General features: G+C 35.9%; 1 long non-coding RNA gene across 1 annotated transcript; it reads left to right on the forward strand.

Annotated features, from left to right (window-relative positions):
• The first annotated feature begins 4447 nt into the window (after positions 1-4447).
• On the forward strand, positions 4448-99528 carry LOC141558428 (uncharacterized). The gene is made up of 4 exons (XR_012487051.1): positions 4448-4532; positions 89947-90173; positions 97308-97415; positions 98888-99528. It is a non-coding gene; the product is annotated as an uncharacterized LOC141558428 (long non-coding RNA).
• Positions 99529-118706: the final 19178 nt, after the last annotated feature.

Genomic DNA, 118706 nt, shown 5'->3' on the forward strand with positions numbered 1-118706 from the left:
GGATTTCTGTTGCCAGAGACACCATCTTCTCACATGGCACCCCAACCCACTCACATCTCACATTGTCATTGACCTGCTAACTCCTCTGAATGTTTTCTGTACATGTACTTTCTGGTTCCCCATCTATCCCCTCAATGGTAGAAGAAAGGGGTCCCAGTTCTGCTCTACTGGCATATTCTACGCAATAGATAAATAGGACAAAGTTAAAGGGCAATTTCATCTGGTACAACTTCCATTTACACAGATCCCACCAAAGAATTATTTGCCCACCATGACAAAATCAGTTTAACATCTGAGCCAGGACTAGAGCCCTGGGTCCCTTGACTACTTCTGTGAACCTATACCATGATGCTCTTTGTTTCAGAATCACCAGCATAGAAGGTGTAGAGGATTAATTAATCAAGACACAGGAGGGTGAATTGTGCTCACATAGAATAGCCAAGAGGTTCCAAACCTATACAGACACATCCCACAAATAAACTATGGTAGATCCTCCACTCTTTTCTTGCTTGTAACAGATTCTTTCACTTCTTGACACTAGTTACCTGGAAACTGAGTTATGGATCTCCCTTGTCAGAAAAATCTTAACTCTGGATCTTGTTTACCCCTAAATGAACTTCTGTCATGTAATTGCCCAAGTTTTACTGCACAAGTCTCCAATCAAACTGTCAGTGCCCTACCGCCACCACCCCCAGGCTTCCCTGAGATATCTAGAACTTATCTTATTGAGAAAACACCAAGTCTGTGGAGGAATGCTGCTTACCCATTGTAAGCTGTAAAACAATGCAGATGTCTCATATGGCTAGACTTTATCAGATGCTAACTGAAGATTATTTTAGGTAAGCTATAGTTTCTCTAAAGTAAAGTAGAGGCAACACAGAGCAGATTCAGGAGTCAGGACATTTGGACCCTACCTGTGGCTCTTCCACTAACTACCTGTGTAATCCTGTTAAGATTCATCATCCCCTCTATGCCACAGTTTCTTCATCTGTAAAATGGGGATACTTATAATATCTCATGGGGTTATGATTTTGTCATGATGGGCAAATAATTCTTTGGTGGGATCTGTGTAAAATGGAAGTTGTACCAGATGAGTATATGGGAAAAAATATATACAAAAGGAGAAATCATCCTATAAAGAAAAGAAGGTGATTATTAAGGAATCACAAGGTATAAAGACCAAACACTCTAGAGTCTTGGAATATAGATGATTTTTCTAGGGATCCCTATCTGGGGGGAAGAGGAATTCAAGTGCTCTTCTTGAATCTGTTAATCAAAATCAACTATTACTCAGGTTCTCAAGGAGTCTTGATTTCTGCTGCCCTTTGCAAGCTCTAGCCAATGCTAAGTCAATTTCCATGTGCTTAGGCCAATGACTCCAGAGTATCCTTCTTGGTAAGGACACTGAGCTTTTACATTTCTACAACTCTTGCTCTCTCTTTATATGCTCAGTTCTGACTAGAAGCTCTCCTTCTGGCTACTGGTGGAATCTGTAACAGAAGCCACTTCATATTGGCTTCCAACATGCTGATTCACTCTTTTACAAACCTCAGAAATGATGACCAGCGGAGTTCTCTCTTCCCAGCCTCTCCGGCAGTCTTTGTGGCTGTGTTGTTCCCCTTTCTATAATGCAGAACAAAGAAATCTGACCACTTCACTATAGTCCAGAGAGAGTCCTTAATTGGCTTTCCATTAAAGAGAAAATAGACTACTGTTTCCACCTCATTATTTATGAGCCCTTTCTGGGACTGCATTTCCATACATGCAGGGAGTACTCACTCCCATTTTGCTTGGCTACATTTTATGATCTGTTTTATTTATTCTGGGCCTCTGCTGGGCACCCTCACATCTGAAACCAATTAAAACAAAGAAATAGGAAAACCTAATAAACACCCGGAGATACCCATGCACAGGGGCCTTTCTCACTGCTGCCACCAGTGGCCCTGATGGCACAAGATACCAAAATCCAGGACCATAGGAGATGGAGCCTTTGCTCCTTATGATGCAAGATAACAAGGCAATACAAAATGGTGTGTCATGGACAAGATGATCTCCTAACAGCAGAATCTGGTATGAGATTTCATCTTCATTGGGTTTTTTGCCACTCTGCTTTTTCCTATTTCAATTTTTCTATGTAGAATCAAAGAATTTCAGAACTTAGAAGAAACTGCAGGCACCATCTCATCCAAGCTCCCCACTCCATGCAAGAATACCCCGCAATGGATCCATTTAAACCTAGTCATCTAATTTCTCTGTTTGAATGTATACATGATGGGGAGCTCACTATTTGAAAAGGAAGCTTATTCCATCATTGAACAACTCAGGGTGTGTGTGTGTGTAGGGGAGAGGGAGGGAGAAAGAAAAAGAGAGAGAGAGAGAGAGAGAGAGAGAGAGAGAGAGAGAGAGAGAGAGAGAGAGAGAGAGAGAGAGAGAGAGAGGAGAGAGAGAGAGACAGAGAGAGACAGAGAGACAGAGAGAGACAGAGAGAGACAGAGAGAGAGAGACAGAGAGAGACAGAGAGAGAGAGACAGAGAGAGACAGAGAGAGACAGAGAGACAGACAGAGAGAGAGAAAGAGAAACAGAGAGAGAGAAACAGAGAAAGAGAGAGAAAGAGAAAGAGAGAGAGAGAGAAAGAGAGAGAGAGAAAGAGAAAGAGAGAGAGAGAGAAAGAGAGAGAGAGAGAACCACAATTCATCCATTTGTAATTTGGAAACTATCTTTCCTACTAGAAGAAACAATGATTCATTCCCAATATTTTTGTCAGTAGAATAAACTGGCAGTATAAAGTGTGTCTTCCTAATCCCAGAGGCATAGTTCAAGTGTCTCAAGATGAGTCAGAATCCATCCCACTCACCTTGATGTGATTTGTTCAAAACCCCTGTGTGTATATGCAAACCACTGCAGTATTTCTTATTTCTCTAACTGAAATGGTGCCTTGAAAAGTCTGTTTCACTTCAAGCCTTACTGCAGCTAGAAACCTGTCTCTTCCACTTCTTTAACTTGGTTTTTCCCTAATAATTGGTTCACAAGTCTGAGGTTCCTTTATCTAAACAGTACATGACCTTATGCAGATGCACTGTCTGACTCTGCCTCCTTACTTTTACCTCAGAGTTTTCTGGATTTCCTTAAAGATTCAATTCAAATCTTATATTTTGTAGGGAATTTTTCCAAGTTCCCCCCTCTCCCTGCAGCTAATGTCTCTCTATTACAGATTACCCTCTATCAACTTTGTATACATGCAGATGTATTATTAAATTATGGTGTCTGTTATAATGATATTCCTAAAGAAGAAATCAGATTATATCACTTCTCTCTCAAAAGTCCTCAGTGGTTCCCTAGTACCTCTAGGACAAAATACAAACTCATCAGCCTGGCATTTAACCTTCTCTATACTTTTTAAGTCCAGCCAAACTTTCAAACTTTATTTCACATTACTCTCCTTTACACAGTCTGCTTTCTAATCAAACTAGATTAATGATTGTTCCTTGAACAGTTAACATACCATCTTCCTTCTTCGAGTATTTGCATAGACTGTTCCCCATGAGTGAAATTCAGCTTCTCCTCTTTTCTTCCTATCAACATTCACATTTTGCTTCAGGGGCCAATTTAGGTGCCTTTCCTTCCCTGATCAATGATCTAAAATATATTCTTCTTCAAATATTCGTCAAACACTTAATGTCTTTTCTTAGCATAGCTTCTTACTTTACATACATGTTATAATAATATAAACTCCTTGAAGACAGGAACCACACAATTTTAGTCTTTGTATCCCCAGTGTCTTAGACAGAATAGGAATTTAATGAATATTTCCAGAAACAACTGAATTTGAATGTTTATGTTTACTGAAAAACCTAAGGGAACCTAAGGAAAAGAAGTTCTAAATTTATTTAAAATTCATTAAAGCAATGTTTTCTGTTCCTTTCTAAAGTTTAGCTATTGGTAAACCCATAAAACTTTAAATCAGTCTAAGGAATGGTGAACTTATATATAAGGAGAACTGTCCATAAATTGTTTCTGGATAATGCAATGCTTGTTCTCAATATCAGAAATTACTAATGGTCCTTGCTGACAGAACTATAGTTACTCTGTTCTAGAGAATGACAAAATATTCCTTTCATTATGGATGGTGAATAAATATCAGTTCTCTCAAAAAATACTTATAATATACTTACTATATACTAGATGCTTTGTGCTGTGTTATAGATTAAAAACAAAACACACACACATATATACAATAACCATCACAATAAAATCAATCCTACCTTCATAAAGCTCACATTCTATTAAAGGAGATAACACATAGATAATTAGGTATATGAAAGATATACACAATGTTGATAGAAGGTTATCTGAAAGAGAAAGGAATTAGCTGGGGGGGGGGAGAGAAGGAGGGAACCTAAGAAAAGTTCTCTACAGAATATAAGATTTGAGTTGAGTTTTTAAGATAGCCCAGAAAACTTTGAAGCAAAGTAAGAGCCGGAGCATTCCAGATATGTTGTCACGCAGTGAAAAAGTACAGAGATGAGAAATGGTAAGTAAATCAGTCTAGTTGAGCTATATAGGATGCAGTCTAATAGGGCAATAAAAGACAAGAAATCTGGAAAGGTGGGAAAGAGCCAAGTTATGAAATTCTTAAGTGTCAAACAGATAAGTTTATATTTGATTCTCAAAGTAATCAAAAGTTACTAGAGCTCATTAAGCAGGGGAAGTGGAGGAGTTGGGAGAAGCATAATCAGATCTACATTTAGAAAAAATCCCCTAACTAGTTAATATTACTACAATTTTACTTTCAGACCTTATATTACATGCCTTCTATTTTACTTATTCTTCATCTGAGCCAAACTGTACTATTCATTATTATCTGTACCCTTTCTGATGATTTTTGTACATCATTTGTTAGCAGCATTTTCTCATATGTGAAATGGATTCCTCCTTTCTCTGTCATTTGTCATTTTCTCCTTCTTTCAAAATCCAATTCAAATACTTCCTCTTTAATAAAACTTTCTATGATTCCCAAGTCGAAAGGAATCTTCTTTCTGTTTCTCCTTTTCTTATATGTAATTTGCATTTCACTTCTCTGTGTATATAAAATACTTATCATATACTTATCATTTCTGTCTAAAGTATTTATCATATTTGATCTGTTCTGATATATTAAAAACTCCTTGAAGGCAGGAACCATGACTCATTTACCTTTGTATTCCCAGAGCCTGGCATAGAATCATATACATATTGGGTGCTTAATGTATTTTTCATTATATGATATGACAGGGAAAGCAGTGGATTTGGGGATTGGAGATAGACCTCAGCTCTGCTTTTTTCTGTCTGTAACTTCTCTTGGCTTCAGTTACTTCATCTGTAAACTAAATGCCTAAATGACTTCTGAGAAACTTCTTTTAAAGAATTCCCTGCCTTTCTGGTTGTTCAATACCAGCCCAGCTTTTCGAAATCTAGTTCAAATGTGACTTCTCTTCCCAAGCCTCCATTATTCTCGTGTATAGCACTTTTCTATTCTACTAATACATTTATAATGTATTCTATAATTGTTCTGTTGATCAGTTGTGTCTGACACTTCATGGCTTAATTTGGGGTTTTCTTGGCAAAGATAGTGAAGTGTTTTGCCATTTCTTTCTCCAATTCATTTTATGCTTGAGAAAACTGAGACAAACAGGGTCATCTAACTGGTAATTTTCTGAGGCCAGATTTGAATTCATAAGTAGTCTTCCTGATTTCAGGACTTACCCTGCTACTATACTAGGAGCTCCATTACTGACCAAGAAAACCTGGAAAAATCACTTAACCTCTTAGTGCCCCAGCCAATGAACCATCTAATAAGGGAGCATTTATAGAGAATTTTAAGTTTGATAAAGTGCTCCTTGATCCCAGGACTTCTTTTAAACTCTTAAAAATTATAGAGAACCCCAAAGAACTTTTGTTTATGTGAGTTGTATCTATTTATATTTATAATATTGAAATTAAAACTGAAACTTTTGAAATATTTATTAACCTATTTTAAAACAACAATAAACCCATTCCATGTTAACATAAGTAACAAATTTTTAAGAAAAAAATAGTGGGTACTTTCCAAAACAAACAAAAAATTTAATGAGAAGAGTGGCATTGTTTTACAAAGTTTTGCAAATCTTTTTAACATCTGGCTTAATAGAAAACAGCTGGATTTTCATATCTGCTTTTGCATTAAATCTGTTGTGTTGCTTGAAATATATGAGGAAAACTGGCCTCACACAGACATATAGTTGGAAGAGGGAAGAGTATTTTAATAGGCAATAATATCGTAGTATTACTATGAAAATAGTTTTGACATTGCAGACCCCTTGAAAGGATTTAAGGATCCCCATTGGTCCTTGGACTACACTTTGACAACTGCTGCTATACATTGCAGAAAGGGTGTTGTCCTGGGAAGGTTCAGATTTTGTTTGCTTGCTTGATTGTGTGTGTGTGTGTGTGTGTGTGTGTGTGTGTGTGTGTGTGTGTGTGCTTAATGTGTCCAATACCATTTTGGGCACTGGGGATACAGAGACAAAAAAAGAAAAGAAATGATTCCTCCCCTCAGGGAGCTTCCATTCTACACCGCTGAATGAGTGAGTGGATAAACTTGTTCAATAGCTCCTGATTTGTGGCTTTTAGTTGATTATTTCCACCTAACTTCTCAAAATAGCCCAACATACAGAAACAAACTGAGTGTGTCAGTCGCTGTGTGGTGCTCCCATCACCATATCTAAGGGTAAGGACCTTTCAGAAATCATCTCAGAGGGATGTTGGCTGAAGGCAGTTGCCAGACCAGCCAGTGGTTGGAGAGAATGTTCTAATGTGGAGCAGCTAAATGAATCCCCTTTGCCCTGTGCTGCCTCCAGCAAGCCCTCAGCTCCTTCATTCTGTCTTCCGCATGCCGTTTCTCTATTTTCCCTCATAATCTCAGCCTGGATTCTCTTTTCCCCATTCTTCTGAATGTTAAAGTCATGACCTTTGTGGTTTATGGGCCACCAGAGACTGAACTAAATGTGTTAGCACAGAGTCAAAACAAGTAATAGCCGGCCAATTAAATTAATAATCCATATTGTTACAATGTTTAACCACGGCTGTTTCCTCAGTGGTCTGTTTAAATCACAGCCAAGTCCTGACCTATTAAAATGAATAACTGGAATTATGAGAAACTCCATTTAATAAACACAGCGAGGAACGCAGCACAATTGGGCATGAAATATTTATTACCACTCGAAGCAGGAGCTGTTTGAGATTTTAAGATTGGATTAATGAATACGGTTTAATTTCAGGGTTATGTAGTAGGGGGAGGAGGAAAAGAGGGAGGCATTTGGGCAGGTTCCTGTAGAAACCAGTCCTGCATGACGATGGATGCTCTTGGAGATGCAGCTTGGTATAATGGAATAAACTAAATTTGGCTAAAGATCAGAGTTCAAATCCTGTCTCTGCGCCTACTAGCTAAATAACCTTGAGCAAGCCTCAATTTCCTCATCTGTAAAATGGAAATAATGTAATAGTAATAATGTCTATCCCACAGATTTGTGATGACAATCAAATGGGAGTATGGATGTGAAGTGCTTTGCAAATCTCAAGCTGTGATTAGTGTCAGCTACTATTATTATCTGTACAATTAGAAAGTCGGACTAGATAATCTCTAGAGTCCCTTTTCTCTGGCTCAGCTCCAGTCATACTTGAAGCAGAAGGAGATCAAAAGCTGAAGCAGTAGACGCATGGGTATAAGGGGCTCCAGATCCCTCGAGAGCCCGACAGGGCTGTCAGGCTGTGAACCGTCTCCTGTCCTCAGATTGAATTTGACTTTCTCCTCTCAGGGTGGGCCCGGCTCAGACAGACCCTTGCCAGATTCCTGTTTTCCTCAGCAGTAATCTAAAGTAAAGGGCAAAGAATATTTTTAATACATGCAGGAGTAGGAGTAAAGGTGTCAGAGAGCAGGCAAGATGCTTCCCTTGTGCATATATGTGTAAGGGGGACAGGGCTCTCAACCAACAATTAATTGATCAGTGAATAAACAAGCACTTATTAAGCTCCTACTATGTGCGAGACACTTTTTTAAGTAGCAAAGATACAAAAAAAAAAAAGGCAAAAACAATCCCTGCCCTCAAGTAGCTCACTTTCTAATAGGAGAGGCAACTTGAATAGAAATAGATACAAACAACATAGTAGATGGAAAGTAGTCTTAGAGGGAATCATGAGTTCAAAATTTCTGCTTCTGGTACAAGCTTTGTGGCCATGAACACATTACTTGATCTCTTAATGCTGCCAGTCATTCTCTAAGTCTAAATTACCAAGGAGTCGCCCCTCTGTATCACTGGAGGGGATTTCTCATACCACAAAAACATGAGATCTATACCAAATGTAAGAATTCATCCCTCTGTTAACTGAAACTCTAAATATATATATATATATGTATATGTAATACACATATATACACACATGCATGTTTCTTCCTCCTTCCTCCCACAGCTGGGGACTTAGGCCATGTCTGGCTCCGAAAGGTGTAGTATTTGTGGAAGGCCCCTACAGAAAATATTTACTGGGTTCTCTCCATTTACTTTTTGGACAAGTAAATTATAATTGAGTGATCCTGTAGAAATCATTTGACTTTCCATTTGTGTAACTGGGAAGTCAATTTTCATTAACATGAAGAGTTTCCTCATCAAACTGGAAATTGAGTGGATGTCCATCAATTGGGGAATGACTAAATAAGTTATGATATATGAATGTAATGGAATATTATTGTTCCATAAGAAATGATGAGGAAGCTGATTTCAGAAAAGCCTGAAAAGACTTACATGAACTGATGCCGAGTGAATTGAGTAGAACCAAGAGAGCATTGTACATGGCAACAACAAGATTATGTGATGATCAACTGTGTTGGACTTGAATTTTTCCAATAATGATATGGTTCAAGGCAACTCCAATAGACTTGGGATAGAAAGTGCCATCCACATCCAGAGAGAGACTGAAGTCTATGGAACTGAATGAAGACTGAGTGTGGATCAAAGCATAGCATTTTCATCTTTTTGTTGCTGTTGCTGTTTGCTTGCTTGCTTTTTTCCTTTCTTGTAGTTTTTTTTTCCTTTTGATCTGATTTTTTTTTGCTAAGCATAACAAATATGGAAATATGGTTAGAAGAACTGCACATATTCAACCTACAATTGCTTGATGTTTTGAGGAGAGGAAAGGAGGAAGGAAAGAGAAAAAATTTGTAACACAAGGTTTTGTGAAAGTGGATGTTGAAAACTATTTTTGCATGTATTGGGGAAAATAAATTACTTTTGAATAACCAAAAGAAAAGAAAAAAGAAAAGAACATCAAAGTGGAAAAAAAATCCTCATCATTGAAATCATAAGTCTAGAACAAGACTGACCTGAAAGTCAGGAAATAGGATAAGTCTTGACTTTACTACCAAACATTGTATAATCTATATCAAATTCTCTCAGTTTTCTGTGATACATTTCCCAGGGTTTTAACCATGGAAGATGCTGAAGTCCTAGCAAAAACAAACATTCAAATAGCTAGAATTATATAGTTCCATGAGCCAATTTCTGTCTATGCACTTTACAAATATCTCATTTGATCCTTATAATAGTCCTGGGATGTACAGGTGCCATTGTTATCACTATTTTTTCATTTGAGAAAACTAATGCAGACAGAGATTAAGTGACTTACTCAAGGTCACAGGGCTAGTAAATATCTAAGGCTGGATTTGAACTTGACTTCTTAACTGTAGGCACAAAGAACTATCCACCCAGTGCCACAGGGTTGCTTCTAATTATATGCAGATAATAATTTCATTTTAATGTTTAGATAAAACCACAACTTTCTTTTTGTTACAATTTTATCTTTAAAAGATATTCACTTTGTTTTGTTTTTGGAAATGGGTCTTTATTTCACCCATAATGAAAGTACAGTGACCACTCATTGACCAATTCCATGGAAGTTTTGACTTGCTCCATTTTCAACATGAGATGCTTTTTGCTCCTTCACTCTGGTGATCTCCTACTCTTAGGAGCTCTCCATATTGGTGTATACCTTAATTTCTGTGACATCCATATACTACTGAGTAATCTTTCCAATTTTCTCCAGAATGCTTCTATCTCAGATTTGACTTGGTAAATGTGACTCCAGTCCATGGAGCTGAAGAGGAAGTTTGGTCTAGTGAAGATTCTGGGGATAGGTGTAAAAAAATGAGATCAAAAATTCGCCCTCTCTCTGATATTAATCTTCTGGGTACCCTTAGGTAAACCCCTTCTGCTTCTTGGAACCTTGCCTATAAAAACAAACAATTGAATAAATTATTTTAAATTATTTTAATTTAATTTTTTCTAGTTCTAACTTTCTATTGTTACACCAGGGATTTATAGAATAGCAGTGATAATCTTTGCTTTAGCTCACAGAAATATTAATTATCAAATGGAATCAACTCAATTTAGTAAATATTTGTTAAGCACAGAACTATACATGGGATAGGGCAATCAGCACCCTGTTTGAGAATGCCAAACATTAATCAATAAATCAACAAGCATTTATTTAGTGCTGCTATATTCCAGGTAATATTGTGGATGAAGGGCCTAGTTTGAAATCAGAAAGATACGTGTGAGTTCAATTCTGTCCTCAGACACTTACTAGGTGTGTATCCCCATCAAGTTATTTAATCCTATTTGCCTTAGTTTCTTCATCAATAAAATGAGTTGGAGAAGGAAATGGAAAACTGCTTCAGCATCTTTGTCAAGAAAACCCCAAATGGGGTCATGAAGAATTGGACATGACTGAAACAATTGAATAATGATATTCTTGATACTATCTTAGATGCTAAGAATATAAAGACAAAAATGTCTATGTCCCCACATTAAATTGTAAGTTTATGTGGATACAAGATAATTGGAATGGAGAAGCCAGAAGTTTGGAGAAATTGTGGGGAAGGCTTCATATAGAAAGTGATTGCTACAACGTTTTGGTATGATTTCCTCTTTGACTTGAAAGCCATACCCGGTTCTACTGGGGAGAGATGATAGATTTCAACCTAGTCAGCAGTATAAAGAGCTTAAATTCTCTCCCTGGAATATACCACATTTTACATCCATTGTTCTTGACATTATTAGCTGAGCCCTGAAGGAAATTAGGAATTCTAAGTGACAGAAGTGAAGAGAGATTACATTCTAGGCATGGGGGAAAACCATGTATGAGGAACCATGCCAAAATATATCTTATGTGTCATGTGGGTGTTTACTGATTGTTCTTCCTAGTGAGCTTTGAATTCAGGATTTTAGATTTTATCTTGACATATACAACTATCTCCTTAATATTCTTAGGCCTGATGTATTTTACTAGGGAAAACCAAGTTATTTATGAGTATCACTTTCATTCATTGATTCATTTTGACCTATGGAGTCAAATTCAAAGCTTTAGTCTCTAGTTTTCTTAAGCATATATTAAGAATTATATAATTATTAAATCCAAACAACATTTTTACATCTTTAGAGAAGATTTTCACTAGAAGTAGTCATTTAAAATTCTTTTCATTGGTGGAAAACAAGTTGATGCTATCCTGGTACTGATGGAAAGCAAGGTACTGATACAATGTTTTGACGTGATTACTTCTTTTACTAGAAAGCCATACCCAATTCTTTTGGGAAGAGATGATAGATTTCAACTTACTCATCAGTATAAAGAGTTCAAATTCTCTCCCTGGAACATACAATATTTTATATCCATTGTTCTTAACACTATTATGTTAATGGCAGGTTTTAGGTGAAAAACAATTCTCTATATAGAGACCAAACACTCTAGTGCTTTTACTGCACTTAAATTTACTTTACATATTGTCAAAATCTGATGAAGCCATGAGTGTAGAATTGAGATGTTGCAAATATTGCAGTACTTCCAAACAGTTTGTGCAATAATCACTGAATAAATTATAAATTTTTCTTTATATCCTCTGGGATTTTTTTTTTGAAGGGTCACACTACTAATGCCCAAGGTCATATTTGAACTCACTCTTTCTCAAACTCTGTGCCTTAGTACTGGTGGTATCTTCCCAGCCTTCTCCTTCTCCCTCTTCCTCTCTCTCCTCTCTTACCTTTCTCTCTCTCTTTCCCTCCTTTCCCTCTCTCCTCTCTCCCTTTCTCACCCTTTCTTATATTTTCTCATTCCTTCCTTCCTTCCCTTCCTCCTCCTCTTCCCTTCTTTCTTTCTCTCCCTTTCCCCTTCTTTCCTTCCTCCTTCCCTTTCCCTTTGTCTGTCTGTAGGTTTCTGTCCCTGTCTCTCTGTCTCTGTCTCTCTCTCCCCTCCCTTCCCCTTCTTTTCATCTCTCTGTGTCTCTTTCTCTCCTTAGCTTCCTTTAAGACCCAACTCAAACTTTACCTTAGGACTTTCCCCTCTGATATTACCTTCTATTTGTTCTCTCTCTATATATATTTAAGTTTTTTCTTCTTTGTTCTTTGATGGCAGATGATTGGTTTTGTTTGTTTTTTCATTTCTTTATATCTTCAGTGCTTAATATAGTGGCCTGACATATAAATATTTAAGGAATGCTTGCTGACTGACCATATAGTTTGACTATGAATATCGTTTTTGCTTAGGGTTTAAATTTTTTGCATTGTTTTGAATCCTTAATATCATCCTAACCTTTTGAATTTCACTTTTTGTTGTTGATTAAATTAACAAGAATTTCTTACATATTTTTTCTGCATTCTTTTCCTCATGTCTCTATTTTGTTGCTTTTAACAAGATAATATGATATTCAGATTTTCTATTATATATGGCAACTAAATGTTGAAGTAACTTCCATTGTTTTTGCAAATTGTTCAATAGTTTTCTCAAGCCATTTATATTTGATACCCAAACTTAGGAATATTTCTAGATAGTTCCACTTTTCATTCAATAGTTCTTACCATAATAAGAACAACAACATGTACTCTTGTTCAAAGGTCCTGAAATGTTTTTATACTCCATGGCAAGCAAATATTGTACAAAGATGCCTTTATCCATTCTGGTGATAGTAGATACCAGCTCTGATGAATTCCTCTGTTTTGGTATAACTGTTCTATTAGTTAAATTATGCTGTCAGATATTCCATTCTAAGTATGCTCATCTCCTTTTCATTTAGAAATGACGCTATTTCCTATGATTGTCCTACAATGCATCATTGTGGAACTTGAAGCTGAGAATATAATTGACAAAAAATATTATGAAGTCTTTGTCTATAACTAATAATATTTATTTTCAGTTTTATGATGCAATTCTGATATATAACAAAAACATTAATTATCTTTAGTCCATTTTATGTATACATAATTCACCTGTTTTAAAATTCCGTGTCATTTGTACCAAGGCTTTTCTAGCACCTAAGGTATTGGCTTTTCTGATTTGATATGATGGTTCTTTCCCAGAAGAGCAACTGGGATGGCACAGTGAATGAAGCATGAGGCTAGGAAAACCTGAATTCAAATTCAGCCTCAGATACTTACTAGCTATGTGGCTCTGGGCCAGCCACTTAATCCTGTTTGCCTCAGTTTCCTCATTTGTAAAATGATCTGGAAAAGGAAATAGCAAATTATTCTAGTGTCCTTGCCAAGAAAACCCCAAATGGGATCACAAAAATTGGGACATCATTGAAACAAATCAACAATAACAACAGCAACAACAAATTTTGCCTGGATCCCAAAGAAGTACCACTCACTGTCTCTGATGTCAAGCTGATAATCATCTCAGTTTCCTGTAAAGCCCTAAGCTGTGTCGTCTATCTCTTAGATTCATAGAATAATTTCCATAACATTGGATCAGAGTCTTAATCCACTGTATTTAATAGAAGATATTTCAAGGTTTCTTCCATCCCTTCACAATTACTACTCTCTGTAGTACCCAGTGTCTTCACTTCATATCTTCCTAGCTAATATTCTCTTTTTTGTGCCATTCTCCAGCTGCTATAAACTTGCTCACTGAATTTTCAGTGTGTGGGCATTTAGACATTGGAAATTGACAAATACTATAAGTCAGGGCAATGATTTATTGTTCTTTTTTTTTTTTTTTTTTTTTTTTGAATTAGGCAATTGAGGTTGTGATTTGCTCAGGATCACACTGTAATGTTAAGTGCCTGAGGTCAGATTTGAACTCATGTCTTTCTGACTCTAGGGTCAATATTCTGTCCATTGTACCATCTAGCTGCCCTTTTATAATTAAGGAAGTGATAGAATTAATGGTTTTACTCACTATTTTAAAAAAATCAGATCTCAATGATCCAGTTGGGAAGGAATATAGAGCTAAAAAGCTATTTAATTCAATCCTTTCATTTTTCTGGTGAGTAAACTGAGGCCCATAAAGATGATATGCTTTGGTCAGGATCAAAGACTAAATTAATGGTTCAATTGGGATTGACCCGGGTGTTCTGACTTAAAGTTAGACATTCTTTCCACTACATTGAGCTGATTCTTCTAAATAATGAGCACACTCTATTGTGTGATTTTAAGGCCTTTTAGGAAAAAATCTATCCTGATTTTTGGCCTGGTATTGGCTTATCAGGAGGACTTATGAAAGCTTATAAAATTTTTATCATGTTACTTTTTGCTTTGATAGTATTTTTTGTTATTACACCATCATCATTTCTAAATCCTACTCCCTGCTCAGTGCTCTGAATTTTACTCATCCTTACAACGTACACAAACAGTTAAAGGACAACCAATCAATACACTTTCAGACAACATAGGTAATAGTTGGCCCTGTAGGCTCTTGCCCCTCTGGAGAGGAGGGAGATAATGTATTATCTGTTCTCCTGAACCCAGATGAATTATACAATTACTCCGAGTTTGGGGAAGAAACATACTTTTTACTATTATTTTCTTTTACATTCTTGTAGTCATGGTATGCACTGTTCTCCAACTTCTGTTGATTCCACAATGCATCAGTTCAGACTAATCTTTTAATCTTTCTCTGAATACTGTATTCATAATTTTTTGCTACATTAAAAAGTGCTACAATGTATATATTTGGTACATGAAAAATTGTTTTGCTCCATCTTTAACCTTCTTGTGATCCATGCCCAATAATGAATTTACTGTGTCAAAGAGTATTATAGACTTTAGTAATTTCTCCTCTCTCAATTCAAGATCATTTTCTGAAATTGTTTGACTAATTCACAACTCTCTTCTTTCAGCCCCTACAACATTGACTTTTGCCATTTTTATCTCTGCAATTTTTCTGTATGTACAGTAAAACTAATTTAGAGTTTTCATTTCTCTTTCATTTATTATTTTCAAAGAATATCATTCATATTCTTTGACTACTTGTCTATTGGAAAATAGTTCTTGGTCTTATATATTTGTGTTAATTCCCTTGGATATGAAGCTTTTATTAATGATGTTTGATGCAAAGATTTTTCCCCTTACCTCTTGGTTTCTATTCTTATAATATTGGCTTTGATTTTGTTTGCAAGCTTTTTCATGTAATCAAATGAAAATTGTCAGTCTGATCTTTATATTTCCCATTTTGTAATAATTCTCCCTCTATTTTAATTAAATGTATCTCCCATTCTCCCCTATTTTCTTAAATCTAATAATTTTTTAAATACAGGTATCATTCATTTGGAGTTTATTGTGATATATAGTGTAAAATGCTTATCTAAGCCTAACAAATTGCCTTCTGGTTTACCTAGCAGTTCTACTAAAAGTTCTATATTTTTCATAGTGATTTATGTTTTTCATTATAACAAACACTAGATTATTATTTCAAATACCTACCTAATTTGTTACATTAATTTACTTTTCTATTTTTTAAATCAATAGCAACTAATTTTTGATAATTATTATTATTTAACAATATAGTTTATGGTCTGACAGTTTTTGCAATTTAGGCCTTGCATTTCTCTAAATAAATTTTGTGATTATTTTGTCAAGATCTAAAAAGTATCCCTTTGATAATTTAATTAGAAAAGCACAAAATTGATCAATTAATTTAGATTAATTATATTGACCTGAATCCATGGTAGTGTAAGTTGGGTTTGAGATTATTGGTGGTTGGTTTGTTGTTGTTGTTTGCCACTGATACAAATGTCTAAAGATATGAGTAAGATATCACCAAGAGTCCTATTTTTATGATAATCTACCATTTTGTTTTCATAGTCTGTGAAGTGCCTAAAACTAATCTCCCATTTGCCAATAGCATTTGGTAGTTTTTGCTTCTCTTGAGAATTCAGTTCTCAGTTGCTTGAGGATTGGTCAGTCAACAAAGGGATAAGGGAAAACAATGAATAAGCCAAGTCAAGAAACATTTATTAACTACATAATATTGCCAAACACTGAGACAAGCATTGGAGTACAAAAATAAGTTAGAACAAAAACAATCTCTACCCTCAATGAGCTTAGGCTCTAAAAAGAAGACACAACATATATGTAAGAGGGAAAATAAGGGGAAAGAGAAAAAAAAAGACTGAGGAAGAGAAGGTAAGGTAAACAAAGCCTGGAAAGTCAACAGTGGAGCCTGGAGAGTAATGAACACAAGTTCTAGGTCAAAGGACAAAAAAGAAAGATCCCATATGCAGCAAAACATCTGATGCAGCATTTTTTGGTTGTATCAAGGAATTAAAAATAAAGTAAGTAGCTATTGATTGGAGAATGGCCAAACAAATTGTTGTGTATGAATGTAAGAGAACATTACTATGCCTATGAAACAATAGATACAAAGATTCAGAGAAGTATGGAAAGACTTATATGTTGAAATAAAGCAGAGTGAAACAAAAACCAAGAAAACAATATGCTCAATAATCAGAAAATATAAGAGAAAATAACATAAAAAACTGAATGCTGTATAATGATTAGATCAGAAAAGAATGGAAAACATTTACCTCATTCTCTTCTTTTCATAAATAGAAAGAAGTGCCAGGAATATGGAATATTTCATATACTGCCAGACATGGTTGGTGTGCTAAATAGGTCTGCTGAACTTTTTTTCCTTTCTTTTAAAATCCCTGTAATAAAGGAAAACTTGCTGGGTATGTGGAAGGAAGAGATACAATTTTAAAAAGTAAGGTGATGTAAAAACAAAAAATACATCTTTAGAAAGAGGAAAAAAGTCATTTTCACATACTGACCTACTAACATTGTTTTGCCCTTTATTTACAAAGGTGATGCTACTGAACCTCCTCAATAGGATGTTTTCTGGTCGTTAATGATATGAGGTTTACATTGATCTATTCTCACTCTTTTGCCCATTTCCCTGGAGACCAATGATACCCATTTATGTGATAATTGACCAGGGAAACAGGTACAGCCTGAGATATAGAAAGCTAATTGCCCCCCACTCATGAACTTGTGAACTTTAACTCATTAGTTCTAGAATCTAACTTATTGAGCTATTAGTCCCAAAACCATAAGGCATACATGCATATATCATTCTTATTTTGTTATTCAAGAATATAATAATAATGATACCATCAAGCATCTTTATCAAAAGTTCTGAAGAAAGGATGAAGACATTACCAGACTTGATTACTATAGACCAAAGGAGCGATTCAATTATCCATCTTCTTATATCTGTGCCTGTCTTTTCTTTCTCAAAAAGAGGGAATTGGTGGTATTGGCACTGTAGTTACTGTCTAAACAAATCAATGTTGGCTTGATTTCTGTGCACAGCTGAATGAACACTCAACAAAAATATCTTCATTTGCATGTCAACAACTTTTAGAGGACTAATGCTAGTAAAAGTGCTAGTATGTGCTAGTAAAGAAATCATATGTGCTAAGTAGTTTTAGTCTTGCAATAACCTGTTAATACAACTGCTGGTGTAAGCTGTTAGTTGAACAGTGCTGATCTTCCTGTTTCTAGCTAATCACCTATGTGCTAAACTAAATGCCAAAAAGGATCATTGCTCTGAGGTGATGATATCCTTTATTAGCCAGTGAGTGAGAAGAGCTGATCAATCAGTGAATCTTTTTTTTTAATGGAGTAATTCGATCCTTAGCTCTCTTCTTGTCTTCCTAGTTACATACCAGGACTACTTTTGTATTGCTTTCTCTAAGAGGTGGGGATAACATTTATTTGTTCTGCCCCCTGTCCTGGCATCCACTAAGTCATAAAGACATAGAATCTAAAACTCATGTCCTGCATAGATGAGCTTGATTCTGGATTTGGGGCCATTTCTCTGGTGTTTGTTTTTTCCTGATCTTCAGTGAATGCGTTCAAAACAACCCTCTCTAATTTTTGATAAGTTCGAAAGGTTCAGTTCATATGAGTTGGGAGATTCTTAGCTTCTCAATCAACAGAGGTTGCACTTCAGCAATGTTCCCCAGAAACTATTTCAGTCTTCTTGTAGAAAATGATCACTAGTCAGAGGATAAGCTTAAACCGCACTCTGGGTTGTCAGAAGACATGGTCTTCAAGAGAGACAGTGTAAAACCAAGGTGAAACATGAAATGCCTTATGAGCAGTTTTATAAACTGCTTTATGTTGAAAAAAAATCTTAAGTATAAGCCTCCCAACAGAGTATAATAGAAATTTGTACTCCCACCTATTTAGTTTAAATCTTTCTATTAGTGTACACTTATAGATTTTTTTTTTTTGTTAAACATTTATTTTGTGTATAGGAAGTGGTCATTTCCTGGAGGAGAGGGAGATAGACCTGCTATTAACCCCCTCCTAGCTAAGTAAGAATTCTTAATTTGTTAGACTTAGAACATATTTAAAAAGCTAACATATTCAAGAAAATTCCTTCTGTGACCACTTGTGGCCATTGTCAGGAAATTACCTTTATTCCTAGCTAACATGCCTTATGAGACAAGAAGAAGCCTATCTCATAGACATACATGTCTCACAGAGAGCCACACTCCCAAACAAAACCCAAGTTTGTGGTCAGTTCTCACCAGCAGCTATTACCTTCTAGCAGCTCAGACTAATTAACCTGTTCCTTCTGACTACCCATGCCAAAAGGAACAGAGCTACTTACTACCCAGAGGCTTCAACTCTCCCAGGAAAATGCAAACATGACCTACCTGCTGAGATCAAACTTTAAAGGGAGAATCTTAATGGAGATACATAATCTCCCACAGAAGGTAAGAAAGGGGTAGATTTCTGCCACACTGCAAGTGGGGAAATTCCTGCTCTTTTTCCTGCTTCCTATTTGCAATATTGCATAGCTTTTCACCCTGTAATAATTCACTAGTCAAATGGAGAGAAGTGGCAAGCATAAAATCAAGAACATTAGAACCACAAAGCAATATCTAAAAGTGTTTCTTTTCCATTATGCTGACTACCTTCAGTGATGGGCTTCAGGTGAGTAGATCATTCCAGCTGTATTGCCTTACCCCTTACTTGTTCCCTTCCATATACTTGCATCTTTGGACTTTCTCAGTCTCAGGATGTTTGACAGCTGCCCCAGCTGATAATTCTTGCACAGTAGAAGTAGATTTTGCCAAATGTATGGGGATTTGTTTATTTCCTGTTAAACATCTGCATGCCAGAGCACAAGAATGTTTCTAGTTGTCAACTATGATATTTTCATCACTGAAAGCCAGAGCTTCACAAATATGTAGCATTGGTCATAAGGGTGTCTAAATTAGAGAATGTGGGTTAACCGGTGTCAGAGCTTATATTGTGGGAAGAAAAAGAGACCCATATTGGTCTCTGAAAACATCTATCTCTGAGTATCTCTGCCTTATGAATTTGGATTAAGGAAAGAAAATAGAAGAAGGGAACTGTAGCCAGAGTTGGGATGGTAATTTGAGTACTTCTGAAGACATCCATGATTCATAATGTAGGGAAGGACAGTTTAAGCCATAACAAGTAGAGCCACCCCATGTTTATTAATCTCTTTCAGCTTTAAGACATGAAGAAGTAGGGAGAAAAGCTATTATTGTCACTTTTGAAGGAAAGCAGTTGAGTGACTTTCCTGAGGATCACACCTAAAGTTATTGGAATTTTAACTTAAGTACTTTGACTCCTCATCCAGTAAGGATACTTCCCACTCTTCTGTTATTTAGTCATTATCAATTTCTCAGACCAGAATAATGTGCCAGGGAATCATTTGGCCTACATTTGAAGCTCCTGAAACCTAGCAATTTTCCTTCTTTTTCTATGTGTACATCATAAAGTCTAAATGCACTGAGTTGTACTGTCACATTTGGGCCAGAAATTGTCTATCCACAGATTCCCCCCAGCTTGAATTTCTTTCAATTCAGCAAACATATATTAGGCACTTATTTAACTGTGTTCTACACCAGATTTTTTAATTTTTTTTCCACTTGCAACTCCTTTGTGCCTGAGAAAATTTTATGTGACCTGGGTATATAAGAAAATTGGTATACAAATTAAACATTTACTGATAAATCATAAAGAAATTTATTTTAAAACAATTTTCTGACATACATGTAATTTTACCATTTTCATAATGAAATAGATTTGTTTGTTTATTTTTACATAAAGAATTAAATCTTAGCAGAGTATCTGATACCTCATACTAAATTTTTCACAACTCCTACATTCGATTACATGAAGTTGCAACCCACAATTTAAGAAACTTTGTTCTACACTGTGCTAGGTGATAGGTAAATAACAATAAAAAGTAATCAATAGTTCCTGTCTTTGAGGAGCTTACAATCTACTCAAGAGACAAGTAAATAAATTAGTCTGTATAAGATATTTTGGGAAGAAAGAGAGGACTAACAATCAGGAAAGGCTTCTTATAAAGAGGGATGGACAACTGGGCTGAACCTTGAAAAACCTAGATTTCTAGGAGGAGGAAAAGAGGAGAAGGTACATTTATTTCATCCCTGAAAGAAAATGGTACAAAGGAGAAAATTTTCTTATATCAGAGGATTCTATAAAAGGAATTAGTTCAGAAATAAAGTAGGTGTCCATGAAATGAGGAAGAATTTAACATATTGTGATTTAAATGGGGTGGAACATTTTTGTACAATAAGTCATAAACATAAGGAATTCAGAGAAATATGGGAAGACATGTATAAAGTGATACAGAATTTAAAAAGCAGAAAGACAATAATATATGCAATGATTATATTAATACTTATTAAAATTGAACTAAAAAGCAGTTGAGTTAAAAAAAAAAGCGAGCTTCACTTCAATTTCTGGGGGAAAGTCTAGGACAGATCATTAAAGAAATGGTTAGCAAATACCTAAAAAATAAAGACATAACAAAAGAGCTGGCAGGGTATCAAGAACAAGTCATGCCAGACTGACCTTATTTCCTTTTTTGACAGGGTTACTAAACTAGTAAATCTAGGTAACTTTAAAGATATAGTTTGCTTGGATTTTAGCCAAGCATTTGGTAACCCTTAATTATGATTAGGGTCCTGTCTTTAGGACAGATTTGCATTTTTTTAAGAACCCAAGTCCATAGTAATTCTGAGCTTGAAAGAGTAGCAATGAAATAATTTGTGTTTACGCCCCTCAATTAGAAAGCAAAACTACAGAAATGAACCAAGGTTTGAGACCTGAGCTCTGAACTAGGAAAGTTCACTCTCTTCTGTGTAGCTCCCAGAGCTGTTCCATGACCTTATACCACACAGGAATAACAAACTAAGTAAGGATAGGGTCCACCACAGGTACTTTTAGGTTATAAAATTAGATTCATCTAATGTAATCTCTAGCAAAATATTTTTTGAAACACATAATTAAGAAGTAGTAAAGTAGGCATGGGGTAAAGACCACCTATTTTTCTTGTATGTTTTTCTCTCTGCATTCCAGCTACCAGAGTGACGGGGTGATTAAAATAGTCCACACACATTTCCACTTGTTCATTTAGAGTTCATCTGTCAGGGTCAGGAACAGCAGAAATCATGGTTACTTGCTTGCATAGTCACACTGTCACCATAGGACACCTGATGCCTCTCACTCCTCTCCTAGAGATAGCCCCTCAAAACTGTTGTACATGTAAAACACTTGCTCTCTAGTCCTGACTTCATATTAACTTCCTTTCTTCTCTAACTTGAAACTTGTTGTGATCTTTTATTATAATAATATATTATCATTATTTATTATAATATTTAAATAATCTTATCAGGTTACTACAATTTGAAAAATTATCTAGTAGTATTATTGTATTTTTACTTATTTTTTATGACTAAAAAATGTTTTCTTTTCCACTTCACTTTCCATTATAAAAGAAAAAAATAAACTCTTTGTAAGAAACAAAACAGATTCCCATCTTTGCCATTTTGTAAGTCTCAAGCTGAACACTTATTTATCATTCATCATTACAAACTTTCTGGAATCTTGGTTAATTAGCCATCACACTAATAAAAGTTCTTAAATTATTCAGCACTATCTGTTCAATATTGTTAATATATACATCATTTTCCTAGTTCTGCTTATTTCACCCTGCATCAGTTCATAAAAATCTTTCCAAGTTACCCTGAAAATATTTCTATCATCCTTTATTTTTGTTTTAAATGCTTATTTTTAAATTTTTATTTAAAAAACTCCAACTTCTTCCTCTCCTTTTTCCCTGTCTCTTATCCAAGAAGACAAAAAGAAACAAAAAACACAACACAATTGCAAATATGTGTAAGTTATACAAAACAAATGTCCACATTATCCAAGTCCTCCTAACCACTTCCTTCTCCCCCCAAAAAAAGCAAGAAAAAGGAAGAAAGAAAAAAATATGCTTCAATCTACACTCAGAATTTAGTCGTTCTCTAGATAGAGATAGCATGTTTCACAAAGTCTTTTGAAATTATGGTAGGTCATTGTGTTGATCAGAGTTACATTTCAAAATTTATTGTCTTTATAATTTTGCTGTCTCTCTATGGGTTGTTCTCCTGGTTCTGATCACTTCACTTTACATAATTATTTCATGCAAGTCTTTCTAGATTTTTCTGAAAATCATCCCCTATTTTCTTTTTTTTTTTAATTTTAATAGTTTTTATTTACCAGATACACACATGGGTAATTTTACAACATTAACAATTACCAAACCTTTTGTTCTAATTTTTCCTCTCCCTCCCCAGATGGGATAGCAGGTTGATCAATACATGTTAAATATGTTAGAGTATAAATTAAATACAATATATGTATACATGTCCAAATAGTTGTTTTACTGTACAAAAAGAATCGGATTTTGAAATAATGTACAATTAGCCTGTGAAGAAAATCCAAAATGCAGGTGGACAAAATTAGAATAATTGGGAATTCTATATAGTGGCTCATAGTCATCTCCTAGAGTTCTTTTGCTGGGTGTAGGTGGTTCAATGCATTACTGCTCTATTCATCCCCTATTTTCTTACAGCACAATACTATTCCATCATATTCACATGTATAACTTCTTAAGTTACTTCTCAATTGTTGGGTATTCCCTCAGTTTCCAATTCTTTACCATCACAGAAAAAAGCTATAAATCTTTTGTCCAAATAGGTCCTTTTCCTCTTTCTTTGATATCTTTGGAGTACAGTTCAAGTAGCAGTATTGCTGAATCAAAGGGCATCCACAGTTTAATAATCTTTTGCACATCCTTTCAAATTGCTTCTCAGAATTATTGGACTAGTTTGTGACTCCACCAACAATGCATTAAAGTTCATGTTTTCTCATTTTCCAAGGGGAATTTTTTATTCTTTTGTCAATCTGATAGATTTGAGATATTAGCTCAGAGTTTTAATTTTCATTTCTCTAATTATTGGTGACTTAGAACATTTTTTCACATGAATATAAATTGTAATTTCTTTTTTTTTTTTGGAAAAATATTCATATCCTTTGGCCATTTCTAAATTGAGAAAATTACCTCATTTCTCAAAACCCAATAATATTCCATTATCTTTACATATCATAATTTGTTCAATTATTCCCCTTTGGTTTTTTTGGCTATCATCATAAGATTTGCTATGATTATTAAACAGAGAGACAGACAGATGGATAGATAGATAGATTCTTTTCTTCTTTTTCTTCTTCTTTTTTTGATTTATTTAGGCTATAAACCTAGGAATGGTATCACTGATGCATACATAGTTTAATGACTTTTAGGGCCTAGCTCAAAATGGCTCACCAGAATGGCTGGACTAATTCACATCTACATCAACAGAACATAAATGTGCCTACTTCCCCACAGCCTCTTCAATATTTGTCATTTTATTTCTTTTTTCTTCTTTTGAACTTTGCAAATTTTGGATGAAATCTTAGAGTTGTTTTAACTAGTATTTATTTAATTACTAATTATTTGAATCTGTGTTTCTTCTTAAGTAGTGTTATTTGTATCTTTTAAACATTAGTTGGGGGTATAACTTATTATTTTAAAATTTGAGTAATGCCTTATAAATCTGGGAATGAGATTTTTAACAGAGAAACTTATTACAATGTGTTTTTCCTAATTATCTACTTGCCTTCTAATTTTAGTCAAAGTTGTTTTTGGGTTCAAATTATTTTTTTACATTCTCAAAACTGTTCCTTTTGCTGTCTTTGATCCTCCCTATCTGTTAATTATCAGAGGTGTAGGATGGGATTTGGTAGTTAGACTACCAAGTATTTTATAAAACTCTATAGTTTGTTTTAAAAGTTTATGGGTTGAATACTTATACTACCTATCATATTAATTAAATCCTTATACTACTTATCATATCAATTAAAAGTCCATTTTTTGCTGTTTTATAGATTGGGTGTTATATCTTGTCAAAAATAGATAGATCATATTTTTGTTCTTATTATTTATATGCTATATTGTGTTGCATTTTCCTAAGATCAATCAACATCATATTTCTTGTAAAAGCACAATCTGTTCATAGAATTCATAAATATAACCTGTTCTTTTTTGTGGGAGACAAAAAAAAACTAGCAAAAAAGGGAAGATCTGTTGGGAAGTAGTTGAACAAATAATGGTATATGTTGCTATATCCTTTTTGCTAAAACTTTAAATTTTTTGTGTCAACATTCTTTAGGGATATTTTTCTATAGTTTCCTTTCTCTATGTTCATGACTTCTAGTTTTAAGTATTAAGACTATTTGAATCATAGAAGTACTTTGGAAAGACCCCTTTTTCCTTTTTTTTCAAATCCTTTATCTATCTTGTTATATACATACATACATCTATAAATAGATTGTTTTCTAAATGTTTGATATAATTTACTTGTAAAGTCCCTCTAGTCCTACGTATATTTTCTTTAGGACTTCTTTGTAGCTTGTTTAATTTTTTCTGAGATCCAATCTCACTCTCTCTCAGTCATCAAAGTCCAGTGGCAAGACAAAAATTAAGATGATTGGCAATAGCCCAGGATGCAGTGGATGACCTTGGTATCTTCAGTGGAGTTCTAAGTACTCCATAGCACCAGTTTCACCTACCTTCATGATCATTGGAACAAATTATCCACCTATTCTGCCAAGAAAAATCTTTACATGATTGGGATAGACATCCCTGTAACTCTCCAACAGGACTGAGGCTTGTTGGTTACCCTCAAACTGGTTTAGCCCATCTCTAAGATAGTTTATGTGGGTGTAGCCATTGTATATGCTACAGCTCCATGAAGCCACAATTAAAAGTTGGGTGAACAGCCCTCAAAAAGGCTTGATACTAATCTTACATCAGAGGTACTAGTCTTCCCTGAATACCCTTAGATCTAGGTGAGATAAATTATAATACAATTAGATGCATTTGAAATTAGTTGATTGCCTAGAATCAAAGAGGAGTCATTAATGGCCTAATATCAAATTGACAGGAAGGTCTGGTGTAATGATATAGAAGTCTGAGTTCATCCCTCTGTGGTTAAACATTTTTTATCACAAAGTTGTATAAAAAGGTAGCATGTTCATAAAATTTGCTGATGACAGAAAACTGCTAGAAATAATTACCATATTGGATGAGAGAGTTAGCACCAAAAAAATCTCAACTGGCTAAAGCATTGTGATGAATGTAATAGAACGAAATACAATAGGGATAATGTAAAGTCTTAATGCTTGAGTTCAAAAATTTAACTTCACAAGTTAAAGAAAGATTGATTACATAGAAATTCGAACAAAATCTGAGCATTTTGGTAGACTGAAATCTTAATAAGAATCAGCAGTATCATGCAGCCACTAAAAAGACTAAAGCAATCTTAGGCTTCATTTTTTTTAAAGCATAGCTTTGAGGAATAAGAAGGTAATAGATCCTCTGTACTTTTCTCTAGTTAGAACACCTCTAGATTAAGATGGTTCACTCTGGGATATTCCACCAATTTATTTATTTGTACATTTATTTTGGTTTGGTTTTATTATAAGGTAGAAGGAAGTAAATAACTCAAAGAAGTATACCATGAATATTTCCTGTCATTTTTCTCTTTATCCCAAGCTAACAATGTCATTTTAATAAACTATAATTTTATTTAATGATCAGTCATGAAATAAAAAGAAGCAAAAGTAGTTGAACTTCAGTTTCTCTACAAAATAAGAGAGCTGGATTAGATGAAGAAAGTGAAGTCTAAATATTATAGCTCTTTTTATATTCTCTGCTTGTTTCCTCTGACAATTAATGGTTCATAGTTACTGTCCTCTGTGCCATTTATTTCTTTTAAAATATATTGGTGAAGCTCTTTTTCTTTTTTACATCACTGTTGCTTCCCAATGATTCTCCTGAGGCACTCCCTAATGGACTACTATCATTGAACCTCCCTTGTAATCAATAAGTATAATCTAACAAAACAGATCAACATGCAAGCCATATCTGAAAATGCATACCTCATTCTACATCAATTGTCCAACACTTCTCTACTGGAAGGTAGCAAGCATGCTTCACTATGCTTATATGATTCGTATATGATTAATATGATGAAATGACTGGCAAGAGAAATAATCTGAGTTCTGAAGTCTTTTATTGTTATTTATATCATGATAATCATAATGTACATTGTTTTCCTTGTTTAACTTACTTTGCATTAGCTCATATCACTCCCCAAGTTTTAAAGAATTTTTTATATTTCTCATTTCTTATAACTCAACAATATTCTATTACATAAAATTTGTTCTGGGTGTCAACTCATTAGGCACCCAGTTTCCTTTGATTTATTTGCTATTATAAGCAGAGTTTCTATAAATATTTTGTATATTTGAGACCTTTCTTCATATAGTTAATATCATTGGCGTATATACCTAATAATGATATTTCTAGGTTTATGCAGATTAATTACTTTAAATATAATTCTAAGTTGTTTTCTAAAGTGAGTTGAACCAATTCATAGCTCTATCAAATGCACATTAATGTGGTTATCTTACCACAGCTCCTCAACATTTACGTTTTATCTTTCAGAATATGTCATTTTCAAGGGTTCAAAGCAAAAAACATCAGAATTTCTTAAATTTGCACTTTATTATTAATAATTTGGAGCATTATTTCATATAGTTATTGGTGGTGATTTGCATTTCTTCTTTTTGAAAAGCTTCTGGGGAAGCAGAGCCAAAATGATAGAGAATTAAAAAGTAGTACAGCAGAGTTCTTCTTCACAAATTCGTCCAAACAAATCTAGAAAAAATACCAAACTGAATCCTGATGGAAAAATCCAAAAAAGGCAAAGTTGACATAGTAAGACAAACAGAAAGGACTACTAGGGACACACAACACCAACAAGACAACAAGACATCCAGGAATAATGGAGCAGGAATAAGACATCCAGGAATAATGCGATGGAGCAAGAGGAGTTCTAAGAACAACATTAAAGTACTACCAGTACTTTATTTGTACATTCTTCCCTTATTTATAGCTATAACAAGTAAAATATTATAAGCTCTTCTAATTTACTAACAATAATACTCTACATTTCAAACTAATGTACCCATTTTAGTCAGTCTGAGATGTGTGAAGTGGTGCCTTAGAGTTGTCTTTAAGATTTCTCTAATCAAAAGTGATTTGGAGCATTTTTTCATATGACTAGAAATAGCTTTCATTTCTTCATCTGAAAATTGTCTGTTCATATCCTTTCGCCACTTATCAATAGGAGAATGATTTGTATTCTTATAAATTTTAGTCCATTTTATATATATATATATATGTGTGTGTGTGTGTGTGTGTGTGTATGTATGTATGTATGTATGTATGTAAGAAATAAGGCCTTTATCCTTAAAGTAAAAATTGTTTCCCAGCTTTCTGCTTCCTTTCTAATCTTGGATGCATTGGTTTTGTTTGTGCGAACCCTTTTTAATTTAATGTAAGTTTAACGCAAAATTATACATTTTGCAATTAATAATGTTCTCCATTTCTTGTTTGGCCATAAATTCTTCCCTTCTCCACAAATCTGATGGGTAGACCATACCTTGCTATCCTGTTTTGCTTATAGTATCACCCTTTACGTCTAAATTATGGATCCATTACAATCTTATCTTAGTATAAGGTGTTAGATGTTAATCAGTGTCTAATTTCTGCCCATGCTATTTTTCAATTTTCAATTGATTTTTGTCAAATAGTGAGTGTTTATCGAAATCTTTGGATTTATCAAACACTAGATTACTATAGTCATTAACTATTGTGTCCTGTGTACCTAAAGTATTCTACTGATCCATTACTCTATTAGTCAGTATCACATGATTTAATGACAGCTGTTTTGTAATATAGTTTAGGTCTGGTTTAGCTAGGCCACCTGTCTTTGCAGTTTTTCCCACTAATTCTCTTGATGTTTTTGACCTTTTGTTCTTCCAAATGAATTTTATTAATTTTCCAGCTCTACTAAAGTAATTTTTGACAGTTGATTATTATGACACTGAATAAATAGATTAATTTAGGTAGAATTGTCAGTTTTGTTATATTCACTTGGCCTACCCATGAGCAATTGATATTTTCCAAATTGTTTCTATTTTGTGAAATGAATTTTGCAATAGAATGCATATAGTTCCTGGATTTGTCCTGGCAGCAAAGCTTCCAAATATTTTATATTATCTGCGGTTATTTTATTTATTTTTAATTAATTGATTTTTTTTACAAAAATTTTATGCATAGGTAATTTTTCAGCATTGACAATTGTAAAACCTTTTGTTCCAACTTTTCCCCTACTTCCCCCCACTCCCTTCCCCCAGATTTCAGGTTGATCAATCCATGTTAAATATGTTAAAGTATAAGTTAAATATAATATATGCATACATGTCCAAACAGTTATTTTGTCTGCAGTTATTTTAAATGGAATTTCTCTTTCTACCTCTTCCTGCTGAACTTTGTTGATAATATATAGAAATGTTAATGATTTCTATAAGTTCATTTTATATCCTGGAACTTCACTTAAGTTGTAAATTATTTCAACTAGTTTTTTAATTGATTCTCTAAGTATACCATTATATTATCTTCAAAGAATAGTTTTGGTTCTTCATTGCCAGTTCTAATAACATCAATTTCTTCTTATTGCTAAACTAGTATTTTAAGTGCAATGTTAAATAATAGCAGTGATAATAGGTATTTCTTGCTTAATCTCTGATATTATTGGGAAAGCTTTTAGTTTATTTCCATTATAGATAATGCTTGTTGATGGTTTTAGATATATACTACTTATTATTTTAAAGGAAAGTTCCATTTCTTCCTCTGTTTTTAGTAGGAATGTGTGTGTTGTATTTTATTCTATATCTATTGAGATAATCATATGATTTGTATTGTTTTTGTTATTGATATGATTAACTATGCTTATAGTTTTCCTAATATTGAACCAACCCTGCATTTCTCATATAAATCTCATCTGATTAGAGTTATGATTTTTGTGATCTATTGCTATAATTTTTTGTAAGCATTTTATTTAAAATTTTTACATCAATATTCATTAGGGAAATGATGCTAAGAAGCGAATATATCTTTTTTTTTTTTTTTTTCCCCTGAAACTGGGGTTAAGTGACTTGCCCAGGGTCACACAGCTAGGAAGTGTTAAGTGTCTGAGATCACATTTGAACTCAGGTCCTCCTGAATTCAGAGCTGGTGCTCTATCCACTGCGCCACCTAGCTGCCCCAAGTGAATATATCTAATACAACCACAAAAAGGAGATATTTAAAAATTAGGAGACAAATACAACTCCAGCCTTTCTCTGGAATAAAATATCTAAATTTGGTAAAAACTAAGTAAAGATTTTTAATAATCCACTCTTGGGGAAGAGGGGCATAGAGATAATTATAAGGAAATTACTGAAAGAAAGAAGAAAGGAAGGAGGGAGGGAAGGAAGGAGGGAAGGAAAGAAGGGAGGAGAGAGGGAGGGAAGGAAGGAGGGAAGGAAGGAGGGAAGGAAAAAAGGGAGAAGAGAGGGAGGGAAGGAAGGAGGGAAGGAAGGAAGGAAACAAGGAAGGAAAGGAGAGAGGAAGAAAGGAGAGAGGAAGGAAGGAAGGAGAGAAGGAAGGGAGAGAGGGAGGAACGGAAGGAAGGAGGGAAAGATTTGGAAAGGGAGGGAGAAAGGAAGGAAGGGAAAGAGGGAGGGAAGGAGATAGGGAGGGAGGGAGAGAGGGAGACAGGAAGGGAGGGAAGGAGAGAGGAAGGAAGGAAAAGAAAAAACCAACAATTTCCTAATCTTGATGAATTCATGGGAGAATTTTTTCAAACTTTTAAAAGAACATTTCGTACCAAAACTACATAAATTATTCTCAAAACTGAGAAGGAAAGCACCTTATCAAATTTCTTTTATGTGGCATTTATACTCCTAATATTTAAGCAAGGATAAAGAACTAAAAGAAAATTATAGACTAATATCATTAATAAATATCAATTCAAAAAATTTAAATAAAATCTTGTCAAATGGACTACAGAAATTCATCCAAGACATCATTCATTATTGACTGAATTGGTTTCACCTGATACATAATAAATTTTGTCTTAGAAAACACAGCTTGGGCACAAATGTTCTTTCCTTTATATTTAAAAGTATCTTTCTACTAGTTACTTTAAGAATTTGCTATTTGTCTTTGGAATTATTCAATTTATAGCATAGGGTTTTGTTTTTTCTTATACATAGATTGCTTTGAACAGTGTTTTCTTCTTCAAAAGTTCTGTGAAGGTGTTTTTTTTTCCTCTTACATTTTTCCTGTATTGGAGTATTTAGGTTTTTGTACTTGCCTTGTTTTTTTGGAAGACCTATAATCTTTACTTTGTCTCTAAGCATGCTGTCTTCAAGAGCAGCATGTTCCTCAGTTCTCTAGCTGATTATCATTTTAGCACAGACTGTTGTTAGATGGTTGTTCCAGTCTGAATATACTTCTGTCTTTTGGCTTTCCTCTGCACTTGGAAAAAGGGGAATAGAGATGACTTAGAAATCTGTGGTTTGGCATGTACAATCCTGCCAGAATATGATATGGAAAAGGGGGAATTAATTGAATGTGTTCCAGGTTATGGATTAATCTTCACCATTGTTCATTAGCTTTTTATTACATTAGGGTTCTTTATGCTCAGACCATGAAGACTCCTGAAAATGGTTTGTCTCTTGGACACAATTCCTTTTTCAGAGATGTTTGAGAAATCATAAGGATTAAAGAAAATGTCTATTATTTCATCTTGTTGATCAGGTCCCCTAAAACTCACTTAGATTATTTTCAATGAATAGTTTTAAAGACTATACAAGACAACATCCCCAACCCTGCCACCAAACATAGTAATTATAGATGCAGAATGTTGAATATACTGGCAAACAAGATTGCTTTAATATTCTGTTTTGCCTGACAATAGAGGGTGTGGTAGGTAGGATACAATGTAGCAAAATGACTAATATTAAAATGGTATTAATTAAAACTTTTTTTCCCCACTTCTTTTTTTTTGATTATTTTTTTTTAATTTTATAATTATAAATTTTTTGACAGTATATATGCATGAGTAATTTTTTTATAACATTATCTCTTTTATTCATTTTTCCAAATTTTCCCCTCCCTCCCTTTACTCCCTCCCCTACATGACAGGCAATCCCATACATTTTACATGTGTTACAGTATAACCTAGATACAATATATGTGTGTAAATCCAATTTTCTTGTTGCACGTTAAGTATTGGATTCCGAAGGTAGTAACCTGGGTAGATAGACAGTAGTGCTAACATTAATTAAAACTTATAAAAGAACACAGCTAATTATTTCATTTCTTCACAGTTCGTTTGACATCCTGAAACAAATTTACTTAAAATAAGATGTACTTTCTAGTAGAGAGATGGGACTACTAGAATAGAATATTGTATTCATTAATAGACTAGGTTTCTTTTTTGAATGTTTTTATTTGTTCTATTTTGCCATAAGAGAGTTTATAATATGGAGAGGGAGAAGAAAGACTTGTCTACTGATTTAAATAAAGGCACAAATAACAGGATCATCAGATTTTCAGATGAAACAAAGCTGGGAGGGATGGTTATAACATGAATGATTGAGAAAGGATCCCAAAACAGGCCAACAGAACTGATCTTGTTTATAAGAACATGAAATAGGATAGATAAATGTAAAGTGTTACACTTAGATATAAAAAATCAATTTCATAAGTATTTGAGAAGGAGGAGGCATAGATGGACAGCAGCTGTTCTAAATATGATTGGGGGTTTAAGTGTACTACAATTTTGATGAGGAAACAGGGTAATAAGAAAACCAAAAGGGTTAACATGTTCTTGGGTTAAATTAATAAAAGTATACCTTCCAGGAACACATAAGTGAACATTAAACTCTATCCTTGCCAGGTCTTACCTAGAATATTGTGTTTAATTCTAGTTATGACAATTTAAGAAGGATATTGATAAATTAGGGAATGTCCAAGAAGGGCAACCAGTACAGTGAGAGACCATGAGTCCATGGTAGTGAGAATCAGTTGAAGAAACTGGGTATAATTAACCTGGAGAAAAGAACACTTAAGTAGGAACACAATAGTTGTCTTTAAGTATTTGTTTTGATTGTTCCCTTTAGGCTGAATCAGTACTCATGGATAGATTTTATAAAGTGGGAAACAAGTTTGTTATGAAGGAAACTCCCATAACAGTTAAAGCTATAGTGGCTATTTTAGAGCTGGAGAGGGGGTATCTCCCATTCTTGAAGATCTTCGTGTAGAAACTTGATGACTAGTTGTGTGGTATGCTATAGTAAGAATTTTTTTTGGGGGGGGGTCAATGCATTGGATTTGATCATCATGGAGGTCGTCTCCAATGCTTAAATGCTATTCCTTTGTGATCCACATGTTGCCTAATTTATGTAACATGGTATGGTAGATAGAGACTGGCCTCAAATTTAGGAAGACCTTGATTAAAATCCCACCTCTGACATATATTGGTGATGTCAATCAGTTACTCAATATTTATTAATCTCCTACTATACACCTAGTATACACATTGAAGTGTTGAGAATGTTATTTGTCCTTCATTTTCAAAGAGGACCAGTGACATCATGGGGTAATATCTTGACTCCTGCATAAAATTGCATTTAAGTAAGGCAAAGTTGCACAAAGTCATCAACTTCACTCTCTCTTCCAGTCATTGAAGTTAAGTAAAAAGACAAAAGTTAAGAAGAAGATGGCCTGGGATGCAGTGGATGATCTTGACATCTTTGACATCAGACCAAATTCAAAGTGCCTCGTAGCTCCTGCTTCAGTCACCTTCAAGGCCAGTAGAACAAATTGCTCTTAGATGTCCATTCCACTAGGAAAAGTCTTCACATACTTGGGATAGACATCTACCTATCTCACCAACTGGTCTGAGGCTCATTGGTTACCCTCAAACTGGTTTAGCCCATTTGTAGAGACAGTTTACTGGGGTGTGCTTGCTATACATCTTACATTTTTGTGGAGCCACAAGTGAGAGTTGAATACCTGGTAGCACTAAAGATAGATAAACAACCTAGAAAAGAGCTTAGCAAGACAACACTTGGAGATACTATACTAATCTTTCTTGGGTGTCACAGTGTGATCATATGCAAATTACTTAATGTCTTGGAGACCTCACCCCCCCAAAAAAAAAACAACTTACTTGTAGGATGGCCACCAATTTGCATTTGTAGAGGGACTTTTCTCTTTAAAAGTTCTTTACTATGATATGATTAAATATGTATACATATATATTTACATATGCAAATAGAAATATCTGTGTGTCATATATATGTGTATATATACATAGCCTTCTTTGTACTTTCACTTTATAGATTCAAAGGAAGGAATTGAGTTTCTGAAATACAAGTATTCTGAACTGAAGAACTCTGGGGGGAGCCAGGCAGGGAGAGGGAGGATTGTGTGAGCTTGTCAGGGAGGAGGGAGGCTACATTCCTCTGTGCAGTACATGCCTAATTTTTCACAGAGACTATGTTAAAATGTAAGTGTGTGTGTGTGTGTGTGTGTGTGTGTGTGTGTGTGTGTGTGCAATCCAATTAGCACTGTTATGACTTCTTTAAAGAATAGGTCATAATTAAATGACTCTAAAATATAGTATTACATCATGCTTTTTCTAAAATAATCTAAAATATGCTGAGAATCTCCTTAAGTATCATATCTCACCTGAGGCAAGGACGACACATAGAAATAATTAAGAAAGCACTCAAGTGAGAGCAGGACTAAGGCAACCTGGGTCCAAATATAGAGTAAGCAAAAACTAAATCGGGCCTCTATGACACTAGAGAGGCTTCAGAGATTGGCAATCCAAGGGGCTGACTTGAGCTTGAGAATTATTCATCCAGAGTCAGACCAGAAAGCCAGGGCTAGAGTTGGAGGAAAAGGGCAAGGAGTAACAGAAAGCTGATCATTTGTCTTCCTAAATTGTTGATCTTTTCACTGTGGCATTAGATAGGTCACTGAACTTGGCACAGGAGGACCTGAGTTTGAGTGCTTCTTCAAAGATTTCCTCATTGGGTGTTCATCACCAGTCATATAACCATCCCATTAGATGGCACAGTGGATAGAACATGGCCCTAAAGTCAGGAGAACCCGAGTTCAAAAGCAGCCTCAGACATTTAACATTTACTAGCTATGTAATCCCAATTGCCTGAACAAAACAAAAAAGAAAGAAAAATAAAATATTGAAAATTAATTTCATTTTCATTTTAAAACATGATTTTTCTGGGATTTGACTACATTTTGAAAAATTCTTTTAACATTGTTTTAAAACATTGTTATGGGGCAGTTAGATGGCATAGTGGGTAGAACATGAATCAGAAAGACCTGAGTTCAAATTTGATCTCAGACACTTAACACTTATTAGCTGTGTGACCCTGGGCAGTACACTTGGCTCCAATTGCCTTTTAAAAATTTTTTTTAAAAAATAATCTCCATGTGCATCAATTTTTTGCATGCAAAATATAGGGATTAGAGTTAATGGCTTCTCAAGTTTCAACCAGCTTTAAGTCTCTGATCCTTGGATCCTTCTTCCAACTGTATAATTGCTGCTCTGATACGGTCAGGATTTAGAGTTCATCTTACCCTTTTCTGCTTCAGCTATGTTTGTCTATAGATGTTTGACATCTATAACAGAGCATGTGTACATTTCTCTATTTCCCTATTCCTAGAGAGAAGAAATAACCAATCAAATAGCCAATGTTATGTGAGTCTGGACCACTTAACCCTGTTTGCCTCAATTTTTTTATCTGTAAAAATGAGCCGAAGAAGGAAATGATAAATCATTCTAGCATCTTTGCCAAGAAAACCTCAAATGGGTTCACAAAGAATCTGAGAAGACTGAACAATCACCACTACCATATCCAGAAGTCAGTCAGGGATGAGAGGCAGCTAAGTGGATTCTAAACAAAGTTTTTGAAATATGATGTGATAAAGACTAAGACAGAGCTTTCCAGATTCAATTTTTAATGCCAGAATCAAACAATAAATTGATTAATAATCATTTATTAAGTAACATTAATGTGCCTGGGGTTAAGCACTGGGGATAAAAGGAAAATGCCCCTACCCTCAAGGTTTCTCCATTCTAAAGTTAAAACAACATGTATAAAGACTAATTCTTCCAATACAGCACTTGTAGTTAAAGATTCTATATGCAAATTACCTATTGCCCTAGGGGCCCTTGGGAAATGATCAACCTGGCTCTCAGAATTACAAAGTATAGAAGCTTCCTGCTGTACTGATGTTGTCCCAGAAAAGTCCAATGGAGCCTACCCAGAGGAACTGGCAACTGCCAGAGCCTTTAGGCTGGCGTCTCTGAGGGGGGGACCACACAGGTCTGATGTACACAAATGGCATTTCTAATTCCTTTCAGTTGCTGGCTGAATGTGAAAGCACCCAGACTTCTTTTCTTGTGCTCACAGGTGCCTCATACCAAATGTGAAGGACCAGCTGTCTAGCTGAGCCTTATTGACAGATCGATTATTCATAGGGCCACCATCCTCTGTGTTCCTTTGGGGGGAGGTGAAGGGGAGAATAGTAGTGTAACTCTGGGGAATCCTGGGAATGTTATGTAGAACTTCCCTCTACCCCCCAAGCAGACTCTCCTGATGCCTGACCCAAGGTCACTCCAATGTCCCAGACAATGAGGAGGAGAACTGGTGGTTTAAATTACCACTGGTTCTTCAAAAATAATTGAGACAGGTTTAGATATTTTTTATCTGATCAGAGCTGAAACTGAGGAAGCTTCAACCCAACCTCTACTTCTAAGGCTATTCTCTTTATTTTGTCTACCATCTTGGGTAAGGCATTTCCCTCTCAATGCCTGTATTTCCCTATTGTTTTAAATGTAATTGGGGGAAAATATTAAATAAATAAATAAATAAAAAGAGCTGAGCCTTCCCCTTTCCAAGACAAATCCCTTTATGTGTACCCTTGACCCCATGCCATCCAATCTTCTCAAGCAGGTCACATTCACAATTACCCTCATTCTCTCTAACCTTCAGTTTTTCCTACATCACTGACTCTTTTCTTGCTTCCAACAAGCATGTCCATGTCTTCCCCCTCTTTAAAAAAAAGATGACTTGATCCTTCCATCTCCTCTAGCTATCATCCTATATATCTCCTCCCTTTCTTGGCTAGAGTTCTTAAGGAAAATTATTATCTGCATTAGATGCCTTCATTTCTTTTGCTTATTTCTAAATCCCCTAAAATCTATTTTTTGATTTCTTCATTCTTCTCTAAAGTTACCAATTGCTTTCTCCACAATTTCTAGTGATTTCTTAATTGTCAAACATAATGACCTTGGCCCCAATTATCACCCTCCTTGAATTTTTTTTTAATAGCCTTTCTCCTGCTCTTCTCTTTGACATGCTTTCCTCTTTAAGTTTTCATTACATTGTTCTATCTTGCTTATCTTCTTAGATGGCAGCTTCTTCTCAGCCTCCATTGGTAGATATTCATCCAGGGCATAGCCACTTCTGTCCTAGGTGTCCTTTGCTTCCTTTATCTCATTTGGTGATTTCATCAGCTCTTCTGGATTAAGATATCATTTCTATGTAGATGTATCTACAAATCCAGCAAATCTCTCTTTTGGGCTTCTGTCTCACATGACCAATAGCCTTTTGGAAATCTGAAGCTGCATGTTCCATCAGTATTTAAAGATCAAAATTGTCCAAAACAGAAATCAACCTCTTTCCCTAAAGCTTCCCCTGTTCCTGACTTTATGATTACTATTGAGAGTCCTACCCATCCCTCACCCCCAGTTACCCAGGCTCAAAAGCTCAATGTCTTCCTTGACACTTGCCACATAGCTAACTTGCTTTCTGTTTTATTTCTATTTCACATCTGTCACTCCCTTTGCTTAATAAACTACAGTGACTTCCTACTATCTCCACGAACAAATAGCAAGTCCTCTGGTGCTTAAAGACCTTTGGAACCTGCCACTTCATACCTTTAGAATTGTCATACTTTACTCCCTGCCACATACCCTATACACACATAGCCTCCTTACTTTTCCACACATATGACATCATCTCCCAAATCTGTAATTGTACTCTGGCTATTCCTCATATCTGGAATGTTATTCTTAACGTCTGCCTCTTGACTTCCTTGTATCCCTATAAGTCTCAGCTTAAATTCTACCTTCTTCAGGAATTCCTTTGTGATTCCCCAAACTATTAGTGCCTTCCCTCTGAGATGACAAGGAGTTCACAATGTAATAGAAGAAAACACACAAAAGAACTATGAACCAACAAGGATAAATTAGAGATATCAGAGGAAAGGTGCAAGCATCAAAGTGGATGAGAAAGGTGGTATTTTAGCTGGAATTTGGAGGAAGCTAGGGGTACCATAGACAGAATTGAGGAATGAGAGCATTCCAGTTATGAGGGACAGCCACTGAAAATACTCTGAGTCTGGAGAAAGAGCATCTTGGGGTAGAAACAGGAAGGAGTCCATTGTTAGTAAATTTCAAAGAATGTGATTAGACTGGAAAGGTAAAAAAGAGACCAAGTTAGAAAGGGCTTTGAATGACAGAGGATTTTATATTGATTCTGGTGGTAATAGGAAGGCACTGAAGATTATTAGATAGGGGAATGACATAGATTTTCCTAAGAAGGAGCTGCTGAACAAGGAAAAGAACCAAGAGAAAAATATCTTTAATATCTTGATGGAAGAAAGTATCAAGGAGGAAAAAAAAAAGCAGCTGACAGTGTCAAAGGCAAGAGGTGTCAAAGGCAAGAGATGTCAAAGGATGAGAGAAAAAGTCTATTAGATATGGCAATTAAGAGATCACTGGTAACTTTGGAGAGAGCAATTTTAATTGTAGATGACCTTCTCAAGGAGTTTAGCCATGAAAATAATTCTATTTTTAATGGAATTCTAAGATGAATCCTTCTACAAAATTATCTTTTTGTATCAGGAAAGATTTTCCCTACCCAACAATTTTTTTTTTGCTTAACTGCATTTACATTTCTTGAGTTTGCTTAGGGTAAGGGGGGTCTCTGTAGTTATTTCTTTTCTGATTGTCATAGCAGTATTCAGAATAGGACTTATCATCATGAAAGAGCTATTTAATGGACAGAATGTTTTCCACTGATGATGATGAAGGGAAGGAGAATGGTGAACTATTATACTACTATGCATTATTTGTGTTCATAGTACAATTATTTCCATTAATTCCTTTGTTTGCAAGTCCTTATCAGTAAATACCATAAATAATTTACTCAATAAACAGTCCCTTATTTATTTACATTTACTGGGGAAATGCCTTAAAAGGCTTGGGGAAATGCCTGATAAGAAGTGGAGGTTGTGAGGGGAAAGTTTCCCTTTGGTCAAGAGATATATTAGAAATATTTTTTAAATTTACTTTCTCCTTTATAATCATCACAATGACTTGCATTTACATAATGCTTTAAGGTTTACAATGTGCTTTACAAATATTCTTTCATGTAATCCTCACAACAATTGCTGTAAGGTAGGTACTACTATCAGAACTCCTATTTTATAGAAAAGAAAACTGAGACTGAGAGGTTAATTGATTTGTCATGGGCCACACAGCTAGTAAGTGTCCAATACTTTATCTACTGTGCCACTGAGAAGCCAGACTTTTGAAATTCTGAAAGTCTTTATACCCACTGACCAGTAAACTTCTGCAATTAGGGTCTTTTGAGGTTTCTGTTCCTATCTTCACTCCTTCTTTTCATTCTTTACCTATGCCCCCCAAAACCCTTATTTCCCCAATTATTTCCCTTTATACTCTCTCATAGCTGTCCAAATTCTACCCATTCTTCAAGGCCCAGTTTAGGTCTCAACCTTTTATTCCAACCCTAGCCTAGGGCATGATGACCTGTTGCTACCCTGAACTTTCACTTTACTTCCCACTCAAATATTTCACATCCTCTCATGAAACTCCACATCCCTGTTCTTGGAAAACAGTACTCTTTCCTTTGAACTCAATAAACACTTAGGCTTTGTACTAGTTAATAGGTATATATCACTGCTGCCTTGTATTATAGCTCCTGAATCCCACTCAGTATTTCATGACCATCTTTTTTTCCAATCCAAACAACAACTTTCAATATTCATATTTTATAAGATTTTGAGTTCAAAAAGTTTCCTTCAGTCCCTCCTCCCCAAAATGGCACACAATCTCACAAAAGTCATTATACATGTGCAATCATGTTAAATATATTTCCATATTAGCTTCTTGACCACTTTTAACTTTTTAAGTTTAAAACTTTAATTTTATAGCTTTAACATAGTTTAGAGATATGTCAGGGCTCTTAATAGAAGTGTCTAGCCTAGCTTCAAGGGATAGCCAGAGAGCTGTGTTCCCTCAGGACTATCAGAATCCCAGGAGCCTTGTAGTCAAGATGGATAATATGTCCAGAAGTATGGGTTTGGGGAAAGAAATGAAAAAGAGCCAGAGAAGAAGGCAAAGAAGTATAACTTCAGTTTTAAACTAATATCTGTCTTAACTACAGATGTCCTAGGATTCTGATGGTCCTCAGGGAACAAAAAAACTCTCTGGCTCTGGTCACTATGGGTCCTTGAAGGCATGATGGACAGCTTTTTCTATTCTCCTTTGTTTCTTTAAGGCTGTCCTTAATATTTAAGCTGTTTCCACCTGAGAACATTTAGAGGGAAGGGGAAGAGATACAATATGATTTTCCTGTCATATGACCCTAGGGATAACCCAGACGCCAACTATAAGCTTAAAGTAAGGTTAGGATAGTAGCCCTGCCTAGCTTAGGTATTTCATGAGATTATGGGCTACTAAAACAAGAAGAAAGCTTATAATCATGGAATATAGGATATTAGAGTTGTAAGAATCATAGATTTGGATCAGGACCTTTGAGACCCTTCATTTTACAGAAGGGAAAATTGAGGCACAAAGGAGTGACTTGACCACTTCACATGTGGCAGCTATGTGGCAGAAATAGACTAGTCCAGTGCCTTTTTCCTCACTATGTAACACTGATATGTTTAGAAAAGTGAATAAGCAGCTGCTTTGTAACAAGACCTGGGTGCCTTTAAATGACATTGCTCTTTGTAGCTCTGCATTGAATCTTTAGTTATCTCCAATGCTAAAGGAGTGAGACATTCAGATTAACTGTTTCTCAGTCAATTGAATTTTCTAGGCTAACCATAAGCCACTTTTTGTGTTAGGCCATGTTGTTGAAGTCTTTGCCAGAATCCCCCTTCCAGGTTTAGTCAAGTCAGTCATGTGAACTCTGGCATTAATCTTTCCCAGATAATTGAGAGTCACTATTCTGAATGGCAGTTCTCATTGTCCCATTGTCCTGTCTTGTAGATGTAGTTGTGGAACATGCAGGAGACTGAGCTGATTATAGACTGGGTCCTGATCAGGACACAGCCTGGAAGTTGAGTTGTGAATTTTGCTTTGTTTTCTCCTCACCAACTCCCTCACGTGAGATCACTGCTGTTTTTTTTTCCCTGATAGAAGTAAAAAATTCCAGTTAACTGAGGTCACATAAAATCAGATTCTGGCTAATGGAGGATCTATACTACAATGTAGTCCAGTGTGCTGCAAATGGGTAAAACTCAATTAATATCTGTGCTAAGGATTGAATAAATTGAAAGGACAAAAGTATACTGCTGCTTCCCTTTGAAAAAATCATTCTGAGAAATCAGGAGACAGAATGGTATGGTAGAAACACCATAAGGGACCCAGATTCCAATCTTGGCTTCATAATTAACTCCTTGGGTGGTCTGGACCAAATTATACAAGCTCTCCAGAGCTTATTTCCTCATCCATGAAGAAAAGCAATTGAACAAGACCAGGGATTAGCAAACTACGATGCAAGGGCCAAAATAAGCCAACAGGTGAGCTAAGAGTGGTTTTTACATTTTAAAATAAAAACAAAACCTTAAAAATGCACAGGTGATTCTGAGCTCACTGGGATTTGGCCCCCATGGAGAGGAATTTATTGACCTAGAGTAAGCTATATAAGATGAGCTCTAAAATTCCTTTCAATTCTAATATTCTATGAATTTCAATGGCCTTTCCATTTCTTATCTTCTGCTATATCATTATCTTTTCTTCCTCTATGTGTTATTATTTTTGTTATGTTATTATCATCCTTAAAATTCTTCCTCCTCTTCTTTTTTATCCTCCTCTTCCACCTTATCTTTCTCTTCCTCTTCTCTTCTTCATCCTCCCCCTCCCCCTTCCTCTCCTCCAGGTGAGAGACCCCTTTGGAGCCAGACCCCAAGCACTGGAAGGTCAGTGATTTCTATTTATATGCAAAATTGGTTGTGCCTTCCTAGTTAGTGGCAGCTCTGTCTGTTTGATGTTAATGAGTTTGTGAACCTCATGAAAACATAAAAGACCAGGGTCTTCCAAAGAGAAAAAATATAAAAGAAAGGGCTATCAAAATGGGATTGAAATCTACCTTGAAACTCATCAGCCCCTCTCTCTAGGTCTCCTAGGAAGGCCCTCTTTTATCCAATTGAAGAAATCAAAATAAAATGCCAGCCCTTTAATTTTCTGCAAAATAAGCCAAGCTGATTTGTCAAATCACCTTAGACAAAGAAAACTAGAAACTGGGCCAGTCAAAAGTGTGGAAAGCCCTACCTTCAATCCCTCCTAGCCCATTAGGCTGCCCTTAGACTGGAGCTCACATTTCTCCCCCTTATGGAAGTGTTGCTTCTGTAATCAATTTCAAATAGCCTCTTACCGTGGGATGCAAATCTCCACTTTCCCTTAATAAAGCATTTTAGTAGATGGATGTACTGATCTGATATTATTTAATGGAAAGTGGTCTCTTTTTAATCTGAAGATACAGGGGTGTTAGTAACAGGCTGAATCAAAGGCCCAGTCTCTTTCTGTTCCTAATTATCAATAGTGTTTTATAATCTTATTAATATTGATACACAGTATACTGAAGATCTGTTAACGTATAATGTATGTGGAGGATAATTAACGAGATCCGAGGCAGATCAATCGCCTATTTGACAGCAAACGGTGTGTGGCTTATAAATTATACATATTCTAGGTATTGCTAGAAATGTTTAAAGTTTCAGTCCAATCCTTCCAGTACAGCACTGGGGAAACTGAAAGGTATGGTCCCTTGCCTGTAAGGCGCATACTGTGCACTCTGAGGAATAACTCTTACTTAAGAATCAAAGACTCCCATTAACCGCCAAGATCTCAACACAGCATAAAAACACACCTTCTCCCTGTGAAGTGCAGAAAAACAAAAGGTGAAATCTTGTAAGAAAAGAGATTAATAAAAGGGAAAGTAATTTGCCTTTTGATTTCTGAAAGAAGGTAGCAGGTTGAATGTTCCCAATGACAGAACTGAGTCTACCTGATAGCAATGGTCCTTAACAGGGTGAGATTAATAATCCAAATTAATATTGCATGTTGGACTAGGTCTGAGAGCTGAAAAGCTTTAGCAGAATATACTCTGGAGACTGTGTGTGTGTGTGTGTGTGTGTGTGTGTGTGTGTGTGTGTGTGTGTATGTGTGTGTGTGTGTGTTAGTGAAAAGAGTACTAGACAAAATCTGAAAATTTAGGTTCAAGTATCTACTCAACACTGACTAGTTGTGTGGCCTTAGGCAATCTGAGCATTTCTAGATCTCAGTTTCTTCTGCTGTAAAATGGAAAGGTCATCTATTAATTTCTTTCTAACCTGAAAAATCAAAGATTCTAAACCAGAGATATCAACCATAGGGCTACCCTCACTTCTGAGATGGGCCCAACTAGATTAAAATGTGATTTAGAAATGTTTAACAAAACAAATAAATATAAAATAAAATGTAAATAATAAAAATTTGTGGTTTTCTGAATCAATATGTAGTCCACAGGGATGTTTCTATTTTAGCTTGATGCCTCTGCTCTCTATTATTCCTTCTTCATTCCCTTACACAGACATGGAGGCCAGAAGCAGGAAGGGGGCACTCTGGTTAGGGAGTGGAATGGTAGAAAAAAGGCAAGAAAAGAACTTTTGGCTCAGCAGCTGGCCCTAAGCATGTGACAGAGATGAAACCGGCCAAGGTAATTTCCCAAGGAACAAAATTTATGATGATTAATAATTCACCTGGTAGATAAAACCTCAGAGAGTCACATTAGTTCAGATTTCAAACATTCATTAAATTAGACAGAAGTGAGAGATGCTAGGTGTTGCGTGCTCAGATCAACCTCAGAGATAGCAGTGCCAGTGGAAAAGAATCCTACAATACTTGGCCTTGGAGTGCGGGATAGTGGATTTAGGGTTAGAGGTCATGAGTTTGAATTCTGGCTATACTTTGTGATTTTAGGCCATAACTTTAGTGGCTCTCAATTTCTTCATTTGTAAAATGAGAAAGGAACTGGACTAAAAGACTTGAAGTTCCTTCCAGCTCTAAATCTGATCCTCAAAGACTACTGAGCCATAAGAAGCGATGACCTCAATGATCTTAGGAAAATAAGTATAAAGTCATATGAAATAATAAAAAAATGAAATGAGTAGAACCAAGGGAACACTGTCTACAGTAACAATAATTGTGTTTTAAGAACAATTTTGAGAGAATAAGTCATTTTGACTGTTATAAATCCCCAAATTAACAGAGAAAAAAATCGATAATTAGAAATATGCATATAATTATTTTAATGATATTTGTATCTAATGATAGCCATCTCTAAGGTGAGGGGGGAAGAGAAGAAAACAAAGGGGGGAAGAGAAGAAAACAAAGGGGGGAAATTACATGATAATGTTATTATATATTTAAAAAGGAATAGCAATTTGTATGTTTTAGATTTGCAATTTCATGAGCAATCATCTTTTTTTATTATATTATGTCATAGAAATGCATATTTTATTCTATAAATTAAAAATAAAATAAAAGATATATTTATATTAGAAAAAAATAAGTCTAATTCTAAATTTTTTTTAGCTTTAACATTCTAGCATTCTCTGCTTCATCCAGAGTAGGTCTTCTGAGTCAGTCTCTCCTTAGAACTAAAAAAGCTCAATTCCAAATGATGATTAAAAGAGAGGAGGACAACTGAGGGAGAATGTACTCCTCTAAGGGACCAGATTATGAAGTGCTTCGAAAGTTATGTCCATAGATACTTCAAACTTAAGATATCTAAAAAAGAACTTTCCTCTCAAGCCTTGCTCTCAAACTTCCCAACAATTTTCAAGGGTACCTCCCCTTTCTCAGTCTCCCAGATTTGTAATCTTGGTATTATCCTTTACCCCCTTTTCCCATATATCCAATCAAATGCCATTTCTACCTTCATATCCTCTCTTACCTCCATCTCCAGCCCTTTGTGCACCCAGTACCACCTTGTGTCAGGACATCATACTTCTTTTCTTTTCTTTTTTTCCCCCTGAGGCAATTGGGATTAAGTGACTTGCCCAGGGTCACACAGCTAGGAAACATTAAGTGTCTGAGACCAGATTTTAATGGACTCCTCCCAACTTCATGGTAGGTGTTCTATCCACAGTGACACCTACCTGTCCCTTGTCATCTTTCTTTACAATTGCATGAGTCTGCTATTTTCCCTCTACTTCAAATTGCTCTTCACTCCTCCTCCTCCTCCTCCTCCTCACAGTTGTCAAAGTGATTTTCATTAAACACAGATCTGGCTACCCAGTAGGTTGCACCCCTACTCAATAAACTCCAGTAGTTCCCTATTGCCTCTGGGATAAAATATAACATCCTTTTGTCTTTGAAAGCTATTTACAGCCTGTCTCTCTTCTACCTGTAGAACCTCGTTACATGGCCTTAGATAATTTTATTCTGGCCTTAGATTATTCCTAGCTATGTGATTATGAGAAATCACTTAATCCTGTTTGCCTCAATTTCCTCATCTGTAAAATGAGCTGGAGAAGGAAAAGGCAAACCATTTTAGTATCTCTGCCAAGAAAATCCCAAATATACTCAAGAAGAGTCATACACAACTGACATGACTGAACAACAATAACAAAAATAACAATATATTTTACTCCCCTTTCCAAGCTCTGCAGGATAGTCAATCTGGCTAATCTGTTCTTCACATTTCTTTTTTCTCTACCTTTATATCTCTCTTATACCAGAAATTCATTTCCTCCTCATCTTTACCTTATAAAATTTCCCTTCCTTCACAAATTAGCCAAAGCATTTTTTTTTTAATGAGCCCTTTACTCATCTTCTAATTGCTAGCTCCCTCCCTTTCTAACTACCTTGTATTTAATTACTATATTGTATATATAGTATATTATACACATGTATATTACATATTCATATATGAGCATATAAATATGTAAGTGTGCACACGCATACATATGTACATATACAGCCATACACACATTTATTTATTTTATATATGTACAATGGTTTCTCCCCATTGAACGGTAGCTCCTTAAGAATAATGGTTGGTTTATTATTTATATTCCCTAGTCTGGGACACAAGGCCTGGTAGACAGTAAATGCTAGATAAATGATTGCTGATTAATCGGGTTTTGTGTGGCAGAGGCAAAATTTGAACCCTGGTCTTCTGATTCCATAGCTTTTACTGTCGTTACTAAATAATATCTATCAATCACAGAAAGACTAACTTTGCTAATAGGGCATACTTCTCAGAGAATGATGTTAGACTTTGAAAGGATCCTTATTGTTGGTATTCAGTTTTATCTGATTCTTCATTTGGGGTTTTCTTGGCCAATTTACTGGAGTGGCTTGCCATTTTCCTTCTCCAGTGGATTAAGACAGAGGTTAAGTAATTTACTTAGGGCCCCACAGTTAATGAGTATGTGAGTCTGGATTTGAATTCAGTTCTTCCTGACTCCAAATTTTTCACTTTATCCACTTAACCATCTAGCTGCCTCTGAGTCACCTAGCTGCCTTGGGGACTGCCTTGTTGATTCCTCCTTTAAAAAGGGCAAAACTGCGATTCAGAGGGACTGATTTGTTGGTGGTCACATAACTGGTTCAAGTTAGTGGAGAGCTTAAGCATCTTGGCCCCATTCCAGAGCTCTGATACAATCTTTAATCTAAGAACCTGGAACAATGTTACTGAATTTCAAAATAGTTAATATACATGCAGTGTCTCTCTTACTTTGTGTATCTCTTTGTATTTTCTCTGGGTGTTTGTTTCTTTCTCTGTGGTTTATGTGGGTTTTCCCTTTGTTTCTATATTTTCTTTCCCACCTTTATATCTATATTATATCTCTCTCTTTTCCAAGTATGTATTGGAATACCTTCTATTTGAATCAATTCAGCAAACCAATATTAATCTCCTACTGTGTACTAAAAGCAGAGGAAGACTCAAAAACAAGACATAAACCCTGCCTTCAAGGAATTTACAATCTAATAATTAAAATAATAGACCACCTTTAAATATGACTTTGTTTATATGATTATAATGCACTTTCCTTATAGTTACCTGGAAGGTATGAGGTGCAGATATTATTACCTTAATCTTACAAATGAGGAAACCAAGGTTCAGAGATTAAATAAATCTGGTAACAATGGTAAGAATGCAGAATTTGATATTAGAAAACCCGAGCTCAAATCCTGTGGCTCTAATCTGGAATTATGCCCAAAAAGTTATCAAACTGTGCATACCCTTTGACCCAGCAGCGCTACTACTGGGATTATATCCCAAAGAAATACTAAAGAGCGGAAAGAGACATATATGTGCCAAAATGTTTGTGGCAGCTCTTTTTGTTGTAGCTAGAAACTGGAAGATGAATGGATGTCCATCAGTTGGAGAATGGTTGGGTAAATTGTGGTATATGAAAGTTATGGAATATTATTGCTCAGTAAGAAATGACCAGCAGGAGGAATACAGAGAGGGTTGGAGAGACTTAAATCAACTGATGCTGAGTGAAATGAGCAGAACCAGAAGATCACTGTACACTTCAACAACGATACTGTATGAGGATGTATTCTGATGGAAGTGGAAATCTTCAACATAAAGAAGATCCAACTCACTTCCAGTTGATCAATGATGGACAGAGGTAGATACACCCAGAGAAGAAACACTGGGAGGGGAATGTAAATTGTTAGCACTAATATCTGTCTGCCCAGGTTGCATGTACCTTCGGATTCTAATGTTTATTGTGCAACAAGAAAATGATATTCACACACATGTATTGTACTTAGACTATATTGTAACACATGTAAAATGTATGGTATTGCCTGTCGTCGGGGGGAGGGAATAAGGGAGGGGGGGTAATTTGGAAAAATGAATACAAGGGATAATATTATAAAATATATATATATATATATATATAATAAAAAAAATTAAAAAAAAAAAAAAATCCTGTGGCTCTGCAGTATATCTCTTTTTTGGGGCTTCTGTTTTCTTACCTTATAAGGTGAGGAATAGATCTCCTAAAGTCTATTCCAGCTCCTAAATTTATGATTGAAGCCCATGGTTATATGGCTGGTTAATAAATAATAATAAAGAGCTCAAACCTAGATGTTAGTATCACAACTCTAGAACTAGAAAGACCTCCCCATTTTATATATGAGGAAGCTGAGATCCAGAGTTGAATTGCCTAGCCCTAGGTAACAAAGCTAGGAACTCTCATATTCTGATTGAAAATCCAATGCATTGTCTACTAAACCACTTCAGATTTTTGCCTTTATTTGTGTCCCAGCACTTTTCACTATGCCTACCACATATTATGTGCTTAATAAATGTTTGTTGATTAACTGATCAAGTCCAACACTCTCTCTACTTTATAAAAATAAGGAATGTCTTACAAATGCAATAAGAGCCCAGCAAGTTCCTTAAGAACTGTTTTTATATTAATTTAACACATATTGGAGTTTAATTAATATGAGCTGAATCAACTGAATTGAATCGGAGAGAAGGAAATTACCACTTATGTCTGATGGCCCACATAAATGAGAGTGGATTTTCTGGAAGAGGTGGCTATTGAGCTGGGCCTTGAAGGCTAGATTCAGATTTCAACAGGAGGATCTAAGAGATTAGAGCATTTTAAGATCTGTTTAATAAATATTATCCTCAAGCAAAAGCTCTGTATAAATATTAAACATTGTTTTCACCTGTGCTGAATTGCATTCAATAGAGCTTCCCGGAGAAAAGAGAACTCCACATTCTAGAATTTTCATCTTTACTTTCTCTCCCTTCTGGGTCAAGACTTACAAATTAAGTTTCTTCAATATAAGCCAAAATGAATCTCATCTGTTTGGGAGTGGGGAAAGGAATAAATTAGGTTTTAGCTTTTTTTTTTGTGGGGGGAGAGTAAACAACAGTTGTACTTATTCTCTTAATTCTCTGGCAAATTTATCCAGTGGTCTCATAGCAACACCTGGCTCCATTCACCAGGGCCATCATTTAGCACCAGTTACAATTCACCCAGATGTGAATGGGATCATTAGCACCTCACAGCTTTGCCAGAAGGTGTGGCCAAATTGGAATTTTAGGATCACCAAATTTGAAGCCCAACTTAATTTTTAACCCCTCCAACAATAGGATCTCAGCACCTCATTCCCCCTTTCCTAAACCCCCTCTTTAGTCTATCAATTCATTGTAAATAAATAGACAGTGAGGTTAGAGATTAGATAACCAGCTGACTAGCTGGGTTAGAGAGGGCAAAGGAACTTAATAAAGGATCACTTTTGCCAACCCCCTATTATTTCCCTAACCACATTTTACCCTTTTTCTTTGTTTGCTTTATGGGACAGTTGAATGCTCCTTAACACAGTGTTGAATCCTAATTAGAGGAGGAGGGAAATGGATTAGCAGGTAAATTGAGGAGCTACCAGAGAATTTACAAATACTGTAGGTTGACAAGAAAGACTTAAAGGTAGGGGAAAGGAAACACCCTTTTCTGGGAAATAACTCACAGGAAAAGTCCCATCCCCCCTCCTAAAAAAAGGAATAAAAAGAAATGAAAAGAAAACTATGCCAGGCAGAACCTTTAACTTCTCTAATTTGAAATTTCGAAAGTTTAACGATTCCCCTCCTCCCAACTCCTAGATTAGTTGAGGCTTCATAATTGCAAAGTCATAGAAGCTAAGCCTGAAGGGGTCACCCAGATTTCTTAAGAAGAGGAAGAATGGGACCCTGCTTGTTCCTAATTGGGAAGGCACTGATATGTGGTATTATGAGATTCTTTGGCCTTTGAAATCAGAGTCGAGGAGGCCCATTTTCTTTTGGTAATGAAAAATTTAGGGAAATTTTCTCCAAGACCTGATTGAATGTAGCTGGAAGAAATTTATTTTAAAACAGTTCTTTGGTGTACATATAATTTTATCATTAATTAAAGATGAAAGCAAATTTGCATACTAATGAGATGGATGTGCTTGTTTATTTTTACATAAAGAATTAAATCTTGGGGGAACAGTTGATACTTTTTGCTGTTGTCAAATTTTTCAGGACACCTACAATCAGTTACATGACCCCATATGGAGACATGACCCACAGTTTTAAAAAGCTTTGATTTAGGCAAAGGGAAAGTACTGTATTTAGAAATATTATAATAATACTAAGGAACTGAAAAGTAAATGCTTATGTGCAAAAATGTTTGTAGTAGCTTTTTTAATAGTGGCAAGGAACTGGAAACTGAATATATGCCCATGATTGAGAAATGGCTGAATAAGTTATGGTACACAAATCTTATGGAATATAAATATTATATGGTATACGAATGTTATGTTCTATAGCTTAGAGAGACTTACATGAACTGATGCTGAGTGAAGTAAATAGAACCAAGAGAACTTTGTACACAGCAACAGCAAGATTATAGAATGATAGGGGCAACTAGGTGATTCCTTGGATAGAGGACCAGCCCAGAAGTCCAGAGATCCTGAGTTCAAACAGATTTGTTTGAGTGCCTCAAACACTTAACACTTCCTAGCTGTGTGACCCTGGGCAATCACTTAATTCCAATTGCCTCAGGAAAAAAAAGATTATATGATGATCAATTCTGATGGACTAGGCTCTTTTCAACAATGCAATTGTTGAATCCAATTCAATCCAATTCCAATAGACTAGTGATGGAGAGAGCCATCTGCATCCAGAAAGAAGGTTGCTGGGACTGAGTGTGGATCACAGCATAGTTTTTTCACCTTTTTGTTGTTGTTTGTTTGCTTTTTTTCTCACTTTTTTTCCTTTTTGATCTGAATTTTTTTTTTTGTGCAGCATGATAAATGTAGAAATATGTATAGAAGAATTGTACATGTTTAACATATATTGGATTACGTGCTGTGTAAGGGAAGGGATGGAGGAAGGGAAAAGGAAAAAAATTTGGAACACAAGATTTAGCAAGGGTGAATGTTGAAAACTACTTTTGCATGTATTTTGAAAATGAAAAGCTATTATTTAAAGAAAACAAATGTTTATCAGTTAGGGAATAGATAAACAAAATGTGGGGTACTAAGGGGAAATATTTCTTATTAAAGCTTTTTATTTTCAAAACATATGCATGAATAATTTTTCAACATTGACCCTTGTGTAGCCTTGTGTTTCAGATTTTCTCCTCCTTCCCCTATCTCGTCCCCTAGATGACAAGTAATACGATACATGTTAAACAAGGTAAAAAAAAATTATATGTTAAATCCAATATATGCATACATATTTATACAATTATCTTGCTGCACAAGAAAAATCAAATCAAACAGGAAAAATTGAGAAAGAAAATAAAATGTGAAAATTCTATGTTGTGATCCACACTCAGTTCCCATAGTCCTCTCTCTGGATGCAAATGGCTCTTATCATCACAAGATCATTGGAACTGGCCTGAATCATCTCATTGTTGAAAAGAACCATTTCCATCAGAATTAATCACAGTATAATCTTTTGCAGTGTATAATGATCTCCTGGATCTGCTCACTTCACTTAGCATCAGTTCATGTAAGTCTCTCCAGGCCTCCCTGAAATCATCCTGCTGATCATTTCTTATAGAACAATAATATTCCATAACATTCATATACGAGAACTTATTTAGCCATTCTCTAACTGATGAACATCTACTCAGTTTTCCAGTTTCTTGCTACTATAAAAAGAGCTGCTACAAACATTTTTGCACATAGGGCTCCCTGGGAAATATGATTAAACCAGAAGAAATAACAAATATGATGAATCCAAAGAAATCTGGAAAGAATTATATGAATTAATGCAGTGAATGGAACCAGGAGAACAATGAACCATTGGACATAAGCTGGAATATTTTCCCAGCCAAAAGCAAATCAGAAGAAAATTTTGTGACTTGGCATGTTAATTTCGTCATTTAAGAAATAGAGGAAGCAACAAGAGGAGCTGCTATTTTGGACTTTATTTTGCCTAGAAAGAAGGAACTGGTCGCTAAAATAGAAATGATGGGAAACTTGAAAGCAAGTAACCAGTCCATGAAAGAGTTCATGGTCACAAAAAATGCTTTCATAGACTTTTGAGCACCTTAGATTTTAGGAAAGACAAATTTCAAAGGGATCAGAGAAAGAAAAAGTAGGATCTAATGATACATCAATCTGGTAAGTTGGTTCATGAGAAACCCTCAAAGATGAAATTCTAAAGACAGCTGCAGAAATTATTTTCATAAGGAAGAAAAGAATTAAAAAGTTTGAAATAACAATGTAGAACTCATTGACCATTTCAAATCATAAAAAGATGGAAGCAAAAGCAGATAATGGAGGAAGGAACACAAAGGTTAACATGGTCTCATAAGAACAGTGTCAGGTACATTAAACTCCCCAAAGCCGGAGCCTGGGAATACATGTTAATAAGTGATTTTTAAAGTAACTTTTAAATGTATTTAGAAGAATTGCACATATTTCACCTATACTGGATTACTTGCTATCTAGGGAAGGGTGTAGGGGGAAAAAGAAAAATTTGGAACACAAAGTTTTGCAAGGATAAATGTTGAAAACTATCTCTGGGTGTATTTTTAAAATAAAAGGTTATTATTACAATTTTTAAAAATAAAATATACCCACATAAAAATAAAATAGCTTTCAAAAAAGAAGAAAAACAAACAAAATGACTAGGACTAATGCTCAGAGTAAGCAGGATAATAATAATGAATGATAGTGAGTTCAAATTACCAAACTTGTTTTACTTCTGTTTTCCCTCCGAAAGAGAACAATAGTTGGAATGAGAAAAATTGAACAAAAATATCTAGCAGGTAGTAGCAATCTAAGATAAGTGAAAAGACAGTAAGATAACAACCACTTGTCCCAATGAATTAAAGTCACCAGTTCTAGACCAATGTATGCCCATGATTGAGATCCTTAAGGAACTGACAAATGTGATTTTGGAGCCATTCCCAGTGTTATTTAAAAGATTTTTAAAAATAGTAGTCACCAATGTTCCAGAGAAGGGAAAATGCCCAAATATAAAGGGGGAAACAGTAATAGGGATCAGTCTGCAAACTACAGGACAGTGAACTTGACTCCTTGGTAATATTCTAGAATGTATTATTAAGGGAATGGTTTGTGAGTACTTAAAAAGAGAAGCAATGATTACCAAATACAATTGTGACTTCATAAGGCACAGATAATAAATGAATGAAAAACTATTTATTAAATAGTTACTGTGTACAAAGGATGGTGTTGAAAATATAAATAGAAAAGAGTCTTTGCTCTTAAGGAGCTGACATTACAACAGGGGAGACAATATATAGAAAAATTTATTTGCAATTCAGATGGAAAAGTGTAAGTATTTTTAGGGTATAGCAGCAAAGTAGATGATACATCTTCTTTAAAGTGATTTACCTAACAATATTGTCTTGGATGTTGAATCATTGGATCATGCTAGTATCTTTCTCTTCTGAGTTGTTAGCAGTGGAAGTTCTCAAGAAGGCAGTAGCACCTTTAGTACCTGCAGAAGCATTTGTTAAGTCTAGTCTTTGCAAGGGTTGATTCCAGGAATCAGGAAAAAGTCCAGAGAGCCCTGACTTTCCAGCCAGACAAAAAGATCATGAAGAATATTGAAGCAAACTTCTCAGTGACATGAACTTGCTGCCTGCCCAGGATGGGCTCCCTCTGTGTCCTCAAAGTTTCTCCAGTGTTGTGGGTGAAATTGCATGACTTTAAATGATAGTATTTGACAATTAAAAGTTGTTGAGAAATTAGAGAAGCCTCTTTGTTCCCTAGTAGTAGAATGTGTGTCTCAGACTTGGGCTGATGATAAGAGAACCAGAATCCCGTTTCCTCCATTGTGTGGCCTGGAATAAGCATCCCCTTGATAGGCCTGAGTTTGGCTTGCTGCCCTCAGGAGTTGGGTCAATATGTCTGCATGTGTGTTTGTCCTGAGTTTATGATTATTATCTTAATGTTGCAAGTTTACAATAAATGTTTCAGAGTGCTAAAAAAATGAAGATGAAGATGCTGGGCTGGAAGTAGGGCTGATGTGCTGGGAGTTGCTGCTATTTTCAGGTTAGTCTTGGATGCATTGAGGAAGATAGGTGACTTCTATTTTTAAAAATCTAATCCTTCTCAGATTATTCTTTTCACTAGAGATCCAGAATAGGCTGGGGATCTGGGAAGGGGGTTAGATTCAGGGTACTGGACTGTCTCTGATGAAGTTTGAGGGGAAGTATGTGTCAGATGATGTGGTTTCATATATGCCATTTCCCATTTCTCTGAGGGTACCTTGCCATACCAATCTCCCATTAAATGATATAATAGAAGGGAGGTGGAGGGAGGTATGCAGAACAGTGGTTCTATTGTACATAGTAATAGCAACATTGTGTGATGATCAACTACAACAGACTTAGCTCTTGTCAGCAATACAGTGATGCAACACAATTCCAAGAGACTTGTGATAGAAAATACTATCCACATCCAGAGAAAGAACCATGGAGACTAAATACAGACTGAAGGGTACTATTTTCACATTTATTTTCTTTCTCATGCTTTCCTTCTGTTCTGATTCTTCTTTTGCAACATGACTAATATGAAAATATGTTTGACATGATTGTACACATATAACCTATTTCAATTTGCTTGCTGTCTTGGAGAGGGGAGACCAAAAGAAGGAAGAGAAAAAATATGAAATAAAAATCTTATAAAAATGAATTTGATATACCTTATGTTTAAGATTGACATCGAGAATAGGGTACACAAAAGAAAGATTGGGGCACAGTTAAGTTAAAAATAGTAACTATGTTATACAAATGAGGTGCAGAGGAAGAATAGACACAGAAGCATTAGGGCTCCCTGGGAAATATGATTATATATATCACAAAGCGTATAGAACCCTCCAAAATCTATAAAGAAATAAGGGGGAAAGAATATACAGACAGGGAAGTGAAGGGTGAAAGAAGACAAGAGAGGAATCCTTGGGTAGGGGGAAGTTGCAAATTAAGGAGCAGGATAAAAGCAGAGTCAGCAGGGATAGGAAAGAAGTGTATGGGTGTATATGGTGGTGGTGGGGAAGTAGGTGTGTTTATGTATGTGTATGTATATATCTAAGGATGTTTACATAAACATATTCTTTCTTAACTATAGCCTGCTTGGGGGGTAGGAAGTGGTTGAAAGAAGAGAAAAAGAATAAAGTAAAAAAGGTATGCAGCAAAGAACAAAATAACAATTTTCAAAGAAGAAAATTAAAGATGGACACTCATGAATATAATTTCTTTTATATATATACATATATCTATGTATATATATATATATATATATACATATATATATATATACATATATATATATATATATACATATATATATATATACATATATATATATATATATATATATATATATGTATATATATATATATATATATATATATATGTTGAACTTAAAATATGGTGTTATATATTTTGAATCCTCCCTGATGTTCTGCTGGGAACATGACAATTTTTTCTTTTGTTTTGCATTCCTTTTCTGTTTTTCTTTTTTTCTTATTCTGTTTTTTAAAATAAAATAAATTTGAAAACCATCTTTACATGTAATTGAAAAGATAAAATACTATTAAGTGTGTGGGGGGAAAACAGTGGTTCTATAGGCATAGTATACTTATATTTCAAGACTTGACAAAATCTCTGATGCTTTCTTGGTGAATAATTTGCTTTCAATTCTACTTACTCTCATCTCCTTACTCTTTATAAGTAAGCTGCTATCTAATGACCTGCAGTCCCAAATCTAAATCTATGGATAACTGAGGCTAGCATTTATATAGTTGTTTAAGATGTGCAAAGCCCTTTACAATCATTCTTTCATTTTAGCTTCATAACAAGCCTGGGAGGCATGTTGTTATTATCCCCATTTTACAGATAAGGAAACCGAGTAAAAGGAGTTGAGTAACTTACCCAGGATCACACAGCTACTAAGTACCTAAGGCTATATTTTATTTTATTTTATTTTTATTTTTCAACACTGACCCTTGCATAGTCTTGTGTTTCCCTTCTTTCCCCCACCCCCTCCCCTAGGTAAGCAATCTAATACATGCCATACATGTTAAAATATGTTAAATCCAATATGTGTAAACATATTTATACAATTCTCTTGCTGAACAAGAAAAATAAGATGAAAAGGAAAGCAAATGAGTAAGAAAACAAAATGCAAGTGAACAACAAAAAAAGTTTTGATCCACATTCAAAACCATACAAACCATATAGTCCTTTCTCTGGGTGTACATGGCTCTCTTCATCACAGATCATTGGAACTAGTATCAGTCATGTCATTGTTGGAAAGAGTCGTGTTCATCAGAATTAATCATCATATAATATTGATGTTGTAAGTCTAGATTTTAACTTCTGCTTTCTTCACTCAAAATCCAGTGTTCTATTCAGTGTGGTGTGTGTAGATACCTACCTAGGATAAACAGAGTATAAGAGTTCAGGTTCTATAGGCAACTTTATTCTCTTCAGATTCTAAAAGTGGAGTGTTGGGCAAGAAAGGGATACCCTATATATTTACAAACACTTCTATTCAGGAAGAAGGTTTAGCCTGGGACTGTCTTGGCATGCCTTCCTTCCCACTTCCTCAAAGGATATTATACTTTCTTCTTCATCTTTATCTGGATTTTGAACTGGATCTTCTTCTTATAGATCCTTGATTGTGAAGTCAATAAATATTTGCTAATTACTTGCTATGTCCCATGCACTGTGCTAGTCTCTGGGGATACAATGATCTCTGTCCACAAGTTCTAAAGTTCTCCATGGATTCCGTGACTCTATGATTTTCCTGTTTTGTTTTCCTTTTAAGGCAATCAGGATTAAGTGACTTGTCTAAAATCACATAGCTAATAAGTATCTGAAGTCATATTTGAACACAGGACCTCCTGATTTCAGGGCCAGTGCTCTATCTACTGTGCCACCTAGCTGTTCTGCTTTCCTGTCTTCTTGTATGCAAGGGAATCTAATTCTTTTGGAGTAATAAACTATTACAATGCATCATATTTACAAGACTATAACCATTCTCTGGAGATATATAAACAGTATGCCCTAATTTTTTCACTTCTTGCTTTAAAATAGTTTTCCATGAGCCACTATTTTGTATTTTCCTGGAACACCAAAGTACAGTACAGAAGGAAATTCAAAAAAAGAGAATAGATAAGCAGGGTAGTTTTGAAAGTAACATGAAATTTATTAAATACTTTTTTTTTAAAGCAAGCAGTGTGAAATAGAGGCTTATGGTTTTAAATCTGTATTCTGTTGTGTGGATGGTAAGGTTCGTTTTTGGTTTTTAAGTTGAGACTACAAAAGAAAAAAATTTAAATAGAAAAAAATGAAGTTGTGATATAATTCTTGGTTATTGATGAAAGGCATATAAAGAAAGGCCATATATTGACTCAAGTAAGCCTTCTCCTCAGATTTTAAAATTCCTTGGGTGTTCTATGAGTTATAATTACAATACTCTAGTTGGGAATATCCTTGAATAACTAGTTCTCAGTGCCTTAACATCAAAGTGAATCCTAGCAATGAAGCCATACACTGAAAACGTATTTCTCTTAGAATATCTGCCATCGTGAAAAGCTTCTGGTTCCTGAGTAGATAAGTCAGTGTACATGGGGTATAGTGGTCCATTATCACAGGATTTTACTTATGTCCTTCTATCTTGCCTCTAGAGATAAAATATCTAGGCACATCCTCCACAAAGACTTGTTGCTCTCCAGGTGGGCACCATGTCTCTATCATTTTCATCTGAACATACCGCTTACAAGTCTTTCCCTTCTCGTATGCATCCACAGCTATCCTCAGAATTTGTTCTGTGTCACAGACAGAGGATGATCATTATCCAGGTGTCCAAAAATCATCATGAATGGTTTTTGCAGCCATGGATCCATTGGATATGGGCAGTATGAACTGCCTTCTCATAAACAAACAAACAAAAAAGTGAGCCAGTCTTGGATCACTGTTTTGCTGAGAAGAAATAAGTCTATCATAACTGATCATCGCACATTCTTACTGTTACTATGTACAATGTTCTGCTGGTTCTGCTCACTTCACTCAGCCTCAGTTAATCAAGATCTTTCTAGTCTTTTCTGAAATCAACCTGCTCATAATTTCTTAGAGAGCGATAGTATTTCATAATATATTCATATTCATATACCATAACATAATCTTATTCCATAACATTCATATACTATAACTTATTTGGCCATTCCCCAGCTGATGGGCATCCATCCACTCAGCTTCCAGCTTCTTGCTACTACAAAAGGGGCTGCTACAAACATTTTGTAGGATCTTTTGTAGGCTCTCTAATAGTATGTGATAGTTTCCCAAGCATAATTCCAACATCTGCTATTCCCTTAAAAGAAGGATACTAATCAGGATGCCATAAATCCCAGGTTGGGAGTTCTACAACTAAGAGGATTCAGTCTTAAACATAGTTATTTGGTGTGAACTGTCCAGGAACAGGGTACTTGACAAAGTCTAGTGGCCTAGAGGTTATAGCAGCAACAGGCAGATGATCAGTGGAAGGTCAGGGTGGTTTGTGGTGCAAATGGCCTAAGACAAAGGATGTTTCCATACACATTGGTTCTCCCAAATTGATAATAAATGTGGTCAGAACCACTGTTTATCTCTGGCTAGCAACATCCAACTTAGCCCTGAGTAAGGGATTGCCATTCATCCAAAGTTGAAACAATTGCCTCAGAATTTATTAGTGAATGTCTGCTTCAAAATAAAGAAATTTTCTGGACCACAATTTCCTTATCTATAAAATAAGGGTATTAGCCTAGATGTCCTCTCAGGTCCTTGCAGCTTCAGAACTATGATCCTATGATGTTGTGAATTTCAAAATGGGAAAATGATAATAAGGTCTTACATGTAGCAAGCATAATCCCGGCAGACTTCTTATGACAATTGATCTTCAAATACAAAACTGTCACCAAGTTTTCTAGGTTTGGTTATATTTTTTACCCTTTTAGTATGTTATTTTGGATAGAAAGTCAAATTCAGATTAGGAAGACTTGGCTCCAAGGCTAGTTGGCTCTAAAATAGTTATTTAACCTCTTTATGCTGTAGAGCAACTTTCACACAATAAAGGACAGAAAATTTGCTGCTCTGCATGAATAGAAGGAGTTTCTTCATCAGGGGAATAAAGTGAGAAATGAACTCCCCTCCAAAAACAAAAATCTTGTACCCTACTAATTTACTAAAATTATTCATTACCTTAATATTATTATTATTTGTCTTAATTTTCTAAATATAAAATCTAAGTTTTCAAATTACTTTTCAAATAAATATTAGCTTAACTGCTTCAATGTCAGTGCTTAGTTCTTCAATGTTTTTTCATGCCTTACAAGTATGACACAGTGAATAAAATACTGGACCTAGAGTCAGGAAGCCTGAGTTCAAGTTTGGCCTTAGAACCTTACTAGTTATGAGACTCAGTAAAGAAACTTCAATTTCTGTCTGTCTCAGTTTCTTGATCTGTAAAGTGGAATACCTATAGATTTACCTCTATGTGACTCTATGTTGTTGTAAGGAAAAATATATAATATTTGTACATATTTGTAGAGTGCTTTGTAAACCTTAAAGCTTTATTGTTATTATAATTCTTACCTTAAAAATTATAGTAGAATTAGTGTTGGAATTGTACATCCCTATTTAGTTTTTTTCTTTCTTTAATAGCATCTTATTTTTTGAATTACATGTAATGATAGTTTTCAACAATCATTTCTGTAAGATTTTGAATTCCAAATTTTTCTCACTCCCTCTCTTACCTCCTCCCTGTACAAAACAGCAAGTAAGCTGATATAAATTATGCATATAATATTTTTAAACATACTTGTTATCATGTGAAAGAAAAATCAGAACAAAAGGAAAAAAAACCACAAGAAAGAAAAAGCAAAGAAACAACAACAAAAAGGGTGAAAATATTATGCTTCAATTTGCAATCAGTTTCCATAGTTCTCTGGATGTGAATGGCATTTTTCATCCTAAGTTTATTAGAATTTTCTTGGATCACTGTTTTGCTGAGAACTAAATCTATCATAACTGATCATCACACATTCTTGCTTTTACTGTGTACAATGTTCTTTTGGTTCTGCTCACTTCACTCAGCATCAATTCATCAAGATCTTTCTAGGCTTTTCTGAAATCAACCTGCTCATCATTTCTTATAAAGCAATAATATTCCATAACATTCATATACCATAACTTATTCAGCCATTCCCTAACTGATGGACATCTACTCAATTTCCATTTTCTTGCCACTACAAAAGGGCTGCTACAAACATTTTTGTACATGTGGTCTTTTTCTCTCTTTTAATACATCCTTGTTTAAAACCTCTGATATCTTGACTTAATATAAGTAAAAACTTCCTTAGGGGGCCATCACCAATCATCTTCACTTATGTCTTGCCACTGGTCTCTGATGCCTCACTCAAATCTAATTTACTTTCAAGTCAAGACATCCCCTTCTGGCATCATTGGGCCTCTTTGAAAATGATGGTTGGATAACAGTAACAGACAACAAATAAAAACTTCCTGACAATAAGAGATGTTCAAAAGTAAAATGGTTGCCTGAGGAAGAACTGGATTTTTCCACACAGTAGACTTCAAATTGAGACCAAATGGATCACTTCTTGGGAATATTTTAGAAAGGATTCTTGGAATAAATGAGTGAGTTAAAGTTAGAATTAGAATTAGAGTTAGAAAATGAGTTAGAATAAGTATTCTTGAATGTCCCTTTCAACTCTTGGACTTAGAGCTCAGGGGTTCCATAGTTTATTATGAAGATAATTGCTGTCACTATACTGAATATATTATATATTTTTAAATTGCAGATAATAAATTAGAGAAATTCTATGAAAAACTTAAAGTTCATCTAAACCAAAAACAACATGACCTTGCTATTCACTGACTTTGATACAAATGGAAGGATAGTGAAAACTATCATGAATAAGAAGATATCAGATCTAGAAATTAAAGAAGGCAAATACTTTGTATAAAAATCAGAAGCCCGAACAACATGAACACTTCCTTCAAAAAAGTGTTTGGAGACACTGGATGCAGCAAGCACCAGATAATATCCCCCAAATGAAATTAACTCTGTTTTAACAGACAGAAAATGACTGTTACTGATGTGTAATAAAATCATTAACTGGTGAGAGTAAAGGTCAAAATCAGTATCAAATTAAAGGAAATGATGAAGAAAAAGATAAGAGCCTGTGTATGATTATAGCTACTCCAAACCAAGATGTTTAAACAAGCTGTCACTGCAAAAAATGGAAATTGGACAAAAGCAAAGTCATTGACCCTATTACTACTTCTTAGAGAGTTTAACCAATATAGAAGATTCCAAAATGAGGACGCTGAAAAAAAAACCTAGCAACTACTATTATTTAGAATAATATAACAAACCTTGGTTAAGTACCTAGAGTATGAGGAGCACTGTGCTAATTCTTAAGGAAATAGAAAGTTTAAATAAGATACTCTCCCTATGCCTATGCAACTTACAATCTAGTAAGGAAGTAAGACATAAAGAATGATAACAATAATATACAATATTAAACCATAAATTTATTAGAGAGTTAAAAAATTAAGCCAGAGAAGAAGTTTATAACCAAGTGAGAGAATTAGGAAGGGAAGGGAAAGGATGTTTAAGCATCTACTATTTGCTGCAGCCTGTGCTGCACACTACAAATTTTATCTCATTTGATTCTCACAACCTTGACAGGTAGGTAATATTCACCATCTACCTGCCAGTGCTAGCCTGGAGCCTTGAAGACCTGAATTCAAATCTAGTTTTTGAAACTTAGTAGATGAGACATTGGGCAAATCACTTAACTTCTTCCTACCTCAGGTTCTATGATTGTAAAATTAGGATAATAACAGTACCTATCTTACAATGTTGTGAGGATGAGCTGAAATAATTATTATATTATATACATAGTAATATATAATTATTATAAAGTTTTTAGCACAGTGACTAATTCATAGTAAGCACGATATAAAATCGTTACTATTGTTATTAATAATTATAGTGTTATTATCTACTACTACCTATCTGCTTCAGAACTGGTTTTCTGAAGAAAATGACACTTTACTGGGATTTAAAGAATGCATAGGAATTCAATATATGAAGAGAGGAAAGGAAGTCATTCTAGCCTTTGCAAAGACATGATGTCACAAGAGTTGAATGTATGTTTGAGGATCAAACAGTTATTCAATTTGCCTGACAAATGAATAATGTGGGAAACTATAGAAATGGTAGCACTAGATTGTTCCTGGTAGAGGAATCTGAATTCATTTGGCATACTAGAATGTTTTTTTGGAATTTTTAAATAATAATAGCTTTTTATTTTCAAGATACATGCCAAGATAGTTTTCAACATTCACCTTTGCAAAAACATTGTATTCCAAATTTTTCTCCTTCCCTCCCCCTCCCCTAGAGAGCAAATAATACAATATAGGTTACACATGTGCAATTCTTCTAAATGGATTTCCACATTTATCATGCTGCACAAGAAAAATAGATCAAAAGGGGAAAAATGAAAAAGAAAAAAAGGCAAGCAAATGACAACAACAAAGTGAAAATACTACGTTATGCTCAACATTTCCTCTGGATGCAAATGGCTCTCTCCATCACAAGTCTATTGGAATTGCCCCTAAAATGAGTAAAAATCTGATCATCTGGCCAAGCAGAAGAGCAACACACATCTAGAGTGTAAGCTCATTTGTAAACAAAAGATCAAAATCAGTATCAAATTAAAGGAAATGATAAAGAAAAAGATAAGAGCCTATGTATGATTATAGCTAATAGGATGTGAGTTTATTAGCAGTATTTTCTTACAAATGCAAAAAAAAAAAATAACAGTGAAAGATAAAAATGCCTTTTAAGGGGTTGGTGTGGACAAGAGCTAAGTCAATAATTCTAAAAGTAATTAAGACGAAATGAGAGGACACACAAAAAAACTAATCTGCTGTCATTTTCCCAACAATTATTGATATCAGTAATGTTAGTGTCATCTGCACTCCAGCCGGTTGGTTTCTGCTGTATTATGTGATAAGACATCAAGGACCTTGAAGGATAGGAAGTCATATCGAGCCTCTGGATCTGATCAAATGGGCAGTGATAGCAAAGATACTAGAGAACACACAATTTTAAAGATATTTAGGAAAAGATTTTCAAGATAGCTCAATGACAAAAAGATTCCAAATGAATGGAAAACATCAAGATAGTACTTTACAAAAGTACTATCCTTCTCCCAGTCCATCCCACCTCCTCCCTTCCAAAGAGATCAAGATAACATCAGCAATTATATTTGCAAATACAGTCTATATTATACTTTTTCAACTCTAAAAAATATTTTTTGAAAATATGACTAAAGACAAGGTAGTTTTTCATAGAATATTTTCCAAAGACAGACCATATTTTACAGTCATACAATTGACTGAAAGGCATAAAGAATATAAATATAGAATTAAAATAAAAGAAGGATTCTGTATTGCTATTCTCTAGATTTTTCTTTTGATTAATTACATTGTGATATCTGTCATTCCCTAGAACACTATAAGGATCTTTCAATGAAATTCAGTGTTTTTTGTTTTGGTTTGGCTTTTACTTACATGAGGAGCAGAATAGGGAAGGGGAAGAGGATTTTATGAAATGCTTATTTTATCCCATTAAATTTAAAATAATATAAATAAAAATTTAAAAAATTTAAAAGGTCAACAGAGAGGGGCATGATGATCAAAAGGAAACTAGGATCCTTTAAAATGAAGAATTAAGCTGGAAAAGTAGAATAAAATATGTTACCAGGTTTAAATATATATATACAGATAATGCTCTGATATGTAATTGAATTAGTAGTCCATTAAGTTGGTCTATAAGTACAATTTTTTATTAAATAAGCTCTACAATAGGACACAAAACTATATGGGAAAATGGCCTGAATTATATTTAGGAAATAGTATGATGTTTTCAATTATATCAAGCTGTTCATTATCATAAATGTCAGTCCTTTTGAACTTGATCTTCTCCTAGTGAAGGTATATGAATGTGAGTTGGGCAATTCTATTTGACTGTAAAATAGGGATAATAATAGCACCTAGTCCTAGAGTTTTTATGAGGACCAAATGAGATTATGTATATAAAGTACTTAAGACATTATATAAATGCTATCATCATCATTATTAAAAGTGAAGTAGCAATAGTAACATCATAAAAAACTTGCTAGAGGGGCAGCTAGGTGGTGCAGTGGATAGAGCACCAGCCCTGAAGTCAGGAGGACCTGAGCTCAAATCTAGTCTCATATATTTAACACTTTCTAGCTATGTGACCCTGGGCAAGTCACTTAACCTCTATTGCCTCAGCAAAAACAAACAAACAATATTGCCAAAGATGACCACTGTAATCTTTTATTCATGGTAGAGGTCTGGCTCTTAGGGAATTTATATAACCTGCCTTTTTTTTTTTTCCAGAACCTTCAAAGAAGGCTCAAATTGTATAATAATGTAGAAATGTCTTTCCAATTCAAGAGCTCATGTAACAGTCAGCATTGGACCAGTGCGTACAGTGGATGCAGGGCTATTTAAGAGATATAACATAATCAAGGATGTCCAAAAGATAAAGCCCAGTCCAGATTGTCAGGAATGGGCTTGAATCTGTTTTTTATATATGGGTGTATGGTCTAGTCAGATTGGATCCACTGACTTTGCCAAGATATAATTGTATAAATAAATTTTCAAAAAAAAATCCTTTGTAATTGTGAAGAGCAATCTCAGACAGCTAATAGAGGCTCTCTATTTCCCTTACATTATTAGCTTGTTGCTAATGGCTGTCCCCAGTGGCCTTACCCTGGGTGGCTTTTTGTTTATAATGTGAATGAGAACGGAAGGCACCTGCCTCCCTTAAACAAACACCAGGGCTTAAAATGATTTGTAGGACATCATTGACTAAGTAGCCTCCAAGTAATAGAATCCCTAACTTTTGTTTGTTTGGAATTTTTTTGTTTGGCTTTTTTCTCCCTATTCTTTAAAAAAAGATGACTGGGTAGCATTGGAAAGAAAGGCCCCATGTTCTTGACTCATTTCCTCAGTCTGTCCCTCTGTTCATTCTGTTCCCTTCCCTGGGTCTATTGTTCTTACCTAAAGGTTTGGGCTATAAAAATGGAGATACTGGATTTTTTTTGTCAAGCAGCACAAACAGGATACTACCTTGGAGCTAAGCCATCTTGAATAGCTAAATTATACACAAAAAAACCTCAGGGAAGCCAAGCAGAAAAGTGTATGGGTTTTTGCCCAGCAATATGAGGCATTCCTGCTCAAGTCAAAGAACCAGACATGTATAGAGATCATATAACTTGGTAGAGTTGAAATCTCTGAAACCAGAGGAGGCTGAGATTGAAGAATGTCTTGGGCTTGAGGGTCCCAAAGTGCAGACTTCGGAACTAAATTGATTGGGTGTCCATGCTAAGACTGGTACCAATATGGTGAGCCTCTGGAAGGAGGAGGCCACCAGAATGCCTAAGGAGAATCAAAGAGTTCAGGTCAAAATAAAATGAAATGAAATTCCCATGCCCATCAGTAGTGGAAAGAACTAGTGAATTATTGCTATACTTCCAATTTGGGTAAGGTAGAAAGACTCAGTCTCAAAAAGGGGGGGGGGGTGGAAAGAAAGGAACATGGAAAAAGTGAAAAGAAAGAGAAAATGTTTAAAAAAAAAGAAAGAAGGGAAGATTTTCTAGAGTCTTTTGAACTTATTAAAGTAGTAGATTTATAGTCTTAATACCATGTAAATTATTATAATTACTATTTATGTAACTTTTTGATGCTCATTTCCTAATCCTCATTGCTGATTATTTCTTTAAATAACTCAATATACAGTTATTTCTTCTCACCACATTTTTTTCTTCTTCTTGCTACTTTTTTTTTTTTTTTAGTAATTCTGATCTTTATATTAATAAGTAGCTGACCTGACTAAATAAATACAGGTGACTCAGGTAAACATCCCTTACCAATCACAAATTTCTCCTTTCAAAATAGAATCCACTTCATTTTTTATACTATTTGTTGTTCCCTCATGCCTGGTGCCAGTTCTTTTCTCAAATATATTGTTCATGACATTATGGTGTGAGGTTTCTATTTAGTTCATAAGTATTCAGCTTCTCTCATTTCTTTTTTCCTAAACCATGCTTTTTCATACCTTTTTCACCCTTTCCCACCAAGTATCTAAGTGTATATTGGTTAAATTTGGAGAGTTTTTTTCATAAAATTCTTTACCTCTTTATTATCTGCAAATGATATAATTGTACCTTTTGTGATTACTTTTATGATGGTCTCTTCTGCAAATAATTATCATTAGTATTGCAATAGGAAAGAGATATCTCTTAGAATAAGGTTTTGTTGGTCATATTGCCTTTGATAAAACCAACTTTTCCAATTCCTTTACTTGCTTCTCCAATGAGTATCTATGAATTATCTTTCCATTTAGCCATCACTTCTGTCTTCTTTATGGTTTCATTTATAGTAAGTTGTCAAGGTTGCCAGTATTAAGTTCCTCCAGCAGAACAGAACAGCAGTCACTGAAGAAGAATCTTGTGCAAAGAGTAGCAATAATCAGTCAAATAAAACTTTATAGATAATCTAAAACTGTGTTGTTGTTTAAATCTGTTCCTGATTCTATGACCAAAGAAAACTTAAAAGGGCTATAAAATATCCCTAGCTTTTTTTTCTGCATGGGTTTAGCAGAGACTGATTTTCTCACAAGGAGAGATAGTCAAGGGCTTGAGCTGAAAACAGAAGTTGTAAACAGAGAAAAGATCCATAGTCATACAGTAGGGCTGTACCTTGTGGTATCCAGAAGGGACGACCAGTCTAGTAAAACAACATCTAGCTCATTGGTAACTGTCATGAAAATCATCATAGCTTATGCATCTAAGACAGATGAGAGAAAATTAATCAAAAAACTTTGACACTATGAGGCCTTAGTGCAAACCTAGGACTAGTAGGGAGGATGATGGGAAAGATGCTGAAAAGCATGGATTAGTAATAAGAAAGGAGAGGTTAAAATAAAAGGTAGACAAAACACTTGAACTTATATTCCTTGAGAAAAGTTTCAATGTGTGTGCACATACACAATGAATTGTTTTAATAGCTTAAATCTGCATTAATATTTTTGGGATATGCAATGCATATAGATCAAAGTTGGTCTTCAGTGGAGGTAATGCACATTTATGGAAATACATGATAAATATATATTTATTTTCTACTAAAATATTTCTCTGATGCATCTTCATCATATGGAGAAGAATCTGGCTTTGTGAATTCTATGCCAACTGGACATTAAGAAAGCATCTATCAAGCTGAAAAAATAAGTATGGCTTTTGCTTTGGATTTGTGGCATATGTAATCCTTTTAGTCTTCCTTTGGACAGAGGTTCAAGGATCCTTGGTCCTTTCCCACATGTCAAAATGCAAAACTATTTCTTTGTTCAACTAATTATTCTTTCTAATTTTTATTGTAAACCTGTGTCATATGCTGCAGCATTCCTTTCCCCCCAGATCACATACTCATACACATACACACACACAGAGTCTCTTTAGATAGTTGTGGGAAATTTTCCTTCTTCAACCACTCAAGAGAAATTTTGTTTCTTATTATTCATAAAGCCATGGTGCATCAATCTTTTTTGCTTCCTCTCTTCTCTCTCTAGAGAGGATGTCATCCTCTCATGTCAACATTTCCCCCTAGATTTAAGTTTTAGGTAGAAATTCATGTTCCCTCCCTTCCTTTGTCCATGCTGACATTTTCTACTGGGTTTTCTGGTTTCAAGGGGATTCTCATGCTTTTTCTCTTGAAAATTTGTCTATTTTCCATTGACCTCTAAGGCAGCTGACCTGGATTATGCAAATTTCTTTGCTCTGCCCCTTGAAAGTTCTCTCAAAAGAGAAGGTGGCAGAGTGGAACAGAAGTTGCCTTTGCCAAAAACCTACTCGTTATACGATAGCTAAGCTAATGATGGACTTCTTTGAACTTAGTTAAGGCGGTTCTTTGATGACTGGCATTGTAGTCAACTGCCAAGTTACTTATGTATATAGACAACATATACAGTATCATTCATTAATGTCTGATTTTGATGTCTTATAGTGATAAAGATGAGCTCTTAAGGCTGAGTAGAGTCCTGCCTAAGTCTGGTTGGTCTTACTAGTATGGAAGGACTTCAGGAATGGATCTGATGATGGACTGCATAATTGGGTTTTTTAAAATTAATTTTATAATTATAATATTTTTTGACAGTACATATGCATAAGTAATTTTTTACAACATTATCCCTTGTACTCCCTTCTGTTCTGAATTTTTCCCTCCTTCCTTCCACCCCCTCCCCTAGATGGCAGGCAGTCCCATACATGTTAAATGTGTTATATTATATCCTAGGTACAATATATATGTGCAGAACCGAATTTTGTTGTTGTAGTTGTTGCAAAGGAAGAATTGGATTCAGAAGGTAAAAATAACCTGGGGAGAAAAACAAAAAATGCTAACAGTTTATACTCATTTCCCAGTGTTCCTTTTCTGGGTGTAGCTGATAATGTCCATCATTAATCAATTGGAATTGGATTAGCTCTTCTCTATGTTGAAGATATCCACTTCCTATCTTCAACATAAAGAAGATCCAACTCACTTCCAGTTGATCAATGATGGACAGAAATAACTACACCCAGAGAAGGAACACTGGGAAGTGAATGTAAATTGTTAGCATTACTGTCTATGTACCCAGGTCACTTATACCTTCGGAAGCTAATACTTAATGTGCAACAAGAAAATGGTATTTACACACATATATTGTATCTAGGTTATATTGTAACAAATGTAAAATGTATGGGATTGCCTGTCATCAAGGAGAGGGAGTAGAGGGAGGGAGGGGATAATTTGGAAAAATGAATACAAGGGATAATATTATAAAAAAATTACTCATGCATATATACTGTGAAAAAATTATATAAAAAAAGATATCCACTTCCATCAGAATACATCCTCATACAGTATCATTGTTGAAGTGTATAATAATTTCCTAGTTATGCTCATTTCACTCAGCATCAGTTGATGTAAGTCTCTCCAAGCCTCTCTGTATTCCTCCTGTTGGTCATTTCTTACAGAACAATAATATTCCATAACATTCATATACCATTATTTACCCAACCATTCTCCAATTGATGGGCATCCATTCATTTTCCAGTTTCTAGCCACTACAAAAAGGGTTGCCACAAACATATTGGCACATACAGGTCCCTTTCCCTTCTTTAGCATTTCCTTGGGATATAAGCCCAGTAGTAGCACTGCTGGATCAAAGAGTATGCACAGTTTGATAATTTTGGGGGCATAATTCCAGATTGCTCTCCAGAATGGTTGGATTCTTTCACAACTTCACCAACAATGCATCAGTCCCAGTTTTCCCACAGCCCCTCCAACATTCATCATTATCTTTTCCTGTCATCTTAGCCAATCTGACAGGTGTGTAGTAGTATCTCAGAGTTGTCTTAATTTGCATTTCTCTGATCAATAGTGATTTGGAACACTCTTTCATATGAGTGGAAATAGTTTCAATTTCGTCATCTGAAAATTGTCTGTTCATCTCTTTTGACCATTTATCAATTGGAGAAAGGCTTGATTTCTTATAAATTAGAGTCAATTCTCTGGATATTTTGGAGATGAGGCCTTTATCAGAACCTTTAACTATAAAAATGTTTTCCCAATTTGTTACTCCCCTTCTAATCTTGTTTGCATTAGTTTTGTTAGTACAAAAGCTTTTTAATTTGATGTAATCACATTTTCTATTTTGTGATCAATAATGATCTCTAGTTCTCCTTTGGTCACATATTCCTTCCTCCTCCACAAGTCTGAGAGGTAAACTACCCTATATTCCTCTAATTTATTTATGATCTCGTTCTTTATGCCTAAATCATGGACCCATTTTGATCATATCTTAGTATGTGGTGTTAAGTGTGGGTCCATGCCTAGTATCTGCCATACTAATTTCCAGTATTCCCAGCAGTTTTTGTCAAGTAGTGAATTCTTATCCCAAAATTTGGGATCTTTGGATTTGTAAAACACTAGATTGCTATTTTTATTCACTATCTTGCCCTGTGAGCCTACAATACCAAATGGTTTTGGTGACTGCTGCTTTATAATATAGTTCTAGATCAGGTACAGCTAGGCCACCTTCATTTGATTTTTTTTTTCATTACTTCCCTTGAAATTCTCGACCTTTTGTTCTTCCATATGAATTTTGTTGTTATTTTTTCTAGGTCATTAAAATAGTTTCTTGGGAGTCTGATTGGTATAGCACTAAAGAAATAGATTAGTTTAGGGAGTATTGTCATCTTGATTATATTCGCTCGGCCTATCCAAGAGCACTTAATGTCTATCCAATTATTTAAATCTGACTTTATTTTTGTGGCAAGTGTTTTGTAATTTTGCTCATATAATTCCTGACTCTCCTTTGGTAGATATATTCCCAAATATTTTATACTATCGACCGTTATTTTGAATGGAATTTCTCTTTGTATCTCTTGCTGTTGGATTGTGTTGGTAATGTATAAAAATGTTGAGGATTTATGTGGATTTATTTTGTATCCTGCAACTTTGCTAAAGTTCTGAATTATTTCTAATAGCTTTTTAGCAGAGTCTTTGGGGTTCTCTAAGTATACCATCATATCATCTGCAAAGAGTGATAGTTTGATTTCCTCATTACCTACTCTAATTCCCTGAATCTCTTTCTCGGTTCTTATAGCTGTGGCTAGTATTTCTAGTACAATATTGAATAGTAATGGTGATAGTGGGCAACCTTGTTTCACTCCTGATCTTACTGGAAAAGGTTCCAGTTTATCGCCATTACATATGATGTTTACTGACGGTTTTAAATATATGCTCCTTATTATTTTAAGGAATAGTCCATTTATTCCTATACTCTCAAGTGTTTTTAGTAGGAATGGCTGTTGGATTTTATCAAATGCTTTTTCTGCATCTATTGAGATAATCATATGGTTTTTGTTAATTTGGTTATTGATATAGTTGATTATGCTAATAGTTTTCCTAATATTGAACCAGCCCTGCATTCCTGGTATAAATCCCACTTGGTCATAGTGGATTATCCTAGGGATGATTTTCTGTAGTTAATATTTTATTTAAGATTTTAGCATCAATATTCATTAGGGAAATTGGTCTATAATTTTCTTTCTCTGTTTTCAGCCTACCTGGTTTAGGTATCAGTCTGTGTCATAAAAGGAATTTGGTAGGACTCCTTCAATCCCTATTATTTTCAAATAGTTTATATAGCATTGGAGTTAGTTGTTCTTTAAATGTTTGGTAGAATTCACATGTAAATCCATCTGGTCCTGGGGATTTTTTCTTAGGGAGTTGGTTAATAGCTTGTTCTATTTCTTTTTCTGAAATGGGACTATTTAGACTACTTATTTCTTCCTCTGTTAATCTGGGCAAGCTATATTTTTGAAGGTATTCTTCCATTTCATTTAAGTTATCAAATTTATTGGCATAAAGTTGAGCAAAGTAGCTCCTAACTATTGTTCTAATTTCCTCTTCATTAGTGGTGAATTCCCCCTTTTCATTTTTTAAGACTAACAATTTGCTTTTCCTCTTTCCTTTTCTTAATCAGATTTACTAAGGGTTTGTCTATTTTGTTGGTTTTTTCATAAAACCAACTCTTAATTTTATTAATTCAATAGTTTTTTTTTACTTCCAATTTTATTAATCTCACCTTTTATTTTTAGAATTTCAAGTTTTGTGTTTGCCTGGAGATTTTTAATGTGTTCCTTTTCTAGCATTTTTAGTTGTAAGCCCAATTCATTGACCCTCTCTTTCTCTATTTTGTGCAAGTAGGCCTCTAGAGATATAAAACTTCCCCTTATTACTGCTTTGGCTGTATCCCACTCATTTTGGTATGATGTCTCATTATTGTCATTTTCTTGGGTGAAGTTATTAATTATGTCTATGATTTGCTGTTTTATCCAATCATTCTTTAATATAAGATTATTTAGTATCCAATTATTTTTTGGTCTATTTTTCCCTGGCTTTTTATTAAATGTAATTTTCATTGCATTGTGGTCTGAAAAGGATGCGTTTACTATTTCTGCCTTACTGCATTTGATTTTGGGGTTTTTATGTCCTAGTATATGATCAATTTTTGTATAGGTTCCATGAACTGCTGAGAAGCAAGTGTATTCCTTTCTGTCTCCATTTACCTTTCACCAAAGATCTATCATATCAAACTTTTCTAGTATTCTATTTACCTCTTTGACTTCTTTCTTATTTATTTTGTGGTTTGATTTATCTAATTCTGAGAGTGCAGGGTTGAGATCTCCCACTATTATAATTTTGCTGTCTATTTCTTTTTACAGCTCTCTTAATTTCTCTTTTAAGAATTTAGATCCTGCACCACTTGGTGCGTATATGTTTAATATTGATACTGCTTCATTATCTATGCTACCCTTTAGCAGGATATGATGCCCTTCCTTATCTCTTTTAATTAGATCAATTTTTGTTTTTGCTTGATCTGAGATGAGGATGGCTTCCCCTGCTTTTTTGGCTTCACCTGAAGCATAGTAGATTCTGCTCCACCCTTTTACTTTTATTCTGAATGTATCACCCTGTTTCAGGTGTGTTTCCTGTAAACAACATATAGTAGGATTCTGGCTTTTAATCCAGTCTGCTGCTTCCTCTTTATAGGGGAGTTTACCCTATTCACATTTATGGTTAGAATGACTAATTCTATATTGCTTGCCATTCTGTTAACCCCTGCTTATGCTTTTCTCCTTTCCTTCCCTCTTACCCCCTCCCCAGTATTAAACTTGTGAGCACCACTTGTTTTTCACAGCCCTCCCTTTTTAGTTTCCCTCCTCCACCTTAAAGTTCCTCCCCCTATTTTACCCCTTTTCCTCACAATTTCTGTATTCCCTTCCCCTTAGCTTACTCCTTCCCTTCCACTTTTCAATGAAGTAGAAGAAGTTTCACCATAAATCAAATATGTCTATTTATACACACTATGTTCATCCCCCTCATTTCTTTCTCTCAGATGTAATAGGTTACCTTTGCCTCTTCATGAGATGTAGTACCACCACTTTACACTTTTTTATGATACAATTTCCTTTCCACCTCTAGTTTCTAGGACAAATTATACATGTGTTCTTTACATATCTTTATGACAGAAATATAGTTCTCAAGATTTCTTTTTACCTTTTTAGAAATCTTGTGAGTTCTGTATTTGAAGATCAAACATTTTGTGTAGATCTGGTATTTTCATCAAGAATAGATGGAATTAATTTATTTCGTTAAATGTCCATCTTCTTCCCTGGAAAAGGATGCTCATTTTTGCTGGGTAAGTTATTCTTGGCTGCATACCAAGTTCCTTAGTCTTTAGGAATATCATATTCCAGGCCCTTCATTCCTTTAATGTGGATGCTGCTAGATCCTGGGTTATCCTTATTGTGGCTCCTCCATATCTGAATTGCTTTTTTCTAGCAGCTACCAATATTTTTTCCTTCATCTGATGGTTCTTGAACTTGGCCAGTATATTTCTTGGAGTTTTGATTTTAGGGTCCCTTTCAGTAGGGTGATTGATGAATTTTTTCAATGTCTATTTTACCCTCTGTTTCCAAAATGCCTTTGATAATTTCCTGGAAAATAGTGTCCAGGCTGTTTTTTTCCTCACATTTTTCAGAGAGTGTGATTATTCTCAAATTGTCTCTCCTGGATCTGTTTTCCAGGTCTGTTGTCTTTCCAATAAGGTACTTGACATTCTTTTCAATTGTTTCATTTTTCTGGTTTTGCTTGACTACTACTTGGTTTCTCCTTGAGTCATTTATTTCTACTTATTCGAGTCTAATTTTCTTTTTTTTTTTATTTTTTATTTTATTTTTTATTTTTTTTATTTTTTTTTTAGGAAGGAGTTTGTGTCCAAGGGAGAACTATCAAGTCTAATTTTCAATGATGTATTTTCTTCACTCACTTTTTAAATATCTTTTTGTAATTGTCCAATTGAGTTTTTATCTTCTATGGAATTTTTTTCCCATTTCATCAATTTTATTTTTTAGAGAGTTCTTTTCTTTTTTCCAACTCACTAATTTTATTTCTCAATGATTTGTTTTCTTTATCCACTTTGTCTTTAAATGTGTGGGATGACTTCTCCAGACTCTCTTGCCAAGCTTCCCTTTCCTCTTCCCATTTCTCTTCTAGCTCTCTAGTGAGAGTCTTTTTGATTTCCTCTATGAGAGTCTTGTGTATTGAGGAGCAGAGCGTATCCCCCTTAGGGGATTCCTCTGGAGACAATCTGCTTTTAGTCTCCTCAGGGTTTGAAGTTTGCTCTCTCTCCATACAGAAGCTGTCAATGATTAGAGCCCTTTTAAATTTTTTGTTCATTTTGTCAGAGTGGGAATCGAAGAAAACAAGTTGAAAAGAGAAACAATTGGTCTGTTTCTGGGCGGGGGATGGGGCTGGATGGTGTTACTGGGCTTCCTCTACAGACTGTGGCAGCAACGAGTCACTAACAGGACAGCGATGGCTCTGCTGCGTCTGTGCTATGAGGCTCTAAGAACATGCTAAGTCACTCTGGGTGGGGGCTGGGGGTGGCAGGTCCCGAGAGATGGTAGCTTTCCCGGGTTTTATTCTTTACCTCCAGTGTTTACACCTTCTCTGATGCTCCTGGCTTGCTGCCAAGACAGAATATCCATGCTAGGTTAAAGGTTGTTTCACAGAAATGGAAGAGATTGCACCTCTCCCCTCTCCAGTCTGATCAGTGTGAGCTGTTTGCCTTGTCCTCGTTGCCCGCCCTCAGTCTGTGCCCAGTCTGATTGACCCTCCCTGGAGCAAACACAGACCTTCTCTGGCGAATTTCAAGGATGTCTTCTGTTGGTGATTATTTGTGGGTTTCTTTTCTGTTCAAGCATTAATTCTGAGGCTTGGCATGAAGTAAGTCCTGAGAGAAAACGCAGAGCTCAAGCAGCTGTGTGGCTCCTTGCTACCATCTTGGCCCGGAAGTGCAGAATTGTTTTAAAAAAAAACAACAACAAATAAGTGCAACTAAATTCAGGGAGGCTCATTAATATGTTTACCAGGAGCTATTAAAGTGTATGAAATTGAGAAAATTCCATGATCTGCATAGTCGGAGGGAATGCTGACAAAATTACAGGTAATTGATATAATGAATTATCTTATATACATAGATACACATATTGCATACATACATACATACATATGAAGCAGCTAGTAGATAGAGTCTGTCTCAGTTTCTTCATCCGTAAAGTGAGTTGGAGAAGAAAATGGGAAACCATTGTAGTATCTTTGCCAAGAAATCCCAATGAGGTCACAAAGAGTTGAAACATGATTGAATAACATATATACATATATGTCTAAACTTTTAATGGCTTTAGTATGTAGAACTTTTGTGCATGAGGACTTCTTTCACTGTATAGGTCATCAATTCTGCATGGTTATTACTTAGAGTGACAACTTACTGTCTTTTTTTAGGTAATTGAGGTTGTCACTTGCTCAGAGTTATACAGCTTAGAAGTGTCTGAGGCTGATTTTGAACTCAGATTCTCCTAATTCCAAGGCTAGTACCCTATCCACTGTACCACTTAGCTGCCCCTGAAACTTATAGTGTTAAAGAGTTGCCTAGTGGCATTGAGAGATTAGAATTTGCTCATAAGTCACATGGTCATTATTTATTTAAAGAAGGTTTTGAACACAAGGTCTTCATGATCCCAAGGCTGGCATTCTACCCACTACAATCATGCCAAATTTAAAACCATTTACTGATTTAGGGAGCATAAGAAAAAAATGATAATTATTAAAAAAAAAAAAAAGCTAAAGAGCAATATTGTCTCCATTTCTATTGTGAAGAAAATGAAGTCAGCAAGAGATTAAAATAACTTGCTCAGGATCATATAGTGAGTCAGCTGCAGATATGGGGGCAACTGTGGCCTCCAGTCTACTCGGATGCCCAGCTCACTGGGCCTCTTAAGAAAATGCCAACTTTCTGGTGATACTGTCTAGGAGGTATTTGGAAATCATCAGCTGAAAAGTATGGACTGGATCATATTTAAATTTAGTCGGTTTTGCCATTGAACCAGTTTTTTTGCAGTTCCTGGCATGTCAGCTCTAGTACCCAGCATAATTTTGAAATTTTCATCTCAGATCTTTTTTTAAAAAAAATCCTTTCTTTTTATTCCTCCTAATGGACAGCAAGGCTTTTCTTTTTTTTTCCTTTTTTTTTTCCCTAAACTGCTTGACTGCTGCTGAGTGTTCTTGGTATGTCCATGCAGAAAGCACTTGTTGTACTGCTTCATGTAGCAAGTACAGGCTGTCCTGGCGGCCCAGTCAGCCCTGGCCTTGGAATGTTAATGTGGCTGACAGCCTGGCATGGGCCATAGAGCACCTAGTAAAGGGTTAAAAACAAAAAGCTGCCTTTTCTTTGGGGGGTGGGGTTCTAAACACATCAGCAGTATACTAAAGGTCTGAATGGAAGTGTCCAGACCAGTGATACCATGGGACCTGGGCTAAGAGGTGGAAGTCTCCTATGAGAGAAGAAACTGAGAATTGGAAAAAAGCCATAGGACTAAAAATTCAGGGTCATTACTGCCAACCCAGTCCAAGGTCATTCAGTTACCCAATGTTAGCCTGTACCTGTTGGCTCCCTGACAGCTTTTTGAAAAATGTGTTGGTGGTTCTGAGCCAGTTGTCAAGGAAGGAGAGTCTGCTTCAGTCCACATGCCATAGACTTGACCCAGACGTTGGTCCTCTAGGCAATAATAATCCCTTCCATGTGTAAAGCCATTTATATCTATTCAAAGACTTTTCTTCAAAGCTTTCTTACCAGATTGAATCCTCCCAACAATTCTGTAAAGCAGGAAATGCAATTATTATTGTCCTCAAGTCAATCTTTCTAAGATCCAGAAAGATTAATTAAATGACTTGCCCAAGCTGAAACAGCTGAAGTGTGGTAAAGCTACAATCAGACCCCAGTTAGTTTTGCCATCTTATTAAAAGAAGGTAATACCTTTTGTATCCCACATGGCCTCAAATAAGTCATTTTCCAATGCCAGTAAAGGCTAGCTGATAGTAAGAAAGTCAAAGCAAGGAGGTTACAGAACTATTGATGCTTTAGTTAAATTTACCCCCTGGTTTTTGATAATGAAGATGATGTCTCTTCCTTCAAACTATCCTCTTCATACTTCCAAGGAAGCATCATAGTGGAAAGGGGCCTAGAAATGGAGTCAAAGAACTTGGACTTATTAGTTGTGTGACCACAAGCAGATCAATTAAGCTGTCTGAGCCTTTATCTATAAGGTTTCTTTATCTGTAAAATAAGGAGATCGTGCTAAGTAATGTCCAAGATATTTTTTATTCAAGCCCATGTGTTGGATCCTTGGATCTTCTTGCAGCCTCCAAGTTAAGAGTTGGGGAGGAATGCTGCATAAGCTCAAGGAATAAGCATCAATGCCTAGGTTTTTGCATTTTATTTCTTGAGTTGTTTTTTCCTATCTTCTTTTGGATCCTGGGTGTCCTAGACCATGGAGACAGCTAAAATTGCTTTATTTCAGACACATAATTTCTTTTTTTTTTTAAATTTGAGAGGTGTTGGGAAATCCAAGTAAATGTCTACTCCACCATTTTGTTACTCATTTGATCAGGAACTAGTGGAGGATCATAGATTAATAGCTGAAAGAGATCTCAGGAGTCACTTAGCCCAACACTCTCATTTTATAGATGAGGGAATCAAAATCCAGAGAATATAAGGGATTTGTCCAAGATTACACAGATCACAAATGATAGAACTGGAATTGAACTTACTCCCAAATTTACCAGTCTTTCCAATATACCATGGCCTGACATAAAATAGTTAATAGACATGGGTGAAACACTTCCCCCAAAACCATTATCTCAAATAGAGTCCTATTGTCTCTAAAAATAGGAAGAAAAATATTAAGCAGTTTGGTACAGTAGATTGTAGTTGCTATTTGTCCTTCATTTTCAAAAAGGACCAATGACATCATGGATGATGTCTTAACATTCAAGTCAATTGGATTTAAGTGAGACAGAGTTGCACAAAGTTATCAGCCTTACTCCCTCCTACAGAGTCATCAAAATCCAATGGCAAGACAAATTCAAGAGAGCTGGCAATGGCCAAGGTTGCGGTGGATGACCTTGGCAGCTTCAATGCCTGACCAAGTTCTAACTGCTCCACAGTCCTAGCTTCAGCTGCCTTCATGGCCATTGGAATAAGTTGTTCTCATTTTCCTGTTCCATCGGGAGAATTCCTCACTTGCCTGGGGTAGACATCCCCCAATCCATCAATAGTCTTGAGCAATTGGTTACCCTCAACCTGCTTAGTCTATCTGCTGTGACAACTTATCAGGGTCTGTGCACATTATAGTTTCTTGGAGTCTCTTTTATAGTACTCTCTCCCTATCACACACTGCCATTGCTAAAAGGGTTATTGGAGGTTGGAGTATCATCAGAGTTAGAACAGAGACTGTCTTTTGCTTGTCATGTACACCCAGCATTTACTTCAGTGTCTGGCCCATAGTTGGAACTTGATAAATGTTGATTGACTGACTATTAATGGCCAGATTGGGCTCATTAGGGTACGTGTCCCCTCTCCCAGTTTGGGCACCCTTTTGGTTTAAATTGACCCAGATTCCAGAATACCAAAATAAAGTGCTAATTTTGATACCATTGCCCCGAGGTGAGTCAGCATGGTTCAATGGAAAATTAGTGGAAGATTTGATTTCTACTTTTGACTCTGCCACTGACTGATGGTATGACTTTGGAAAAGTCACTTCCTCTAAGATTCTACTTCTATTAAATGAAGGGTGATTTGGGGTTTTGCAGTTTTAACAGTCTGTGTATTCATAGATTATTATTAATGCAGGTCCGGCTGTGAAGATGGCTACATTTCAACTCTGGGATCCAAAGCTCTCTCTCCTCTGGCCCTCTTCACCTCAACCTCGACCCCTTCTCCCTCCATGGTCTACTCTCCTCTTTCCCACAAGTATTTATCCTGAATAATCCTTTGGTCATAAAATAAAGCTCTGAGCTGATTTGTAGGCTGTTAAAGGGCTACGTGCAGTCTGGCTAAAACCAGATCCAAGTACCAAATAGTAGAGCTAGAGCTAGTGAAAGCTCAGTTACATGAGGATTAGAAGGAAAACGTTAATAAAGGGCACACCAATGAACTGAGGTTAAATACTTTCATATTTCTTAACTAACCCAAGAACTTCCCTGAATTCTCATTAAAAAAAAAAAAAGGTCTCTGTAATCTGATGTTTTACCTCATTAAATGCTACAAATTGTGAAACAGAGCAAGGGACTGAACTGGAAAATGTCACCTGGCACAGGTGGCTGGGCTGTTCTTGCCTTCCAACTATCTTTTGCTATCCAGTTGCTACTTTTACAGAGAGCTTGACTGTTAGGGAATTCTGTCAAGGTCAAAAGGGAAGGCTGCTTCACTGAAACACCCCCCCCCCAAGATGTCTGGGACATTTTTGTTCTTTCCTTTAAAAGCATGGTCTTATTGCCATTAATCTAGTACCCTTTTTAAGACTATTGGAGTGTACTTCCTTTTATTCTTTCTGAAGATGATCTCTCCCCTATTTCTTCTGACAATAATCTTGCATTCTAGGAATGGAGAGGCTCTCCCTCATTCCCTCTGGTCAGAGCTTCAGATTAAGGGCAAATTTACTTGAAAGGCTAGCCTCAAAGAGAGCACCTATTCCGAGAGAGTGCTTTCAGAAGAGAGCTTAGTTTCAGTGATATTCAGGTGATATAAGGAAGAGAAGAGGAAGATATCTAGGAAGATGGTGAATAGGAACTAGAAACTAAAGGCCAGAGTGGGATGAGAGGGCACAAGAAGATAGACCCTTTTGTGAGGGAGCACAGCAACTGTTGCCTCTTTGTTTCTGATACCTTGTAGATCTCTAAGGGGCAGCTAGATAGGATAGAATAAATCCTTCATGAGTTCAGATCTGATCTCTGATCTAGCTTATGACTCTGGGGGGAAAAAATCACTTAACAGTTTCCTCATATGTACAAAGAGTTGGAAGAGGAAATGGCAAATCACTCTGATACTTTTGCAAAGAAAACTCCAAATGTGTCCTTGGACACAACTGAACAGCAAGCAAAAAATCTTTAACTGATCCTTCATGTCCTGTGGAATGTAGTCTCAGGCCAGAAAAAACATGGGATAATCTTATCAAGTGGGAAAACAGAACCCTACAAAGTACAGTGGGATTTGGTGGGGTGAGGGAAGGTGAGGAAGAAAAGCAGGTTCAGGGAGTAAGCTGGTTCCTGCATCAAATGCTCTTTCGGACAGTTCAAGAAATTTAGACTCACAAACAGCATCCTCAAGAACTAAGCTCTGACTTTTTTGTGCTAATGATTGCTCTGACTCTGGAAATGATGAGTCAATTGATGCATGATGCTTTATTTAGCACCTGTAGAAGGCATACAATTAAAAAAAATACTACAACCAAAATTGGCACCAAGTTTTTTCTGATGCACAGACAGGTTTGTCTGCTGATCAGAGTCAGTGGAGGGAACCAAGTAGAACATCTGATGGTTTATGTTCATTCTATGGAGCAACTCTGTGGCTCTTTGAAGAGGTTTGCTATGTGACAGGCACCATACTAGGTGCTAGGGTTACAATGACAAAAAGGAAAAATTCTTGCAAGTAATTTACATTCTCCCATTTTTCCTCTGGAGATACTCCACTACATATCTCATAGAGATAATCTCTCATCTAAGATAGCTTTTCCATAGTTTTAATATTTTAAATTTTTTTTATTTCATATTCCATCATTCTTTCATACATCTTTTCCCTCTGATGATGTACCAACTGGTCTCTTCATTTATACTTTTCCATTCTCTTGAATGATACTCAGTCATCATGATTTTTTTTTATCTCAGATGTGTGGATAAGGCAAGGGAAAACCAGTAGAACTGGGGAGTTTTAATGGTCTTCATGAGAGTGTCCCAAAAACTACCAACAAAGGACTTTCATCTCAAGAGGTGGTAGGTTTCCTTTCCTTAGAAGTCTTCAAGCAGAATCTGGGTAACTATTAGTCAAATATGTCATAGTGAAGATTTCCTTCATGTAGGGTTCAACTAGAGAGTCACTAAGGTCCCTTTAAACTCTCAAGTTCTATGATGCTATTATTGATTCTTCATATCTCTACTTTCTTGTCTCTCTTTTAATCTTTTTTTCTCATTAATTTTCTTTCCCTCTTTTTCTTTTTCCTAACAAACTTCAGAATGATAGATGGTTGAGAGGGTATGGCTCTAAGTGGGAAAATAGAGCCCAGGGCAGGCAACATGATCAGGTTTGGTATATAGGAGTAGGAATCATTCTGATTACCTTTTGTCCTTTCCTTACTTAAAACCAGCAGGTTAAAAAGGCATTTGATCATTATTGATCAGAGAAATGCAAATTAAGACAACTCTGAGATACTACTACATACCTCTCAGATTTGCTCAAATGACAGGAAAGGATAATGACGAATGTTGAAGAGGATGTGGGAAAATTGGGACACTGACACATTATTGGGGAAACTGTAAATGGATCCAGCCATTCTGGAGAGCAATTTGGAAATATGCTCAAAAAGTTATCAAACTGTGCATACCCTCTGATCCAGAAGTATTTCCACTGGGCTTATATCCCAAAGAGATCTTAAAGGAGGGAAAGGGACCTAGTAGTGGGTGATGAGTTCAGTGGAGAACTACCCCTGATCCAGAAATAGGGTGAGTATAAAAATAAACAAGCAGGAAACTTTGGTAAGGGCTAAACTAGTCTTTCAGCTGAAATGGGACAAATGATTAGAAAAGAGCCTTCCCCACCCCAAGGGAAGTGTGTAGAATGCATAGTTAAGGTAATAAACAACTAAGGTTTTATTATAACTTGGAGGCAGATCACTGAACTCTTAGAAACATTATAGTACAAGTCTTCTTGGTTTTCTAAGGAAGAAAGATTAGAGCCAGATAAGTGGAAACTAGTGGAAAAACAACTAATTGAATATTACAATGATAATGGTCCTGATTCGATTCCTGAAGAAACATTCTATATATGCAACATAATACAATTAGCTTTAAGAAATTACATAAGTATTAGAATAAGATATAATTAGAATAAGAATAATTAGAATAAGGAAAAAGTAGAAAGAGCAGGAGAGGGATGGTATTGACAAAATAGCTGAAAAACATGAAGAATTAGACAAAAAAAGGAGTTAAGTGTAATACTGATGAAATTAAAAAGAGGGATGGTATTGACAAAATAGCTGAAAAGCATGAAGAATTACATAAGAAAGGAGTTAAGTACAGTGCTGATGAAATCAAGGAGTGTGATGCTTCACAGCAGGAGACATTAGAGCATTGCCCATTTCATGACCCTCCCTCAATTTCCTCTTGTGGGTAGAAGGAGGAAGAAGGGGAAGGGCAGTAACACACTTAGCACCACCCATGCATCAGCTTTGTCCAGCCTCTTTGACACAATTAGAAAAGGCACTAATTAAAGCTAAAGAGGAAGGACAGGATATATCTGATTTAAAAATAGAAATATACCATGTGATTGAAGAGTTTGACTCTTCAGGTCAAGAAAAAAAAAATATACTCTTTTAATCTGGAAATTATCAAAGATCTGAAAAAAGGTTGCACTCTTTATGGGGTTACATAGTCTTATCTTAAGATGGTATTCGAAAATTTGGCTTTTGAAATTTTAACTCCTAGTTATTGGAAATCTATAGCAAAGACACATTTAGAACCTGGACAAAATTTGTTATGGCTTTTGAAGTATAGTGAACTCTGTAGAATACAAGACCAATGAAATAGGCAAACTGGAGATAATATACCAATCACCTTTGACCAACTAACAGGTGTAGGTCCTTATGCAGACACTTTAGCATAGATTAATTACCCTTTGACAGTATATGAGCAAATTGTTGCTGCTGCTACAAAGCATGGGGCACCCTCCCAGGAAAGCAAGGTAAAGGGGAAGCCTTCACAAAAATAGAGCAAGGTCCAAATGAACCCTTTGCTGATTTTGTAGGACATCTGCAGACAGCTGTCATATGAACTATTAGTGAAAATGTAGCAACAGAAATTATGATAAAACAACTTGCTAGATAAAATACTAATGAGGTTTGTAGAAGAATTATACTAGGACTACACAAAGATGCTCTTTTAGAGGAGATCATAAGACACTATGCCACAATGGGCGTACATGCCTTTTATACCCAGGTTGTGATGCAGAACATGAGAAGACAGGGTCCCTTTTGGCAAGGGACTTCAGAGAGACCCATCAATGCTTTTAATGTGGTAAAGTAGGGCATCTCAAAGTTCAATGTTGGTGTAGAGATAGAGTAAGAAGACAGGGTGAGAGAACAAGATTCAAAACCCCATATCCAAATGCAACAGAGATTTCCATTGGGCCTCAGAGTGTAGATTGACTCAGGGAAATGAAAAGCAAGGCCCAACTCCATGACCTCAAACAAAAAACAGATGGGGCATGATGGCAGCTGAGTTTACACCCAAAGACTCTTTAGAAGTTCAATCCTCTGATATGATCAATCAGCCAAAAAGCAGCCTGATGGAAGAAAAGGATTACAATTAGGGAGAATACAGGTTGTATAACCTGACAGAAGGGCAGTGTTCAGTGCGAGCAGCTCCAATATAATTGCCAGGTGATGTGGAGAGATCCAGAAAATGGTGAATGGAAGGGATCAGATAGGTTAACTGCTTGGGGTGAGGGTTTACATTTATCTCTTCAGATGGAGAAGGAAGCAGATGGGTGTCAACAAGCCGTATTCACCTCGTCCTTCAGAGAGAGATGGAAAAAGATAAAAAACTCAAAACAAAGGAGAAAGCTCAAGAAACATCAGGAGGTTCCATCTCTGACTACATGTGCCACTGAAAAAGCATGATCAAAAATTGTTGATAAGACTGTTACAGAACTTCAAAACCTGCAGGATTCATTGAATCCCTGAGATGAAAAATTGTTAATAAAATTGTTGCAGGACTTCAAATCATTGGATTCCCTGACACATGGAGTAATGGATAATAGATTGGTTTTGGACTATCTCTTGGCTGTTGAAGGAGTTGTATTGTAATTGTTATTTATATACCCTCCTTCTAGGACTTATGGACATGTATAATTCCTTATGTTGATTCATATTGTTTGTTATATCACTACTTGCATGTATAATTCATGTTACACCAGCTGTGGGGAGAGCCATCACTACTAGCCTGTATTATATTACTATGTGCTTGTGTAATACCTCCCATGCTGATAGATTTATGTATACCTATTTCAAGTGAGACCCTTCAGAAACCTGCTAACAAAATCTGGTTTGACTCCCTATTTCCCTTTGGTGGTTTCACCTCCCTTCCTGAGATATCAGGGAGGGTGTGATCACCTCCTTTTTTGGTGTTTTCACCCCTCTTTCTGAGAAGTCAGAAGGGCATGATCACCTTCTTTTTGGATTCCTCACCTCCCTGAGAAATCAGGGAGGGTGTGACCATCTATGTTCTAAAACAAAAGAAAGTGAGAGATGTAGAGGGCAGGAACTCTGAAAAGGTATACTTAAGGCTCAGTATGATTAATTTAACCCAACAAGTTATTAACTTAGTGGAATTGATGAGATAATTGGTTCCCTAATGATATAATGATTGGCTTATACCAGGGGTCCTCAAACTACGGCCCACAGGCCAGATGTGGCCTGCTGAGGACTTTTATGTAGCCTGCTGGATTATGGCAAAATCAGACCAGAAGTAACGTTCGACCTAAACTTACGTTAGCAACGCACACTTCCAGCACTGGGCTGAGGCAGTGGAGACAGAGTATGAAGCACTCCAATAGTTTGAGGGACAGCGAACTGGCCCCCTATTTTAAAAGTTTGAAGACCACTGGCTTATACTCAGTATGATGAATCGATTTAATTGTAATGGAGAGACTGAAGAGATCAGAATCAAACTGAAGTTGGAGCAGAGATTGAGATGTGCAGACTACTGACTGCCCGACTGACACTGCTGAATGTAGACTGGGAGACTGAAGGAGACAATAAAGACTTTGGTCTTTATTCCTTATTATTCTTATGGTGATTATTCTGCTGAAACTAAGATTCATTCAGAGGACCTCCAGAGAACTAGCCCAGACATTACACATATGCAAAAATGTTTGTGGCAGCCCCTTTTTGTAGTGGCAAGAAACTGGGAAGTGAGTGGATACCCATGAGTTAGAGAATGGTTGAATCAGTTACTAATTATATATGAATTTATGAAATATTATTGTTCCAAAAGAAATGAGCAGCAGGATGATTTTAGAGAGGCCTGGAGAGACTTCTATGAACTGATGCTGAGTGAAATGAGCAGAACCAGGAGATTATTGTACAACGACAATAAGATTATACGATGAGAAATTCTGATGGACACAACTCTTTCCAACAATGATATTTTTGAGGCCAGTTACAATGATATTGTGATCACGAGAGTCACCTACGTCTTGAAAGAGGACTGTGGGAACTGAGTGTGGACCACAACATAGCATTTTCACTCTTTTTGTTGTTTTTTGCTTGCATTTTATTTTCTTTCTCATTTTTTCCTTTTTGATCTGATTTTTTTTTTTTTGTGCAGCAAGATAATTGTATAAATGTGTATACATATATGGGATTTAATATGCATTTTAACATGTTTAACATATATTGGATTACTTGCCATCTAGGGGAGAGAGTAGGGGGAAGGAAGGGAAAATTGGGAGTGCAAAATTTTGCAAGGGCCAATGTTGAAAAATTATCCATGCATCTGTATTGAAAATAAAAAGCTTTAATTTAAAAAATTGATTTAAATTCTTACTTGTCCTGTCAAAGAAAAAGTCTCTAATGTTTCACCAACACCAATCTTTCCCCACCTCTCCATGATCCATCTCCAGTATCTGCAGAGGAAATTCACTTATTGATAGCCTATAATGATGTGATTTAAAAAAAAATCACATTGCAGACATCTGCAGATGATATCATCCCATGAGGGGTTCAAGTCAGTATAATATCTTAATAAGGTGAGAATGAGGAGAAAATCTTCCATTTTTAGGGGCTTAATCTTTACAACATTAGTCAAAATCGGTTGAAATATACATAAAGCTTCCTACTATAGGTAGGAAAGGGGTATGTGTGTGTGTGGTGTGTGTATGTTTTGAGTCTCTTCATCTGGCTTCTATTACTTTTGAAAACCTGCCATTATTCTATCACGAGGTTTCTACACAGATGATCAGAAACCGGGGGCAATAGCCCCAGGAAGCTTCCTCTTTTGCGATCCTTAAGTCTTTTTCTTGTCTTTACACTCCCTTCCTCAATACAATATACTGCTATTTTTTTTACTTTGTTTTTTAATACATTGTTTGTTACTCTTGAAGATCTTCCATCATTTCAAAAGCATTTCTCTTTGTGAGAATAAGTGTGGAGCAATAGGTCAATCAAACTTCCTACTCCACCAGACAGATGCTCTTTATTCTCGCTTCCTCCTTCTTTCTTATTAGCCAGTTAGAAGAACCACATCATTGAGGTAATTCTTTGAAAATGGAAATTAACTAACTCTTAAGAGTTTTGACCTCTTGAGGATGAGCTAAGATAGTTATTATGATTTAAAACAAATAAAATTCCAGAAAGGAAAAAAAAACTCCATAATTCCATTCCTTAAAAGAAGATAGAATTAATCAATTAACCAAATTAATACCAATTAGTTATTTGTCAGGCAATATGGTAGAACCAAAAACTCAGGTTTAATGGCTGGGAATTCAATGTCCTCTCCTCCCAAACATAAATGAGTACAACATGCATGTGTCTGTGTGTGTGTGTGTATATGCATATGTATTCTGTCCATCTGATAAATTTAGACTTTCAGGGATAGGGGGAGAACTATTCTATTTTTTCACATTTATTTATTTTTAATTTATAGAACAAAACAATGATTTCTATAGCAGAGTATAATAAAAAATAATTGCACACAAAACTACAAATTTATTATGTACAACTTCCTATTCCTCTTTTACCTATACAATAGAGTTATCATGTTGGTTTCTTTTTTTTTTTTTCTTCTTTCACCCTTTCCCTACCCTAGAGATGAAGTGCCCATCAATCGGTGAATGGTTAGACAAGCTGTACGTATATGAATGTGATGGAAAACTACTGTGCTATAAGAAATGATGAGCTCAGTGAGTTTAGAAAAATATGGGAAGACTTGCACCAAATAAGGAGGAGTAAAAAGAACAGAACCAAGAGAACCATTGTCCCAGTTTTAGGAAATGTTTTACATAAGCAGATAGGCAAAGGCAGAGTTCACTAGCCCGCACCAAAGTATTTTTACTAGTCCAACCAGAGTACATATTAGGTCCAAGCAATAAACATTAAATGTAACACTACAGTACAATGGACAACCAGGAAAATTTTGTGCCAGTCCCTCCCATTCACCCAGGGATGAACTTTCCCACACATTCTAACAGAAAACACCCGTCTTCACTTCCCTATTAGGATCAAATCCCTGAGTTCTCCTACTGTCACTTGGCACCAAGAGAGAAGGACTTGGGCAATTACAGGAAGTTGCACCAGCTCCCAAATAACCCCTCTGCCTCTCCAACACAATAAGGAGAATCGTTTAATCATTCACTTGTGGGAGGTGGTAGAATAATAAAGAATTTTTAAAAAATAAATAAATAAATAAATAAATAATGACATCAATAATAATAGCACTTAAAGATTTTCTAAGTGCTTTACAAATAGCATCTCATTTTATCTTCATAACTACCTAATAAGGTAGATATTATTATCCCCATTTTACAGATAAGAAAATGAGACTGACAGAAGTTAAATGCTCAACATTGAAAATGCTATCTATATCCAGAGAAAGAACCATGGCGTCTGAATACAGAATAGCATGCTATTTTCACTTTTTTATTGCTTTTGTGGCTTTTCACTTTTGTTCTGTTTTTTCTTTCATAACACAACTAATATGGAAATGTTTCCATAATTGCACATATAACATATCAAATTGCATGTAGCTTGGGAAAGGAGTTGGGGAGAAGGAAGGGGAGAGTAGAAGGGAATCTTCCAAAAATTCATGTTGAAACACTCTTTAATGTAATTGGAGAAAAATACTATTTATCACTTACCACCCCACCATCCCAAAAAAGTTAAATGACTTGGCCAAGGATATACATATAATGACTATTAGAACCAGTTTTGAGCTAGTTCTTCCTGATTCTAGGTCTGAAGTCTGGCCACTGTGTCACCTAAATGTCTTTGCAAGAAAACCTTGTTGTGGCTCTTAGAGAATGCTAGAAAGCATGGAAGCCAGCAGGATTGCTTATTTGGACAGGAATTTCTCAGGAGGCAGAAGGTCTGTTCCTGTTTGTTCTACCAGCAATATCCTTACTATATCAGCATGGTCTCTGTGCATCTGTGGGGAATCCCTCCTGCTGCTGTTGCTACCAGGGAGGCATTACACTAGCATGGTGCTGACATAACAGTGGGGAAAGTCCTTTATTGAGAGAACCCAGCATCACATATTGGGACTCTATTGCTGTTTCCGCCACTCTAACTTGTTTCAATTAAGATTAAATATGACAGCCATAGTTTTTTATCTTTTGTCTTCTTCCCAGTCTTCAAAAAAGAAACACACACAAAAACCCCCAAACTCCTAAGCTCAGAAAGACTCTGAACCTCATCCCTTTCCAGAATGTAGCATATAGATCATCACATTCCAGACCATATTGTAATGAATATGGCTCTCAGTGACTTATGGGGAATACCCATCCAGGAAAAAAATTGGAATCTCTAACTGAATGACTACTTTTTATATATGTACAATCCCCCAGAAATTATTAAAGTGATATTGATATATGGCTTATGGAAGCCATCCACTGTTTTGCAAAATTCACATTTCTGTTATACAGTTATACATCATGACTTTTTCCATTTGGGGAATGTATTGATATATGGTTGGTCAGCATTAGAAATTAAATGGTCATTTTTGGTAGTTTTGCAGAAGCCACAGATGACATATGAAGTCCAGACAACATAGAAAAAGTTTAGAAACTCAGAAATACATAAATATATCTTAATATATTTATTATACTATAATATCTTCTCTTGTACAAAGGGAGGGCCAAAAGTTTTACATAGATTTTCCAGATTGCAAGGGTGCCACACCCCAAATCCCTGCAATGTGGAAAGGATAACTACTTTGTTGTAGAACTTAGATATACTTAATAAGCAATAACCTTTTGAGAAAATTAATGAAACCATTATTATATCCATTTTACAAGTGGACAAATTCAAAGAATGAAGTCAGTCAACAAACATTTATTCAGTGGCTACTATGTACCAGGCACTATGCTAATAAGCACTGGGTATACAGAGAAAGGCAAAAGATAATCTTGCCCTCAAGAAGTTCAGTCTAATGGGAGAGACAAAATGAAAACAGCTATGTATGAACAACATATATACAAAATAATTTAAAGATAATTAATAGAGGAAAGATACTAGAATTAAGGGGGATCAAGAGAACTTTCATATAGAAACTAGGATTTTTATCTTGGATTTGGAGGAAGTCAATAAGCCCCAATGTCAGAGACGAGGAAGAGAGAATTCTAGGTGTGAGAGATATCCAATGACAATACATTGGAGTGAAAAGATTGAATGTCTCATTTGAGAAATGTCAAAGACCCAGTGTCACAGGGTCAAAAAAAAAAAGAAAAGTGTCAGGCATAAGCAGAATGGAAAGGATGGGGCAGGTTACTAGGGACTTTGAACACCAAATAAGATTTTATATTTGTTTCTTAACATTTATCATTTTACATTTACATTTATCCTTTGAAATAGGGAACTACTGGAGTTTATGGAATAGGATAGTGACATTGTCAGACTTGGACTTTAGAAAGATCACTTTGACAATTGAGTGGAGAAGAAATTGGAATAAGGAGAGAATGAATTAAGAAGACTACCAGTGAATGACTTCAATGGTCCATCTGTGGAGTGATGAAGATCTGTACCAGAGTGATAGAAATGAAAGAGGAGGGAAGAGATCATATACAAGAAATTTTCTGAAGGTAAAAATAACAAACCTCACAACAGATTGGGTATGGGAGGATGAGAGTTATAAGATGAAGGATAAGATCTAGTTTGCAAGCCTCAGTGACTGGGAGGATGGTGGTATCTTCAACAGGAATAAGGAAGTTAGAAAGAGAGGTGGGTTTGGGAGGGAAAGATGAATTTAATTTCAGACCTTGAATTTAAGATATCTACCAGATACACAGTTCATGATGTCTAGCAGGCAGTTGTAAGTGTACAAATGGAGTTCAGCAGAGAGTTTGGAGCTCAACAAGTAGATTTAAGAATCTCAGCATAGAGATGATTTTTGAATTCATGAGAATTGATATGGTCACTAAGTGAAATAGCATGTAAAGGGATGAGTACAGGGACCAGGAAAGGACTCTGTGGGACACTTACGGTTAAGGGTATATCCAGGATGAAGGTACAATGAAACTTAAGAGGAATAACCAGGAGAGTGGAGAATCATGAAAACCTAGGCAGAAAAGCGTATCAGGGACAAGGTGATCTGGAGTGCCAAGAGGTCAAAGAGAATGAGGACAAGTTTGCAATTAAGAAAATATTAGTAAGTTTGGAGAAAGTAGTTTCAGTTGATTTATGAAGTGGAAAGGAAGTAGGTCCACTACTTGTTGTAGATGGCTTTCCAAAGGAATTCAGCCATAAAAGGGAAGAGAGAGGTGGGATAATTGTTAGTGGTGATGGATGGACTAAGTGAGGGGGTTTGGAATATGAGTAAGATATAAGTATATATGTAGGCAGAATGGAAGCAACCTATTGACAGAGAAACTGATAATGTAAGTAAGAGAGTGAGGATGAAAAAAGGGGGTGATCTAGTGGAAAAGACAGGATATAATTTAGAGTGGTTTTTGCCTTGGCCAGGAAAAGAATCATATCAACTGATACATACACATTTTTTTGATACTTTAAAATTTTATTTTAAACTTAATATAAAATGAGAAAAGAAAACAAGCATTGCCATATATACAGCAGAACATAAGAGAACATGTTAAGTATAGAACAATAAATGTCCATTTCAATAAATCTATATAATAAATACTACACATTGTTTACAAAGTTCCTAGTTTTTCTTTGTTTCTTTATAAGTCTTCTTTTGTTCTCTGCTATATATGTTTTTACTTTATGTTTCCCCCTCTATCTTCTTCCCCTTCCTAAATAAGGCTACAATTAAATGTGAACATACATACATATAGATAGATATCGACAAACATATATATATATTTGTATATATACATATATATCATATGTATATACATATATATATATATAAACATTCAACCTAGTATATATGTATATGTACATACATGCATATATATATATATATATAAAACCATATTATGCTTATTTCTATTTGTCATCTGTTTCTCTGAAGATGGAGTATCTTTCTTCATCTATCCAAGTCTTTCCATGTTTTTCTAAATCAATCAGCTCATCATTTACTACATCGCAGCAATATTCGAACCTAATCCCATCCTGAGAGATTTTCCTCAATTTTCTTCATTCCTATTCTTGACTACAAAGATTTAATGTATATGCAAAATTTTAAATTTAAAATATTGAAATTATCAATTATATGTTTCAACAATGGTCTCCCCTTATCTTATACTGCTTGTTTTATACTGCTAATTCTACTTTCTTTACATTTTTCCCCCTGGTTTCTTTGAAATTCTTGACTTTTTGTTCTTTCAAATAAATTTTGTTATTTTTTTTTCTAAATCAGAAAGATAATTTTTAGAAATTTAATTGGGAAGACATTGAATAAATAATTAGGTAAAATTATCATTTAAAATTATATTGGCTTTACTTACCCATCAACAATAAATATTACTTCAATTGTTTAGATTTGGCTTTGTTTATATATATAATTTTAATGAATAGCAGGACTGGACTCAAATCTATACCTTCTAACTCTCAGGTTCTAGCTACTACATCATGGGGTTATACTATATGGTTAGAAACGTACATTTTTCTACATGTATTTCATGTATACAAGATACAAAAGTCTCTGAACCATATTTGGTAGAAAATTTATTTCCTTTAAGAATTTATTAAGCATTTACTATGTGTCAAGCACTGTGTTAAGGGCTGAGGCTACAAATCAGAGCAAAAAGAAAGACTGTTCTTTCCTCATGGAGTTGGCAATCTAATGGATCTATTTGGAGATTAAGGGATAGACTAGTTGATCAATTATATATGATTTACTAAAAAATATTAGAATTAACAAAGGTAGCAAATTCATAATGCACTCATTGATCTTCATTCTTTGACAATACTCAGGTAATTTAATAAATGGATATCTGAAATGAATGATTTTGTTCCAGTTAGCTTAGAGGAAAAATTTCCATAGAATCACAGAATCTCAAAGTTGGAAGAGACCTCAGACACTATTTAGTCTAACTCATAAATTGAAACCATGGACCCACATGAGATTTATGGATAAATTTCAGGTAGTCCATGAATTGAAAGTAGAAAAAAATTACATCATTATTTTCACTCACCTCTAAGTGAAATTTAGCATTTCCCTCAATTATGAATGTAAACAATAAACTATTATTCAAAGAAAGAATCCAGAGGCTTCACTATATTGACAAAGGAATCCATGGCATACAAAGAAAGTTTAAGAACCCTTAATGGAGCAGATAGAGTACCACACCTGAAATCAGAAAGATCTAAGTCCACATTCCAACCCATCATTTATAAATTATGTAATTTATACTGAGATTGATACAATTTCTGTGAATCTCAGGTTTTTCATATGTAGATTATGAATAGTAAAAAAAAAAAAAACCTATTTCATTGGCTTCTTGTGAGGTTTAAATATGATAATGCATATGATAAAACATTCTGTATGCCCTGAGGTTTTATATATATGTGAGCTATTATAAGTAGTAATCATTCCCTCCCACACCCCAGAATATATCCGGAAATGGTTATCCATTTGGCTTTTACTTAAAGACCTCCTGTGAGGAGAAACCCACAATCTCCAGAAGCAGACTTTTCCATTTTGGGGGTAGCTCTGTTTATTAGGACATTTTCCTTACATTAAACCTAAATTTGTATCTAACCATTGCTCTTATTTTTGCCTTCTGGTTCTAAGCAAAATAGTTGGATCTCCCTTGCAAGTGACTATATTCCTCAATAATGTGGCTACATTTAGTACCTCAGCACTAAAATACCCCACTTTAGAAAAGGACCAGCATTCCTTACAACCTTTCCTTGACCTTATTCCCTCTAAGCTATAGTTTAATATGAGATCTCCAGGGTATGGCTGCCTGGTCAAATCCCCAGGGAAAGGAGAAACAGAGAGTCACAAATGTATTGGTATTCATCTTTTTTAGGTAGACATCCTATGTCCCTAACTAAAGCCGCTCTGTAAGATACCATATCTTACACATTTCTGTTATTCCAGTGCCTTACTATACCCAAACGAGATGATTATCAATGCTGACAATGGTATTAAATATTGCTTAAAATAGATGAACCATAATATCTTTAGAAAAGATTCACTTTCTCAAAATTCCGTGGGCCTGAGGCACAGGCATTGATAGGAAAATACTTCTTGTCCTATAATGCCATGGGGTCAAGATATAAGCATTGATTTGAGAAAAATGAGGAAAGCTAAGAGCAAGACAAACTAGGCAATGTGTTGAATTGTTTTCCTTAAGTATATTTGTTTGTTACAAGGGGAGGTTCTGGGAAGGAAGGGAAATCATTTGGAAATGGCAGTGAAATATAAAAATGACATTTATAAAACATTCTTCCATTACCCTCACCTCCCAAAAAAGGTTCTGGCAGACAAGGCATATGGAAACTCCAGTGTTTGATAATTATGGTAACAATCAGAAATAAGTAATGGCTATCTCTAGTCAAACAGCACCAGGTAGGGGATGGGGGCAGGAACAAAAGGTTATGCTTTACAGCAGAGGTGTCAAATACAGGGAGTCCCATGGCAACAAGATTAAAATGTAATTGAGAAATATTTAACAAAATAAATAAAAATACAATAAAGCATAGATAGTATTACATTTTAAAAACTAAGTCAATATGTGGTCAGCAGGGATACTTACACATGATTAGTGCTTCTACCCCCAGTATCTGACCCTACTCCTCTTATAGATATATAGAAGTACAAAGACTAGGAAAGGAAAGAGAAGATGCAGAATAGGTGTGTGGATGCTGACACAAGTCTGGTCAAAGACACTGGGTCTGGGAAGCAGACTGGGAGACAGAAAGCTGATACTGTTTTCACTTAAGTTCCCAGCTCCATTCACCCTACCATGACTTCCCCTATCACTGTTGAAGATTTGTTTCTGTGGAATAGTAGGTGATCTCTCTGAGAAAAAGGCAGAGGGAAATATCACTAATTCTCAACTAACTGGAGCTTAAGGGAAAGCCTCATCTCTGCCCTGATAAGTGTTATAATAAATATAATTTATATGAAAATGTTTCTGGGTAATGTTGGGTTTTGAAGGCAAATCCAGTACCCTAGAAAATGACTCAAAGTCACATGTTCCCGGGAGAACTCTTTGGGTGTTAAGAAACAAGAAATTTATTAAAGAGAAGTAATCCAAGAGTGGAACTTGTTGCGCTATCAAGAAAAGATAGGTCTAGGAGTCCTATTTAATGATCAGGTTACAAATGCTAATGACATGACAATATTTCAAGCTGTGTGGGTTCTTGGTGAGCATCCCAGTGCTGCATATGGCATAGAGTGCTGAAGGATCAAAGCAGTCTACACACAGCTCATGTACTGCTTTCCTTGGGCTACAAAGACAAGGAGTTACTTTTCCTTGTACCAGTAAGAAAGGGTAATTTACCATTTTGCCCCACAAAAAGTTTCACTACTTCAACTACAAGCTCAGAAGTCCTCATCAAACTCTCACCACATATGCAAAAGACCCCCTCTAGGCACATTACAGTAGCCCCAAACTTCAAATGCTCTCCAACTTCAAAGATGGACAGAGGGAAAACTCTGAAGACCTGCATATAACTATGCAAAATTATTGCTCAGGATAACAAAGACAGGACAATTTATTATTACAGATCCCCAGTCCCTGCTTTTTTTCTGGGTCATTCATAGGTACCCACTAAGAGGCATGGTGATGAAGCAAACACACTGTTAATAAAAAGGGAATAAAGCATAGTTTTATTTCCAAAATGAAGATCCTGAAAAGCACTCACCCATGGGAGAAGGGACTGTCAAGGCAGAGAGAGAGTCTAGAGTAAGAAGGCAGCTGAGTTATGGGGGCAATGTCTGTAGAGTAAGAAGCACAGTCAGAAGGATCTGGGCTCCCAGAGAAAAAAAGAGGAAAGCATTTCTCAGTACCCAAGGTACAGCTTGCTCTATTAATTATCATTATTTTCCTCTGGGTCCAGTAGGAAAATAATACAAGAAGATGAGAGAGCAATTTATTGGCATCAATTACAATCATCATCATCATCCTAAGAATTAAGATGCACTCTAATGTTTTATCATGGCATTGAGGTAACCTCCGAGTTCTTCAACATTATGCCAGTGGGGCACAAGCTTTGGCTGATCTTATCAAGCTGGAAAAGCTTTGAGTACAGACCTGGCAGCCTACTGTATGTCTGTTGTCTGAGGACCAGCCTAGTGAAATTTTGAGAGGCTTATTACCAGAAAGTTGGCTAGGAAGCAATGATATTTTTGGCTGCAGCAATTCATGAAGACCAGTTACCAAGGTGTAGAAGCAAAATCAGGGACCTTTTTGAAGTATTTGAAATATAATGCTAACAAGAAGAACAATAGGAAGGATTAAAAAGAAAAAAGAAAATGGGGTTAGTAATATCCATCTTCCCCATCCACTCAGTCAAAAAATAAATAAGAAAATGATTGTTAAAGAGCTCTGAAAAAAAAAGTCTAAGGATTATGTGAATATAAGGTAGCATTTATAATTATTATTTAATATAAAGGACTTCCCCTTCAAGGCTTGTGTTTAGCTTTTTGTTCAGACCAGATGCTAAGGGCTCTTCTTAATTTTGCTATTTACATTTTTATTTGGGATAATGGCTGGTGGGGGAGGGAATGATGATCCCATATGGAATGAGCCATCTAGCCCTAAGCATAAAACAGATTGCTCAGATGTTGCACAGGTTGGAGATAGAGATCATTCAAGTCCTTAACATATCAATCCAGAATTTCATAATTCACATCCAGAGCAGTTATCAAGCCACAGGGGGTGCAACTTAATACATTCCCCAAAGTCCATGATGTTATCTGCATCCAGGAAGTTATATGTGCCAGCACTTTCTTAAATCAAAGCTGTGTCCACTATTCCTTGACTGTAGGTCTACTGAGATTTCCCTCTCCCCGCCCCCCCCAGTTCCTGGCAAATAACTATCTAGCTTTAGCACATGCCAGCTTGAGTGTACTTTGTGACAGATCCTTTAATAATATTCAAGCCTTCCAGTCCCCAAGCAGAGTACTCAGAAAAAGCCATGGCATAGTGTCCAATATTTAACTGATGTATGAGAATGCCCTATTATATCTTCCTAAATTATCCACCTGAGGCCTTCATCAGAAAAATAAGACATTCTGCTTTCATATAGGGCAAGCAACAAACTGCTTTCTTTGCCCCTTTTACAAATTTACTGGGAAAGAGAGAGAGAGTACTTAGGGCCAGAGGAACCGGTGACATATTTTTTCATTCATATATTCACATTCTAACACCCTAGGTGTCTCCCGTGCAGCTTTTCTGACATATTCCTATGGCTCCCGGTCCAATTCTTTGCTTCTTATAAATCTATATCCTGGACATGGGGGTGGGGTGAAGAGATGAGATTTTAATGAGGGGACTCTTAAAAACCTAATTGTAAATAATAAGGAGAAGATGCTAAAAGACTGAAGTGATTTGCTGCTGTTAGGGTCTTCAGAGACTTTTGGAATGGACCTTGGCTACTGAAAAGTATTTAGGACATTTACTAATTCTGGATTTGGAGCCTTAGTATTTGGGGGCTAAGGTGATTTTCTTTTTTGTATTTTCTTTTTAAGAACAAAGGATTGTAAGACAAGTTGAGTTGCACCTAAGAGGGAAGAAAATCCGGTTGGACTTGACTTTTCCTTGCCAGCTCTCCCACCTCATTTTTGTTTTTGGCAGGCAAGACAGCTAGCACCCTCAGCCCTGGCAAAGAATCATCTTCCATGAAGTCATTCCATCCTGCTCTCCTGGACAGAGTCTACCCTGAAGCTGGAAGATGCCTTCCAGGTGTTTAAACTTTTTCTTTCACAAATACCATGAAATCAGATGTTCCAGGCACTGAAGGATCCTGAAAAACTCACTCATGACCAATAGTAGATTAAAATCCTAGGAAGGAGGCGCTTTATACACTAAGACTTTAGGGTTTTGCTGGCTGTTTAAGCAATCACCAGTTAATTGACCGATATTTATTAACCTATTATGTGCCAGATACTATGCTAAATTCTAGGGATACAAAAATCAAACAAAAATAAAATCCGATTGTTTCATTCTGGAAAAAGTTAATTTGTTGAATACTGAAAACAGTATCCCTGCTACACAGTTAAGTCCTTAATAAAAACTTATTCACTTGAAAATAGTCCTTTTATTCTATTATTTTATTTTAAAACTGTTCACTTATGTTTTCATTTCTATTTTAAGATTTAAGCACTATATTGTGAGAGTCCAGTATACCACCTTGCATGTATAAATGTCCAAGAACGATATGACATATCCCGCTTATGACACTTATGAGCTATAACACCCTGGACAACTGTCTGAATTTGTTTCTGTAATTCAAGAAGGACAATAATTAGTGCCTGTAAAACCTACACTACAGAATTGTTGGGAAGACCAGATAAGATTATTGTATGAAAAACATTTGATAACCTATAATACTATATAAATGTTATTTATCATTATTGATTATTATTGATTTGATTTATTGAATTGATTTTGATTGAATTGAATTATTATTGAATTGATTTAAAAGGGAAATTTTAAAATTATTATTAGGGAATGGCTAAACAAGTTGTGGTATATGATTGTGATGGAATACTACTGTGTTATAAGAAATAATGACTTCAATGACCGTAGAAAAATACAGATAGATATGCATGAAATAATGGAGTGACATGAGCAGAACCAAAGAATGTTGTATACTGTTTTAAAAATAATTTTGAGTGGGGCAGCTAGGTGGTGCAGTGGAGAGAGCACCAGTCCTGAAGTCAGGAGGACTTGAGTTCAAATATGACCTCAAACACTTAACACTTCCTAGCTGTGGGAACCTGGGCAAGTTGCTTAACCCCAATTGCCTTAGCAAGAAAAAAAAAAAAAAAACTTTGAGTGACCAAGTAATTTTGACTATTATAAATATCCAAATTAACTCCATAGGACATGTGAAATAAGACTCGATCTACATACAGAGAATTGATAAATAGAACCATGTATAAAATGATTTTATATACATATGTGTATATATATATGTATGTGTATATATGGATGTATATATGTATGAATGTGTGTATATATATTTATATGTATATATATATATATTTATATGCATATATATACATATGATAGTCATCATCTCTAGGAAAAAATTACACAGTAACTATTTTACATTTAAAAGTAATAGCAAGTTGTTCATAACAGATTTGAAGCTTCGTGTATAATAATCAGTCTGAAATGTCTTTCTATTTTCTTGTCCATTTATGTACTAGGCCTCCTCTGCCAACTAAATGATTCTGAGGAAGAGGAGAAAGAGGAGAAAGAAGGGAAGGAGGAAAAAGAAGAGAAAGAGTAAGTGAAGAAGGAAGAGCAGAAGGAGGAAGAGGCTGAATACAGTAATTTTGATATTAGGGCTATAATTAAATTTTTCTTATGCTTGGGTAAATTCAGTGTATAAGTGTATGGTAGGAAGATGGGGTTCTGAAAGGAGACAGACCAAAGAACAGGGCAAGAGCTGGTGCAAGTCACCCATCCTCAGAAACTACAGGAATTGGAAAACTGGGTGGGAAAGGGAAAGCAGGCACCTGGATAGTGTTGCTTTCTTGGGAATGGAAGCTTAGGGGATTCTGCCCCACTTGACAACTGATGGTGGTGATGGTGTACACAAACGTACACATTTGAAGAGGACCAGTGACAGTATGGGATGATGTTTTATAACTTTTGTGTGAATTGGATTTAAGTGAGGGAGACTTGCATGTTCATCAGCCTCATTCTCTCTTACACATTCACTGAAGTTCAATGACAGAACAAGTCAAACTTGCAATATCATGGGGTGCAGTGGATCATGGTGGCTTCAATGTCTGGCCAAGCTCAAATGGCCCTTTGTGGCCATTGGAACACCTTGTTTTCATGTGCCCATTCTGCCCTGGGAAAGTGCTTGCATGTTAGGGGTAGACATCCCTCTAACTCACCCAGAGCTTTGAGGTCCTTACCCTGCTTTAGACTGCCCACCAAGATGGTTTTGCTGGGGAGGGGCCAATGCTTCTTGGAGTCATAGGTGAGATTTGAGTGACAGGTAGAGCCTAAAGTTAGATGAGCAGCCCTGAAAAGGGTGCTCAGTTCTCCCTAAATCCCCCATACACCCACTTGGCAACTAGGTCCAGTGGAAGAAGCCTATGGGACAAGCCTCAGGGACAGGGGTTAAGATAAAAAATATGCTCACCTATTATTGTTCTGTAAGAAACGATAAACAGGATAATTTCAGAAAGATCTGGAGAGACTTACATGAATTGATGATGCTAAGTGAAGTTAGACCAGGAGAACATTGTACACAGCAAGAGCAAGATTATGTGATGATCCACATACATTGTATATAGTTTATATTGTAACACATGTAAAATGTATGGGATTGCCTGTCATCCTAGGGAGGGAGTGGAGGGGGGGATAATTTGGAAAAATGAATACAAGGGATAATGTTATAAAAAAATTGCTCATGCATATATACTGTGGGAAAAAATTCTAAATAAATAAATTAATTAAAAAAAAAAAAAAAGAAGATGATGGGAAGGAAACATCCCAGAGACAGAGAGACCTATGATACATCGCTGAAAAATAAAATTTCTGGTGTAGTATTGCTTACAAAAGTACAGAAATTAAAGAAGTTATATATTTGGTTAATCCCCTCAAAAAAATTATGTGATGATCAATTCTGATGGACTCTTCAACATGAGGTGATTCAGTCTGATTCCAATGCTCTTATGATGGAGAAAGCCATCTGCACTCAGAGGGAGCATGTGGGGATTGAATGTGGATCACAGCATAGTATTTTCACTTTTTTGTTGTCATTTGTTTGCTTTTTTTTTTTCCTTTTTGATCTGATTTTTCTTGTGCAAGATGATAACTGTGGAAATATGTATAGAAAATCACATATGTTTAAACTATATTGAACTATTTTCTGTGTAGGGGAGGAGATAGGAGAAAGAGGGGGGAGACAAAAATTTGGAACACAAAGTTCTGCAAGGATGAATACTGAAAATTATCTATGCATATGTTTTGAAAATAAAAAGCTTTTTAAAAAAAGAAAAGAAATATGCTCACCTCTTCCCTATGCTGGTGTTTCACAAAATTCTGGGTACTCTGTGCTAGTTACAACTCTGATTGCCATACCACCAAGGGACAATTGTTTCTCTGGGCACATCCAAGCAACAGCAGTAGCTCAAAGTATAAGAGCAGGTGTTAGCAGGGTAAAAATCACTTCTTTTTTTTGGACCTTAGTTTTCTTACTTTTGGAATAAAAGAGTGAATTGGAGATCTCCTTTCTAAAAGCTTGGAAAATCTAGTGTCTGATTCTGGAATTGAAAGCAACTAGAAACTAGACAAAAATCCCATGACTATTAGCTGAGTCATCACACTGGCTCCAAGGTAGACTCACATCCCCTTCCCTCCCCCTTTATGCCCTCTCCCCTGGGAGCCCCTCACATCTGGCCCACAGGGATTTTAAAAAATTACCTGCCTCTCTTTAAAATTTTCCATGCGGCTCACTAACTATCTGTGTATTTCCTCCAGAGAATTCTGGGGAAGCTTTGTGGGTGACCATACAGAAAGGGCTAATTGGGCTAATTAGCACTTCCGCAACCCAGCAGGCTCCACAGCTCCACGGCAGAGAAAAGAAAAAAATAGAGAGAAAATGCTGGCGTGAGGGCACTTTGGCCAAGGCCTTTGAGACGCATATAGTGCCATGGGTCAGCATCTCTTTAGCCCTGTGGTGTTCCCTAGGTATTGGCTGCTGACCCATTGCATTGAAGGGGGATGGATTGTGTGTGTGTATGTGTGTGCGTGTGAAGAAATTGGAATAGGAAGGAAAAAAGGGAAAGGCAGCCCAAGAGAAGTAGAAAAGAGGAGAAGGAAATAAGAAAAGAAAGAGTTAGGAACTTTAAAATTAGTTGCCTGATTGATTATTCAGAAAATAGACTAGTATTTACCTAACCAAATTAGTAGTCCCCTTAGGAGCCCCAAAATTCATATGCATTAACCATTGTCCAGAACTAGTTGAGAACTCCTTTGGAAAACTGCCCATGTTACCAATAGCAGATTTTGAAATCTCAAAGGTGACAAATATTTCTTTCTTTGACTGTAGGCTTGATTATTTTTTGGTTGGGGGAAATAGACTACTGTTAACTGGAGCCCAGTCAGATGAATATCAGTCTGTATAATATCATTTCTAATCATCATAGAACACAGTGTAACTATAAAATCAAACTTGTCTTGCTCAGCTCCTAGATTGCCTCATAAGACAATTCCCAAAAAAGGGAGCAGAAAATGGTGCAGGCTATGGTGCCATCCACACTGATGACTTTAGAAGGGACTGCACTGATTTGGATGTTAAAATCCTGGATGTGGAATCAGAAAACCTAGGTTCGAATCTTAGCTTTGGTAATTTATCTTTATATTATATGCTTGCTATGCGTTAACTTTCAGCAAGTCTCTTTATTCTCTTAACTTTAGTTTTCCTATAAATTTAGGTGAAATGAGGAGGTTGGAGTAGAGATAATCTTCCAGCTCTAAATTCTGTGATTGGTGTGTTTAAAATAACTCATTGAATATTCAGGTCATATACAGTAGAAAGGACCACCAACAATTGCTTCCAGATGTTGTCAGAACCTGATTTTGGTCAGCAACAAATAAGGTGAGAACAAAAAAAAAATAATAGGGTTAGGATGTTGGTGTCTGGCAGATATGGGAAAGTGAGCAAAAGATTGAAGGTAGAAAGTCAATGCACAGAGAAAAAGGGAATGAATTCAATGAACATTTATTAAACATTTACTAGGTTCCAGGAACTGTATTAAGTGCTGAGGATACAAAAAGAAGTAAAAGGCAGGGCCTGCCCTCAAGGAGCTTACAATCTAATGAACATATAACATGAATCCAGATGGTGAGTCTGAAATAAAAGAAATAAACAAGGAGTAGAGTGCAAGAAAGTGAGCTATGATTAATGTCTAGTGATCCAGACATATGGGAGGAAACAGAAATGTGATTGCACCTTTGGGTCCAAGGATCAGTATTCGGAAACCTCAGCTGGTCAAGAGAGAATGGGCAAAAACAAGAGAAAAGAAGGTGCGGCAGATTGATTATGTAGCAGAGTATCAGGGCAGATCATGTAAGCTAGGTGGACTGTTAGATTCTTGTCAAATTCCCCCCAAACATATCCCTGCCCAGGAATACAAGAGGCAGTAAATGGGAAATGTTAACAATGTCCTTTGGATCCCTAAAGTTGACAGAGAATGACATGGGATGCTGGCCCACTGAAAAGTGGGAGGTGAGCAAATGTATAAGTCAGCAGAATGCTGAAATTTAGCACATAGAAATATTAGGAAAATGGTTATTAAAACAGTGAACCAGGATGGGTAAGAGGTTGGGTTATGGCAATAGGTATAGGAAGGGCCAATAAGTTCATGGTTTGTTCAACTTGTGTCCTGTAAACCTCAGCCAAAAGTGGTGGCAGAGAGGTTTGCCTGATGGGAGAAAAGTAGTATGGAAACAAAAAGTTGGACAGTCCCTCTGGGGGCAACAGTGCCATTAAAGGTGGATTAATATTAAGAGCATCTCAATTGGAATCCAATCTTCTTTGTAATTTTGAGCAACTCTGTCCCTATTTCCTGATAATCTTGGTCCTTCTCTAAGGGACTTATGTATCCAAAGGAATGGGTATCTTTTGTCTAGCTTTCTTGTTTCAAGATGTCCAAGACTCTCTTATGGGAAAGATTATATTATGCTCTACCAAGCCAGATGATATTGGTATTTCCTTCCCCTGGATCCTTAAAACTGGTAGAAAACAAGTGGCACTGGAAAAAATAGGATCCCAGATCATTGTTTAAGTTCATAGTATACATTTCAGATTAAAACTGTTGTAGGCAAAAACAAACAAACAAAGAGCAAATAACAGTATTTAGAGGAAGCTTTAAAATTTGCAAATATTTATATATGTTTCAAAGGGTGATCTTCTTTAGTGTGGGATGCAGAAGGAGGGAGGAAAATAATTTGGAACCTAAAATGTAACCAAAAAATTAAATTTAAAAATATTTGCAAAGAATTTTACATATGCTATCTCTGGTATAAAATGAATAAAAACTTTCTGAAACTAATAATCTCCCCTCCCCAAGTAAGAAAGGTGGATTTGAAGCTTGTTTTAGTATAATTTGAAGGCATTGCTGATGAGTCATTGTTATCTAAAATCAAATAGAGTCATATAGAGCCAAAGCTCTATAGATAACTCCAACTAAATTTAAAGTACCTATGAGTGAACTCTAGATCTTTTGGAGAATCTCCATGAATGCAAGACCAATAAATAACCTGTAAGGGGGACCTAGTCATGTCTCCTATTCTATTTTAAGAGATAAAGGAGACAAATATCTCTGACTGATTTCAGCTTTACACAAGGATTAGGGAGGTATGCTTTGCAAGGGATGATATCTTTTCCTTCACTAGGTACAAGAGTTCAGATTCTATAGGGCTTAAATCTTCATTATGAAGACAGGAGTAAAAAGAGAGGGTACAGCGTTAAAATGTGATCCATTTCCAGGAGATGAATGAAAATGTTCATGTTCATAAGATGTGATTTGCTAAGAAAGGCAAAGAGGGGAAATATAGTTCTTCTTCAAATTCCTCCTGCTGGGAAGAAACCCTAAGACTGAGAGCCTCCCAGAGTAAAAAGGGAAGGAGGGATAGACCAGACCTCTGAGGTCCCTTCTCATTCTTTTGTTCTGTAATTTTAAGTCCCTCCTATCTCTAATATCGATGATTCTTTCACATCCCTGCATTTTCCCACCCTCCCACCTCCCCACCAAGCTAATCTATCTCAAGGTCTCATACATTTGAAGACATATCAATCTATTTAACAAAAATCACCACAAAGCAGTGCTCACTTTGTGATTTCTACTCTGGGTGAAATCTATCTGGTGCCAATTTCAGGTCTCATACTTAGTACTTCTGTGACTCAGAAGAAATATTTTACCTCTCTTGGCTTCCATTTTCTGTTTTAAAAAAAGGAAGGGGATTAGTGCTAGATTGGATGATTTCTAAGATTCCATCTATCCTTAAATCCTATTACCCAATAAACTTTCATTCACATCCCCCCTTAAATATTTTACATACATATATATATGTATATACATACATATATATACACACACACACATATTTATATGTATGATGTGTGTGTGTGTATTTTCTATTGACAAGTGTGGGTTTTTTAAAAATTTCTTGAAATCTGATGTCGAAACTCTTTTTATTGATCATGGCTTTCAGGTAGTCCAATAATTTTTAAATTACCTCTCCTCAATCTATTTTTTAGGTCAGTTGTTTTTCTGGTGAGATATTTCACATTTTGTTCCTATTTGTTTCATTCTGTTGGCTTTATTTTATTGTTTCTTGATGGCTCATGGCGTCATTACTTTCCGCTTGCTCAATTCTTATTTTTAAGGAATTATTTTTATCAGTTAGGTTTTGTTCTCCTTTTATCATTTGGCCAATTCTGCTTTTTTAAGGAATTCTTTTCACCAAAGGAAAACGTGTGCCTCTTTTACCAGTTAGCCAATTTTAAATTGTTTTTGTTTCAGTATTTTTGTGCTTCTTTTATAAGCTGTTAATTCTCTTTTTATAACATGCTTGCATTTTTCTCATTTCTTTTCCTAATTTTTCCTTTACCATTCTTATTTGATTAAAAAGAGTTGGGTGTTTTTATTTTTTATTTTTTGTCTGTTTTGCTTTTTGTTCTTTCTTTAGCACATACAAGAATTCTTTCTAGGGGCGGAGCCAAGATGGCGGAGAAGAAACACACGACTCAGTGAACGTCCTCACTCCCTCACAACCAATTAGATAAATTAAGTCTCAAAATTAGCTCAGGACTGATAGAATCCACAAGGACTGGAAGCACGACTTACCAGCTGAAGAGAATCTGGAGTTTCAACAGGAAAGGTCAGTTCTCAGGGGAGGAATAAGAAAGACCAGCACAGACGGTGGGGTAGGGGCATACGGCGCCCATTGCGCTGGGAAGGGCTCTGGGATCAGAGAAGCCACTGAGGTAAAGGAATCTGGCACAGGCTGTTAGCTCTTCTCTGCTAATTATTTAGCAGTTCAGAAGAGAAAGCCAAAATATTTTAAAACTCAGATTAGATTTTCCCTGATCCTGGGGGGTGACTCAGCAGAGAATCGGCACCAGGGGGTGTGGCCTCAGCTACCACCTGAGAATAGTTAAGAGACTGACAAGTGGTTGGATACGGCCCAAGGCAACACACACTGCCTAGCTTAGCTGGAGGGAGTGGAACTCAGCTCCAGGAAGTCCCAGAGAAGCGGAACCTTTGAACTAGGGACCACGGTTTCTGGCAGACACTTCCAGTTTGAGCGCAGGGGCTTCTCACGTCACCTGCTGCAGACATCCACTCCCCACCCGGACACATAGGCTGGGCTTCCTGCAGTCTTCACTATTCTACGCCCTCGAAGCACAGTAGTGCTAATCACCTCTGAGGCACTTCCAGGGAGGGGGTGGGGAACTCTCTCCCAGAGCTCTCTCTTAGCGCAGGCGCAGGGGCCGCTGCATCCATCCAGTCTGGGAGGAAGCTGGTAAAGAAGTAAATAATTTCCTACCCCAGGGACAGACCCCAAAACATTTTTTAAGTATGAGCAAAAAAGCTAGAAAAACTATAGATTCCTTCTATACAGAGAAAGAGCGGGTATCCAACCCCGAGGAAGTTAACAGCAAAGATTCAGAAGATAACAACCTAAAGGGGAACGATTCCTGCCCCCCATCACATAACTCTCTCCTAGAAGAAGCTCTTAAAAAATTGAGGGAGATCGAAGAAAAATGGGGAAAAGAAAGGGAAGTTATGATAGAGAATAACAACGTCCTGAAATTGGAGTTGGAAAAAATAAAGAATTCACAGGAGATGCAGGGAAACAAAATTAGTGAATTAGAAAAGGTTAAAAAAACACAGGAAAGTAGGATTTCTGAATTGGAAAAGATAAAAAAGTCTCAAGAAAATAGAATTTCTGAATTGGAAAAAGAAAATAATTCTCAAAAAAAAAAATTAGGGAAATGGAAAAAAATTCAATAGAGCAAAATAATTCATTTAAAAACGAAATTGGGCATTTACAAAAAGAACTAAAAACTGTGAAAGAAGAAAATAACTCCTTAAAAGTCAGGATGGAACAAATAGAAATGAATGATTCACAGAGAACCCAAGAATCAGTCAAACAAAACAAAAAAAATGAGAAGCTGGAGAACAACGTCAAATACTTACTGGGAAAATCTATAGACCTGGAAAATAGATCTAGGAGAGATAATCTGCGGATTATTGGACTTCCAGAAAACTATGACCAAAAAAAGAGCCTAGATTCTATTTTACAGGAAATTATCAAAGAGAACTGTCCAGAGATAATAGAAACAGAAGGGAAAGTAGATGTGGAAAGAATTCATCGAACTCCTTCTGAAATAGACCCTAAAAAAAGAACACCACGGAATATTGTGGCTAAGCTGCAGAATTACCACACAAAGGAGAAAATCCTGCAAGCAGCTAGAAAAAAACAATTTAAATACCAAGGTGCCACAATAAGGGTCACCCAAGATCTGGCTGCCTCCACATTAAAAGATAGAAGGGCCTGGAACCTGATATTCCGTAAGGCAAAAGATCAAGGACTGCAACCAAGAATGAACTACCCAGCTAAGTTTAGCATCTTTTTCCATGGAAGAAGATGGTCATTCAATGAAACAGAGGAATTCTATATGTTTCTAAGAAAAAAACCAGACTTAAACAAAAAATTTGATCTACATCCACAAGACTGAAGAGAAACAGAAAAAGGTACACAGAACCCTTGAGAACTGTAACTCTGTTGTGGGTATATAAAAAATACTCAAGGATAATTTGATTTTACTGATATAAAAGAAAAAAAGGGGGGTGTAGTAAAGGGAAGGAGGTAGGTTCAGAAAAAGGGGAAGGAGTGATAAAAAGAGGGAAACTACATCCCAGGAAGAGACATAGAAAATACACCATATCTGAGGGAACTTAGTGAGGGGGAGAATCATTGTGTGAATCTTACTCTCATCAGAAGAGGCTCAAAGAGTAAATAATTAACATATTTGTTTTTCAGAGAATTTTCTCTCACCTCATTAAAAGGGGGGAGAGGAAAAGGGAAAAGGAAAAGGAGAATAAGTGAAGGGACTTGGAGGGAGGGGGGAGGGATCCTAAAAAAAAAAAAAAAAAAAAAGAGGGAGGGTTGCGCGTCACAAGGGGGGTCTGTAAATTAAATATCGGGGAGGGGGATCAGGGGGGTCAAGGGAAAAAAGCATAATCTGGGGATAATACGATGGCAGGAAATACAGAATTAGTAATTTTAACTGTAAATGTAAATGGGATGAACGATCCCATCAAACGGAGACGGATAGTAGATTGGATCAAAAAGCAGAACCCTACAATATGTTGCCTACAGGAAACACACTTAAAGCAGGGAGATACATACAGAGTAAAGGTAAAAGGTTGGAACAGAGCCTATTATGCTTCAGGTAAAGCCAAAAAAGCAGGGGTAGCTATCCTTATCTCAGATCAAGCAAAAGCAGAAGTAGATCTCGTTAAAAAAGATAAGGAAGGAAACTATATCCTGCTGAAAGGTAGCATAAATAATGAAGCCATATCAATACTAAACATATATGCACCAAGTGGTATAGCATCTAACTTTCTAAAGGAAAAGTTAAGAGAACTGCAAGAAGAAATAGACAGTAAAACTATAATAGTGGGAGATCTCAACCTTGCACTCTCAGATTTAGACAAATCAAACCACAAAACAAACAAGAAAGAAATTAAAAAAGTAAATAGAACATTAGAAAAACTAGGTATGATAGACCTTTGGAGAAAACTGAATGGCAATAGGAAGGAATATACTTTCTTCTCAGCAGTTTATGGATCCTATACAAAAATTGACCATATACTAGGACATAAAGATCTCAAAATTAAATGTAGGAAGGCAGAAATAATAAATGCCTTCTTCTCAGATCACAATGCAATAAAAGCTACATTCAGTAAAAAGTTAGGGGTAAATAGACCAAAAAGTAATTGGAAACTGAATAATCTCATCTTAAAGAATGACTGGGTGAAAGAGCAAATTATAGAAACAATTAACAATTTCACCCAAGATAATGATAATGATGAGACATCATATCAAAATCTTTGGGATGCAGCTAAAGCGGTAATAAGGGGAAATTTTATATCTTTAGAGGCTTATTTGAAGAAAAATGAGAAAGAGAAGATTAACGAATTGGGCTTACAACTTAAAAGGCTAGAAAAAGACCAAATTATAAACCCCCAACCAAAAATTAAACTCGAAATACAAAAATTAAAAGGAGAAATCAATAAAATTGAAAGTAAAAAAACTATTGAATTAATAAATAAAACCAAGAGTTGGTTTTATGAAAAAGCCAATAAAATAGATAAACCTTTGGTAAATTTGATCAAAAAAAAGAAAGAGGAAAATCAAATTGATAGTCTTACAAATGAAAAGGGGGATCTTTCCACCAATGAAGAGGAAATTAGAGAAATAATAAGGAGTTACTTTGCCCAACTTTATGCCAATAAATTTGATAACTTAAGTGAAATGGATGACTTCCTCCAAAAATATAGGCTCCCTAGATTAACAGAGGAGGAGATAAATTGCTTAAATAGTCCCATTTCAGAAAAAGAAATAGAACAAGCTATTAATCAACTCCCCAGGAAAAAATCCCCAGGGCCAGATGGATTCACATGTGAATTCTACCAAACATTTAAAGAACAATTAGCCCCAATGTTATATAAATTATTTGAAAAAATAGGGGATGAAGGAGTCCTACCAAATTCCTTTTATGACACAGACATGGTACTGATACCTAAACCTGGTAGATCGAAAACTGAGAAAGAAAATTATAGACCAATCTCCTTAATGAATATTGATGCTAAAATCTTAAATAAGATATTAGCAAAAAGACTTCAGAAAATCATCTCCAAGATAATACACTATGATCAAGTAGGATTTATTCCAGGAATGCAGGGCTGGTTTAATATTAGGAAAACTATTAATATAATTGACCATATTAATAATCAAATTAATAAGAACCATATGATCATCTCAATAGATGCAGAAAAAGCATTTGACAAAATCCAACATCCATTCCTACTAAAAACTCTTGAGAGTATAGGAATAAATGGATTATTCCTTAGAATAATCAGGAGTATATATTTAAGACCGTCAGTAAGCATAATATGCAATAGAAATAAACTGCAACCTTTCCCAGTAAGATCAGGAGTGAAACAAGGTTGCCCACTATCACCATTACTATTCAATATAGTACTAGAAACGCTAGCCTCGGCAATAAGAGCCGAGAAAGAGATTCAAGGAATTAGAGTAGGAAATGAGGAAATTAAACTATCACTTTTTGCAGATGACATGATGGTATACTTAGAGAACCCCAAAGACTCTGCTAAAAAACTACTAGAAATAATTCAAAATTTCAGCAAAGTGGCAGGATACAAAATAAATCCACATAAATCCTCGGCATTTTTATATATCACTAACAAAATGCAACAGCAAGAGATACAAAGAGAAATTCCATTCCAAACAAATGTTGAGAGTATAAAATATTTGGGAATCCATCTACCAAAGAAAAGTCAGGAATTATATGAGAAAAATTACAAAACACTTGCCACAAAAATAAAATCAGATTTAAATAATTGGAAAGACATTCAGTGCTCTTGGATAGGCCGAGCGAATATAATAAAGATGACAATACTCCCCAAACTAATCTATTTATTTAGTGCTATACCAATCAGACTCCCAAGAAACTATTTTAATGACCTAGAAAAAATAACAACAAAATTCATATGGAAGAATAAAAGGTCAAGAATTGCAAGGGAACTAATGAAAAAAAACTCAGAGGAAGGTGGTCTAAGTGTACCTGATCTAAAGCTATATTATATAGCAGCAGTCACCAAAACCATTTGGTATTGGCTAAGAAATAGACCGGTAGATCAGTGGAACAGATTAGATACAAAGGACAAAAAAGGGTACATCTATAGCAATCTAATCTTTGACAAACCCAAAGATTCCAACATTAGGGAAAAAAATTCATTATTCGGAAAAAACTGTTGGGAAAAATGGAAATTAGTATGGCAGAAATTAGATATGGATCCACACTTAACACCATATACCAAGATAAGATCAAAATGGGTCCATGATTTAGGCATAAAGAGGGAGATAATAAATAGATTAGAGGAAGAGAGGATAATCTACCTCTCAGACTTGTGGAGGAGGAAGGAATTTATGACCAGAGGAGAACTAGAGATCATTATTGATCACAAAATAGAAGATTTTGATTACATCAAACTAAAAAGTTTCTGTACAAATAATACTAATGCAAACAAGATTAGAAGGGAAGTAACAAATTGGGAAAATATTTTTAAAAACAAAGGTTCTGACAAAGGTCTCATTTCCAAAATATATAGAGAACTGACCATAATTTATAAGAAACCGAACCATTCTCCAATTGATAAATGGTCAAAGGATATGAACAGACAATTCTCAGAGGAAGAAATTGAAACTATATCCACTCACATGAAAGAGTGTTCCAAATCACTACTGATCAGAGAAATGCAAATTAAGACCACTCTGAGATACCACTACACACCTGTCAGATTGGCTAAGATGACAGGAACAAATAATGACAAATGTTGGAGGGGATGTGGGGAAATTGGGACACTAATACATTGCTGGTGGAGTTGTGAAAGAATCCAGCCATTCTGGAGAGCAATCTGGAATTATGCCCAAAAAGTTATCAAACTGTGCATACCCTTTGACCCAGCAGCGCTACTACTGGGATTATATCCCAAAGAAATACTAAAGAGCGGAAAGAGACATATATGTGCCAAAATGTTTGTGGCAGCTCTTTTTGTTGTAGCTAGAAACTGGAAGATGAATGGATGTCCATCAGTTGGAGAATGGTTGGGTAAATTGTGGTATATGAAGGTTATGGAATATTATTGCTCGGTAAGAAATGACCAGCAGGAGGAATACAGAGAGGGTTGGAGAGACTTAAATCAACTGATGCTGAGTGAAATGAGCAGAACCAGAAGATCACTGTATACTTCAACAACAATACTGTATGAGGATGTATTCTGATGGAAGTGGAAATCTTCAACATAAAGAAGATCCAACTCACTTCCAGTTGATCAATGATGGACAGAGGTAGATACACCCAGAGAAGAAACACTGGGAGGGGAATGTAAATTGTTAGCACTAATATCTGTCTGCCCAGGTTGCATGTACCTTCGGATTCTAATGTTTATTGTGCAACAAGAAAATGATATTCACACACATGTATTGTACTTAGACTATATTGTAACACATGTAAAATGTATGGTATTGCCTGTTGTCGGGGGGAGGGAATAAAGGGAGGGGGGGTAATTTGGAAAAATGAATACAAGGGATAATATTATAAAATATATATATATATAATAAAAAAAAAAAAAAGAATTCTTTCTAGGCTTGAGTAAATCTGCAATTGTGTCTGAGGCTTTGCTTTAAGCTATTTTCATACTGTTGTCTTTTTTTTGAATTTATATCTTGAGTTTTCCTTTCATGGTAACTTTTTACGGTCAGGTTTTTTTTTTTTTTTTTTTTTTGATTATTTGTTCATTTTTTCCCTATTTCCGAATTTTGAGCTTTATGTTAAAGTGGGATTCTGCTCACATGAAGTAGAAGAGCATTGTCCCAAACTTTAGTCTTTTTCATTCTGCTTTTTTTTCCTACAGCTAGTTCTGAAAAGTATGTAAATTTTCAGTGTTTCCAAGGTAGTATGATCTAGGGAGAGGTATTGTCCTTTCTCTACTGGTCTGAACTCTGGTCCTTACCTACGTAGAGTCCCTATCATTTTGTACATCTCTCCAACCTGGAACTGTAATCTGAAATTGTATATGGCCAATGAAGTTGTCAAATAGTGTTGCATCCTATTCCTAACACCAGCACAAGAGTCCCTGTAATCTCTTTCTGACCAACAATCTTATTGTCTGCCGATTGAGAACTCCCAAAGGTATTACTGCTATTGTCCCAGCTGCCTCCAAGGTCCACAATGGGTGTTTCTACTGTGTGTTCTGGACTGGCCTCTACACAGTGTCACATGATGACTTTAAAATAAAAAATAAATTAATTAATTAAATTAAAATACTCAGGATTACAAAGGAAATCAAAGATACTAACTTTTCCATCTAAGTTCACAAACCACTTTCCAACTTCCTAAATTGTCTTGGGTTGGAAAAAATCTCTCACTCTACTATGCCCAAAGAACTATAAAGCGATGGATACCTTTTGATCCAGCAATGGCACTATTGGCACTATTGTAGTTGGCACTATATGCTCCCAAAAACAGCATAAAAGAGGAGAAAGGATGCACATATGCAAAAACATTTATAGCAATTCTATTTGCAGTAGCAAAGAATTGGAAAATGAATGGATGCTCATCAATTAGGGAATGGATCAATAAGTTATAGTATATAAAAGTAATGGACTATTATTATTCTATAAAAAATGTCAAACAGGCTGATTTTTAGAAAAGTCTGGAAAAACTTACATGAACTAATGCTGAGTAAAGTGAGCAGAACCAGAAAAACATTGTTCACAGCAGCAGCAAGATTGTGTGATGATCAACTAGGATATAATTAACTCTTCTCAGTGATTCAGTGATCCAAGTCAATTCTAGTAAATTTTGATGGAAAATGCCATCCATATCTAGAGAGAACTGTGGAAACTGAATGTGTATTACAGCAATCTGTTTTCACCTTTTTTTCCCCTTTTTTTTTTCTTTTTTTTTCCCCTTTTGTTCTGAATTTTTTTCCCTCATATGACTCATGGAAATATGTTGGGAAAAAAAAAGCATAACCTAAAAAAATTAATTAATTAAAAAATCTCATTCCAACTTCTTATTGGCTTGCTATTTCAAAATTCAATTTGAGACAGTATCTTAAAATTGTTTGAAAGGGAGTGCTGGGAGGGTAGTGCTAGAATGCTGCCTTTACTCCACCATCTTGGCTCCCCTTTGACTTACTTAGGCTCATAATATTTCATATTATGAATATAAGCTTCTCGAGGATAGGTGCTGTTTCATTTTTATCTCTATGTCCAAGCAACCTAGCTCATAGGAGGAACTTCAAAACATTTACAAAATTAATGAATGAAATATGGGTTCACATTTGTCCCAGAAACTAATGTGGGCAAATCACTTATTCTGTCTGAGATTCAGCTGCTTCTTCTAAAACAGAGAGAGAACTACAGGCTCTCCTTACATTTTATAAGATAAGGAAATATGCTCTGGGGGTTTCCTTCATGATAAACACTTGAACTGCCTACCTCAGCAAATTTGCTTCAAGCAAAGCATTTTATAAGTCTCAAAGCATTATATAAATAGGAGGCATTCTAAGAAGGGAGGAGTAAACAGAATATCTTTTTAAGGTAGTCTCTGGGAAGAGAAGCCTTAGGCTAGTTTGGAAAATCATTTTATCAAAAAATGGTCTATCCACAGTTTTCACCAGGTTCTCCTTCCTGCTCACCTTTTGTCCCAGCTTTGATGAAGTTTATACTTGGAAGATGATTGAACTTGGATTCAAAAGATCTGTTCTGAAGTCTTTGTTTTTGCCACTAACTGCTTATGTGATCTTGAAAAGACCTATAATGTGACAGCAGCAAGTGCACAATCTACCTCATGGGGCCTCTTGTTACTATCTTTTTATAGGTTTAAAGCATCATATAATCCCCCGCTCCCTGTGGGCACTCCTCTTTCATCAGCAGGCCCTTCCTCTGGGCCCTGACCCTTGGAGTTATGTCTACTTTGTCAACCCCTCCATCTATCCTCTGGTACTGGAGGAAGCCATTGCCTCTGGTTTCTGGGTGAATCAAGCCTTCTTTTTGGAACAGGAGGTGCACACAACTAACAACTATAGAACACCAATTGGAAGGTTCTTTTCGAGATCAGCTGGTCCAGGTGGTCTTGAAGTCTGTAAAATTTCAGGTCCATGGACTTGGATGGAAAAGAGTTCGTATCTTTGATTACTTTTGTATTTTACTTTACATATTTTTAAAGCCATTACTTGGAGAAGCTGATCCCACAGCTAGTTAGTTTCTGGGATCAATATGAATCCAGACTTCATTCATTCATTTATTCATTTATAAATTCCACTAGACTGTGCCAGATGAAGCTATGACAAATATACAAAAAAGCTAAAAACCCTTGGTTTGGTCAAATTGTACATTTTTATAAAGAAAGCAAGACCAAGAAAAAAAGAAATTACTCAGCCAATATTACTCATCAACAGCAAAATCAACATTAGAACTCAAATCTTTTGGGTCAATTGTTCTTGTTGTTTTACTTTGTTTTTGTTTTGTTTTTCCTGCTTTTTGCTGCCTTGTGTGGCCTGTAGGGGCTTCTGGGGTGTCTTTGAAATAAATTCTTCACCAAACCTAGTTAGTTTTCCCCTAATACTATCTTAGTAACCACATGTTCCTTCTATTTGCCTTATTTAGCCTTCTAAAATGTACAGTTTGACTAAATCAAAGGTTTTTAACCTTTTTGTATAACATAGTTGAATAAAAATAAATGGTCTATGCAGAAAAAAAGCACTGGACTTGGAATGACAATAGTTAGGTTCAAATTCTGGCCCCATTTATGTACTAGCTTTATGACACTGAACTCTTTGAGCCTAAGTTTCTTCATCTGTAAAATGGGGATGATGTCCCAGCCATTTACAATCACAGGCCGTGGCAGAGAAAGTGGTTTGTCAACTAAAGGAAATTCTTCTGAAATAACTTTTTCTTCACTGAGTCTTCCCTCCTTGTTTTCTCAGAAAGTGTTCTTCAGCAATCTTAGACTGATTCAGTACAGCCGTGTATGCCCTTTCCTAACCCAGTGTTAAATGGAGTCCTTTTGTATCCCCTTAGGGAGATCTCCATTCAGAAATTCACAAAACACATTTGCATGCTAAAAGACCATCACCCACTAGTCCATACTATCTTCCCAAAAACATTTAAAATGCTTAAAGAGTCTGCATTTGCATTTTAACACTGATTTGGTGACTCTCTGATCTGAGAGTTAACACTCACCCCCAACTCTCAGATATCACTGAACAAAGAACAATTTTTCTCCATCAGACAATTCATCCTGCTAGGGAAAGACTGAATCCTGTAGGACCCTTCCCAGTGGGTGACAATAGTTAGGGTGGGTCATTGGAGATGGAATGGATGAAACTGTTCTGAGGAGTGTACTTCCCCAAATTCCACATAGAAATTGTCATCAAATCCCTTTTCCTTTAATTGCTCCTTTTCTCCCCATTCTCATCCCAAAGTCAGTCAGCAATGCTAGCCATATGAATGATGAGGGTGACCCACTGATCCAAGAATGAATTGGAAAATCTGGGGGAAAAAATAGAGCCAAAAAGTGACCATCCCCAATCCAGTGCTGTCAAAGTCAGTTGTCATTTATGACTCAACTTGCTTACATTTTAGCTGTTTCAGGGAATTTTCTGCTCACTGGACTTTGTAACCAGAATTGGTCTTACCAGAATTGACTTAGGCGCCAAATAAAGTGTGGACCTTTGAAATCTTAAGATGCTAATAGCTCACGTTTATGTAGCATTTCACAGTTGACAAAATGATTTCCTCAGACAATCCTGTGAGGTTATATAATAAGAAGCATGCATCATTCCCATTTTATAGACAAGGAAACAGACTGAGACATGAGTCCAATGGCCCATCCTAATACTGTCACTCGCTGGGAAGGGCCCTAAGAAAGTCATTCCTTCCCTGGTTGGTTGCCCCAAGTTAGACAAATAGAAATGTCTAGTTTTGAGTTCTAGCTCCTACAATATTCTCTTCCAACTAACTAGTAAAAGTTTCCTAATGACAGGGAAACATCTCTACAGATGTAACTGCAAGTTAGGACCTTAGAAAGTTGCCTGGGACACTGAAAGGTCACACAGCCATTTTGTGCTAAGAGACAGGACTAGAACACACGTCATTCTGACTCACTACCGTCCACAATCCAGTGCTGTCAAAGTCAGTTGTCATGTGTGACTCACCTTGCTTAAATGTTATGATTTTCCCAATGAATAACTTCCATTTTTGTCTTTTCTTAAACATCAGAATAGCTTCCCGTTATATTCCACATTACAGAGTTCTCCCTCTTAATAAAGAAAATTTGAAATAACAATCTACTGGACCTGCCAGTATGAATGGCATTAGGCGCCCATAGTTCCCTTCACTTACACTTTCAGACCTAATTTAGCCCAGGATTCCGTAGATCAGTGACCTTGAATTCCACTCTTCCCTTTTGACACCCACTCCTTCTCTGGCCTGAGGCAAACCACTTATCCTTTGAGCTTCTCACCTTTGAAGGGGGAGGGGATGGGTGGGTAATAACACCTGCCTCTTTGGGGAGCTGGCAGCAGCTTAATTAGTATTCACAAAGGGCTGGATATTATTAAATTACTGTGCAATTGAGAAGGAGCCTTGGGGCCCATTCAAATCTACCAGGGCCTAGTTTGAGACCTAGAAGGTAGGAGGGACAGGCCCTGGCTCCAGGCCTGAGAAAAAAGAAGAGGATGTTTGTGTTCAAATTGTGTGAACTGTTGGTGGAGCTGGGAATTAGAACAGCCATTCTGGAAAACGGTTTGGAACTGTGCCCCAAAAGTTACTAAACTGTGAATACCCTTTGGCCCAGCTTTACCAGTACTAGACCTATATAGTCCAAAGAGATCAAAGAAAGAGGAAAAGGATACATGTACAAAGAAATTTATAGCCATTCTTTTGTGTTGGGAAAGAGTTGTAAACTAAGGGATTGTCCATAAATTGAGGAAAGGCTGGACAACTTCTGATAGAGGAAGGCAGTGAGATATTATCATGCTGTAAGAAGTGACGGGAAGGCTCATGAACTGATGAAGAGTGAAGTAAGCAGATGAGAAGAATTTGTTCAATAATCACGTTGTAAAGAAAAGCAACTTTGAGAGACTTGAGAACTCTGTTCACTGCAAATATCAACCATGATTCCAGATGACCGATGAGCAAAGTACCACATACTGACCTAGAGCCGACAAACTTCTATGCAGCCAACTTGAGAATTTATTTTATTTGACTATGAAAGGGTTTGGTTTGGTTTGGTTTGTCTGTAGGAAAAGGGAGAAATGGAAGAGGAAGACAGTTTAATAAAAAAATTATGTGAGGTACAGCACCAGCCCTGAAATCAGGAGGACCTGAATTCAAATCTGCCCTCGACACTTAATACTTTCTAGCGGTGTGCCCCTGCTCAAGTCACTTAACCCCTAGCTTAGTATCATCCATATGTCATTCTTCAAAATATTTATTCATACATACTATATAAAGCTATTATATGATATATATTATATTATATTTCCAGATTTAGGATATATTCCATACCTTCACGGATGCCATATTTTGGCCAAACTGACCTACTTACACACATTTTATCTTCTACCTCTCTACCTTTACATAGATTGCTCCCAATAACACCCCTTACCCTCAGCCCAATCTGGGAATGTACTCTCTCTTTATTTCTGCCTCTTAGAATTGCAGTTTCCTAGGTTCCTTAAAATTCAGGTGAAATACCATGTCCTAGAGGAAGCCTTTCCTGATGTCCCTTGCTACTAATACCTCCTCCATCACCCAAAGATTTTATATTTCCCTTGTATCTAGTTTGTATTTAGTTATTTCGGTTTGTGTTGTTTTCCCCAGTAGGAGCTCCTTAAAGCCAGGGACTATATTTAGATTTTGTTTTGAGTATCTAGTGCCGGTGCCTAGCAGAGTACATGATACATAGAAGATGCTAAATCAATTTATGCTGATTGATTGATGATTCAGACATTTTACATCCCTGGAAGAATCCTAATAGATTTTTGTGTGAGGGAACAGTTTGTGACTGTTGAAAATCTGAGCTCGGCTACCTGTGAAATATATCAAAGACAGCTATACTGATGATCAGCTCAATGGGTATATCTAAGGGACTGCTATTATTACTGTTGA

The sequence above is a fragment of the Sminthopsis crassicaudata genome, chromosome 2 (genome assembly GCF_048593235.1).
Source record: "Sminthopsis crassicaudata isolate SCR6 chromosome 2, ASM4859323v1, whole genome shotgun sequence".
In the NCBI taxonomy this organism is placed as follows: Eukaryota; Metazoa; Chordata; class Mammalia; order Dasyuromorphia; family Dasyuridae; genus Sminthopsis; species Sminthopsis crassicaudata.